At 36.5% G+C, this 144,179-nt stretch overlaps 10 protein-coding genes and 3 pseudogenes across 11 annotated transcripts in view; 10 read left to right on the top strand and 3 right to left on the bottom strand.

Moving 5' to 3' along the window:
- The first annotated feature begins 8,919 nt into the window (after positions 1 to 8,919).
- Positions 8,920 to 9,882, top strand: OR51V1 (olfactory receptor family 51 subfamily V member 1). Its single transcript, XM_090267723.1, has one exon. It carries the CDS (start codon positions 8,920 to 8,922, stop codon positions 9,880 to 9,882), a length of 963 nt encoding a protein of 320 aa, XP_090123849.1.
- Positions 9,883 to 21,084: 11,202 nt separating this feature from the next.
- On the top strand, positions 21,085 to 22,074 carry LOC150018337 (olfactory receptor 52Z1-like). Its single transcript, XM_090267291.1, has one exon. It carries the CDS (start codon positions 21,091 to 21,093, stop codon positions 22,072 to 22,074), a length of 984 nt encoding a protein of 327 aa, XP_090123417.1. The 5' UTR covers positions 21,085 to 21,090.
- A 6,434-nt stretch (positions 22,075 to 28,508) lies between these two features.
- Positions 28,509 to 29,483, top strand: LOC150018338 (olfactory receptor 51G2-like). Its single transcript, XM_090267724.1, has one exon. The coding sequence runs from the start codon at positions 28,518 to 28,520 to the stop codon at positions 29,481 to 29,483; it is 966 nt and encodes a 321-aa protein (XP_090123850.1). The 5' UTR covers positions 28,509 to 28,517.
- A 10,059-nt stretch (positions 29,484 to 39,542) lies between these two features.
- Positions 39,543 to 40,493, top strand: LOC150018339 (olfactory receptor 52A1-like). The gene has a single exon (XM_090267725.1). It carries the CDS (start codon positions 39,543 to 39,545, stop codon positions 40,491 to 40,493), a length of 951 nt encoding a protein of 316 aa, XP_090123851.1.
- A 5,959-nt stretch (positions 40,494 to 46,452) lies between these two features.
- LOC150018340 (keratin, type II cytoskeletal 8 pseudogene) lies at positions 46,453 to 48,175 on the bottom strand (annotated as a pseudogene).
- A 2,294-nt stretch (positions 48,176 to 50,469) lies between these two features.
- LOC150018341 (olfactory receptor 51V1-like) lies at positions 50,470 to 51,331 on the bottom strand (annotated as a pseudogene).
- Positions 51,332 to 63,492: 12,161 nt separating this feature from the next.
- Positions 63,493 to 64,440, top strand: LOC150018342 (olfactory receptor 51V1-like). Its single transcript, XM_090267726.1, has one exon. The coding sequence runs from the start codon at positions 63,493 to 63,495 to the stop codon at positions 64,438 to 64,440; it is 948 nt and encodes a 315-aa protein (XP_090123852.1).
- A 4,406-nt stretch (positions 64,441 to 68,846) lies between these two features.
- LOC150018343 (olfactory receptor 52Z1-like) lies at positions 68,847 to 72,950 on the bottom strand (annotated as a pseudogene).
- Positions 72,951 to 82,701: 9,751 nt separating this feature from the next.
- On the top strand, positions 82,702 to 83,655 carry LOC150018344 (olfactory receptor 51A4-like). Its single transcript, XM_090267292.1, has one exon. It carries the CDS (start codon positions 82,702 to 82,704, stop codon positions 83,653 to 83,655), a length of 954 nt encoding a protein of 317 aa, XP_090123418.1.
- An 8,302-nt stretch (positions 83,656 to 91,957) lies between these two features.
- Positions 91,958 to 98,086, top strand: LOC150018345 (olfactory receptor 51G2-like). 2 transcript variants are annotated; one of them, XM_090267727.1, is made up of 2 exons: positions 91,958 to 91,980; positions 97,132 to 98,086. In XM_090267727.1, the coding sequence occupies exons 1-2, from the start codon at positions 91,958 to 91,960 to the stop codon at positions 98,084 to 98,086; spliced, it is 978 nt and encodes a 325-aa protein (XP_090123853.1). The 2 variants fall into 2 exon arrangements, with proteins under 2 accessions (XP_090123853.1, XP_090123854.1); XM_090267728.1 differs by lacking the exon at positions 91,958 to 91,980 and having other exon boundaries at positions 97,115 to 98,086.
- A 6,598-nt stretch (positions 98,087 to 104,684) lies between these two features.
- On the top strand, positions 104,685 to 105,632 carry LOC150018346 (olfactory receptor 51G2-like). The gene has a single exon (XM_090267293.1). The coding sequence runs from the start codon at positions 104,685 to 104,687 to the stop codon at positions 105,630 to 105,632; it is 948 nt and encodes a 315-aa protein (XP_090123419.1).
- A 9,193-nt stretch (positions 105,633 to 114,825) lies between these two features.
- Positions 114,826 to 115,821, top strand: LOC150018347 (olfactory receptor 51G2-like). Its single transcript, XM_090267729.1, has one exon. The coding sequence runs from the start codon at positions 114,826 to 114,828 to the stop codon at positions 115,783 to 115,785; it is 960 nt and encodes a 319-aa protein (XP_090123855.1). The 3' UTR covers positions 115,786 to 115,821.
- Positions 115,822 to 136,346: 20,525 nt separating this feature from the next.
- LOC150018348 (olfactory receptor 52Z1-like) overlaps positions 136,347 to 144,179 on the top strand; it is a 9,742-nt gene continuing 1,909 nt past the window's right edge. The window contains exon 1 of the mRNA XM_090267294.1: positions 136,347 to 136,406. Within this exon, the coding sequence (XP_090123420.1) occupies positions 136,347 to 136,406 (60 nt within the window). The remainder of the gene's footprint in view (positions 136,407 to 144,179) is intronic.

Raw genomic sequence — 144,179 nt, forward strand, 5'->3', positions numbered from 1 at the left:
CTAAAATAACAGAGGATGTAACTAGGCAACATTTCCCTTTCTATCACTTTACACATGAGACCCCTTTGTTAAAAAGAATGACCTGATTGTCTTCAAGGAAGAGATTTTCTGCCTTTTTGAGATGATCTACTGCCTCCTCCAAAGTGTAGTCAGATACTTCTGGGAGAACAACCTTGGAAGGAGTCTGGGTCCACTTAGGTGTCCTGGTATTTCTCTCATTTCGTTCCTATTTGGGTTCACTTGCTTCGCACAATTGTTCACATACAATTCCTGATCAAGTCTGGACAAAAAAATATGCACTGGTAATTGTTGTTCTAGGATGTAGCCATGGGCAATTTAAACTTGCTGGAACTCAATTTCTTCAATGCAAAGATAAACTGTCTGGCAGTAAGTACTGGAAAAGAACATGTGTATATCCTATGAAAAATGTACAAGAATCTGCAAGGCGGGATTATTCACTACAGTCAAAACATTGAAAAGACAAAAATGTCCATCAATAGTAGCATCAATAAGTTTATTGTGGAATATACATAAAATGGAATGACATACAGCAATGAAAAGAATATACTACAGTTATAGCAACAATTTGAATGCAATTCATAAATAATATGTTGCATACATGTCAGACACAAAGATATGGTAACATTTCATTTATATTATTTTTTAAAGAAAAAAATAAATAAATCATGATAGATAAAATGAGACAAATCTGGATAGTGGTTAGCTTTGGAGAGAATGAGGCTAATAACAGGGGACTTTCTAGGATACTTTTAATATTCTCTTTCCTGATCTGCATTGTTCCAGGGATGCCTGCTTTTGCAATTATTAATAGAGCTGTACACTTATGATCTGTTTACATTCCTATATAAATTGTATACTTTAAATATTTATAAACAAAATTAAACAATGAAAGAAACCAGAGTATTTCTTTGATTTCAGGGAATGCTTAAGGATTGAGGTATTAACACATTCTTAAATGGCTTTAATTATGTAGCTTTGAAATTTCAACACCTTTGTAATTTCAACATCTTTGGCACCTAGGTAGTCTTAATCCTACAAAGAAGGGACAGAAAATAAAAAAGTAACAAAAATACTACAGAAGGGAAAGGCAGAGCCTAGAAGAACAGCATAAGGTCATATAGTCTCTTTCTAAAGACCTTTCTTTTCTTTTCTTTTTTTTTTTTTTTGACTATTTCTTTTCTTAGTAAATTTATTGCCAAGGGTTTTATATATTTTGTTTACATAAATGAAATCTTTTTCTATTTCTGTATAACTGGTTACTGAAGGTATAAAGAACCTTTGATTTTACTTGTGGCCATCAGCATACATGTTTTATTAATAATAGTCCCCAACAGAGCCTTAAGTTTTCTAGGAATATAATGTCATCTGAAAATGAAAATAACTCTACTTGATTTTTTCTAGTATTTATATTGCTTAGTTTTATTGCTTAATTATTCAAATAGAACCCACAATGCTGAGGTAAGTAACAGTGTTGACAGCAAATATCCCTCTGTATTTTTCCTGGTCTTAATAGGAATGGCTTTGATATGTCACTGTTTAATGTAATGCTTATGGTAGGCTTTGTAAATATTCTTTATTGTGTTTAATTAACTTCTTCCTATGTCCATTTTATTTAGAGTATTATTGGAAATTCCCAAAGCAACAGAGAATGAGAGAAGTGCTAGAGATAGTGATTACAGATGGCTTAACTAAAGCCAGACAAATGTCTTGAAGAACAGCTTGGGATCTATCAATCTGTGTTTTGGTAATTAATTTCTTTGAAAATTCCTATTTATTTATTTTGAAAATGAGAGAACTGAATTAGATAGTATTGGCCTATTCTGTAATTTCCAGGGGAAAATCTTAAATATGTATAACATTTTAAGTATTTATACTAAAATTTTTTAATGTATAATTTTGGTATAATTAAAGAGAGATTTAATTGCCACCCTCTTTGCAATTTTCTGCTTGGTTTTCATCTTTCATTCAGTTTTTGCCACTTTATTGTGTCTGGTTTTTGTCACATTTTCTAGGATATAAGAGACTTCAAATCGGTAAATTCCCTTGAGAGAGATTATTTATGTCATAGTTTGATCAAATCATACAAACACTACAGAAATGTATTCAATACCGAGATGACCACAGTTAAACAGATGCACCATGTATTATAACATTGATCTGATCATGCTTCGAATTTACAGATAATAATGTTTCAGTATTTCAATCATGATGACAGTACTGCTTATAGATATACAAATAAATATGTGATAAAAATATATAAATGAAATTTAAAATAATATATAACAAAGAACTCACTTTTAAAATTAACAATCATAACCCTTCATGTAAACTGAAATTTTAAGCCTACTCTAAGTTTGTGGTGAATAAATTGTCTCTGGTGTTAGCATATCAGAGCCTCCAAGCACAATTTTTTGGACCAGACTTACAGAAGTTTCTTAACTCTTTAATCCCTGTGAAAACCTTTAAGTGCTTAACCAGGTCTAAAACAAACCTGTTTTATTCTTCTTTGAAGAAAGGGAAAAATGAATAGACTGCTTCTGCCTCCTGCTGGTAGCAGATGGGACCATTAGAAGAATTATTTATCAATATAACTAATTAATTGTTCAAAGCAGGCCCTGTGTGGGTGTCATTAAATAGTTATGCTGAAGAACAGGCAAAAATCTGGGCTATTCTGAAAAAAAAAAAAGCAATGTTTTCTATTCAATATAATGATAAAGACACTGACTTTTAGACCCGCTACTCTTCCTCTATGCCTTTTGTGTAAGCAAAGACTGTTGGCCATTAGCCTATCTAATCTGAAAAAGACAACAAGTAATCACACAGGAAATCATTTCTAAAGGATAGAAAAAAAATACAGATGCCTAGACAGGTTGGTCAGTTTGAATTAGAGAGAATAAGAAAAGAAGTCCCTGAAAACATGATCTGTTTAATTTGACCATAGATGTGCTTTCTGAATTAGCATTCAAGGAGTCCAAAGTACACAGAAGAAATACCACAACCCTATCAGTACTCCAGACTCAAATTCACTGCTGCTTAATTTGTGTAATTATTTATTTTATATCAGGCATTGTTCTGGTGCTAGAAATCCAGAAAATTATTATGCACACTGACTTTGAGGTGGCATAACACAGGGTGATGCTTAAGAAATGACAGGCTTTTTTTTTTCTTTGTTAGTACAAGTGGAGCATATGGTGCAGCTGACATAATTCAAACACTTTCCTCTTGAAATCTTCATTGATCCGTCTCATTAACACTATCATTTCCTGACTCCCATCTTATCTCTCAAAATAGAACTTAAAAAAGGTTTTTCCCAACACTTATTGGTCTTCTATTGCCAAGAAACTGATAGTCTCTGTGGAGGCACCATTAACATTTGCGGCTAGCTTGAAGAAAACTGAGTGAGAATATGTGCTTTTAATGTACGCCTACACCCTTTGATCTTTTGTTGTCAATCCCGGGACTTTGCTTATCCGTCTGGGTCAGGCTGAGGTTAATAGGAATTTTATTTGAATTCTGAATGCAGTGCCTGAGGTCATCAAGGATTTCTGGGCAATGGTTTTTTAATATGTCATGTAAGCCTTATATTAAATGACACAAGATTGATAGTATGTGGGCAGCAAGGGTCAGATGTGTGCTTTAAAATATGAATGCTTATGTCCCACGGCATTTTTACAATATATTTGCATTTATCTAGTTTTTGTACCTCTGTAATTGTACAAATTTTAACTCATAGATTAATTCATTATTTCAACAATTATTTAATAAATGCTTGCTTTTTGCAAACCTCATTTTGTATACCAGTGAGCAAAAGCCAAACATAGTTCCTCTTCTTTTAGAACTTTCAATAGATCTAATGGACAATAAGCATATAAGTGGTATAAATACAAATTAGAGTATTCTAATAAGAGTAAATTATTTTAAAGGATAGGAGAAGAAAACGGTGTTACGGTTACAAAAATTCCTCTGAAGAAGCCACATTGAACTGAAACATGAATGATGAGGGGAGCTTTTATGCAAATACTTGGAGCAGATAATTCTGAACAGAGAAAAAATGAAGGACAAAGATCTTGAGGCAGGAATCCTCTTAACTGTTTTGAGGAAAAGAAAGATACTAGAGATTAGGGAGTGAAGGCAACAGCAGTCTACAATGTAGAAGAGTTAGACGGGAGAGGTCATATAAAGATTTCTAACCATGATAAATAATTTATATTTTTTAAAAGAAAATTAAGAAGCCATCAGGTTTTTTTTTCTCTTTAGCGAAGACTAATCTAATTTAGTAGGTGTTTGTAGAAAAGCAGTCAGGTCTCTCTGGGAAGAAAGCATTTTTAGGAAGCAAGTATAAAACATTGACACTAACTACTAAATAAATACAATTGTCAAGGAGCAAATAATGATGTTATAATCTGACATTAGCAATTATAGGTGAAAATTGAGCAGATTCACGGTATGTTTCAGGGTGTAAATTATATTGAGAAAGGATTTAATAAGCAGGAGAGAGAAGAAAAAAGGAGAAATCAAGAATGACTCTTAAAAGTTTTCTTAAGCAATTGTATGATTGATGGAGTCATTTTATGATATTAGGAGGAAATGAAGAGAAACTAGAATTCTGAGAAAAATCAAATTTTTATTGTCATAATATTAATTTTTAGGTTAAATACCCAGATAGATATATGAAATGAGCAACTGAATGCATGCATGAGCACACTCAGAGGAGAGGAAAGGACTTAGAGGTGACAATTTTAGGCTACAATACAGAGTAAAAGTTGACACTGTCCTCACTTTTGGGAACTTAAAATTCAGTGTGTAACAGAGAAATTAGTCAAATGACTAGGCTAATGAATGTCAAATAATAAATTGAATAAATTTTGTGAGGATAAATGTTATGAAATTAATAAATAAATGGGGAACATGTTTTAGTTAACGGGCTTCCTTGTAAGTGATGGTTGAGATGGAGAGAAAAAATTTAAGATTACTTTACAAAGAGGAAGTAGAGGATGAGAAAATTTTCCTTAACCTCGGTTTCTTCCTTGTGAAAGAACATTTTAGGCAGAGAGAACATCAGGAGAAAAATCTCATAAAAGTAGGGAAATGGTTATTTTAAGAAATAAAAGTTTTCAAAAGCTGACCAATTTTTCTTTAAAAGGCAAAATAATTCTATTTGATGAAGGACATGTATTTAAAAAGCAAACTAAGCTATCTAATTCTGACAGGGATGAAAGGTATATTCAATAGATCAGACTTCTGGCCAAGATGGAGGCGTAGACAGACATGCGGTGTCTCCCTCCACAACTAAGAAGAAATACAACTACCTCAAAACTAGAAACAACCAGAAGTTCCAGAAAATCAAAGTGCATGGAAGTCCAGCAAACAAAGATGTAAAGAAGAAATACTCATCCAGACAGGTAGGAGGGGCGGAGCTGGGGCAGAGAGGACATAGTGTGGTGGTGGCAGCAGCGGCAACAAGAGCAGGCCAACGGAAAGCACAGTCACACGTTTTAAATAGTCAGGAGGGACACCTGGGGAACGTTCCCAGCTCCTCACCAGACTGCGCAGCTCGGGGTCCCAGCACCGGGAAAAATCAGGCCTCATTGCTTTTGACTGTGCAAACCAGTGGGGGTTGGGACAAAGGCAGAAACTTCCAGTCTCTCAGCAGAGTCCACTTGTTTAAAGGGCCCCCACAGACCTAGAACATCTGCAGACCCAACCACTCTGGGAACGACAGCCAGGGCAGCAGCTAGAGGGGTGCCAGTTTGGTGCGGAAATGGGAGAAGTGCCTGGAAAAGGGGCAAGTGCTGGGCAAGCGGCATTGTTCCTTCTCAGACCTTTCCATGCCATACAGCGCCACAACGTGGTGAAACAGGTCGCCTGTTACTGACGAATCCCTAAGGCTCTGCCCCTTACAACATAGTAGGAGCAACAGCTCTCCCTGGGACACAGAAGCAAACAAACACAGGAGAGTTCTGGCCAAGATGGAGGCCTAAACTGACAGGCTCCATCTCCTGCCACAGCTAAGAGGGAATACAACTACCACAAAACTAGCAATAACCAGAAGTTTCAGAAAATAAATGGAAATTCAATGTATGAAGTTATAAAGAAGTGGTGCTTGTCCATACAGGTAGGAGGGGCCAAGCAGGGCATAGAGGTCAAACTGTCCTGTCTGTGGCAGAAGCAGCAATGGAGGCAGGATCGTGGTAAGCACAGACTCCTGTATTTAGGGGAAGGCGAGAAGCACCTGAGGAGCACACCCAGCTGCAGACCAGACCCATCAGCTTGCGATTCCAAAGCCAGGGAAAACAGACCTCCATTGCCTTGGACTGTAAGGCCCGGAGTGGGTGGGGACAGAGGAGGAGGCTTCCATTCTCTCAACAGAGAGTGAATGGCAGGAATCCATCTTGGACCCCCACCCCAGCAGAAAACACGACAGCATGGTGAGATAGGTTGCCTGGTTGTGATAGTGCACAAGGCTCTGCCCACTATAGCGTAGGAGGTGTGACAGCTTTGCCCAGGAAGCAAAGGTAAACACAAAATGGTCAGGATGGCACACATCATGAAAGAGATCCCAGTGACTCCGCTGACCAGACAGCAAATATCTAATCTAATGAAGCAGCAGATAGAAAATCTTTCTGAGGCTCAGTTCAGAGCTTTGGTTATAAAAATGCTTACAGACCTAACATCAGATCCTAAACAAGACCAGAAAGAAATGAAAGCTAGTCCTGCTGAAATGAAAAAAAAAAAAAAACACATACAAAACAAGTGGTAAGGGAAAGAAAACCAGGGATCAAATCAACAAATCGAAACATAGGAAAGGAACAAACAGTCAATCAGTGCACAAAGGGGAAACGAGAAGTGAGGAAAATGAGGAGAGGCTCAGAAACTTATCAGACAGCTATAAGCGGGCCAACATCCAAATCATAGGGCTGCCAGAAGGTGAAGAAGAACTAGAAACTGAAAAATTATGTGAATAAAGAATGAAGCAGAACTTCCCTAACTTGGGGAAGGAAATAGACTTACAGGTCCAGGAAGCACAGAGAGTTCCAAATAAACTGGACCCTGGGAGGACCACACCAAGACACATTACAATCAAAATGTCAAAAATTAAAAATAAAGAGAGAATCTTAAAAGAAGCAAGAGAAAAGAAGAGAATTATGTCCAAAAGGATCCCAATAAGACTATCAGCTGATTTCTCAAAAGAAACTCTGCAGGCAAGAAGGGACTGGCAAGAAATATTCAAAGAAATGAAAAGCAAAAACCTACAACCACTATTACTCTATTCAATGAAGCTGTCATTAAGAATAGAAGGGCAGAGAAAGTGCTTCCAGGACAAAGTAAAATTGAAGGAGTTCATCAGATCCAAACCACTGTTATATGAAATGTTAAAGGGACTTGTTTAGGAGGAGAAGGATCAAAACTATGAACATTAAAATGAAAACTGTATCACAACAATCAACAACAGAAGCTAGGGAATTGAAACAAAGGCAGACTAAGTAGGCAACGAGAGTGGGAAAAGAATTATAGGTATTTTGGAGGGAGATCAGTGGTGAGGGTGAAGGGGGAAAGGGAGGGAGATGGTACAGGAATTGGGAAGCATAGTAGGAGGGAGCAGAGTAGACAGGAAGATGTTGAGAAGAACTATATGCATAACCAATGGGCATGGACTAAAGTGGGGGGACAACTGGAGAAAGAGGGGTCAATGGGTGGAGAGGAAAAAAGGGAAAAGAAATTGGGACAACTGTAATAGCATAAACAATAAAGCATATTTTTTTTTAAAAAGAGAGAGATCAGCCTGAGGAGCTTCCTGGTGGGCTAATATAGCAAAGATTACGAATAGGTCACAGAAACTGAACCTATTTTAACACACTGAATTTATTAAATCAAATATGAAAGCCAGTATGGACTTTTAAGTACCTGTCTACATTACAAGAACCTTTAAATCTTTTGTGAAGACTCTTAGGGCCAGAACTTAATTAAGGCAGGAAAACTATATGAAGAAGAAGCCAATCAATTCTGCTGTAATGAGGCTTATAAAAATTCTAGACAGCTATTTGACAGCTTCTGATTTTTAGAATGGCAGACTCTAAGGAAGAGAAAAATTATTCAATCATTTTCATAATTGCATATTAAATGCATACTCAATTGATGAATTGAATGAATGCATAAGTGCACAGTATACCCTGGGCTGATGTCAGAAGTTGTGAGTCTTCAACCTAAGTCTCTATGCCACAAGGGTACAGATGAGTCTTAACATCTCAGAGGGACAACACTCTTGTGGGAAATTATTCACCAAAGGTCTTGCATATAAATATTCCTCTCTGCCTATTACCAATGAAGAAAAAGTAATTGTTGCCTGTGTCATCTGGAGTGGGATAAAACAGGAACACCTTTACTAAATACTATTTGGAGGAAGAATACACTTGGAGACAACACAGAGGAGAAAATGATGGGTATGAAATAACTACTTAAATACATTAGTAATATTAAAGTTCAGAGATTATTCTTAAATGCTTAATGAACTGGGGGTGGGGGTAGAAGAAGAATATTTTGAGAAACTCAGCTCTCAATTTTACAGTAATAGCATCTCATCAGCATTTTTGGGAAAATGTCCCAGACACCATATCTTTTCCGAAAATTAGCTTTCTACTTTAGTCTGTTTTTATCCAATACACAAGGGCTCTAAGGACAGCCCTACCAGAGAATGAATAACGGCTCTTAAATGACATCAGGAAAAGATCATTCTCCCACAAAGAAGACAGTATGCCTCTAAAAAACAGAGTTTCTTGTCTATATTTTATAAATTTAGTAAACTTTTAGTACAATGCTGTTTGCCTCAAAATTCCATCTAACTCATCTGAAATTGGAGCATGTCCTTTGAAATATAGTTATACTCTTGCTGGATGGAAGATGTATTTTAGTTCCAGAGTGCTTGCTTCAGTAAGCCCAAGCATGAATTCCTCCTCCTTCCTTCTTACTGGATTTTCTGGCCTGGAGCAGCAATATCTCTGGATCTCCATTCCCTTCTCCACCATCTATACCATGGTGCTCCTGGGCAATTGCATGGTGCTGCATGTGATCCGAACTGAGCCCAGCCTGCATCAGCCCATGTTCTACTTCCTGGCCATGCTGGCCCTCACTGACCTGTGCATGGGGCTGTCCACAGTGCACACGGTTCTGGGGATCCTGTGGGGGTTCATTCAAGATATCAGCCTGGATGCTTGCATTGCTCAGTCCTATTTCATCCATGGTCTGTCCTTCATGGAGTCCTCTGTCCTCCTTGCTATGGCTTTTGATCGCTACATTGCCATTTGCCACCCACTGCACTACTCCTCCATCCTCACTAATGACAAAATAATGAAAATTGGGGTGGCAATTTTATGCAGGAGTACATTACTCATACCTCCTGTCATCATTCGCTTAAAGTTCTTAAATTATTGCCATCCCCACATTCTTTCTCATTCTTTCTGCCTGCACCAGGACCTTCTCCGTTTAGCTTGCTCAGACATCCGATTCAATAGCTACTATGCCTTGATGCTGGTCATTTGCACACTATTGTTGGATGCTGTTCTTATCCTTTTTTCCTATGTCCTGATTCTTAAATCGGTCCTGGCAATTGCTTCTCAGGAGGAGAGACACAAGTCATTTCAGACCTGCATCTCCCACATCTGTGCTGTTCTCGTGTTCTACATCCCTATAATTAGCCTAACAATGGTGCACCGTTTTGGCAAACATCTCTCCCCCATGGTCCATGTCCTCATGGGCAACATCTACATTCTTTTCCCACCTTTGATGAATCCCATCATCTATAGTGTCAAGACCCAGCAGATTCATAGCAGAATGTTCAGATTTTTTTCCCTGAAAATATATTGAGGTACACAGTTCTTTAAAAACATAAAAAGAGACAACAATAATAAGTACATAAAAATCAATTAAAAAATACATTTTATTAGAATTAGGGTGTTAGTCCTGAATCCATGATCCTTGATCTTAAAACACACTTTAAATGTAGTCAGAGAATCAACTACAAACACATTCCATTGTAATCTACATCCTAAAAATGAGTTGTTGTTAGAGCTGGAAGTGGGAGACTCCATCTGAAACATTTCAGAAAACTTGAAAACCAATGATTCATGAAAACAAAACATATGCAGGTTATTGCATAAACATAATTATATTCAAGAAAGTATAAAGGTAGTTGAGTGCCCAAAATAGATTTTCAAGCATTTTCTTTGCAGTAAAACAAAGCTAAATTCAAATTCTAGGTTTTTTAGTTTCAAAAGTGGATAAATTGCAGCTTCTTTAACTTGCTGAGATTCAGCTAACTAACCTTCAAAATGAGAAAAATAGCAAACTCATGGGAATATTGTGATAACTATATGGACCAGAATTGTCCAATAGAATTTTCTAAAATGATAGAAATGTAATATAGACTAAATATATCAATATGTGAAATGTACATAATACAACTGGACAACTCCTTTTAAAATTCCAGTTAACTGTGGTTAACTAATATTTAAATATTAAAAGACCATTGTATTGGACAGTGCAAGTATAAAATATAAAAAGAATGTATAATCAAATATGACTTGGAATTCAACTTGTACTATGTCTACTTTAAATTAAAATCCTTACTCTTTTTTTGCCTTTTTTTATTGCTGTTATTTTACAGTTGTCTCAATTATTCCTCTGTTACTTACTTTTTATTGTATTTTATATGTGGACTCCACTGCCATTTAGCCGGACATGGATTTTTCTCTGAATCTTTTTCTTTTAAATTCAAACAGGGAAATGTCCTGAAAAGATGAAACTGTATGCTTATGACTGACTCTGAGTTAAAGAAATGAATCAGTTAAGTATCTGTAGGGATAATGAGAAAATAATTGTTTTAATCTTCCTATATCCCTTAGATATATAAAATGGAAAATATTAATACTCAACAGTTTAATGCATTAGAGTAATTTTACACCAAGAAATATTTCTTAATATTTTTAGATATAAATCTAATGTATGTATTTAAAACTTTCATTTAAAATAATGTCTTCTATGCCCTTTTCTCCTTTTGTACTTCATTCAGTTAAGTAGTCTCTGTTTATTGATTCCATCTGGAAAACAGAAACATTGGCTTAGTTTCCAATAGCTTAAGCCTCAAAGTGTAGGGAATAGTTCCTGGACAGAATAAAGTATTTTGGCCAAAAAGAAAAATGTAAAATTACCCACCAGAAAATAAATTAGGACCCCTGTGTTAAATAAGGAGTTAATTAGAAGGAGAAAATAGTGAATTTACTGATATCAAGGAGAAGTTAGTTTACTTTCTGCCAAAGCTACCAGAAGTGAAGAGTGTAAGATAATGTCTAAAGTGGGGATGAAAAATAAGTATTCTAATTACTTATTTAATGTGATTTATTATCCTACTACATAACCAAAATTACTGTAACAAATTAGGTTAATATAAATGTTGGATATTGTATTGAGTGCCCTAATGATGATTAATGACTGCATGGTCCATCATGGCAGACTGAAATTCAGACAGTTTGACAAGATTTGTACTGCATAGTTTTAGAACAAAACCATCAGTGAGCTGTTGAACCTGTAGAGGTCATGTAGGTGTCTCACAGATAATCTTTGAGTACATACCGCTCAATGGCCAGACAAGTTCCCTTCAGTGCCTTGACCCTGTAATCACCTGTCCTCAGAACTGACTGAATCTTGGAGAAGTTGGAGCCCCAGCAATAGCAGTATATGTTTTCCATCCACCAGGCCTGATGGAAGTACTGACTTAAAGGAATATAGTTATATATCGAACAATCCTGTTGGATGGTCTGAAAGTAATAATTAATATGGTGAGTAGGAAGGTTCATTTGAGAACTTCATGAGTATCTGTATTTCAGATTATGGCAAACTATAAAACCAACATAGTTGCACATAATGGCTGTAAAAATAGGTGTACGCATATCTGGTGTATTCTCAGAAGTCACAGTTTAACTTAGAAATATATGATTGTACTATGATAATGAGATTTATGAAGAACTTTAGAATGTTTAAAATTCATGACCAAAATGAGGGAGGTCAGCCAAAGGAAGGAAGATGAGTAAATAAAGCTGATGAAAGTAAATTTCCTTTGATTCCTGGGTTTACACAGAAGGGAAGAGGTTTCGAAAGTTTTTACTTTTGAGTGTTTGTTTTCTAAAGGCTTCTATCTTGGGGAACTAACATATAAAATAACTACACATCTTCCTATGGAGGAGAAACCATTTCAGACTCACCAGCGCAGGGCCTGAGAGTGAGAATAGATAGACTTATCACAGATGTTAAAAGCACCATCTGGAACTTTGCAGCCTTTTGGTTCCCAAATGCCAGTTTTATGAAATAAGAAACTCCCTGCCAGCGTCTGAGGCGTGGGCGCGGGGAGCACTGGGGGCGCTGGGATCCGGGTGCCTGCGCCGCGGAGGGCAGGCAGGAAGGCGAGCGTGGGATGGCCCCGTGCGAGCCCCTCGGAGCGCCTTGGCCTGGCCCCCGTCTGGGTCGCACCACCTCCTTCCAGGAACCGGCACCGCGCAGAGGCTCCCTCAGGGGATCCGGAACCAGGAACCGGCCAGCGCTCCCCAGGCTCCGCTGCTTGCTTGGGCCGCCTCAGGCGCCCTCGAGGACCACGTCTGCCCGGGGAGCCTCCCTGAGCCGGTGGCAGAGAATGTGCAGGTTACTGGAGCGAATGCTTAAAAATGGAGCAGTGGAGCGAGCCCGGGTTGGAAGAGGAAAGAAAGACTTCGCAGAAAACGACCACCTACCTGCGACCCTTCTTTCAAGGCCCAATATTTTTATTTCCGACCGAAGATTTAAATGGGTGCCTTATTTCGTACATGAACCATCTTTTCTTTTTTCTCCCCCCAAGGAGCCTCCCCAAGAATAAAGGGAAAATATTACAATTCTTCATGTCTGTCTCTGTGTGCTCAGAGAAGAATCCTAAATTTTCATTATCTACCTGTGCATTCCTTTCCTCGCAATCTAAAGCCCCTTCTATTCTGTAGAAAATCTGTTCTGTAGAAAGTTTCCAAGAGATCCATTCACAACGGGGTGGTGGAGGGGAGATTTTCTAATGACTGAGGAGAAACTGGTTAAGTTTGCCCCGGGCCCTAAAGTGGTGTTACTCTCTTTGTGGTGGTGATGGTGGTTCTTAAGATATCTCTCAAGGATGGATGCCTAGTAGAACTGTGAACTGCTCCAGCTGTAGAAGGGAAATTTGAAGCAGAAAATGAACTTAGTTGCAACTCATGCAATATTGTTTGTCCTTCAACTGCCCTTCCACAACCTAACCCCAAGCTCTTGCTACCCCCAGGGAACTTCATTGGACAACTTAGATAAGGACCTGCAGTCCCTCTAAAGATCTTCCAGGACCATAAAAAAAAAGAGAGAGAGAGAGAGAGAGAGAGAAAAAAAGAAAGAAAAGAAACCTATTAAGTCTTGGCACTGTTGTCAAATTAGGGACCTGAAGAGCCGGTGAGAAACAGTGAGCTTGTAGGAGTTGTCCAGACTTTGTTACGACACCTGTAGAGCTACTATCCAGTTTGGGTGGGAAGCTCTACTAAAGTTACAGTGAGTTTAGGAAAACACACATTCTTTTCTTTCTATTTTTGTTATAGGTAAGCTGTCATGCCATTGTATTCTACTTCTTTATATGAAGTCGCAACTAATAAGGAGAAAGCTAAAGGATATTGGTTGGGGTAAGGTGCAGAAAATCAGAAAGTCTTGGTTCAATTGGATTTACTCCCACTTCAAAAAGCTAAGGTCCAGAAAGGGAGAGATTAGTGATTCTTAGAGGTAAGGAAACAAGCTTTTAGTAAAAATAATCCGCTCACAATAAATTCACAAGCAGATGCTCACGATACACTATACTGACTGATTTTTCTAGGTTTATAAAACTTTGTTATTAAATAGACTCAGAAGAGTTTCTACCGGAGGCGTGTCTTTTTCCCCTAGATTATTTATGACCACTATTTGAAAAAGGGAGAAGCTGCCAGATTAATGAATAGAGACCAAACTACACCCATTTTCTAGAATGCCTTTATTCAGAAATTTAAAAAACCCCAACCCAGCCAAGAACTCCTTTGCAATGGTAACTGGTGTTCTAAGGTTTTCCACTAAAAGTAAGGTTTTGGTCATGTATTCTCAGCACCATGAGGTAACTTAAAGAAATGCAGAATCTTGAGCTCCAGTTCAGCCCTATTGAATCGGAATCTATATTAGTTTTGGGGGTGCTGGTGGTGTTCTCTTTCTTGTTCAGAGTGTTGGTTATAAACTTGGTTGATTTTGTGCTAATTAATTTATATCATTATTTATGCATATTTCTGTGCTTAACTTAATTTAATAATAAAATACAGATTTAAGGAATATTAAAGTGTCAGTTTATATGTAAACTTAGCAGATTAAAAATGTTTTTGTTTCTGCTATTTTCTATAACCCACTAAAATTGTAATTGTTTACACAGACATTGTGGAAGGAAATGGTAATGGTGTTTAGTAAAACAAATTTTATAAACAGAAATTTTATGTATTATTCTCAAAAGACAAAGCAGAAGAGATAAATAAGGATTCTAGGTGTCTACAGAAGGGAATACTGGTAAGAAGAAAAATGACCTGCACAGAACAATCCTGGAAAAACTCAGGGATGGAACTGAGAATGGAACAAAAGGTGAAACATTGTGTAATATTTCCCAAATAAAGTATCCAGAAACCCACTTCTTTTCAGTCTGGCAAAAAATATAATAATTACAATTTCTATAGTAACTGAAGCAAGTGTGAGTCACATAGAGGGGCATAAGGTACAAAGGGTGCTAGGACTAAGGTGTTAAATATAAAAAAAGAGGGATTGTGGAAAATAATATATGCAATACTGAAGCTAATGGAAAACATTTTTCCAATTATCTCCTAAAATACTTATCAGATTGATATTACACAATTACAGGATCATGGGATTGTTCTCTATAAAAACTGTCTTAAAATAAGAAACAAATACTGGCATTTGAGTATTCACTCACTGAATTAGGGAGGCTCCTTCTTAACCTACAAAGTAACTAACCAAATGACAAATCCCATCATGTTCATTTAAATCTTCACTAAATTCTTAGTCCTTCACCATGAAATATGGATGGACAGCCAATAATTTCCAGGGATGTGATTAAACCAACCAATATAAAAACAACATATCCAAAATAAAAAAAAATTTTAAATATGTTCTATTGATTTTGCTGTTGCAGTTGTCCCAATTTCCCTTCTCTCTGCTCCACTCCACCCAGTGGTCCCCCTCCCTCCAGTTGTCACCCCTCCTTAGTCCATGCCCTTTGGTTGTGCATATAGTTCTTCTCAACATCTTTCTACTCCACTCCCTCCTACTATGCTTCTTAATTCCTGTACCATCTCCCTCCCTTTGCCCCCTTCCCCCTCCCTGCTGACCTCCCCCACTATGTTCCCCATACCTATAATTCTTTTCCCACTCTTGTTGCCTACTTAGTTTGCCTTTGTTTCTTTTCCCTAGCTTCTGTTGTTTGTTGTTGTGATGCAGTTTTCATTTTAATGTCCATAGTTTTGATCCTCCTTCTTCTAAACAAGTCCCTTTAACATCTCATATAATAGTGGTTTGGATCTAATGAACTCCTTCAGTTTTATTTTGTCCTGGAAGCACTTTCTCTGCCTTTCTATTCTGAATGACAGTTTCGCTGGACAGAATATTCATGGCTGTAGGTTTTTGCTTTTCATTCCTTTGAATATTTCTTGCCAGTCTCTTCTTGCCTGCAGAGTTTCTTTTGAGAAATTAGCTGACAGTCTTATTGGGACCCCTTTGTATGTAATTCTCTTCTTCTCTTGCTGCTTTTAAGATTCTCTCTTTATCTTTAATTTTTGACAAATTGATTATAGTGTGTCTTGGAGAGTTCCAGAAAAACTGGGCCCAGGGAGAACCACTCCAAGACCCAAAATAAAATTTTTAAAAATTAACTGAATGGAGCAGAGTTTTTTTAGAACAGAAAAAAAACTTAAAAAGAAAATAAGTCCTTAAAAATACTCTTAATAAAGTACCCAGTCATATTGGTTCCTTAATACAGTAAGAGAATACTATTAATAAGAAGCAAATACACAACACAAAGATTATTTAAAACTTAAAAAACAATATGAGAGCTGTAGAAAAACCAATAGATATGTAAAGAAAATTATAGATTTAAGAAAGTATATAACAAAATAACCAAAGGTTAAATATGGGGACTAGGAGAAAAAATATATAGGGTCAATCCAAGAACATCAATATATCACTAATAGAAGTGCTAGCAAACAAGGAAGATAAAACTATGAGAAGTGTGTTAGAATTAGGAATTTATTGGAAAATTAAACAAGTCTTCCCAGAATAACGGACACAGTAACAATTGAGAGTATTCACTAAGTAACCGAAAAAGACTATGTGCGTGTGTGTGTGTGTGTGTGTGTGTGTACACCAAATTTTATAGTAAGTTAAGAGAATAAAAAGGCAAGCTATAGACTGGCAGAAATATTTGAAAAATACTGGTCTTATAAAAGACTTGAATCTAAAACATACATAGAGCTTTTAAAATTCAACAATAAAAAATTAAAAAACTCAGTTTAGAAATGGACAAAGGATATGAACAGACACATCACTAAAGAAGATATACAAATAGCAACAATCATATGAAAATATGCTCAATATCATTTGTCGTTAAGAAATTGCAAACTAAAACAATAATGAGATATCACTACACGCATGTTCGAATGGCTAAAATTCAAAGCACCAACAACACCAAATGCTGGTGAGGATGTGAAACAAAAGAGATGCTTATTAGTTGGTGGTGAGGATGCAAAATAGTATAGACACTCTGGAAAAGAGTTTTGCAGTTTACTATGAAGCCAAACCTAGCCGTACCATGTAATCCAGCAACTGCATTCAGAGATATTTTACCCAAATGAGCTGAAAACTTATGTCCACACGAAGGTATGCACATGAATGTTTGTAGCAGCTTTATTTATAATTGCAAAATTTTGAAGCAACTAAAATGAGTGGATAAACAAATTGTGGTACGTTCATACAATGTAATATTCTTTGATGAGTGACAGAGATATCAAGTTGTGAAAAGACATGGAAGAAACTTAAATTTATATTGCTAAGTGAAAGGAGCCATACTGAGATGGTGACAGCTTATATTTGAAGATGCCTCAATGGACACAGGGTATTACTGCAGTTGCACGAATCTCTGACATGTAAAGGAAATTTGGACATTTAGTTGTATGTGTCAACTCGGGTGTCCAAGAGTGCTAGCCAGGGGAGCAACTGAATACATTGTAGATGGAGAGAAAGCAATGGAGCTTCTCCCTGAGGGCTATGCACCAGAAACAGCTCTAGGCCATCTTTTTCTATGAGACAAATAAAATTCAGTCCTCTGGGGCTAAAGATATTGGGCCTGAGAGATGCCTAAAAGGACCAATAAATAGGGAGTTCCAGGTTCCTATTTGTGCTTTGGACATCTGCTTGCTTTCATTTTTTTCTCCACCCAAACAATTAAATATTTTCAGGATCCTAGAAAATAAAGGTAAGTAAACTGAGTTATGCTAAGTGAAGACACATAGAAAAGAAACCAAGAAAAATAAGTCTGGAAACTGTAAAATAGAAGCTGCTCATTCTTCCTGGAACTGAATTATCTTGCATTTTCCTTAACCTTGACCTATGATATATTAGATGTGACTTAGACTCTGAACTTGACCTGCAATTGTAGTATCTCTTTGTGCTCTCTTATTAAGTGGGTCCTCTACAAAGAGCACAAATATATGCATTTTTCCATTTAGAAAATGTTATTACAGTGGTCATTTTTCTTTGACATGCAGATCTGAATGTTGTGCTTAGATGCACTGACCTTATATTCCAGTAGTGAAAAGAAGACAAAAGACTCAGTTATTAAACAAATTTATTAGGATTACACACACACACACACAAATACATGCATGAATTTTTTCCCATAGAATTTACTGAATATTTATTATATATCTATCAGGTGCTGGGCTAGGTGCATATGAAGAAGCTGAAACTCAGAGATTTTTAACTCCCTTCTCTATATAACAAAGGTGTTACATTAGTGATGGGGCAAGAATACTGTTTCTAAGCCCAAGTGTTCATCACTATATCAAAGTGTCTGTAACTTATAAAAGTAAAATGACAGTTTTAAGGTAAAAATTACCAATTGGTACCATATGCTCAGTATAAGAAAGTAAATTCTGGCCTTTATGGATAGCTTAAACCAGTTCAATCGCTGTATAACAGTTCATAAACCTAAAATCCAGAAAATAAAGCTTATCAATCTTAATCATAGTAATTTTGGTAGTACCCTAATTTTATATGTTGTTGGCGTTAGAAATATGTCTGGTTTATGAAGCAAACATCTGAAAATACTAATTTTAGCATTGATGTGCATTTGTAATTGGGGCTTGTTTTTATGTACTTTACAAATAAATAAACTGAACTTCAAATTAAGTAACTTTTTAATAGCCATGCCACCAGAATATGAACTAGACAATATTGAAATTCAATTTTATGTAACCCTAGAATCACACTGTTTGTATTACCACACACTGCTCCATGCATATATCAATGATTCAGTCAAAATATTCCATCAGTAATATTATAAAATAATGCTACAAGGAGTCCCAGATCTATGAATTAGATAGCCACAGTGATTATGCTACAGTCAAGAAAAAAAACTTACTAAAACAAAACAGATTATTGATATCTCAAAAGATCACCAGCAGAGTTTGAAGAAAACTTCCAAAATTTCTTTTCCTCCTTCCCATCTCCATTTCTGTATTATTTTCATCACTTAGACCTCCATTCCCCCTTCCTTAATGTCTTTCTGAAACCTCACTCACTATAAGCCCCACCTTCATAACTGCACTACACTCACATACATGGCTATGTCATAGATCTATGTAGGTGAACTTCAAAATTCTTTTCTCTCACTCCCCAAAGCATAAAAAAATTCAAAAATTTAAACAATTAATTTTAGCTATATGTTAAGTGGTTAAACAATTGATTTAGGTAATGAAAGTAGATGACTAGACTTATACATATTAACATATTATTAAATTATTTTAAAATAATTACACCCCAGCATAAATAAAAACATAATGAATTGACCAATTGAATAACTCATAACTCAAAAAATGGACTCCTAACATTTCAATTATATAAAATGAGGGGTTAAGATATTGAAAACAATAAAAATAAAAGTAAAGATAGTAAAACCCTACTGCAGAACGATTATCACACTGAACTGCAGTAGAATCAAGAGAGGAAGAGGCAGTCATCCCTGAAGCCTGTGTATCGTTTTAGGAAATAAGAAATTTAGCTAGCTTTCATGTGAGAATAGGGACTAGGGGAGGATGGGAGTCACTTGTCATCCATTTATTTTGTATCTATGTCTGTACCTTTCTTTATATGCACACACACACACACACACACACACATAGTCTACCCTAATGTTGTATCTCCTTAGCCTGACCTTTCACCCAGCATCTTCCTTACTTCTATTCATATTCTTTGGGAACTACAGAAAAATAGTAATCCATAAATTACCCTCCCTCCCTTTTATTGGTGGATTGTGGGCCCTTGTTTTATAATGTAAAAATATTGTTATTTGTTGTGGTGGTGGCCTTTGGAGATACAAAGTATATTGTCTCATTTTTGATCAGTGACTCAAGGGGATTAGAATGATTTTCCTTCACCACATGCTAAGTATATCCATTTAAGAATCCAACTCAAGTTTGGCATTAAAAATAGTTTTTAATCTTACTCCCAAAATTTTAAGGAATTGAAGACAGGGATCAATTTAATTCACTTGTGTATCTTCAATGCCTAGCACAGGGCTCAGCATCAAATCAGTGTCAATCAATGTTGAAGAGGGCATATGTACAATATTGCTTGAAATCTACTTTGTCAACACTAATTCTCCCCTTCTTCCATATGCAGTATAAATCAATTCTGCATCTGTCTGCTTTCCTCAGGAATGTGGTCAGTAAAAAATTTGATGACATTTTTATATCTAATTTTATTTTTATAGTCAGTATTGGATGGTCATTAAGAGCAGCACTATTTACAATATCCAAGTGCTGGAAACAGCTTAAGTGCCCATCAGTAGATGAGTGGGTCAAAAAACTATGGTACATTTACACAATGGAGTACTATGTAACAGAAAGAAAGAAGAAACTTCTACCATTTGCTACAGTATGAATGGAACTTGAGTGTATTATGCTAAGTGAAATAAGCCAGGTGGCAAAAGATAAATCTCACTTCATATGGGAAACTAATAAACAGAACAAACAAATGAGGAAAATAGAACCAGAAACATGTAAACAAGGAACAGACTGACAGTGACCAGAGGAGAGGGATGATCGAGGGGGAAGGGTCTAATTAAGGAACTAATGTAAATGACACATGGACATAGACAACTAAGTGGGGATTGACTGTGGGAAAAGGGGGGAGGTGGGTGAAGCAGGGGAGAGCAAAGTGGGGGAAATGGGAGAACTGTAATAGAAAAAAATTTTTAATCAAAATAAATAGATTAATTAAATTAAAATATTGAATTAAAAGAATCATTATTTTCAAATTTACCCTGCCTGAATTTGAATCCAGTGGGGCCAGCAAATGGCTAAATGAAGATTTCTGGGACTTTTTTTGGGTTTTTTTTTTCATCTATAAGAGTAATAACAGTATCCATGTCACAGATTATTGTAAGTCTTTTCAACAGGCCATTGTGAAATTTTAATGTTAATATATATATAAAGCATTATGATTCATATTAATAATTTATAAAATGTTAACTTTTTTTTTCAGGATACAATTGTTAACTCTTCCATTGAAAGAGTCAGAGTGGAATTGTAAACTAGTTAATCTATCTCATTATCCTTTTATAGGGAAGGATATATTGGGGAAAAAAATATGATCAGATATCTTTCAGCCTAAGGTGATGTTCCTGAATCCTCAGTCGGCCCTGTGGTCTTTCATTAAAGATACTAGACCTGGAGTGTGCAGACACAGATGGTACCTTCCTTTTACAATCACACTAATCCCCAGGACATGTGGTATGTTCTAATTGGAGTCCCAGGACTGGAAGATTCACACACCTGGATCTCCATCCCTATCTGTTTTATGTACATTGTGGCTGTCATAGGCAATATCTTCCTAATATTCTTGATCATGACCCACTGCAGTTTCCACGAGCCCATGTATCTCTTCCTTTCCATGCTGGCCTTAGCAGATGTCCTGCTCTCCACAGCAACAGCTCCCAAAATGCTAGCAATCTTCTGGTTCCATTCAGTGGATATATCCTTCGGTAGCTGTGTATCCCAGATGTTCTTCATACATTTCATCTTTGTGGCAGAATCTGCTATTCTCCTGGCCATGGCATTTGACCGCTATGTAGCCATCTGTTACCCACTGAGATATACTACAATCCTGACCTCCTCAGTCATTGGAAAAATTGGCATAGCAGCTGTGGTCAGGAGTTTTATCATATGTTTTCCATTCATTTTCTTGGTATACCGGCTTACATTTTGTGGGAGAAACATCATCCCCCATTCCTACTGTGAGCACATGGGTATTGCTAGATTGGCATGTGACAATATTAATGTCAACATCATTTATGGCCTGTCTGTGGCTCTGATCTCTACAGGACTGGATGTAGTGCTCATCATTATGTCCTACGTAATGATCCTTCTCACAGTGTTTCGGAGACCTTCTTGGGCTGCCAGAAGCAAGGCTCTTAGCACATGTGGTTCCCACATATGTGTCATACTTATGTTCTATGCTCCAGCCTTCTTTTCATTTTTTGCCCATCGTTTTGGGGGTAAAACCATCTCCCACCACGTCCACATTTTAGTAGCAAACCTCTATGTGGTGGTGCCCCCTATGCTCAACCCCATCATTTATGGGGTGAAGACCAAACAGATTCAAGACCAAATGATTTTGCTTTTCTCCCCCATCAGCACATGCTTTTCAAATAATGAACACATCAAAAATTAAGAGTTCCATATGACTCAGTAAACCTTCTTCTGCATATCTACCCCCCAAATTGAAAACATTTATTACATTTATTCACAAAGATAGATGCACCCCTATGTTCATTGCAGCATTATTCAAAGTGGTGAAGACATGGAAACAACTGAAGTGTCCTTCGATACATGATTGGATAAAAAAGAGATGGTACATATGTACAATAAAATACCACTCAGCCATAAGAAAAGATTAAATACTGTCATTTGTGACAACATGGATGGACCTTGAGAATACCACGCTAAATGAAATAAGACACAGAGTTAAGAACCACATAATTTCATTCATGTGTGGGATATAAAACTGAAAGCAACAAATGAACAAACAAGGGAAAAAAATGAAAACTCATAGACACAGAGGGAAGGGGCATGGGGAATAGTAAAGGGTAAAGGGGGTCCAATACATGGTGACAGAAGATGATTTGACTTTGGGTGGTGGACATACAATGCAATGTACAGATGATGTATCATAGAATTGTACGCTTGAAACCTACATAACTTTATTAACCAATGTCACCAAAAAAAATTAAAAATACAATAAAAATAAATATAAAATATTCTTAATTCTCTCATCTATTTTAATTTATTCCTAAAATTACATAAAAGTAACCAATAGAAGAGAAATATATTTCAAGTTTTAGCCCAGGTTAACTTTTCACATATAAAGCTGGGAAGTGGGAGTGAAGAGTCACTCAGCTTTTTTATAGACAGTTGAAATTCTGCTGAAATAGAAATGCTCGTATTTCTATCAGCTGATATTTGGACCAATAGAATGAGGCCACTATGTTTTAGTTCATAGGACAATGGAGTCTCAGTCCCCTTCAAAGTAGGTACCTTGGGACCTCACACAGTTCTCCCAGTGGCCATCAGTTGCTTCGTGGTATTTTCCTGAATCTCTTTGGTAGTCTGACATTTCTTCCTTTCAAAGGTGATTTTAGTTTTGGGAAAAGCCAGAAGTCTCAGAGTACCAAATCTGGGCTGTAGGGGAACAGAGTCACCTGGGTGATTAGATGTTTTGCCAAAAATTCCTGCACGGAATGTGATGCATGAGTGGACGTGTTGTTGTGATGAAGCTGCCAATCATATATTATTTGAAAGATGTTTATTTCGCTGTAAAGATATTTTTGTCTTTTTTAGTCTTTTTTATTGTTTATACTATTAAATTTGTCCCAATTTTCCCCCATTACCTCCTTCCCCCACGCCTGACGCCCATTCCCAGAGTGAATCCCCACACCATTGTCCATGTCCATGGGTCATTCATACATGTACTTTGACTAATCCATCCCCTCATCTTCTTTCAACCAGTCCTCATCTCCCTCCTCCCCTCTTATAGTTGTCAGTCCGTTCCATGTTTCTGTGCCTCTGATATGACACCTATATTTTAAATGAGGGTGCTAAGAGATAACTATGTAAACTGAGAAGATCCCTTTATAAGAGGGAGAGAGGCTGGATAATTTGTCAACAAACTCTGAAACTCAGAGATTCAAAAGGTATATGATCTTGGTAGATGAACTGTAGCTTTTCCCCAGAGGTAAATTTAGAGACTACATAGTCAGAATAATAAGTTTCCCACTTTGTGGCTTTTGCTCTGCCCTCAGTGGTCTCATATATGATGAAACTCTATGACATAAAGCAGAAAGTGTTAAGAAAAAGTATCCAAAAATGTAAAGAGAGTAAACCAAACCAGAATACCCAGTGTCAAAACGTCTTCAGAATTCTCTTATAATTGAGGTTTTTAGGTAATGTAAATCAAAGAAGTGTAGAAAAAATTTTTTAAAAGGCAAATCTGAATTTTGTTTATTGATTTTTATTTATTTATTTACTTACTTACTTTGAAGATAATGTGATTTTTTAATCTATAAAGTATAAGAAAGTAACAGAGTTCTGCAAGAACAACATAAAAATCTATAATATGCATTATGTACTTGAAATTTGCTGAGAGGGCAAGTCTTGAGTATTATTGTTACAACAAAGGAAAAAAAAAGGAAAATTGGATTTGTTGATTGACTTAGTTTGGGTGAATATTTTATAATGTATACTTAAATTGAGTCAGCATGTTTTGCATGTTAGATATATACAATTTTTTATTTCAAGTTTATACATGAATAAAGCTTGGGAGAATGTCAATAATGTTTTATAGCAGCAATAATTAATGAAAAAATGAAACAGAAAATGACTTCATTCAAAATGGTAAAAAAGTAAATATGTAATGGAAAAACTGTAGAAAATGTTCACTGAATAATGTTCATTGTAGTAATAATAATACCATTCAAAACAATCTATTAATTTAATGTCATGCCCCTCAAAACACTAATATTACATTGTGTTTTACTGGTGATATTTTTCAAAATTTTTTTCAAATTTTATTTAGGTAAAAGGTATGCACCATTAAATTTTCTATAATAGCCTTTTAAAAGAATTTTACATTAAAAATCACATTTTTCTTATTTTTAATTAAGGTATAATTGACATGCAATATTATAATATTAGTTTCACATGAGCAATGTAGTGATTTGATATTTACACATTAAATATTTCTAAATGCACAATACAGTAACATTTAATAACATTAATAATATTCACAATGTTGTACAATCATGACCACTATCTAATTGCAAAATTTTTTCATCACCAAAAAAAGAAACTGTATACCTATTAAGCAGAAATTCTCGTTTTTTTGGTAATCTCCAATCTACTTTATATTCTAAAAATTTGTTTACTCTAGGCATTTTATATAAGTCGTCGTCGTCGGCAGCCGTCCGTCTCGAGAGACGATGGTGTAGCTTCTTAAGAGTCTATCTGCACCGCCGAGAATGGCTGTGCAGTCCGACTCGGGAGTGACACGGTATCTGTCTCCTCCCGTGTTGAATCGACATCTTGCGATGACGCTGGAGTGTCCTCTCCAGTGAAGCTGAAGCTACAGAGCCTGGGCAGGGTGATATGGAGGGTGTGCTGTTGCCCATGCAGCAGACCCCCCCTCTCTTCGCAGCTGAAGGGTCCAAGGGAAAGACGGAGTCAATACAGCTTGGCTTCAGGTGCGCCGCAGGAGTTGCCGGTGTTGACTACAACGTCAAACCGCCTTAGGGACTCCGGCTCCGGATTTTCTGTCGGGGTTTACTCCCTTAGCCTTTCCCCTGAAGAGGTATGCCGCAAGGCAGCGGCGGTTTTTTGGAGTCAGAGTTTTCCTTCTCTGATGTGCCCTGACTGGAAGATCGAACCAGCGACACTTAGCTCGCAGGCCGACGCTCAATCCACTGAGCCAAACCAGCCAGGGGTATTTTATATAAGTGGAATCAGACAATATTTACCATTTTGTGTTTGATTTATTTCATTCAACATAATGTTATCAAAGTTCACCCATGTTTTAGGATATATTGTATTTTATTCCTCTTCATGGATGCATAATATTCTATTTGTATGTATATACATTTTTGTTGTTTTTACCATTTGGCTATTATGAATAATGCTCTAATAAACATTTATACACAAGTACCAGTTTGAGTCCCCTTTTTCAATTTTTGGGTACCTACCCAGCAGTGAAATTATTAGGTTATATAGTAATTATACATTTAACTTTTGTAAGAACTGCCAAAATGTTTTCAACAGAATTTACACTTTTTACATTACAACCAGGAATATATGATGGCTCTAATTTTTCCATATCCTTGTTAGTGTTTCCCTTTTTTAAAGTTACAGACATTTTAGTAGGTATAGAGTGATATTGCAGAGTAGTTTTGATTTGTTTTTTCATGTGTTATTGCTCATTTGGATATTTTTTAGACATATTTTTTGCTCATTTTAAAAATTGGGTTGTCTTTTGGGGTTTGAATTAACTGAGTTTTGTATATATTCTGGATATTAACTCCTTATCAAATATATAATTTGCAAATATTTCTCTCTTTTTATACGTTGTCTTTTCACTTTCTTGATAATATCATTTGATGTATAAAAATTTCTAATTTTATGATGTCCAAAGTTCATGTTTTTCTCATTCTTGATCATCTATTGTTAAATCCAACATCATGAAGATTTATCTCTATATTTTTTAAAAGAATTTTATGGTTTTTACCATTTATGTTGAACTCTTTGTTCTATTTTTATGCATGGTTATTTATAATGCTTATCTTAAATAATAAATATTCAAAAATTAGCAAGAATTATTTCATTTTTAAAATTTTATTTTTATTTAATTATGGTCAGTATACAATCTTATGTTGGTTGCATTAGTTTCAGGTGTACAATATAGTGATTCAACATTTTTCTCACAATGTGATCACACCACTAATTCTGTTAATTATCAAGAATTTAAAAATATGGCCAATTAAATGTGAACTTATACATTATGAAAATGAAATAATCACAGCAGTGAGATATGACAAAACAGATATGCAGATCAAAGAGCAGACTACAGAGTCAGGGGATAGATTTTATTTATATAAAAATTAAAATAGAATATGTAGTTCCTCAAAATGGCTGAGAAAAGAACAGACCACCAATTAGTACATGATATTGAAAAAATTATTTACACATTTGAGAGTATTTAAATGATACCCCTAATTACCCAATTCCTCAAAACAAACTCCAAATGGAGTAAAAGTTTTCTTCTCTCTCTTTTTCCCTTTGATTGCTGTGTTTTTTTCACTATTAGTGTCTCTACTTCTCTTAATCATTATCTATATCACTCTCTATCTCTAGCTACCATTCTATCCCTATCTCCATTACTGTATTTTTTACTTTGTGTGTGGAATTTCTTCTTAAGGATGCAAAAAATTTATCATAAAAATATGTTAAATTCACTACATAAAATTATGTATGTCATGTATGTGATAAAATGAACAAAATTAAAAAGCAAGAGAAAATTATATTTAAAATTTAAACAGATGTTCTACATCTAAATTATACTTAATGGTTTAAAAAATTAAGTATTTGTTATTTATCTTATTTTTGTATATGCATATACTTATGCATATTTCCTGGCATGCTTTTCCATGAGAATCATTTGATTATCTTCTCTAAAATCTAGCTGAAGATTCTGAGAATAATTATTCATAGTTAATTGCTCCTTCAGGACGGTCTCATCTTGCCTCCCCTGCCAGTCAGCTACATATAAGTAGAAGTAGAAACCATATCCACAGCCCCTTTGGAAAGAAGCAGCCAGAAAGGGGATACACGAATGCATGTGCTTGCTCTCATTTTCACCTGGATAAGTAAGTGTCTGATGTCTAGGCTTAACTAGCTGTAGTTGTGCCTAATGATACACTGATACTGGCTTGTACCATTTTGGCAAAGCCGATTATAAACACCTCAGTACTACATTCAATGGCATCACAGCAGTAGCATTAAATTGCTCACAGTAGTATTTCACCAAAGAAATTGGTAACTGGTAGAGATCAGGGCATTTTCACTCAGAGAGCTGATTGTTAAATATTTATCAGCACTCCACTGGTTATAACTAACCAAGGGCCCTATTCCAATAAGAGAGGAAGAATTCACTCTCACTCACCATTGCCATTTCTGAGACCCATTCTGAATTCCATTTCTGATTCCTAATCTTAATCCAAGGTTCTGCTACAGATGACTAGAATTTTAGTGCAATAAACTTGTTTCCAGATAAAGAACTCTACTCCTGAACCCCAGCACCATGATCACACTCAGCTGGTGAGACCCTGAGAGTTTTGGTGTTGCTCTCAGCCCTGACCCCACGTTCTTGAAGGAGACACTGACCTTCCTTCAAAACACAGTGAAGCTCTCCTCATCTTCCATGTATAGCAGGTAGTGAAAGTGTGAACTGGTAAGTTAAAAAAGTATGTTGAAAAATATTAAAAACTAGGAGAAACTATCCTAGTTTTCTAATATATTAATTTTTCTTTTTTATTTCATGCATTGAATATTTATTGTGCTCAAATGTAATGATAAACAATTTACATATGTCATCTCATATCACTATTATTGTGTTTCTATTGAATACCTGAATCTGAGATATGTGACACCCCCAAAATCATAAGTCTATTACATGTAAAAATATTCTTCACTACTATGAGTAACTTTGCCACTCATTCACTCCTATATAAATTACAGAAAGTTACCAAATCTTTTGGTCTTTACTTTCAAGTCAGGTTGTCATCTCTGTGCTTATTGTCACTGCCTTTAACTGCCATAAATGACCCAGCTTGAGATTTCTATTACTGCCTTCTGCATTTTGCATGTAGCCCATGTGGGAAAACTTCCACACATCCAATCAGATTTTTCTCCAATATTCTGCGGTTTTCATGGCCTCTTGTTTCAGACATATGTTTTCTGTTTATTCCATAAGAAAATGTCTTATCTATGACTACAGAAGCTCAGAATTTAATGTGCAATAACTAACAAGTGATATGTATATTTTAATCTTCAAGTGCTTCCCAATATCTTCAAATGAAGTCTCGCTATGATATTTCCAATGGATCCATTGAATTCACACCAGCAACATTTACTCTTGTGGGTATCCCAGGACTAGAAGCAGAGCATATCTGGATATCTATCCCTTTCTGCCTAATGTACATCATCATCTTCATAGGAAATGGCATCATTCTTCATGTCATCCATACTGACACTGTTTTGCACCAGCCCATGTACTTCTTTCTGGCCATGCTGGCCTTTGTTGAACTTGGGGTCTCTGCTTCCACCATGCCTACTGTGTTAGGCATTTTCCTCTTTGGCATTCATGATATCAGTTTTGGTGGTTGTCTGCTCCAAATGTTTTCCATGCATTCTTTTACCCTCATGGAGTCAGGTGTCCTTCTGGCTATGTCTATAGATCGCTTTGTGGCCATTTATAGTCCATTGCGGTACACAGCCATCCTGACGATTTCCCGCATCACTGCGATGGGTGCCACCATTGCCTTGCGAAGTGTGATGCTCATGTTACCACTGCTCTTTCTCCTGAAGCGTCTGCCTTTCTGTGGGCACAACGCCCTCACACACTCTTACTGCCTCCACTCAGATCTGATCAAATTACCCTGTGCAGACACCCACCACAATAGCATTCTGGGTCTGTTTGTCATTACTTCCACATTTGGGCTGGACTCATTGCTCATTGTGGTTTCTTATGTGCTGATTTTTCACACAGTAGTGGGAATAGCTTCTGGGGCGGGGCAATGGAGGGCACTCAACACATGTGTGTCACATATCTGTGCTGTGCTTGTGTACTATGTTCCCATGATCAGCCTCTCTTTGTTGCATCGTTTTGGACAGCATTTACCTCCACTCCTCCAGATTTCCATGGCTAATGCATACCTCTTCTTCCCACCTGTGGTTAACCCCATTGTCTATAGCATCAAAACCAAGGAAATTCGCAACAGCATTGTTCGTACACTGTCTAGAAAAAGGGATGAGATCTGATCAAACAGATGATACCCTGAATACCATGAGAACACAAGAACTTGGGTCAGACCTATTGTCTGAATATTAGCCTTGTAAATCGGAAGGATCCCATAGTTTATTATTGCTTATGAATGAGCTATACATTTTAGTAGATGGAGAAAAGAAAAATACTCTGCCCCCACTTCTCTCTGAGAAACTTACTGAAAGAGACATAGGACCTGGACTTGTTTTTTCTGGAGAGGATGTCATTTGTTTATTGAACACTTCATTATTCAATGCATTTATTTCTACTCCCCTTGGGAATAGGTAGAATGGGTACTGGGATGTTTTTCTTTCCAGGTATGTACAATTTCTTGAAACATATTTGTGAGTGAAAAGAATGAGGACATGAAAAATGTGTATTGTATTATTACCTTTATATAAAGTGGAAAAATGAATATAACCTATTCAGTATCAAAAATAACAGAATAGTGGTTACTTACGATGTATGCAGAGGTGAGAGAATAACTGGGAAAACACATGAGGAACTTTTTGGGATGGTAGAAATGTTTTATGTTGTGTTAGGGATATAAGTTACAGAACTGTATCTATTTGTCAAAATTGTATTGTTAAAATTTGTGCATTTCAATACGTCTCAATTTTTCCTTTGAAACACATTATAATATTTAAAAGACTAGCAATAACAATAACAATACTCATTGGATTACATGGTGAATGAAGTATAAACAATACAAGAAAGGTATAATGATGGTAAGTGTTAAAGCTGGATGTTGAGTAGGTGGAGGTCATTATAATAGTCAGCTTTGTACATGTTTAAAATGTTTTTAATAAAAAAAATTTTTAAATATACTAATGGTGATAATATTAAATTATCATTGAATATGGACCATGATTCAGAGCTAACTTTCAACTGGTGAGAAAGATTTGATCAGAAAAGGATTTGACTTTAGAAAACTATTTTATTTTTTATGCACTAAAGTTAAAAAACACAGATTCTAAGAATAATGGTTTTAGGGTTAAACAACTAAAAAATAAGCCCTTATTTTTCTAATAGTCTTGGTTGACACAAATCATTCAGTAGTAGACATCTGATCACAGGAAAGTAGGAAGAGAAGAAACAAAGTGGAGTTATCCCTCTAGACAGGACCTGCAGGGATCAAGTTTTTTCATTTTTTGTTTTCAAATGATTTTGACTTTCCAAAAATTGCAGTGAATATGATCATACACCACAGAGTCTTGAATGATTTTTCAGTCAACTAAATAATTAAGAGAGGTTCCTGTCTTAGAATAAATGAGAAGTGAATAAAGTCATCAGTGGTATCATTTATATCTTTTTTCCTGTTTTTATCTAATTCACTCAAATTATTGAGTTTTCTTCTATTTTTGTATAACCAGCTTTGAAAGTACTCAGTCAATGGAGTTATGGAAATGAGCTAAGATATTTTTAATAGTTTAGTCTTTAATTTTTTCAAGATAGTTCAGAAGTCATTTGATAGCAATTATTATTGTTAATCTCCATGACAAACCTGTAAATTAGATAGTATTATTAATGTTATTACACAAATGAAGAAAATAAAAAGTTACATAAATGTATCCAACTTTCACTAAAAAAATATGATTTAACAATTAGATAGAATAATGCATGTAAAATAATTAACACAGTTCCTGGTAGGATTTACTCAATGAGCACTTAGATTTTATTCTAGTTGTACTTTTCCACCAAATCTGATGAATGTGTGAATCCTACAGCCAAATTTCACCATGACTGATAGTAACAGCTCTATATCTTAATTTTAAGTTCAAAAGCATCATAATTAAAGTTATAAATTTATTTGCTGAAAACTGTATGCAATGTATTATACTAAGTGATTTATATATGAGATATTGAGATCATTTAATTCAAAGAAATGAGTTGTGAAACAATTATCAGTATCTTCTGCATGTTGCAATAATGGGAACGGGAGCAGAGAAATCAAGTGTCATGCCCCAAATCACAGAATTAGGAAGTGGAAGAATACAGAGTCAAAAGTAGATAATCCAATTCAACGGCTCATTCTTTAACCAACCATATTCTGAGCTCTACAACTAAAAATTAAAATCCATTTTTAAATTGGAATCTGAAAAATATCAAGCAATTGTTTAAATCATGTGCTCCTTTAGGTTCATAAGGACACAATTTACTCACCCATTTCCTCTGATTATAGTCAAGTAATAATGATACATAAATGTTTCTTTAGAGGATCTTTATCAAATGGATCTTAACATTAATCTAGTTGCTAGAAATTTTTCTTCTGCTTCCTCAACTCCACACCATCAGAAATATTATCTAAAATCCTTTGGATCAAGCTTCTTATGGTTATGATAAAGAAATATTAAAAACAGCATTTAAAATATTTTATTACATATTACTTTTTCTAAGGTCAGTAGTTATCCTATTATTTTAGCATTATTTCTTTTTAAAAAAAGCAAACTACTTTTTCTCCTTTGAATTACCTTAACATTGTTTCTGAGAATCAATTGACCTTATGGATCTAGTCTTATGAAAGAAAAATTTATAGAAAAAAACTTTGCCTCTACAGAAATTGTAGTTTCAGTGAACACAAGATGCATAAGGCTCTAAGTAAAGAAAATGTTACTTTTCATAGAAACTTCTGTGTTACCAAAATGGTTGAGAATAAAAAAAATTCAAGCTTAGGGATGTCATAATGGTTATTGGTGAGGAGAGAGAAGAGCAGAAGGTGTAGAATGGCACTTGAAATTAAATATAAAGGATGTGCAAACAATAGGGCACATTGAGAAAAAGTTCTAAAATGAACTGCTAAAGAAAAAGCTATAGATTAAAAATGATTTATTTTCCCAGAAAATAAGTAGAAAAAGGCACAAGATAATATGATTGGGTTCTGGGAAAACACAGCAAGTTTGAAAAATTAGGTTGAAAGTATTTTGGTAGAATTTATTGGAGAGGGACCAGACATACACTTTAAAAGTAGCTTGTCAATATCTCCAAAGTACATGTTAGAATTTTGATTGAGATTGTATTACATTTATAGAGCAATTAAGGGAGAAGTGTCAACTTAACAATACAGTGTATTTTAACCATGGAAATAGTGTGTCTTCCTAGGTCTTCTTCAATTTGATCTTTAAAGTTTTTTTAACTTTTTATTTTAGAAATCTTGGGTGTATTTTTTAATTAGTCCTAATTATTTTATGTTCTGTTGTTACTATAAATACAGTTTAAAATTTTATGTTTTATTGTTTTTCATCTATAATAATTCAATTTGTTTTTATAATTGTTTTTCTGTTACAGTTGTCCCCTTTTCCCCCCACCCCTTACCCTGTTCACCTCTTACTCTACCCACCCCTTCTCCCACATTCAATCCCCACCCTGTTGTCCATTTGTTTTTGTATTTAATTTTTATTGTAAATTGTTAGATTCATTTATTAGTTTTAGTGATGTGTAGTTTCTCTTGAGTTTTCCTATAGAAACAATCATATCATGTGCAAATAAGACAGTTTTAGTTCTCTTTTTTCCTAATTTTAAAGAAAATATTTTTCTTCTGTGTCTTTTATTTATTTCATTTTTTAATATTGCTATGATTTGGACTTCTGTCCCATGCTGAATAAAAGTATTGACAGCAGACATCTTTGCATTACTCCCAAGCTGACAGAGAAGTTTTAGTTTTGCACTCTTAAGTATGATATTAACTTAGGTTGTTCATAGATACACTTCACCAACTTAAGTTCTCCATTAGTCCTAGTTTTCTGACAGTTTTCATTTCAAATGGATATTGAATATTTTCATATGTTTTCTCTGCAATTATTGACAAGACTCTGTCCTTTATTTTGTTCGTATAGTTAGTTACATTGATTTACTTCTGTTTTGTTGTTTACCAAACACTTAACTGACATATATAATTATAGCATGTATATATTTAGATTTAGAGGCAAACAGCTCAAAATTCAGCTGGTAAGGAAAGAAGAGAGGGGGCTGTCAGCTCCATAGGTCAGTCCAGAACTCAGTTAAGAATATCTAATTGCCTTATGGAACTAAAGCTCAGAAGAGTTAAGTTAGTATTCAGAAACACGGAGTCCAAGTCTGAGTCCTGGCTAGGAAGAGGCAGAGCTGTTACATTCCAAATGTTGGCCCTGTACCACCACATGCTGCTTTGAGCCTTACTTATGTACCCTATATATAATCTCTGGTCTTTGTTTTCTCTTTGTGTGAGGTGTCTGCAACACATAGCACATGACTCATACTCCAGGAGAAATCAAGTTATATTGGCATTTATTTGATCTTCCCAGGACTTGAGAGTCTCGTGTTCTTTCTTATATCCAAATCTATCCCTAGAGATATTTTTTAGAGCACACCATCACCCTTCCAGTTCTCTCTGTTCAAGAAACCTTGTCTGGTTTATTGTAAGAACCTTCAAACTGAGTATAAGAACCTGGTCCAGCTACTTTCAGGTGGCTTCCAGTCAGCACACAGATCTATTTGGCATTTTGGTTTCCTTTGGGTCTCCTCTCCATCAAATTTGTTCCCTGCTCTGATCTAAGAACATAAAAACTTTTTAAGGTGTAAGAAAGGTCTGTCCCCAAAGCAACATGGCATCCATAATCCCTAGGGTTCTGCTCCACTCACAGGTTTGAGACCCCCATCAACTAATGGCTCTGGTTAGTCAGAGACAAAGTCCAGGGTAATGGACAGTCACCTGCAGCAGTTACAGTTTGAGATATGTGTCAGATTCACATACACCCTACCAATGAAGGAATGGATATTTGAAATAAGAAACTTAACTTCAAGAGGCTTGAAATGAGAGCCTGTAGGGGTTACTTTAAGTTAAAAATGGACAAACAGACATCATAGCCAGGAATCAGACAGAGCAGAGCTTTTCTACTGCTCTTCTCTCAACTGCCTACATATTTGTGGGCATGTTGTTTCCTCTTCTCTAAAATGGGGCTTATGATACCCACCTCAGAGACCTGTTGTGAGAAATGTTATAATGCTCACCAAGGACATAGCATATGTCTGGCCCCAAATGCAACTAAAATATTCAGGGCCAGGTGTGAACACCCTGGAATTGAGATCCAGAGAGACATAAATGAATGGAGCAGAGGTTTGGATCTGCTGCACATTGGCTCCTCTAGGTGAAGTCAGATCAATGTGTTGGAAAGCATGCTAGGTGGTACAACTGGTGGTCTTTCATTTATGTAGTCATTTACTTTTATTGAATCATAATTCAGATGTCATCAAATTTTTTATTTGAAAAATCTTTAGTTCAGTGGTTCTTAGTGTATTATAAAGATTGAGCAACCATCAGAGCTACTACCCAATTCTAGAATATCTTCATCACCTTAAAAGAAACCCGTATTCATCGATAGTCACTTTCCTTTTCCTCCATCACCTCCATCTCCATCTCCTTATCCTGAGTCTTGCCAAACACTAATCTACCTTCTGTCTCTATGGATTTGTCTTTCTGGGTGTTTTATCTAAACAAAGCATAAAATATGAGGATTTCATCCATGCATCATATCAGTACTGTTATATTCCTTTTTAAGGCTTAGCAGTAGTCGAGTGTATGGATATAGCACATTTTGTTTAGCTATTTATATGTTGATAGATTGTTTCTACTTTTGGTTATTGTTAGTTATCATTAAAAAAGTGTCACTAGGAGACTTTGCTTGGGGTGGTGAACACACAATACAATATACAAATGATGTACTATAGAATTGTACACCTGAAACCTACATAATTTTATTAACCAATAGCACCCCAATACACTCAATAAAAAACAAAATTTTTAAAAGCATCACTAAAAGTTTAACTTGAGCTTATTTGAAATCAATTTAAAATAAGCAGAGTAGCATTCTTAAGCATTTTTCTCAGCCATTTCATTTGCATAGGAGAAGGAATATAAAAAGTAGGTATTCTGATTTAGTCAGGTGTCAGATGAGCTATGATGAAGCCAGAATGGGGTAAAGGAGTTGAGAATATGGCAGGTAATAACAGTAAGATGGGGTATAAACTATGAAAGGGATGAAGCACAGTAGAAATAAGGTAAGATCAATAGTTTAGGTGTACCTCATTGTATGCAAGCATTGTTGAAACAAGAATAAGAGAGAGTGAGCTGCTAAAATGTAAGAAAAATTTATAGGAGATATAATAATCAGCGATATAAATGATCTATTACCTTTGGAAAGGGGCTGGGAAATGCTGTCAAAGTGGAATAAAAGTTTGATTTAATTATGTTGATACTTTCCTCAGTAAACAACTGATGTGTAATATGAGTTTTCACTTATGACACTTAACTTCATTTCTCTGTATCTTTTTAATCATCACCTGAGGATATGTTTATTGATTTAGAGAGAGAGAAAAGGAGAGAGAAAAAAACATCCATGTGAGAGGAATATCAATCAGTTGCCTCCTGTACATACCCCGACAGGGAATCAAACCTGCAACCTAGGTATGTGTCCTGACCTGGAAATGAACCCACAGCCTGGTGGTGTATGGATGATGCTCCAACCAACTTAGTCACCCAGCCAGGGCATGTATCTTTTATTATATAATGCTTTTGGAAAAAATAAATGTAAATGTAGTTATGATGTAGTATTTAGCAAACAAGTTAGTTTACGTAGTATATACAGTGCTTTTATATTCTGAGTAAAACTGTCTTGTAATGTTATTATTTATTTAAAAATATTTATTAAGGTTATTCTATATTTGAAGTACTCTGATAAGAATTTGATATAAGGCATTGATCATAAATATACATTCTTATTCTTACATTTAAAAGTATATCCTAGGCATAAATATAATCTTTGTAGAATTTTTAAAATTTAAATTAAGATAACAGTAGGTCCAATATCTACATGTGTTCTATTAATTAAAGATTTCTTCATGATAAAATATGTCAATGAAAAATATTTTTCTTAAAATAATTATTAAAAATTAAAAATGATATATGTAATGTAATTGTAAAAATAACTAATAAAATTTTCTAAAGATTAGCATACCAAAAGACTAATAATATTTCACTTTCTTTGGTAAGAATATGGGTATATATTTTTTATTGCATTAATCAATTGCATACACTAAGAAAGAAGAAGTCAAAAAAAGATATGTATTTTAAATTAAGTTATATATTAAAGATATTGAAAAGTATAGTCATTTCTTTGATCAAGTGTTTTTTGAAAAATCCGATGATCTCCTTCTCTAGAATAACTGCTTTCATCCCGTCATTATAGATAAGGTATATATGATCTATGTATTGCTGATTTCTTGCCCCTTTGAAGACTTGCTACATACAAATTTCACAATAAACCCTGCATTCCCTATGACTTCCAACACACTCCTCCCCAGGATACTTGAAGAGAATCTGGAAATCTTTGACTCTCCTTGGAATGGCCAGGAGTAAATATGAAGAGACAATTATTTGTTTTGCTCCCAATTCTCTTTCCTTAAATAGCATGAAATAAGCTGACAATGTTATCAGTCAAGGAATGAATTCCCATGCTATGCACTTCCCTACTTTGTGTTCCATTTTTGTCACAAAGGAGAGAGCAAGGTGAATCCCAACCTCTTGGGCCTGTGAGACCCAATTATATAATACAAGATGCTTCAACACTGCCTTCTCCTGGTCAGATGTGATATACCAGGCCCCCCAGGAACTGAGAGAGATTGTCCTAAACAAGGATGTCTGCTCTTTTGGCCCTAAACTTCCTTCTTTGCTCTAGGGAGTAAAAAAATTCTCTTAGGATTTTTAAGAGGCTGATGAACTTTGGCCATCAGGGAAAATTATGATAGAAAACACAAATCTTCCATACTCGGGACCAGCAAAGAACAACCATCTGCTACGCCAGCTACTTCCCACTGCTATTTCTGGTTAATGAGTAAGTGGATAATAAGAAATATGTACTATGTCAAATGGAGATAAAAATATATCTTTAAGTAAAAACATAAGTAAAGCCATAAATGTAAACTCCAGAAAAAACATTCCAAATCATAAAAGTAAAGAGTAGGAATTTATTTTTGATAGAATCTGAATTTGAACTTGTAGAAAATACAATTTGAGAACAATGAAAGAATATGCTTCGCCCATTGTCCTTTACAAGATTACAAAGGGTCCTAATATTTGAGAGGGGGGGATAGTTAATTTTTACGAACCAGGGGTATGGACTTGGGGAGGATTGCTGGGGGAGGGGGGTGCTGGGTGGAGGGGAGCAAGGGGGAGAAAATTGGAACTGTTGTAACAATATAATCAATAAAAAACATTTTAAAAAAATTGAGAGGTTAAAGACGATTAGTAGCATATTATCGGACAAGTTCAATAGAGCTGAACATGTTATACTTGAAAAAGAGAAGATCGTAAGTGACTTGAATCTTTGTACTTTATATCTGAAGCTATATAATTCAAAAAGGGAGATGCTGGTTAGAGGCTACTTGTTAGCTCAATATAAAGAGGTCTTCCTAAGAAAGAGAGCTGTACAATAATTAGAATACATGGAAAGGTATTATGTAGAGTCAGCAGCCAAGAAGATATGCTAAAGAATTCTGTTCAGAGAGAGTGATTTGGTAGAATAATCTCCAAAACTTTCCAAATTTAAAATTTATGAATAGTATTGTTGGGGGCCAATGACTAACTCGGGATAACATTTGGAAATGATGAGTTTATTCATGGAGAAATGTATCAAAGTGCTTAGTAACAACACAAATAAATGGTTACATCAATTTGACTTAGATTTACACAACTAATTACTTAAGCAGCATCTCCGCTCTCACTTTAAAAAATATTTTTATATGCATACTCCCGTCAGGGCTAAAACTGAACTATAGTTTGCTGTTTGTATTCAGTTACTGGAAAGTGTAAAGTGTTCACAACAACAAATTTTGTATTGCAATGAGAATTTTGGAATCTTCTCTTTCTGTCTCTGTTGCCTCCCAAGTCACTTACACCTGTGTTTGTCAATTATTCTCCATGCAATATCTTGGACAACTCTCAAAGAGGCTCCCTCCCTCCTATTTTTCTTTCTTCAGGTTTTGCAGGAGATGAGAAACTAGAACTTTCTGCTTCCCTTCAGCTGTAAGTAGCCCTGATTTTTATATAATGATTTATCTCTGTTGACACTTCTTCCTAAGCCTCCAGCCTCATTTACTTAACCTTACCCCCAAACACTTCAATATCTTCCTCATTGCTTTCCTGGTGAAACATCCAAGGTCTCTTTTTACCTACACCAGGTACTCTTTAGCCCTCTCAATTTTATTAACTAATATTTTCAAACTGTTCTCACTTCACTATGTGGAAAAGAGACTGTGTGAGGAGCTATGGGTGCTTATCTAAGTGAGAAATGTATATATATGACTTGTTTCTTGAATCAGAATTGCCATGGTAATATACAAAATTAAGCAGCTGTCAATGTCTATCTTGATGGAGGCTGGGTCCTGCATCAGTGTTATATTTGAAAATTTCTTAGTGGGAAGGAAGTTCAAGGTAAGGAAAGGTAGTTTTATTGGTGGAGTCACAATACTATAAAGCCTTCAATCAATAGTTTATCAAAGAAGTGGTGGTGTGTTCTGTAGAAATACCCAGCCCTGCTAGTCTAAAGTGATCGAAGGGTAAAAATAAGAGAAGTGAGAAGGAGAAAAAAGTGGACCTCAAGGTATTTTGGATTTTGGTGTTTCTCTATCTAAAGTTTCATTCCAATTTTTTTTCTTATTTCCATGAACAGGTTAGAAGAAGAAAGAGAAGATAGAATGAGGGAGGAAGAACACCACTAAGCAGCCCGATCACATTGGCCTCATTGTCAGCATGGTGTTCAAGTACTCCGTTTTCAAACTACGGATATTACTGAGTGTGGGCGGGTGGTCTTGCTAACGTGTATGTATAATGGTGAAAGTCTCTGTGAGGCCAATGTCCATTATCTCATTCATTTACAAAAAATGCTATATAAGCTGATGAAGTTGATTCTCTTATTTATATTATTCAATATTTGTGTGACTGGTTGAGAATAGGACATACATGAGTACAGAGAATAACAGTTTGCCAAATTTTGCTCCCTTGTTAGGAACAACATTTATCTACCATGCCCATTACAAATGGCACCGTGTTTATGCCCTCTGTGTTGATCTTTATTGGGATCCCTGGCCTGGAAACTATACAGAGTTGGATTGGGATCCCATTCTGTGTTATGTACCTCATCGCTTTGATGGGAAATTCTCTACTTTTGTTCATTATAAAATCGGAACCCAGTCTCCATGAACCTATGTATATCTTCCTGGCCATGTTGGGAGCCACAGACATTGCACTTAGCACCAGCATTGTCCCCAAGATGCTTGGAATTTTTTGGTTCCATTTGCCAGAGATCTATTTTGATGCTTGTCTTTTCCAGATGTGGCTCATTCATACATTTCAAGGTATTGAATCAGGAGTCCTGCTGGCTATGGCTCTGGACCGTTATGTAGCAATCTGTTATCCTCTCAGGCACGCCACCATATTCACGCAACAACTAGTCACTCACATTGGAGTTGGGGTGGCATTACGGTCTGCCATTCTGGTAATCCCATGTCTATTGCTCATAAAGTGGCGTCTACAACTTTATCAATCAAAGTTAATATTTCACACTTACTGTGAACACATGGCCCTTGTGAAGCTTGCCACTGAAAACATTAACATCAATAAATTCTATGGTCTCTTTGTAGCTTTTACTGTTGGTGGCGTTGACTTCACTTTGATCACCTTCTCCTACATACAAGTATTTATTACTATCTTTCACTTGCCCCAGAAAGAGGCACGTCTTAAGGCATTTAATACATGTGTTCCCCACATATGTGTCTTCTTCCAATTCTATTTTCTTGCTTTTTTCTCCTTTTTTACTCACAGATTTGGATCTTATATTCCATCATATATACATATCATCTTGTCCAACCTTTATCTACTCGTGCCACCTTTCCTCAACCCCTTTATCTATGGGGTGAAGATCAAGCACATCCGAGATAAGGTTGTTAAAAAGTTCTGTTCCAAAGACCAAGCTTGACATTTAGTAGAAATATTTCCATCTACAGATTTAATGGCTCATCTAACGGGCCAATGTGATCTAGAAATTCAGTCAATGGTTTGTAGTATTGTCATGCTTGATGAATAAATTAAGAACCATATAAATGATGGTGTTAAAATTCCACAAGTTATTGTCCTCAAATCAAGGCAGTTAGAAGAAATTGAGGTAAATACACGAGCAGATAAGGTGCTGAGAGACTGACTGCTTAGCTATACGAAGAGTTAGAACACCAAACTTTCCTTATCACTTGAGGCCAGGTCTGAGGGTAAGAGACAATGTGGAGATCCTTCTACAGATGATAGTGGAACATAATACTTATATTACTTTGTACTTAGGGCACCAAGATCAACCTCCTTTATGTAAAATACAAGTCTCTACATTTTCTCCAACTATTTAAAATATTTTTTAGTGTTTACTTTGGCCCATCAAAATTTATCTCCTCAATATATCTTTCTTGTCAAATATAATCTGAGTTTTATCTGAAGTAAACATCCCCTTTTTGAAGCCTATCTCTATTAAGTAATTCATGCTATCATCATATTGGTGATTCTTATGACATAAAATATGTTTGTTCCAACAAATATAAAACTAAAACATACAATATGGTGCTTATTTTATATTGTTCTCAAGTGTTTATTTAACTCTTCATCTGTATGAAAAGCAATTTGAGAGAAACACTTATATTTTTACTTTTTAATGAATGTGAAAGCAAGTTTTAGACTTACTATAGTCAATATTATTCTAAACCTTTGCTTAATTATTTTCTTGATTCAACAAATAATAACTCTTTGACCTAAGAAGGAAGGGTGTCTAAGAAACCTAGAGAGAAATTCCAGTGGCTGGGATCTTCACTCTATTGGTTTTCCAAAGATCATTTCTCTTTTCTTAATATAAAACAAAGTGTATTTTGTTGTGCATTAAGATACTCATATACTAATAATAATACTTCATAGAGAAACTTTATTTTGCAAGTTCATCATAAATGAGAGAAAGTAGTCAAATGTTTGCCAAGAATATTTGATAGAGAAAGCAGATTCCAATTTGGTAGAAAGAATTAATTAAGGAAGTTGGTTATATGCATGAATTCTGTAGTTAAAGTGAGCTTGGTTCAAAATTTCATTTTTCCAGTTCTTATCTATATGCATTGGAAAATAATATACTGTCATAAATTCAGCTGCCTAATCTATAAATATGGAAGAATAAATAAATATGGGAAGTAAAGATGGTGACTGTCATAGTCTAATATAATGAATGTCATTCCCTTTATAAGGAACTTGATTACTGGTAAGGACACAATAGAAATTATCATGATTATTATTATCATCATTATGTTCATCAAGCAAATCCTTATCACTCCTGTTTTTCTGTAGTAAAAATATTTTGTCATTATTTTTCCAATTGTTTGTTAATATCACAATAAAATGCATTTAAAAATACAAATTGTATCCTTTTTCTGACCCAGTCGGTGGCCACTGTTTATTGAACTGGACTGGTTGAGTGCAGTGTTATCTATATTTATACCTATATCTGTATCTATGTATTTGTGAGTGTATAGTCAAGTTTGCTAACTTTATGTGATATTATTTTTTCTAACCTTACATTTGTTTTCACTTTTTGATAGAAGTGTGTTAAAGTGCCCACTATGAATATGAGTTAATCTGTTTCTCCTGTTAGAGTTGCTGATTTTTTAATTTGTGTATTGTTAAGCTATGAGTAGTTAGATAATTTCATTTTCTGAGTGCATAAAGATTTAAAGTTAATTTATCTTCCTGACTGATTGACTTCAATCACTGTAAAATATTTCTCTTATTCTAGAATTGCATCTTGCCCTAAAGTATCAGTTTTGTTATTTTCTACTAATCTTTCTTTTAGTTCACTAATCCTGTCTTCTGCTCTATAATTCTGCTTTTCTGATTTATTAGATTTAACTTTTGTAATTTACAGTTTTATAATGCTTATCTCATTGATTCTATTTCTCTATTTCTACTTTCTCTTTAATTTTAATTCTTAGTACATTCTATTTCTTTAGGGAAATTACCCCTCTCTTTATCTTCATTGATCTATCATTTAACATCTATCTATTTATTGCTCATTTGTTCCTTTACTTTCTTGAACTCATTAAACATCATTACTTGAAAATTCTTTACTGCTAATTACAATACATACAGGCATACTTTGGATATATTGCAAGTTCAGTTCTACACCACCACAATAAAGTGAGTCACAATCATTTTGCTGGTGGAGGGTCTTGTCTTCAATTTATAAAAAAAAATGCAATGCCTGTGAAGCACAATAAAGCAAAAGGCAATAAAATGAGGTATTTCTGTACAATGAGTGTGGGTACATTTCTATTTATTGTTTTTCTCATTTCTGAACTCGTCTTCTGTCTTTTGCCAAATCTAGTAATTTCTGATTGGGTGTTAGACATTAATATTTTTAAAAATTATGAAAATAAGGTAAAGTTATATTTTCCTCCAGTGATAATTCCTTTATGCTGTGTGATAAGCTTCCTACAATATTTATCAATTTAATCTATTCAAAAATTTGGCTGAGCTGGAGCTTCTTCTTCCATTTTATTAGACAGTGGCAGTCTTTAATTGTGGGCCAGGTGTATAATCCATGCTCTAGACTATAATCCTTGTGTGTTGAGCAAGGCAAGACTGCCATAAATTCCCTATTTATTTTCCAGATGTTCTCTGCTTACTTCTTTGGCCTCCCATCCTGTGAAGTTTTGGAGTTTAGCAATTGTCTCATATGAAAACTAGAATATTATCAGTGTTAGGTCTTCAGTCCTCCTTTCTCACCAGGATTGAAATCCTTCTGTTGCTTCCTTTATTCCTTTGATGCTTTGCTAGAATTTCAAAATATATGTTTTTCTGACCTTCAGAATTGACCTTCTGCTAGGAAAATTATATTCCTTGAATTCTTGCTTTACCCCCAGAAATCGCAGATGGCTTTTGGCAAATGTGGCTTTAGAAAATCAGCTTTCTCTGTCCTCTGAAATCCTCCTCTCTAAACTTTTATTGCTTCAGAATTTCCCTCTAATGTAGTTTAAACTTTGTAAATGTACATTATTTACTTATTCATTGGATAAACTTTTGCCTCTATTCTCTCCTTTCTACTTCTATTGAATTATAATTTGGATTTTATAAACACAACATTATTATTTACCTTATTTTTTATACTAAAGATTGTTATGTTTAGAAAACCTTGCCAGTGACAAAATTTATATATCATATTTAGTATATATGAAATTGCGATGCTTTTGTATATGAAAAATTAATTATCAAGCTAAAATCATGCCATATCTCATGAAAAATACATAGAACACTTTCCTTTGAATAACTGTATATGTACTTAAATTGAAACAATATATTTTATTATATAAAACTCCAACAATATGAATACCTTCTTCTTCTGTACTCTATCTTCAGTCCATCATTAGAGTTGAATGTGATATTCAGGCTTTATTATACCTGAATATATGTAGAATTATTTTAAATAAAAATTAAATTATGTCATCAATATTGTTCTCCAGCATTTCGTTCATTTACAGATATTTTGTAGACAATTCTAAATTACAACTTTTGGACTTCTTTCACTTTTGAAATGTCAAACATTAAATATTATAGAAACATCATAAGGTAATGGATATTTTCTCTAAATAAACTTAGTTTTGCGTATATATGTATACACATACATATTTCTATTGTAATGTAAACATTTTAAATTTAATCTTTATTACATTTTTCCCATTATCATTTAGTCCTCTTACACCTCCCTCCCCCTAGCAATTATCACACTGTTGTCCATGTCCATGAGTCCTTTTTCCTTTTTGCTCAAGCCTTCTATCCCCTAATCTCCCATCCCTTCCACTAGCTGTCATCTCCTCTCCATCTACAAGTCTGTCTCTGTTTTGCTCATTAGATCAGTATGTTCATTAGATTCCACATGTGAATGAAATCATATGGTACTTTATTTGTCTTTCTCTGACTGGCTTATTTTACTTAGCATAATGGTCTCCATGTCCATCCATACTATTACAAAGGGTAAAATTTTCTTCTTTTTTACTCTATATGTTAATACAAATTGAGTATATGTACATATTGTGTACATATATATGTGTGTGTGTGTGTGTGTGTGTGTGTGTACAGCCTAATCTCATTAACTGCTACAATTATGTTCTGTGAAGTCACTGCAAACACTGTTATTAGTAAAGTTAAACCATTTTTTCTCTGCAGTAAACAGCATTAAGTTCACTTGAGCCACTAGTCACATTTTCATCAATCAGTTAATATATAATCTATTTGTGTGTTTTTCTATTTAAAGACACATTTTAATATATTAAACATATTTAGTATTTCTTAAAAATAGTTATGTGCAATATTTCATTATAATAAAACACTAGCTGAGAAAGGTTTAGTGTTTTCCTGATCCTGGGTTATCTGGATTTGCCTTTCACAACACTGCTATACACTGTACTTTATTTAATTGCCCATTATATCATGAACCCACACATTTAGCCACTTTTCCATTTTTCCATAGCTTCATCACAAAGTAGGCATATTACTTCAGTACTTTATTTAGTACTTATCAGAGTAGCCTCATATATAGATGAGTAAAAAGCCTCTTCCTTTCACTGGTTACACAATATTTTGATTCATTAACATTGAGCTTACAAACAACAGCCCTGCAACTCATACCTAAAGGAAGTTTTTCTAACACATGTGTTTTTTGCCATAGGTCATATTGTAGGGGCACCAAATATTCCCTATAAAAAGTTTCAAAGGTCTGCTAAATATGTAAATATGTAGGGGCTTCAGATGTTCTTTGTAAAAAAGTAGCAAGGACTTGCTAAAAAGCCTTGAAAAAAGGAATGTAGGAAGGAGTGTAGCAATTGGTGATTTACAAGCTAAAAGGACCTCACCTCAGCCTCTATCACCTTCCATTTACTTGTGTCTGGTTTATAACATTTGTGAAGGTTGTGCTTTGCAGAATGTCTAGCCCTTTGAAGATAGATTGCTTCGCAGGGAGTTCGTCCCTGGCTGAAGAGGTATGCTGCTGCCGGAGATAATCTTATAGCCTTGCGAATTTCTGTTCCTGTTACTGCCAAGACATTCCTGCAGTCCTGCCCATCCCCCTCTTCCTAAGGCTGTTTCCCGTCAAAGAAGAAACAAAAGGGGCCTCACCAGTATATAACCCAGCATTTAGACTCCATTGTAGGTTGGAGCATGTTAGAGACCAGCTCAGAGTCTGCCCAACTCCTGGCCATTATTAAAATCCTTTGCTTACTTTATGCACTGTTTCAGAGTGTTCAATCTCGCCTATGTAGCCATAACAATATTACAGCCTTGTGCTTAGAAACACTAGTCAACCTTTCGGCACTATGCTTGGGGGCATTTGTTTGAAATAACCAAGGAAGAGCATGAAATGAGAAAAACATAACTTGAATAGCTCACAAAAAAAGATATTTACTTACAATATAAGAGCTAATACAAAAAGGCAGAGCATCACCTTGCTCAACCTCAACTGGGAACATGTACACCGGGCAAGTCTAATTTTTGCTTCTCTGTTCATGATTAGTAATGATGGTAAAAATGTTGTGGGTATTGATTTTGTCATTTTGAATATGAATTCACAAACATAGAATCTGCAAATAATAAGAATCAATTATATATAATATATAAATAAAAATTTGCATAAAAACGTGCATATCCATACAATGCATTGATTGCTAATTTCTAATTTTAAGTTATCAGTTTAGTTATAACTTAATTAAAATAAATTGTGAATGTGTAAGCATAGCATTTTGACACTAACACATATTAATCACTTCTACATAAACTTCTTTTTCACTATTATTTACTTGGGCTCATTTCAGTCTACTGTGTGTTCCATTCAGTTTTTATTTTTTTTATTTTTTTATTTTTTTGGCAGAGCCAGGTGAGACTTTATTTTGGGGAAAAAGGAAAACACTTGATTTGGCCTCTAGTCAGGGACATGGGGAAAAGGCAGTAAACTCCCCCACCCCAAGGGCGAGCTGAGGACTGGGTAGGGCTGAGCTTCAGGTGGGCCTCCTGTGCCCTCCACCCCCCTGCGCAGCAGCAGCTCGGAGCCCATCAGCAGCAGTCATTCACTTGGGCAGGACATCAGATGACTCAGACACCAGCTTCCCATCGCGGGTCTCAATCTTCTTCACAACCACCGTCTTGGAGGAGCTGGAGCTGGTGCGGCTGAAGGAGCCAGAGCTCCCGCCAGAGCCCAAGCTGGTCTGGAAGCCCATGACGTAGTTGAGGTTGCTATAAACTGGGCTCAGCGCACCTGAGTAGCCACTGGTGGTCTTGGTATGGATACTCATGTTCTGCATCCCAGACTCCAGCCAGCTCTCCTCGCCCTCCAGCAGCTTGCGGTAGGTGGCGATCTCCACGTCCAGGGCCAGCTTGACTGACGTTCATGAGCTCCTGGTATTCACGCAGCTGCCGGGCCATGTCCTGCTTCGCGGTTCTCAGAGCAGCTTCCAGCTCAGCCACCTTGGCCTGAGCATCCTTGACGGCCAGCTCACCACGCTGCTCGGCTTCAGCGATGGAGGCCTCCAGGGCAGCCCTCTGGCCTTTGAGGCCATCAATCTCAGCCTGGATGCGGCTGATGCTCCGATTCATCTCAGAAATCTCCGTCTTGGTGCGACGCAGGTCATCCCCATGCTTCCCAGCCAATGTCTGCAGCTCTTCATACTTGATCTGGTACATGGTCTCAGCCTCAGCCCGGCTGCGGTTGGCAATCTCCTCGTACTGGGCCTTGACCTCGGCAATGATGCTGTCCAGGTCCAGGGAGCGGCTGTTGTCCATGGACAGTACCACGGACGTGTCGGAGATCTGGGACTGCAGCTCACAAATCTCCTCTTCATACAGCTGCCTGTAGAAGTTGATCTCATCAGTCAGTCCTTCCAGGTAGGACTCCAGCTCTACCTTGTTCATGTAAGCTACATCCACATCCTTCTTGATGAGGACAAATTCATTCTCCATCTCTGTGCGCTTGTTGATCTCATCCTCATACTTATTCTTCAAGTCCTCCACCATGCCCTGCATGTTGCCAAACTCCGCCTCCAATCTCAGTTTCTCCTGGGACAGTGTTTCCAGCTGCCGCCTAAGGTTTTTGATGTAGTTCTCGAACATATTGTCCATGTTACTGCGAGTCGTCTTCTGCTGCTGCAGAAGAGTCCACTTGGTCTCCAGAATCTTATTCTGCTGCTCCAGGCTCCGCACCTTATCGATAAAGGAAGCAAACTTGTTGTTGAGGGTCTTGATCTGCTCCTTCTCCTGGTTGCGCACGGCCTGGATGTTGGGGTCCACCTCCAGCTTCAGGGGGCTGAGCAGGCTCTGGTTCACTTGGACGGCTTTGATGGACCCTATACTCCCCGCTCCGCCGAAACCTCCAGCCAGATTCATGTTGGCGCCCAGGCCAACCCGGTAGGCGCTGCCCACCCGGGAAAAGGCCGAGGAGCTGATGCTGGGCCCACTTGAGTATGAGCGGCTGCTGAAGGCCCGCGGGCCAGAGGTGGACACTTTGTAGGTGGTCTTCTGGGTCATCCTTGTGGACATGGTGGAGGCTGGAGTGGAGGCAAGAAGGCCAAACCAGACAGAGGTTCAAGAAGGAGCCAAAAAGCTGCTTCCTCCATTCAGTTTTTAGTGTAAAGGAATTGAGGGGACACTTATGAGATATTATAAAAGCTTGATTATTGAAAAACTCAACTTACACAAAATTTAAAGTACCCAAACCAATTATACTCTTGTATAAAATGAAGACACTGCTATTGCCTTGGACTAACTCAGATAGTTATTCTTACTTACAAACCTGATGTAATATATATAACAACATTTTATTTACTGTATCTATGATAAGGATCATTTGTATTATCGTTAATTAATGTCATAATTTAATATGGAGGTTTCTGTGGCCTGCCCATATTTATTAAATTTCCCTAAGAAAGAGGAGGAATACATTGTGAAATTTTCCACTGTAACTAGAGCAGATTAATTACCAATGATTTGCAAGTAGGTTCTTTAGGAAATGGGCTATAAGCAAAGAGGACTGATGGAAGAAGCAGGGATTCTGAAATAAAGAAGTACCATTATAGGAAGCTCAAAAGAAAGAAACTGATCAAGGAAAAGGAATCCAGCAAAGGCAGAGCTGCTAAGGAAGCCTGAGCTTCAGGGATGTGCATGGGGGATGAATGACAAGAGTCACAAATAGAAACTTGGAGTCTTTTAATTAAAAATAAAAACTAATTATTAGTTTTCTAATAACAGAACACTAAAAGAAAAACTAAAAGGTAACAAACCAAACATTAATTTTCATAATTAAATATTTATGTATATTTAGAACACCATTAGTGGAAATGTCAGAGAAGGAAAACTCTGATTCCAAAAAACCTCTGCTGCCTTGCGGCATACCTCTTCAGGGGAAAGGCTAAGGGAATAAACCCCGACAGAAAATCCGGAGCCGGAGTCCCTAAGGCGGTTTGACGTTGTAGTCAACACCGGCAACTCCTGCGGCGCACCTGAAGCCAAGCTGTATTGACTCCGTCTTTCCCTTGGACCGTTCAGCTGCGAAGAGAGGGGGGGTCTGCTGCATGGGCAACAGCAGACCCTCCATATCACCCTGCCCAGGCTCTGTAGCTTCAGCTTCACTGGAGAGGACACTCCAGCGTCATCGCAAGATGTCGATTCAACACGGGAGGAGACAGATACCGTGTCACTCCTGAGTCGGACTGCACAACCATTCTCGGCGGTGCAGATAGACTCTTAAGAAGCTACACCATCGTCTCTCGAGACGGACGGCTGCCGACGACGACGACGAGTGGAAATGTGTGACAATTTGCTTCTTCCAATCTACATAGCTTAACTGCAGTTAAGCTCTGCTGATAACTGCATGGTTAGTACATAGTTGTGAATAAGTGACAATATTCAAAGTGAGAAAAAGAAATCTTAAGATTGATACTATTTTTTTAATGATACTTTTTTTTAATTTTGAAAGGATATCAATTTTTTTTTAAATCAAGGACTAAGGAAATTCATACTTGCATTTAATGACTGAATTGAATTCCTTGTTGTTCCAGTGAAGAGGATGAGACTTAGAAATAAAACACATGTTCAAAAGAATCTCTAAGCTACAGTTCTATCTTCAGTCTAGCTACTAACATTTTACTTTATATCTCTGTGCTTCAGTATCCTCTCTTAAAAATGAAAAACTTTCTCAAACTGTCTTTAAAATCCCTATATGCTGATACCAAGATTGAAGTCAATTGACAGGTCTCATGACCATCCTAAACTCTTCTGTATTCACTACAATGTACAGATACATGTATGTTGGGATATAAAGTAGGATATATAGAAATGTGATAGCTAATTCAGTGTCATGTTTACCAAATCTTTTTTATTAAGCTGCATAAATCTAATCTACCTATATAATGCATTCTATTATACGAGACAGAATGGACTTTGTGGACACTTTTGCTCAATTAAAAGTAGACAGGTATAAATAACTCAATAGTCAACTTGTGATATATAATAATATCTTAATAATATGTAACAATTGCTTATGATATATGGTAAATGTACATATGTATAACAGTTACATGCAACAATAAAATCACACTCTGAACTAGAATTCAAAATACATGGATAGTACTAAGAATTTAGTAATTACCTGTAAGTACCCATTGGCACAGTATGGAACATAACTCACTTTATATACATTATATTTAACTTTAACATAAAGAAATAAGATCAGTAACATATTCTCTGGCTATTTATCTGGCTTTGAAAAACTAAATTAGAAAAATGACTGTAACTATGCCTTTAACCTAATAAAAATTACATATAAATTTATTATTTCTGCTACAAATCATTATTAGTTACTCCTCTTCCAAATATTGCCAACCCTTCTCTAAAACACATTAACCTCTAGTACCATGTTTAGTGAACCATCTCTGGATTCTGTTATGAATCTGTTGGGTCTTGACACTGTAAATAATGAGGTTCATCAAGGGTAGAAAAAGGATATAGATGTTTCCGATGAGGACATGGACCACAGGTGAGATGCACTTCCTGAAACGGTGCACCCATAGTCAGACCGATGATTGGAGTATAGAAAACCAGGACAGCACAGATGTGGGAGACATTGGTCTGCAAGGACTTGAGCCGTTCTTCCTGGGATGCAATAGCCAAGAGAGAGTGCAGAATCAAGATGTAGGAGATGAGAATGAGCACTGCATTCAAAAGCAGAATGCAAAGACTAAGGCTAAGGCATAGAAGCTGTTGAAGTGAATGTCAGGGCAGGTCAGCCTGAGGAGGTCCTGGTGCAGGCAGAAAGAGTGGGAGAGCATTTGGGGGTGACAGTAGTGGAAAAACTTCAAACGAATGATGACAGGAAGGATGGACACAGCACTTCTCATCGCAATGGTCACCATGAAATAAAATATTCTACTATTAGTCAGGGTGAATGTGTATCTCAGAGGATGGCAGATGGCAGTAAAGTGATCAAAAGTCATGATGAGAAGGACTCCACACCCTGTGCTGGAGAGACCATCGACAAAATAAGTCTATGCAATGCAGGCATCCAGGCCCGACATCCTGGCTGAACTCCCACAGGATCCCCAGCACCGTGTGCACTGTGCACAGCCCCATGCACAGGTCAGTGAGGGCCAGTGTGGCCAGGAGGTAGAACATGGGCTGATGCAGGTTCGGCTCAGTCCAGGTCACATGCAGCACCAGGAAGTTTCCCAGAAAAACTGTTATCTAGATGAAGGAGAAAGGAATTGAAAATCAGGGATAGTACTGGTCTGGGTCGGGGAATGACTACTGAGGAGTTGATAGAAGAAGCAGGGGAAGCTGGGGAAGCAGTCATGAAGGTAATTTTTGAAAGTAATTTTCAAAGTACAATAAATATTTATGCACAGTTTGTTTGTCTGCTGTTGAGGATGATCAAATATAGCGCACCCACTGTAAGTATAGCACAGGTAAAACCAATTGTAGAGTTCTGTGGTTGCTCAAGTGTGTGGGAGAAGCCACAGCACAAGATAAGTTCACAGGAAACCTCCTTAGTATTACATCTCAGAGGTTATAGAAGCAAGGCAATGTCCTCAACCTTTTAGGCAAATAAGATCATTAACTTCCTTCACTTTTAGTCTCTCTGGGCCACTATACCACACACAGCAGGTGACAGTGACAGTCATCTGCTGTGTGTGGTACAGTGTTCTGCTATTCTGCTGTTCTTGAATCAACCTCAGGAATGCTCTCTTCCTTACCAGTTCTTCTGTTCCAGGGAGTCAGAAGGCTCAGATTTGTGAGGAGTAAGGAGTATTGTGAGCCAGGTGACCTCAGGCTTCTGGGGGACCACTATTCCCTCAGAGTGGATGATTCAAGTGAAAGATTCACTTGAAATCTTGGTCACTTCCAAGCTAGTTTTCCCCTGAGATTGTGAGGAATAGATAAATGGAAAGCATATTTTCTCCAGAGTCCACACATCTTTTCTAATCTTAGAGCAAGGAGAACCCACTGAACTGACTGAAAAAATCAATACTAACTTGAAGGCAAAAGATAAATAGCCAATGGGAAAATAGAGTATCAGAATTCTGAGGAATTTTTCTTAAATCTCTTTTTATTAGATCTCACATATACATGAGATCATGTGGTATTTACCTTTTTCTGACTGGCTTAGTTCAGTTAGCATAATAGACTCCAGATCCATCAATGTGTCTCAAAAAGTAAGAGTTTCTTGTTTTAACTGCTATATAGTATTCCATTGTGTAAATATACCACAGCTTTTTTATCTACTCATTTGTTTATGGACACTTAGGCTGTATGAACAAAATAAATTAACGAAATAGAAGCATAGGCATAGATACATGGAAGAGACTGGCAGCTGTGGGAGTGTAAAGGGAGGTGGGACTGGATGAAAGAAGGTGAAGGGAGTAACCAAAGAATATATATCCATGACCCATGAACACAGACAACCATGTGGGGATTGCCTGGGGGCGGGGGGTGGCAGGCTAGGTGGAGGTGGGCAAAGAGGGGAAATGTGAGGACAATGTAATAGCATAAAGAAAACATATAATTTAAATAAATAAATAAATACATTTCCCTTTAAGTCTGAAATAACATACATGTTTTAGGCTTATTTATAACTTTCTCCTAAATTTCACTTTTATATTTCACTTCATTCCTTCTCTGAACCTCAGAGAAATGTGTTTCCTTTCCAACACGTATGATATAAAGTACCATGTGAAAAAGGTTTTTTAAAAATGCTACAAAAATGATACATAACAAAGTGCTAAAGCATATCTGTGAAATACATTAAATTAAAATATATTCTCTTCATATGTATTGAATTATTGACAAGTATATTAAGTTACAGATAACTATTCTACTTAAATTTAATTTTTTCCTCCAACACTTTCAATAAATCTTTTTTAATAGAAAAGTTTCAAGCATAGCACAAAGAAAATTTTTTTCTGAATCATTGAGAATAAGTTTCATAACTGATCCCCATTACTCTCACATTCTTCAGTGTGCAATTTCTACAAAGGCAGGCTCTTACATAACAGTAATGCAACCATAAACTCTTAAAATTTAATTGACACATCTCTACCATCTAATTTTTAGAACCCATGCAACTTTCTCCAATTATACTATTAACACAATTTATGGTTGAAAAAAATCTAGTTTCAAGTCATCTGTGTGCGTTAGTAGTCCTGTCTTTCTAGTCTCCTTCTTTCCAAAAGTTCTGCAGACATTTTTTGTTTGTTTTGTATAACACAAACTTTTGAAATTTATAGGCCAAATATTTATACAAAGCCCCTCATTTGTGTTTTCTTTGGGTGTGCATCCTCATGGTTAGATTTATATATACAAGCCTTTCATGAGTGAGGCTCTGATCATCCCATGTATCAGTTCATGCTGCATGTGGTATGAGTTTGTCCCATTACTGATAAGGGTCACTGTGATCATTTAATTAAGGTTATGTCTTCAGGATTTGTCACTATAAAGTTACATATTTTCCTTTGGCATTTGTAAGTATTTTGTGGGAGAAACTTTGAAACTATGGAAATAACTTATAGTTCTTATTGTTTTCTATTCTATTCAATAGGGAATTAGGAGTTACTATTATTTTTTTAAATGTGCAGTTTGTTCCAGATTTTGCCTGTGAGAGCACCATAATCTTGCTTTTGCATTTTTGACACTTGTTTGTTATTCTTTCATCACTTTGATTTTTGGTTCAACAGTATATGTAGGCCAGCCCTGTAATCTTTTATTTTCTCAAAAAACTATGGCTCTTTTTCTTACCAATTATAATTTACAAGCAAAAATTTACATGCTAAATAGGACATGTCTATTAAGGATCAATGCTCCAGATTCTCTCAGAGAATTGAGCTAGAATATTATGTCTATATTTATTTCTCTGTTAATTCTCATTAATTATGGTAATTGTGTTCTATAAAGTTTCCACAAACATTGAATTAGTGAATACAGAACTGTTGTTGTTAGGAGAAATACAAGTTAAGAGTTTACAAGCCTTAGTTCCAACATTTTTTACATCTAACGGTATTTTGCATTTAATAACAGTTATGATAAATGTTACTATGGTTTATGTAAAAGTTCACTTACCGTCGTCGGCAGCCGTCCGTCTCGAGAGACGATGGTGTAGCTTAAGAGTCTATCTGCACCGCCGAGAATGGCTGTGCAGTCCGACTCGGGAGTGACACGGTATCTGTCTCCTCCCGTGTTGAATCGACATCTTACGATGACGCTGGAGTGTCCTCTCCAGTGAAGCTGAAGCTACAGAGCCTGGGCAGGGTGATATGGAGGGTCTGCTGTTGCCCATGCAGCAGACCCCCCCTCTCTTCGCAGCTGAAGGGTCCAAGGGAAAGACGGAGTCGATACAGCTTGGGTTCAGGTGCGCCGCAGGAGTTGCCGGTGTTGACTACAACGTCAAACCGCCTTAGGGACTCCGGCTCCGGATTTTCTGTCAGGGTTTACTCCCTTAGCCTTTCCCCTGAAGAGGTATGCCGCAAGGCAGCGGAGGTTTTTTGGAGTCAGAGTTTTCCTTCTCTGATGTACCCTGACTGGAAGATCGAACCAGCGACACTTAGCTCGCAGGCCGACGCTCAATCCACTGAGCGAAACCAGCCAGGGCCAATATTCTTGTAAAACCACCACTCTCACCAGTATAGAAAATCTGCCCATGCATAAAAGCCTTTTCTTGTATTACATTAAAAATAAATAAATAAATACACCATAAAGAAAGAAAAAAATCCCTGCCTCTTCCTGGTCTGTAGAATCTTTCCTGTCATTCACCATTTTCCTTGCCATATTGCTGCTTGAAACATGCCAGCCAGCCAGCAATAACAGAAAAGTTAACATTTTCCTAACCCTGATTATAGTAACCACGCATTTCTTTTGCTTTCAACCTCACAATGTTACAGAACAGGGGTGTCCAAAAATCCCCAGAGCTTGCAGACTGGGGGATGGGGAAAAGGAAGCAGCTTTCAGGATGCCTTCACATGCCTGAGGCTAGGGGCTAGTGTCTTTGTTACACAAATAGCTTGGATGCTTCCAAGGCCTCAGGTAGATGGGAGGGGTCTTGGACCTGTGGATGGTATGGAAAGAGCACACAGAGCCTGTGTGAGGTTCTGTGAATGGTCAGAACCGGGGACCATGCCAGCTGCATCACAGGACGCAGTCAGGGATTTAAAAATACACGGCAGACATTTTTAACTGGAGACATACACACCATGTGGTTTTGAGAAGGGGAGTTCCCCATGCGGATTACAAAGGACTGACCATATGGTTTTGGAAAGGAAAGGCTGGGAATTCCCTCAGTTCTGGATTAAAAGCTGGTGGACACCTTAACACAGATAAGACCTCCCCTAATCAGAGTCGACTGATTGGCAGCTACCGGTAAAGCTGAACTGTGTCTAGGAAGTAGGGAAACGGTATCTCTAACTTTTCTAAAACTAGCCTGGTTTGGTAGGGGGAGGCAGAAATATGTGTTTGTGGGTGCTTTAAGGAACATAAGACTTAACGGCAGAAATCCACAAATAATCTAAATCTATATAACTATTAAATAAACAATTCTTTTTCTTTTCACTGAACCCTGGTGTTGAGAGTTATAATTCTGGTGGTGGGCAATCGGGCCCCTAACTAAACAGCCCATGGGTTCTGTTTCAATTGGAGCAGCCCAGGGGTTCTGTAACAACAATGCCATCCACCATGCCATTATTGTCAGTGGCCACCTCATGAATCCACAAATGTAGCTGCTTTTGCATTTTTTCCACGACTTCATCATGTTGCAGAGCGAAAGGGGGATGTTTCACGTGGCGCCTTGGTATAAAATCCAACAACTACTGTTGAGGAAAACAGGCCTTTATTTACAATATTTATAATATTCCAACCTGGGGAGGACAGTGAGCACGTCAGCTCAGAGCCCTGTTTGCCCAGGCACCCAGCACTTCCCTTGCTCCCCAAAGGTTAGAAGCCAAAAACATGCCCAGAAGTTTCCCATCCCTTATCTGTCAGCTTTGTCCTTCAGGATCTGGGGTACAATGTTATCAGTCTCCGTATAACAGTCCAGGAAAACATGTGCTTTCTCCTTTCAAAGCCACATGGTATTCTCCCTTTCAAAGCAGCATGGAGTTCTCTTTCCTTTCCAAGATGCATGGAGTTCTTCTAGCTAAAATGTCTGCCACCAATTTTTAAATTTCTGACTGTGTCCTGTGACACAGTGAGCATGGTAACCTGTTCTGACCATTCACAGAACCTTCCACAGGCTCTGATCCTCTTTCCACACTATTTTGTAGTCAAATTCCCTCCCATCTCCTTGGAGCCTTGGAAGAATCAAAGCCATTTGCATAACTAAGACACTAGCTACTAGCCATAGTCATGCAAAGGCATCTTAAAAGCTGTTCCCTTATCCCCATCCCCCAACCCACAGGCTCTGGGGATTTTTGGAGACCCCCACTCTGTAATAATCATGCACTGAAGATGTTACTTTAGCCATCTCCAGAGAGTACTTCTGTATGGATCAGGGAATTTTCTTTCGTTTTCAAGATTTACCATATTGTTGATTCATTATATTGAACTCACATACAAGAGCACTATGAATCCTGCCTGTCGGAAGTTCATCAGACACATATATTTTTTTCTGTAAGGCACACGACAGCCTTCTTGCTCTCAGGAGCACTATACAGCACTTCATCACTATGCTTGGAAGTTGTTTCGAAAAATAAAACTACCACCAGAAGCACGAACATGTTCAAAACATGACAATAAATAGACTGTGAAGAGAACAATTATTTACAGCATGTGAGTTGAAACAACAGGAATAGTACCACCTTGCTGAACCTCAGCTGGGAATATGCAAATCAGGAAACTCAAATTTTTGTCACTGTGCATGTCCAGAGATGACCACAAAAGCTTGTTGTATAAACTTCGAGGTTATAAATAAATTTTAGCAAGTAAGTAAATTTGCAAATATAGAATCTGTGAATAATGAAAATTGGCTGCACTTTCAACACTGATTTTTTTAAAAAGACAGGTTTTATTATAACATTTTTCCTTTTAGTGATATTTGTCTTCATCAGTGAGAAAACCAGCTCTCATTAATTATATTTACTTATTTGATCACTATCCTTGTAGATGACTCCTCTATTTTTGCCTTACTGAATATGCTCTTGTGCAGATACTTATTCACTTATCTCACACTGCCCAGGCTCTGACTCCCCTCCTCAGACAACTCCACATATGTATCTGTCTTCCAAATCCTGCTCAAGCTCTGATATCCCACATCTCCTCATTGCAAATGCCCTGTTCTCTCCACTTGGACTCTGACTCCTCATGTTAGAAAGCTATCCCTCTACTCCCATAATAGAAATGCTCCTCGTTATGCTTAATATTTGATATCTCATGTTGCATTGCTCTTCCACATGGACACCTTCCTCAATTCATTAAAGCTATGTCCTGGTTCATTGTTGATTTTCCTCCTCAACTCTTCCTCTGTCTCTGTCTGTCTCTGTCTCTGTTTCTCTTTCTCTCTCTCTCTGTTTCTCTCTCTCTCTCTCTCTCTCTCTCTCTCTCACACACACACACACACACATGCATGCACGCACGCACCATGCATAGGCTGTTTTCATGCCTGCTCCCCAAATAATGGTTTTCTAGTCTTTTCTACTTTAATTCCACTGTGGTCATTTTGAGTGATCTCTGCTATTTTATCTATGTTAAGGTATACTTTATGGCTCAAAATGTGGCCTATCTTACTTAATATTACTGAGAGGCAACCACACAGTGATGTTTCTCTCCCTCTCTTTCTCCCTTCCCCTCTCTCTAAAAATAAATAAATAAATAGATAAACAAATAAATAAATAAATAAATAACTTTAAAAAAATAAAAATAAAATTGCCTAACTAAAAGCTAGTTAGGGCAAGTAGTCACCTCCTAGGCTGGTATCTTTATTGACAAAGGTCAATGTTTACCTTAATTGAGAGTGTCTATTGTCTTTTTATATCTACCACAATATACCTCTGGAATTTCAGAGTAATTCCCTTTTATTTGGACCCCTCAGGGCACAAGCTCCCCCCAGGGCACAAGATCATAGAAGCCTCATTGCTCTCTTGTCCTCCAGCATACCATCTCTGTGCTGTAATTGTTAACTGTTAACTATACTATACCCAGTGATGTAAAGTAGCATGTGTCTCTCCATTTTACTCTTTATCCAATCTCAGAGTTTTCACTGCTTTGCTTTCTCCGGCCTACCTAATCTATCACTAATAAATTTCACATAACAACCCCTTAAGCCTCCTTTTCTTTTTTATCATAACATATAAACCTCAAAACTGCCCTTCTCCAGAGAATTTTCTCTCTGTTGAGATTGTTTCCTAGCAATCATAGTCACTTTGGCTCAAATAAGAATTCTTTACATGTTTGGACTTTTCTTATGTCCAGAGTATGCCACCATTATACTAGTCTCCAAAAGCTTCTCACTCTCATACTATTCCATACCAAGTACCCAGGAATTTATAAAAATCCTGGTTAAGTATTTCTCCCCATTATATCTCCCTCAGCCTCTATTCTAGACAAGTTAGTGTGGGTTGTCATTCTCTTTATTTAATTTTCTCTCTATATTTCTGGGTGGTGGTTCACCCAGAAATATAGAGAGACAGTTTCAGGTCAGGACATGACTTTTAGTTTGTTTAGTTCTTATTTTTGTTGTAAAAATGGGAGAGATAACTGGCAAAGTCTTTGCATATCAGAACTAAAAACAGAAATCTAACTATTTGATTTTGAAATTTAAATAATATCATTATAATTGCATAAAAAGTTAACTATTCACAAAATCTGGACAAGGAAAACTCCATAATTCCAATAGAAAAATCAAAGAATAAACAAATAAATGGAGAAATATTTTATCTTCATGGATTGGAAGATATACTAATTCCCATTAATTTGACTTTTAGATTCAACAAAATCCTAACGAATACCTCAACAAGCTTTATGCACATATTGATAGGAGTATTCTAATATGTATTTGTAAAGGCAAAGGAACTAGAGTAACCAAAACAAATGTGGAAAAGAAGAACAATTTTGAAAGATTCACTCTGCTCAATTCAACTTTTAAAGACACAGAAACAAAGCAGTGTGTATTTGTGAAAGTAAAAATACATAGGTTGATAAAACAAAATAAAACTCAAATAGACCACATCAATATATGCAACTAATTTTTGGCAAAACTTTAAAGATAATTCTATTGAGAAAAGATAGTCTTTTCAAAATATTATGCTGTAGGCTAAAAACACTCTTGACATTTTACAAGGGGGGAACCTAAAAGTGGAATTTATTTATAAATAATTGTGTATTTATTCTCATATGTTTAAACTTTAGTCACCTTCAAAGTACTCTCCATTAGCTGCAATACACCTATTGAGACTTTTTTTCACTGCTCAAAACAGTTTTTGAACTCGTGAATTTTGATACCTTCAGTGCTTTTGCTGTTTTTTGTTTCACCTCTTCCACATCAGCAAAACGTTTCCCTTTGAAGACTTTTTTCATTCAGAGAAACAAAAAAAAGTTGCTCAGAGTGAGATCTTGTGAACAGAGAGGGTGGGGCATGGGGGATCATGCTATTTTTGGTCAAAAACTGCTGAACACTCAGTGTGGTGTGGGCAGCTGCACTCATAAATCACCCATCATGAAATGGGCAAAGACATTGAAAATGTCTTCAAAAAATTTTACTGAAGCTGAATGCCACCTCTCACAATAATGCCAGCTGGTACGCTGATCCAGTTGGGTTCCTACAACACTAACCTAGTGAGCCCCCTAGTGGGGCTCACCCTCCAGAAGATAGCTCTGTTTCTGGGGGGGATCCCCTCTCATATATAAAAGTTAACTCAAAATGGATTATCAATCTAAATGTAAAATGTGAAACATCTAGAAAAAAACATATGAGAAAATCTTATGATCTTGGGTTTGACAATGAATTTGTATATATAACAAAAATAACACAATCCTTTTAAAAAAGATGAATTAACTTTATCAAAAAATTTTTAAATTAAACTTTTGCTTCTTTTGGTCATAGATAAGATAAAAATAGGATGATTTACAAAATGAAAATAACAACTTACAAATCATATATCTGCTAAGAGTTTTGTAATTAAGATATCTAAAGAACTCTCAAACCTCAATAAGAAGGTAACAATCTTGTCACAAAAAGGGAAATTATTATATCAGGAACTTCACCAAGAAGATATATATATGACAAATAAGCATATGAAAAATGCATTAAAAGTATTTTTCAAAACGACCTGGTACTGACATAAGAACAGACATATAGATCAATGGAACAGAATAGAGAGCCCAGAAATAAACCCCAGTCTGTATGGTCAAATAATATTCAACAAAGGGGGAAAGAACATAAAGTAGAGTGAAAAGAGCCTCTTCAACAAATGGTGCTGGGAGAACTGGACAGGGACATGCAAAAAAATGAAACTAGACCACCAATTTATACCACACACCAGAATAAACTCAAGATGAATCAAAGACTTAAATGTAAGATGTGGCACCATAAAAGTCCTAGAGGAAAACATAGGCAGGAAAATTTCAGATATCCCACATAGCAACATTTTCACTGATGTATCTCCTAAGGCAAGGGAAATAAAGAGAAGGATAAAAAATGGGACTACATCAAACTAAAGAGTTTCTGCCCAGCAAAGGAAAGCATCAGCAAGATGAAAAAGGAATCAACAGTATGGGAAAACATATTTGCCAATGATACTTCAGACAAGGGATTGATCTCCAAAATATATAAAGAACTTACACGTCTCGACACCAAGAAGACAGACAGCCCAATTAAAAAATGGGCAAAGGACCCGAACAAACACTTCTCCAAGAAGGATATACAGAGGGTCTATAGGCATATGAAAGAATGCTCAACATCACTAACCATCAGAGAGATGCAAATAAAAACCGTAGTGAGATACTACTTTACACCAGTCAGAATGGTCATCATCAACAAATCAACAAACAACAAGTGCTGGCGAGGATGTGGAGAAACGGGAACCCTACTGCACTGTTGGTGGGAATGCAGACTGGTGCAGCCACTATGGAAAACAGTATGGAATTACCTCAAAAGATTAAAAATGGAACTGCCTTTTGGATTCCACTGCTAGGATTATACCTGAAGAATCCTGAAACTCCAATTCAAAAGAACTTATGCACTCTTATGTTCATAGCAGCCCTGTTTACAATAGCCAAGTGCTGGAAATAGCCTAAGTGCCCATCTGTAGATGAGTGGATTAAAAAACTATGGTACATTTACACAATGGAATACTATGCAGCAGAAAGAAAGAAGGAACTCCTGCCATTTGCAACAACATGGATGGAACTAGAGGGAATTATGCTTAGTGAAATAACCCAGGCAAAGAAAGCAAAATACCATATGATATCACCTAATACAGGAAATTAAAGAGCAACACAAACAAATGAACTAAATGGAATAAAGAGTAGAACAGTAGTCAGTAGGGGGGAGGGGGGAGGGAGAAAAGGGGGATAAGTAAGAGAAGGGTCTAGTCAAGGAACGTGTATAAATGACTCATGGACATGGACAACGGGGAAGGATATGATTGTGGGAGAAGGGATGGGTTGGGTGGGGGGAGCAATGGGGGAAAAATGGGACAACTGTAATTGAAAAACCAAAAAATAAAAGAAATTATATTAAAAAAAAGAAGAAAAAAGTAGTATGGAATTTCCTCAAAAAACTAAACATGGAACTGCCTTTTGGATTCCACTGCTAGGATTATACCTGAAGAATCCTGAAACTCCAATTCAAAAGAACTTATGCACCCCTATGTTCATAGCAGCACTATTTACAATAGCTAAGTGCTGGAAATAGCCTAAGTGCCCATCTGTAGATGAGTGGATTAAAAAACTATGGTACATTTACACAATGGAATACTATGCAGCAGAGAGAAAGAAGGAACTCCTGCCATTTGCAACAACATGGATGGAACTAGAGAGAATTATGCTTAGTGAAATAAGCTAGGCAATGAAAGAAAAATACCATACAATATCACCTAATACAGGAGACTAATGAGCAACACAAACAAATGAACAAAATTGAACGAGGAACAGTTATTGGGGGGGCGGGGGGAGAAGGTAAGTAGGGGAAGGGTTTAGTAAAGAAACTAGTATAAATAACCCTTGGACATGAACAATGGGGTGGGTATTGACTGTTGGAGAAGGGGTGAGCTGGGTTGGGGGGGAGTAATGGGGGAAAAAGTGGGACAACTGTAATAAAAAAAGAATAAAAATTAAAATTAAAAATGTATTTATCATAAGAGAAGGACAAATTTAAAACAATGATATATCACTGCATGCCTATCAATATAGCAAAGCAAAATAAAACAAGCTTAAAAAATCTGACTATACCAAGTATTGGCCAAGATATGGAGGAATTATAATTCTCATACACTGCTGGTCAGAGTGTGTAATGGCACTGTTGCTTTGAAAGACAGGTTGAAATGGGGGAAAAATGGGACAACTGTAATTGAAAAACCAAAAATTAAAAAAAAATTAAATAAAAAATAATAAAAAGAAAGACAGGTTGACACTATACTAAAAAGTTAAATAAATATTTACCATATGATCTGGCCATTCCATTACCAGCTATTATTCAAGATCTAATATTGGTCTAATATATCCCAGTTTAAAATGCATTTCATTTATATATTATAGAAAATAATGAGGTGAAGTTATTATGAGGATCATAAAAAAGTAGAAATCCCTTATAAGATATAAAGAAATGCATGAAAATAGAGAAGAAATGTATGGATTATATAGAAGAAAAAGTATACTAAAACACTTGTACAAAGGTAAATCATTTTGAGAGGGGCAATATGAAATGTGCAAAAACAGTTCTGATTCCACTTTGTTAAGTTTTTCTTACCTAAATTTTAGGTTCACAAAGTTAGTTGCATTTACTAGTTCATTTCATCTGGGATCCTATAACCCTTTGGGGGTAGTGAAAGGTAGAGCTGTGGTACTCCAGAGAAAATTACCCACTTCATATTTTCATGCAGATGCTGCCAGCCATGAAAGCAGTAAACACCTGTGATCATACATTATCTTCCTCCAGAAATAAACAGACACTCCCAGAAGTCCAGCCCCAAATCTAAATCCCATATGCACATTGAGATTATTGGTTCTGCATAAAACTCCCTATTTTCCAGGCATTACTGTCATGAGCAGTGGAAATATATGTCTAGAGAAAGGGTTTTTACCCTTTCAGGTTTCTATTTTGCTGAGTTTATAAAACTAAAATAAATTACATTATATTTTATTTTCAAAAGCAGACAAACATTACTAGAAGCTAAAAGATCATAAAATGATCTAATTTGCCACATCTCTAGAAATATTTCAATTCTCTCTTAATGTCTGCTATCTCTATCTCACACTATAATAGTTCCGGATTTATTCTCACTGGTTTTCCTGGCCTAGAAGTAAACCATCTCTGGTTCTCCATCCCTTTCTCCACCATCTATGTTATGGTTTTTCTGGGGAACTGTCTGGTGCTACACGTGATCCGGACTGAGCCAAGCCTGCACCAGCCCATGTTCTACCTCCTGGCCATGCTGGCCCTCACTGACCTGTGCATGGGGCTGTCCACAATGCACACGGTGCTGGGGATCCTGTGGGGGTTCATTCAAGAGATCAGCCTGGATGCCTGCATTGCTCAGTCCTATTTCATCCATGGTCTGTCCTTCATGGAGTCCTCTGTCCTCCTCGCTATGGCTTTTGATCGCTACATTGCCATTTGCCACCCACTGCGCTACTCCTCCATCCTCACTAATGACAAAATCATGAAAATTGGGGTGACAATCTTATGTAGAAGTACTTTACTCATACCTCCTGTCATCATTCGCTTAAAGTTCTTAAATTATTGCTATCCCCACATTCTTTCTCATTCTTTCTGCCTGCACCAAGACTTAATTCGGATGGCCTGCTCAGATATCCGCTTCAACAGCATCTATGGTCTGGCCCTGGTGATCAGCAATCTGTTGTTGGATGCAGTGCTCATACTTATGTCCTATGTTATGATCTTGCATGCAGTCCTAGCTATTGCATCACAGGAGGAGAGAATCAAGTCCTTGCAGACCTGTGTATCGCACATCTGTGCTGTTTCAGTTTTTTATATCCCAATCATTGGTCTGACCATGGTGCATCGCTTTGGGAAACACCTCTCACCTTTGGTTCGTGTGTTCATGGGCAACATCTATATCCTTTTTCCTCCCTTGATGAACCCCATTATTTATAGCATCAAGACCCAGCAAATACGAAGGAGAGTCCAGAAAGTGTTTTCCTTGAAAGAAATGTGTTGAGCTCAAATGTGCATGTATTTAAAAAGTCAACAAGTGAAGATCAAAAGGGTAAGAATCAGTGAATAATTAAAATAAATTTAATGACTTCTAGTTGGATAATGTTTTATGTGTTGCAGATAATTTCCTCTCAATTTTTCCCACAGCCATCATAAGTCAGTGGCATTGACATGGGTTATATTGTAATCAATTATATAAATCATTATATACATATATTACATAATAGGCTGAGAATCATATTAATGTATGAGACATGTTAGCTATTAAAATATATATCTCACTATGGCCACTTGAGTGGGGATAATTTTGGATTCACCCAATATTGAAAATGTAAATTTTATAAGTTAAAGTTTTTCAGGCAATTACTCAGGATCAATAATTATCTTAATCCCTTTTACTGCTCTAGGCAGCATTCTTGTTTATTGTTTAACCATCATCCATGCTATCCAGTTTTGACAAATCATAATGTAATGGAGTAAGCATCACAGGGAGATTGGACTGTCTGGATGATTTAAAAAGTAGTGAAACAAACAAGCAACAAAAAACTATTTTGATGCCCACCAGTCAGACACTCTTTCTTCACTTGTATTATGTGAACAGTAATTGAACTGGAGATATAGACAACAGTAATTGCCAGAGTAGAAAAAAACAGATTTTTGTGATCAGTTTGTTTATCTAAATAATAATGCCAATAACAACTACCATTTGAAAATAACTTGAAAATGTTCATTATCAGTCCATATCTCATTTAAATCCTAATCTCAAATGAAATAAGCTAGTCATAGAAAGACAAGTACCAAAGGATTTCACTCATATGTGAAATATAATTAACAAACTGAACTAACAAGCAAAATAGAGACAGACTCATAGTCAGAGAGTGGACTGACAGCCCTGGAGGGTAAAGGTGGGGGTGGAAGGATCGAGCCAAAAAGAAAAAAAAACTCATGGACATGTACAACAGTGTGCTGATTGTGTTTGGGGGCAGCAGTGGGCAGAAGTAGAGCAGGGTATGGAAGGGCTAAATGATAATGGGAAACATACAACAAAAATGAACTATTAAAAAAGAGAAAAGCATAGAGTAGTACTAAGGCCATGTAATATAAATATGTCTAATTTATTCCCCCATCAAGACTCTGTGGTAGATATTATTTTCTATTATATATATGGATAGTTTAAAACACACAGAGGTTAAATAATATATCTTACTTTCAGGTACTAAAATTTAGGAGGTAGTAGGTAATGTGATGCAGATATATTTTCTATTTCAGTTTCAAATAACATGACCTTTGTAACCTTCTTTCTGTACTTTTTAATACAAACTCTATTAAATGGCCATGCAATCATTATCAAACATTTACATACTAAATAAAAGTAGAAAAACCATCAAATTAAGTCACAGATGGTAATATAGTACACACATTTGGACTCTGTTAGTATGTGTAAGTTTCCTGAAAATATTGTCAAAATGGTATTTATATAATTTACTTAATGTATTAAAGGTGAGTTTTTTTAGGTATATTCAATAATTATAAACATTAATTCAGTTTAAATATATGCTCACAGTTTGATGAGCTTACAAGAATATTTACAGTTATGTAATTACCACTACAATTAAGTATAAAATCTTTTTACCACAACCAAAGTGCCTGCTTTACCTCTTTGTGTTCAGTCTTCTCCCACAACCCCAAGTGCCTGGCAAACACTAATCTGATTTCTGTCATTCAGTTTGCCTTTAAGAGTAAATTATGTAAATTAAATCATAGATAACGTAATCTTTTATGTCTGTAGTCTTTTGTATGCAATAGTGCTTTTGACATTCATTTTGCTGTTGTCTGTATCCACAGTTTATTTTTACTGTTAAATTCAATTTTTTGTATCACATATTGCAAATATATTTATTCATCAATTGATTCGCATTTTAGTGTTTAATAGTTTTGGTTTTGAATAAAGCTGTTATAAGCATACACAGCTTATGAATATCAAAGTATTTTCTCAAAATTGGCATAGTTTATTTTTAATTTTTATATCTTTACTATTAATAATATAACTATCACAGTTATATTAATAGTCAGTAATAATAATAGTCATAAAAATAATGCTTATTTTATATTTATCAGAAGCCTATTATATGCCAGTCACCATGGAAGCACTCAGTGGTGATTCTTGCTATTAATTTCCAGAACAAATTTATAAGGTAAATCATAATTATTTAATCATGCAGATGAGAAAATTGAAGTAAAAGGATTTTAAATTACTAGAAAATAATGGTGAAACAATTTAGTTTCAAGGATTTTTACTACAGCTACTACTGTTTTATTCTACATTACCTATGTATTTCTGTTGGTCGTGATAGTCATAGTGGGAGTTAACCATTTAAAACTGCATATTGATGTAAATATAAATTTCAAATGAATTGCCCGTTCAAACAATTAATAGGCCATTCTTCTCTCAGCCAGTATTATGATATACCAAAATCTTATGTAGTAGGTTTTATACTTCCTACATGAAAAGTCATATGTGGTGAGTTTTGTTTTTGTTTTATTTTTTAGTGTTCTCTTGTTCCAAAAGACCCTATCTTTGTCAATAGTTGTCTGAATTTCCAACCTTCCACTTAAAGGTCAATTAATGTTTTTGAGTTTAAAAATCACCTTTACTATGGTGTAATGCAATTTATTTCAACAACTTTTCTGTTAAGTGGAAATTGATATTCTCTGCTAGACTGTTTCTTTTCTCCTGGAGTCTCTGCCACTCACTCCCACCCTCATTCAAGTTTCTTTTCACCTGCATTAAAGGGGAAGCTACATGTCCCTGAGGAATTGGATGAGAGAATTGGATGAAATTCTGGTATAAATCTGTAATACTTGGCTGACTATGTTGACTGAAACTTATCTTACCTCCACTGAGTTTGCACCCTCTGCTGAATGTGGACTCATTATTTTCTCTTGAATCCACTTAGTGACCCGTCCCTAATGTTGGTGTTTCTTCCTCAAGCCTCGAAACCTGACCAATTTTCTCTTAGTTACTGGACTCTAACAGTTGATTTTATGGCCCTTGACTATGGAATCAATTTTCCCTTGCCAAAGCAACTCTCTTGGCAACTTCACTACTCAGCATTAGCCATGATTTTTGTGTTCCTCACAGTGCTGTAAAGAACTCCTAAATCCATTTGCTGCCTTGTGGAAGAGAAGGAAACCAGCTTTCTGACTGAACATGCCACATGGTAATTTTTATTCTAAAACTGCTCTCCCAAGTTGCATGAGATATCCTACAAGGACATTTTCCTCAGATATTAAAGCAGGAAACAGGTTATTAATCTCCTTCTGCTTTTAGCTTCCCCCTACAACACATTGGGTTTCTGTCCTTTCATGCTCTGACTCTTTGAATGAGGACCTGAGAGTGTATAGTTGAAACTGGGACCTTTGAAGATTATATCTTTCTTATTCTTCCTTTCCATCTGAGTGTCTCCTCCTCATCTCATGCTGAAAGGGTGTCCACTGCTCCTCTTTTGTGTATAAAAGGAACATCCTCTGCAACCCACCCCCCTTCCTCCCTACAGTTGTTCTTGCTAGTTCCCTCTAACAGAAGCACTTAATGACATAATGACATTAGGAATCTACTGAAAGAAAAATGATCAATAGTATTTAAAAGGAAAAATATCTTGGCATAGTATTTAAATATACATAGAATATATATGGAATTTATACACACATTCATATATCTGTACATACATTCTGACTGATTTCAACTAACTTTTTTCCTATAGTAATATGTCCCAATTTAGCATCTTTTACTAATACAGTAATGCTAACATGTTTTTGTCATACATTAAGCTTTTTCACAATTTACCACATTTAAATAAATTTTTAAGCTAACACGACCCTGAAAATTTGTAAACTAAATTTTATTACTATATTTATAAATGATTACTAACATTTATTGAACACTTGTTATATTTCAGATATTGTATATTTCTTTAATTTAAAAAAGTTGACACATAGAATAGCTTTTCTAAGATTTTATACTTATAACTAGTGGAGTAGAGATTTTGATTTTTGGCAGTCTGATTTAGAGACTGCCATCTTAGTTACAAGCCTACAATGTATTCTAATTTCTAAAACTAGTATTTCCTGATTAATTACATGAAAATTATAGCACTTAATCAATTATACTTTAAGCCCTTTGTAACAAAACACAATGTTACATAGAATCTAAGGTGTTCTTGGTTTGATATTGTCCTGAAGAAAATCACAAAGTGAGTATGATTTTACTCTTGATCTCATGTAATAAAATTTTTACTGTTACTATTTTCTCTTAATGCTGACATGACTTAAGATGTCCAATATAATTACAGGTACTCTTCAATTAGTGGAGTTACACAGGATAAGGAAGGTTGAGCTATTCAGTTTGTATCAGCAAAATTTCTTGCTCAAAGAAAAGACCTGGATAAAGTTCTCCTGCATTTTCTTGGTCTTAACAGTATAAATTATGGGGCTGAGAATGAGTGGTACCACCACATAAAAATGACAAGAAGAATATGTATATGGAGTGGGATGTTGTGGTCTCCAAATAGGTGAGCAAAAATTGATAATAAGACTGGGGTATAGAATAGTAGGGTAACAGAGACCTGGAGGCCACAAGTACTCAGAGCCTTGAGTCAAGCTTCTCGGGAAGGAATTCCAAACACAGTATAGTGTATAAGAGCATAGGAGATGATGTTAAACACCACACTGAGGCATGTGAAAGATAGGGGCACAATCACTCCATAGTAGATGTTGACTCTGATGCTATCACAGGATAGCCTGGCAATGCCCATATGTTCACGGTATGAATGGCAAATAATGTTCCTCCCATAGTAAGTAAGCTGGTAAACCAGAAAAACCAAGGGGAAGCAGATAAAGAAATTCCTAATCACAAAGGCAATACTCATTTACAGTATTATATATCTTAGTGGTACTATCAAATATCTTAGTGGGTAACAGATGGCTACATAGCAGTCAAATGCCATAGTCCACAATATGGCAGACTCTGCCACAAAGATGAAGTAGAGAAAAAACATCTGAGACACACAGCTACCAAAAGAAATACCTGCATCTTGGAGTAAGAAGATTGATAGCATCTTTGGTGTGGTAGCTGTGGAGAGAAAGATATCCAGAAGAGCCAACTTAGAGAGGAAAATATATATAGGTTCATGAAGACTATGCTCAGTGAAGGTCGGGAATAGTAAGAGGATGTTGCCTACAAGAGCAACTATATACATGGAACAGACAGGGATTGGGATCCATGTATGTACAGGGATTCCAGTCATGGTGTACCAGATGTCTCTAAGGTTGGTATGGTTTTAGGTTGTGATTTTTTTACTCTGTTCTCTGATATTAAACCCTGGATGAAGAGCTAGAGCTAGAGGGAGATCAAGAGTGAGAGAGAGATTGAGAGAGAAGAATTGAAGTTATTTTTATCAGGTTGAGTATGAATCTTTGCATTGCAGTAAATTTAACTGCCTTAAGAAAAGAAAAGATTGGTCATCAGTAACGTCCCGTCCCGTCGGCAGCCGTCCGTCTCGAGAGATGATGGTGTAGCTTCTTAAGAGTCTATCTGCACCGCCGAGAATGGTTGTGCAGTCCGACTCGGGAGTGACACGGTATCTGTCTCCTCCCGTGTTGAATCGACATCTTGCGATGACGCTGAAGCTACAGAGCCTGGGCAGGGTAATATGGAGGGTCTGCTGTTGCCCATGCAGCAGACCCCATCAGTAACGATTCAAGGATAATAAGTCAGACAGGCTTCACTGACATGAAAATTACCAACTTTATAGGGCTAACACTACTAATGCTACTTGTAATGATAATGGTAATGATAATAGCAATAAACATTTAATGGGTTTGTCATTTGGTGTAGGCACTACAGTCACTACATTATACTTATTGACTTAACATTATACATGAAAATTCCTTGTAAGCTCTTGCACATCATAGCTTTCCTTCTTGTCTGACTGGTCCTTTCCAATGAGTAATCATAGTGTATTCCTTGGAGCCCCAGTAATAATGTGTTCAGAATATTGGTATGGCTTGGCGGGTATCTCAAGACCTCTATATCAGTGTCAATTATTATTATTTTAGTTTAATATGAACCTTTTAATCATCAAATAAAAATAACCTGGAGAGAAAGAGAAATAAATGTCTAGATAGTCCCAGCTTAAACAGTGCTGTATTCACTTAATGTGCATATTATAACCATGTTCTCTCTTTGTATGGTTCCATTATGCGTGTGTTTCAGTTAAACCACTACTGTGCAAAGTAAGCATTCATTGACATCATTCTAACTCAGAAGAAACTACAATCTCCCTCCATTCTCTCTTGCTTACACTGTTTTTCCCTCCTGTATAGTTCTTCTTACTTGTGTTCAAATGTTGTATTTCCCTTACCATTTTTATCCTTTTCCACTCAAACTTGAATATCATGGGAAAAAGAAAAAGGAAACTCACAATATAACAAAATAACAAAAACATTCTGCAGACACATGCAGAAATTAAATAAATTAAAGAACATTTCTTTAAGCTCACTCTGTGTATGTTATTATGCTAAAGAAGAAATCAAATATAAACTATGAATATTCTCTATTTCAAGAATATTCTGCCATTGTAAGGATCATGAAACATGAACACATAACTACCCCTCAAATCAAATCAGGATAAGGATGATGGGAGACATTTAATTACATGTGTATAACACAGAAGACATCACCTTTAGGGAGATAGTACAAAGATTTGTGGAGGTGTTGTCATTAGATATGTTGAATAATAATAAAAAAATACTTTTAAGAATTCAAAGAGCTAACTTTGGAAAGAAGAGTCTAGATAATTAAAAAGTTAAAATAAGAAATGTAAGTCACTATAAAAACCAAGTCATCTAACACATTGATAGCTCGAAGACATGAGAAGTATGACCAGAAAGTAAATTCTACCTTGAAGATTCAGAGTTTTAAAAGTCATGCTAAAGGCTTTGGGTTTTTTTATTTCTACAAGGTCTGTCCAGAAAAAGTCCAGCCATTGTTAATATAATGAGAACTGTTTGTGCGACATGGATGTAACCTAGCAGCCAAGGAGAGTGAACTGGATTGCACATAAGTGAACAATGATGGCTTCACTGTACTGGTCAATGGGGGTGGTAGATGCCGTTAAGTGAGCATGTGTACTGTGTGACCATTGTATTCAAAATGACTGAACAAGGAGAGCATCAAATCTGCATCACATTTTGGGTTAAGCTTGAACATTACTCTGCAAAAACTCTTCAGATGATTCAGAAGGCTGAAGCTATGGACAACTGGTGATTGGCAGCTTCATTATGACAACATGCCTGCTCATGCATCATGTCTTGTGCAGAGTTTTTGGTGAAGCATCTAATCACGCAGGTGACTCAGCCCCACTACAGCGCAGATTTGGCACCTTGCGACTTCTAGCTTTTCCCGAAACTAAAATCACCTTTGAAAAGGAAGAGATTTCAGACCATTGATGAGATTCAGGAAAATATGACAGGGAAGGTCATGGTGATTGGGAGAACTGTGTGAGGCCCCAAGGTGCCTACTTTGAAGGGGACTGAGGTACCATTGTACTATGTACAATGCTTCTTTTATCTTGTATCTTCTTCAATAACTGTCTCTTTTCATGTTACATGGCTGGATAACTTCTGGAAAGACTTCATATGTTAAGAATGATTTATTATTCAACAATTTTTACAAAGCCTCTAATATTTGCCAAAGTTTTAAAGAGAACACAATACAATAAAAATTTAATACTTATCCTTTCAGAGAAGTCTGTTAACAGGAGGTATGCTTATTTTTCATTCTCTGTTTCCCAATAACACACCTATAACATTTCTAATTACATATTTTTATTATTCTTCACCAGTAAGTCTTAAGTTCCATGATGGCTATTAATTAGTATATCTTAAGTATAACACATTTTTATTGAGTAAATATAGCTTATAAGACAGAAAGATGGATTGAAGGGAAGGAAGGCAGCCACCAGGAGTTACTCTTGGAAGCTTTTGCAATAGGCCAAAGTAGAAACAGAAACATGATCTTAACAGTGAAAGCAGGTGAGATTAGTCGTGTTTAGGGTGGAAAAAATAGTTGATACGTATTTTTCTCAAACTCTTCCAAAAAAACTGAAGAGGAGATACTTTCTAACACATTTTATGAAACAAAAATTACACTGATACCAACAATCATAACACACACATACACACACACACAACTACAGACCAGTATCTCTGAGGAATAAAAATGCAAAAGTACTAACAAACCAAATACAACAAAACATTTAAAAAATAATACATCAAGACCAAGTGGAGTTCATTCCATGAGCACAAATACACAAATCAACCAATGGAATACACTACATTAACAAAATAAGGGTAAAAATGATATGATCTTATCAATAGATGCAGAAAAATCATTTGATAAGATACAACATGATTTTTGATTAAATGCTCAATAAAATGGAAAGTACCTGTCATGTCAGGGTGACTATAACCAGGATCATCACTTCCACACACATGTATTTTCATTTGCCTAGGTCATCCTTATCTAAAGATAATTTCTTAGTGCATAAATGTTATGCCATCACATAGCTCAGACTGGCTGGGTTCCACCTTCGTTCAAAGAGTGCAGATCATATTGGCTCCCCAAGTCCTTGCCCACCACCACAAGACAAGACTAAAGGTGGATGATTTTGGCTCCCATGGCTATGTCCTTGCCCACTGCCACAGGACAAGAGTGAAGGCAGATGATCCCTTGGCTCCTATGACTCCCCTGTTCTCCCTCACTCATGACAATTGTAAAGCAGATCCCGTTACCATCCTTGCCCACAGGAGCAAGATTAAACTGGTATGAATTGCCCCTCCAATGCTCCACTGTCATTTTTCAGTCTCTGAGAATCCAAAGTAAACTTAGCTGGAGTCTAACTCCTGTGCTACTACAGTACCTGAACATAGTAAAGGCCATATATGACAAACCCTCAGCTAATAACATACTCAGTGGTGAAAATATGAAAGTGTTTCCTCTAAGGTCAGGAACAAGACAATGATGTTCACTTCTATCAATCTTATTCAACATAGTCCTGGAAGTCCTAGCCAGAGCAATCAAGCAACAGAAAAAAAAAAGACATCCAAATTGTGAATGAAGAAGTAAAAGTGTAACTTTTTGCAGATGACATGATTCCACAAAAATGTAACAGAAACAATTAACAAATACAGTAAAGCTGCAGGATACAAAATAAATGTACAAAAATCCATTGCATTCCCATATACTAACAATAAAATTTCAAAGAAAAGAAAAAAACAATTCCTTTTGAAAAGGCAACAAAAAGAATAAAATACCAGAAATAAACTTAACAAAGCATGTGAAAGACATATATACTGAAAACTACAAAGTAAGACACTCAGAGAAAGAAAATATCACATGATCTCACTTATATGTGGAATCTAATTAACAAAAGAAACTGACAAACAAAATTGCAGCAGAGGCATGTATATATGGAGCAGACTGAGAGCTGTCAGAGGAGACAAGGGAGGGGAAACTGAATGAAAGAAGAGAATTAGCAAAAGAACATATAGGCATAATGCATGAACACAGACAAGAATGGTCATGGCCAGAGAGAAGGGGGATGGGAGCTAGGTAGAAATGGGCAAAAGGGGAGGATGGGCACATCTGTAATAGTGTTAATAATAAAATTAAATTTTTTTTAAAGATTTGAAAAAATAAAGATTGAAAAAGACACTAAAATAGAAAGATATTCTGTGTTCATGGATTGGAAGACTCAATATCATTAAAATGGCCATATTTCCCAAAGCTATATACAGATTTAATGAAATCCCCGTCAAAATCTCAATCCCTTTTTTTAAAGAAATAGAACAAAAAACTGCTAGATTTATACAGAACAACAAAAGACCCCAAATAGCCAAGGCAACCCCCCAAAAAAGAACAAAGCAGGAGGTATCACATTACTGGGCTTCAAATTATACTACAAAGCTACAATAATCAAAACAGACTAATGAAACAGAACAGAGAGCACAGAAATAAAACCACCTATATATGGGCAAATGATTTTTGAAAAATAAGACAAAAACATACAAGAGAAAAAAGAAAGCCTCTTAAATGAATGGTGCTGGGAATGTTGAAGAGCCACATGCAAAAGGATGAATTATATGAGTTTGTCCCCATGTACAAAAATTAATTAATAATGGATCAACTATCTAAATATAAGATCTGAAACAATAAATTACATAGAAGAAAACATAGATACTAAACTTTTGGACTTTAGTCTTAGAGAAGATTTTATGAATTAGACCTCAAAGTTAAGAGAAGAAAAAGCAAAAATAAATGAGATTGTATCAAACTAAAAGCTTCTGCACAGCAAAAGAAGACTGCCAATGAAACAAAAGGCAACCAGCTGAACTGAAGAAGATATATGCAAGCAAGAGTTCCAACAAGGGGTTAATATTCAAAATATATAAAGAACTCATGCAACTAATACCAAACAGTCCAATTAAAAAATAGGCAGATGATCTGAACAGCCACTTCTCCCAAGAAGACATACAAATATGCAACAGATACAGGGAAAGATGCTCAACTTTGCTAACTATTAGGGAAATGGAAATCAAAACTACAACACTACAATGTGATACTACCTGACACCATTAAAATGGCTATTATAAACAAGACAACTAATAACAAGTATTAGAGAGAATGTGGAGAAAAAGGAATCCTTATTCACTCCTGGTGGGAATATAAACTGGTACAATCACTGTTAGGTCGGTTAGATAGTAAACTAAGGCAGGAAGGAGGAGGGAGACATGTCTCACCCTTTGACTCAGCAGCTCTGAGCCTGGTCCAGTAAGATTTCTGGGTGTTCCAAACATCACAAACAGGGATAGCGCAGGAGGAGGGGAGTCCTCAAACTTTGCTGGGAACAGGAGCCTCTGTAGCAATTTAATTAACTAAGACAAAGAACACTTACTAGCCGAGAAAAAAAGCCTCTGTAGCTATACATTATTTCCAAAGTTTAAAAGGGGAAGAAGGAAGTGTAATCTACATGCTGAGTAAAGTAAATAATCCCTAAATCCCAAGAGTCAGCACAATCAGATTATGTGAATGCCTACTTGTAGCTTTGGCTCAACTGTATAAAAAAAACTTACTAATAAACTTACTAACAACTTTATTTCCTCTATATGTGTGTCGTTCAGACTAACTGGGTGCCTGCTTGCAGCTTCGTGCTCATATGTGTTTCATATAAAACTTGCTATCTAATTTCCACTGTACGTGTTGTCTCTCTCTTGAATTTGTCTCTTGCAAACAAGGCAAGAACTGAGGAACAAGCTCAGGGGTGGGGGTACTCCCAGACTCAGGTCTTTCCCCTGTAACACCACTATGGAAAATAGAATGGATGTTCCTCAAAAAATTAAAATAGATTTATCATATGATCCAGCAAATCCCTCTCATGGACATCTACCTAAATTTTTTGAAAACATTTATTTGCAAATACATGCACCCCTTTGTTCATTGCAGCCATATTCACAGTGACCAAGACATGGAAACTACTATAGTGTTCTTTGAAAAATGATTGGATAGAGAAGATGTCAAAGGATAGAGGGCTGGGGGTGAAAAGATGAAAGAAGGTGAAGGGATTAGCCAAAGCACATATATGCATACCCCACAGACAGGGACAACAGTGTGGTGATGGCCTGGGGGAAGACGGGCAGAGGTTGGATGGAGGAGGGCAAAAAGGCAAAAATAAGGACCTTTGTAATAGTGTAAACAATAAAAATAAAGTTTAAAAGATGTGGTACATATGTGTATACAATGGAATTCTACTGAGCATAATAAAAAATAAAATACTGACATGGATGGATCTTGAGAATATCATGCTAAGTGAAACAAGTCAGTCAGCAAAAGCTAAGAACCATATGATTTTACTCATATGTGAGATTTAAAGTGGAAACTCATAGACACTGAGAATAGCATGGTGGTTACCAGAAGGGAGGCGTGGGTATGGGATAGAAAAGGATAAATGGGGCCAAATATGTGTTAATGAAAAATTATTTGATTTTGGGTGGTAGACACACAATGCAACATACCAATCATGTATCAGAAACATACATTTGAAGCCTATATAATCTTAATGACCAGTGTCACTCCAATAAATTTAATTTAGAAAAAATATATTTAAAAACAGTGAAAACAGGGGATAGAGAAGATAAGTGTTTTTAAAAATTAAATAAAATAGAGAATTCCAGGTGGCAGATTAAATGAGGGATAAGTGAAATGGAATAAAATATTTTGAGATATACTGTCTGGAAAAATAGTGATGCCACTAACATTAAAGAATAGAATAAAAGATACAGAATTGAAAAATGGCTGATGCAATTGTTCTTAAGCTATTAATATAACACATGTCTACAGGATCACTAAGGAAATAAATCTGGCAGACCATCTCAAATTTAGATGGTGCACTGGAAAGAAAACTGGACTAGGCACAAGGCACTATCTGAGCTGTAGCCTCAGCTATGCCACCAATAAACTTTGCTAAAGACATTTCACCACTCTGAATTTTCATCCATACAGGTTGAAATAAAACTAGCTCCTGGAAACATTCTTCTAGATTTAAAAAATATCTAAAATTTTATCACAGACCTGGAACTCAAAACAAACAAGCAAACAAAAAGCAGAAATAGGGTGTTTATTTTATTTTTACTATAAGTCTATGTATTAGATTTTAAAAAAAGAATGAAGAAGAGAAGAGGTCTGGGTATTAAATCTCTTCATTAGCTTTATCTCAAATACATAGTGCATTTTATCACAGTGACAGTCTTCAATATTCAATCACCTGGGTTTTTTAATCTAAAGAACACATTTTAGTCTATATATTATTTATATTTTAAACTATTTTTGAGCATTTACTATGGGCTATATCCTATGTTAACCAATTTATATAATTTAGTCCTCACAAAATACCATTTACTTATAATAATAGCCCAACAAAATGGCTGCTAGTATGATCTCCATTTAACACACTGGGCAACTATGGCATGAGTAGGTTGAATAACTTGTCTAAGTTCACACAACCAGAATCTATTCAAGCACAAATTTAAATTCAGGTCATTTTGGTCTAAACCCCATACCTTTAATGTACTGTTTTATTTGCCCCCTGTAAGCAATGCCTTCTTCAAACTTTCCTTTCCTTTGGTTTCTTTGATCCCATTATAATATTGTCTTCCTACTACCTTTTCATAATTCTGTGTCTTTTTCCCAGTGCTATTCTTATTATTATTTCCAGTGTTTATTATTAAGTTCCACTTCCCATTGTTGTATTGAAAACAGAATTTGAAACACAAATATTAGACTTGAACTAGTTTCTAGTGAAAGATATTGGACCTTCACTAATATGACGAGTGTTGCTTACCGAGAAGGAAGTTTCACTAAATGCTTTCCCTTGATTTTTTCCCTCCTTTCCCCCTATCATTTATATCTATCTTTCTCATATCCTTAGCTTTCAATTTATGTCACAGTTTATCTTTTCCAATTTGTTTACCACATAACCGGATAAAATTCATTCTATCCAATGAATTTTAGAGTCTTTGTCCCATTTGGTTCTCAGCATTGTTTTTCAACTCAGGTAGTTCATAGGCTCTGCCTGGGTTTCTGCTACCATGGCCTGTAAACTCTCTCAAAACAGTAAGTGGAGGAAATTGCATGATTTATTTTTGTATTTATTGTGTAGGTTTTGCTCTCTCTCAAGAGATTATAGTTCTTTGTTTCCAGATATACATTGTCTTGAAAGCTGTTGCTTCATACATTTTATCTAGTTATTTTGATTGGAAGATAAATTCAATCTCTCTTACTTCATTTTGACCAAAAGCAAAAGTCCCCCTCACCATTTATTCTTCATCAATAAAGTATATGTTGAATGCCTTCAATATATTCGGTACTATTCTAGGCTTCCTAATAAAATAAGAAATAAAGATTAAAACTTTGAGAGGAGAGAAACAAGTTAAAATCACAGCAAAGATTTAATAAAGCCTTGAAAATAGAGAAAAAATAGCTTACAATTAATAGTTTTATTGAAAGAAAGGGAGAGAAAACAAGTTGCTTAATAAGGCTATGCTAACTCAGTCTAATATAAATTATTCACTATCTCTCAAAAAATTACAGCATCACAATGATGTGAAACAATATGATAATATGTGTGCATAAAGGTAATGAGAAAAATAGTTTCCAACATTAAGCTTCTCGAAAAGAAGGTAAAGAATTACATTTTCAAATGATTTACCTCTAAAATGATCAAAACTAAATCTGGATACTTGAGTCACTTAGGAAAAATCACTTCTAAAGAAGAGCTCATCAAATACGGTGACAGTAGCAATGCAACTGGTTTCATGTCTGAATGTGTAATCAATTATAAGCACCCTGGAGTGTTGAGAAAAGCAAAATTGTTATGCTCTTCCAAATAATTTCTTTTTGTGACATCGCATGTGTAATACACTAAAACCTCTATGTCCTGGGAATACTTGATAACCTCCCTCTGGCACCTTTCATCTAAATAACTCTGGTGCTGGGCAGATATCTCATTGAGAGGTTTCTAACACTTCATAAGAAACTATCCATTCTCTGTCTATGCCAAGGAGGGTGAATCTAAAAGAGAATTGTGCTACTGAACTCAGTTGTCAACCCATACTGAGACTGCTGGTTTCATGGAGAGAGACTACACAACACATAAAAATAACTGTCGGATTTATTTCCTTTGAAATAATAGGTGGCATCATCTTTAAGAGTTGCTTAACAGCAATCTTCCATAGGTTCAGAATGAAAGTCGTGGAAGCTCAGTATTTTTAGAAAGGAAACAAAGTGGAGAGTTGAAAAAAGGTGAGAGTGCAGAATCTTAACTGAGGAGACAAGAAGAGTGTTAACAGATTTTCAGGTTAACTTATAGGAATTCACCGTACACATGTGAGAAACCAAGGCTTTGTTTTGGGCTCTGAGGCAACACTGAAGAAATTATGTCTTAAAAATATTTTTCAGGAAATTAAAAGCAATATATACTTAGTTGGAATAGTTAAATTTCTTTTGGCTCTCCAGAAATAGCCTGTAAAATATCTTTCTGGCTAGGATGGGTAATCTATCACAGATAAATGAAACCCAACACAAGGATAACTGGAAAAAAAGATTGATAAACAACAAAATTTATACTCTATCTGATTATACATCTTTCTTGCTCTCCTTTCAAATTTAGTGGCATCTACTCTTCAGTTCTAAGATCAACATTAAGAGGAGAATTACCCACCCCAGATATTTTTTATATCAAAGTTTAAAAGAAAGCCTAGATTACTGGTGAGTTTTAAATCTTTGCTAAATGCTAGCAGCTATATGCTACTGCAGGAATTTCTGAACACATAATTTATTTGTTTGAACAAAATTTATTATGTTTCTTCCATGTCCAAACAGTATTAGATTCTCTTACTATGTGATATGTGAAGGGTGAAATTCTAATTTTAAAGGCATTTAAAGTCAAATTGGATAAGAAAAGCTCATTCAGGTAAAATTTGGAAGATAATATCAAATCATGTGTGGAAAGTGACAAATGTAAGATAAAAACGGTATAATTGGTAGGGATTTAGTGGCTGGAGACATTTTCCTAATATGAAATAGTTGTGGAAAGATTTTATAGAATGTTGGATGTAAGCTGGTTTTTAATCAATGGATTTAAATACTATCAACTGAGATAAAGAGTAATCACATCTGAGATTACATCAGGAGATGTACAAATATTCTGAGGTGGAAATGATTAAGTCTTTTATGGTGGTATTAAGCACCCAACCTGACTAGAGTGGAGAGTGATTAGAAAAAAAATAAGTTGAAACAAAAGACATTCTCATTGAAAAAGGCTAGGTATATAGGAACAAGAAGTATTAAAAATAATAGGCAAGAGTGTGAATTAAGTATATACTTGAGTTTTACATGGGTGGTTGATGGTGGCATTGATACTTTTGGTGGTTGTACTGATGCCAAAAACAGAAGGGCAAGACAAGTGACAAGTATAAAGTACAGGAGAATGAATTCCCAGATATTCTGGAAGATAGTTAAAGCAAAGAGAGGAAAGCTGATTTTATGTGTATATAAAAATCTGTACTGTATATATTTGTGTATGTCTAAATGAGGTATATGGTATACTGTGGAAGGTCATAATTTTATGCCTTGTGTTGAGAGACTTAATGTGAGTAGTGTCTGTGGTATATTTGAATACCCCAGTCTTTTATGAACCATGATAGTCTTCCTTTTTTTTTTCAGCATGAGTGACTCATACTTCACATGAACAACTAAAAAAATTAAATAATGCTTAGCATTCTAAGTCCTTAAGAAGCTGGCTTCTTTATTAGGAGCCCTGCTTATGAGGGTTTAACTCAGTAACTCAGATAAAAAGACATCCTTTATAAAATGCTCTTTATTAGACATACTATGCACAAATGTGGTTGGATATAGAAGATATTAACTGCCAAAACCACGTGAATGGATGACTGAACAGGCATGGGCTATACAGTATTCCCTCACTTACCGTGGGTATTACATTCTACACCCCCCCCAATAGGTAAAAATCCACAAAGTAGGAACGTTACATTTATTTTAGTATTTGTATATATTTAAAGGCTTTATAAACTCTTCCCACACATTTATAAATTATTCCCAGTCCCTTATTAACCTTTCCCACTCCCTTATTAACCCTTCCCACACTTTTATAAACACTACTTATGTTCTTAAACATATTCTACACTCTTAAACCTATGTAACTTTAACAACATATGTATACAGTATTGTAAAATCTTGTGATATAGCAAAAAATCTGCGATAAATATTTAAATATAATATTTTTTAAAATCCTGCAATACAGTAAGGCAAAGATAAGTGAACCGTGATGTAGAGAGGGACTACTATACATCAGTAGATGGATATGTATGCATTGTGACTCTTCAAAAATATACTTACATCTGTGAAAAGATAATTTGTTTTACATTTTCATAGTTTTAAAACTGCATAATACTTCTAGCTTTGTCTAAGGGCAAAACATTTTAATCTTTTATTCTAATCTTCCTCATTTATAGCTGTTTACTTGAGAAGAAATCTTTGATTCACTTAAAATTTTTCTTCTGGTGTTCTTATTTTTGGCAATATTTTTAAATACCATGATTTTACAAAGATATTGTTTTGATTTCATGTTTATCCAGATAAGGTTAGTTATATTCTCTTCTTCCCATACTTTCTCATGTCCAAATGTAATTACATCACTATTTTTTTACTGCTTGCAATTTGAAAGAAAATATTTATATCTAACTATATTTAATTAATCATATATAGTACCTCTACCATTTTTTATAAGATAAAGGCTCAAGTGCTAATAATACCCTTTCCTTCAATTATGCTATTTTAACATATTTACTGAAAATTGGTATTTATCATTCCTTAATATATATTTATGTATTGAATAGAGATATTTTGAATTGTATTTAAGAAATTATTTGTTATTGTTTGATACTATTCTAATATCAGCTAAGTAATGACAATATCTACTCTGTTGATTTTATCACTTTTTCATATTTTGAAAAATCAATATATTATTTCAAAGGAATACACTAAACAACCTAGAAATTAATTATAAAAATAAATGGTATCATACAAATATTGTAGTGCCTTGGGGTTCATGTGGGTTATTGTAATATCCTGTGCTTTAATTCTATGCATAAAGAGCAGGAAAATTGCCCAGGTTTCCAGATGCATGGATATTTATGGGCATGATGTTGATGTGGGTTAAGTGCAGAAACTTCTTTTAGGGGTTCAGCTAAGGTAACTAAAAATAAAAGTAGATGCAAACATAAATAAAGAAATAGAAAAAGTTCAGAGAATAAAGTTTTTCTAAACATTGGCAAAAAACAAAATTATATTCTTAATTTTCATTGTCACTTGATCAATTATTAGTGTTATAAGCCAAAAGAACTCTAGTAGCTCTAAGATTTGCAAAGCAGTTACCTATTGCCTTAATTTCAGGTGGTTATTCGGATAGGTTTGAAAACATTCTTGGGATCAATCCTTGATGTAAAGATGCCTAGAAGTAGTACTGTCCAGAGGAGTCACATGCATTATGACCTCTTGTTTTAAAATCTGTTCTTCTTTCAATAGGAACATTTAGAAGCTGACCTGAGCTGGATCTCTAAAAACATCTTTATGGGGTTTATAAACAATAGTTGGTTCCAGCCACCCACTCTTCTTCTAATAGGCATTCCTGGCCTGGAGGCTGTACAAATATGGATCTCTATCCCACTGTGTGTCATGTATGTAATTGCCCTCTTAGGGAACTGCACCATCCTCTTTCTTATCAAAAACACCGTTAGTCTTCATGAGCCCCAGTATATCTTCTTATCTATGCTGGCAGCCACAGATGTGGGTCTGTCTGTATCAACTCTACCTACAGTACTCAATGTCTTCCTCCTAAACCACGGAGAGATTGAGTTCCACTCCTGCCTAACACAGATGTTCTTCATTCATACATTCTCCTCCATGGAGTCAGCCATCCTACTGGCCATGGCCTTTGATCGATTTGTAGCTATTCAAAACCCACTACACTACACTGTGATTTTAACCCCTCTTTGGATTATTATGATGGGACTTGCAGCCCTGGTTAGGGGTGTGTTGTTAATGGCACCCTTGCCAATCCTGCTCAAGCGACTGTCCTTCTGCAAAGATATTACTTTATCTCATTGTTACTGCTATCACCCTGATGTTATGAAGCTGGCCTGTGGCCCTGTCAGAGTCAACATCATCTATGGGTTGTTCCTTGCCCTCTGCTCCTTTGGAGTTGACTTTATCTTCATTGTCATTTCCTACATCCTGATTTTGAGAACAGTGCTGGGTATTGCCTCTGAAGATGGCCAGTTCAAGGCACTTAATACTTGTGTTTCCCACATTTTCACTGTCTGTATATTTTATGTGCCACTCATTGTGCTAGCTCTAATTCATAGGTTTGGTACATTCACATCTCCTCTTCTCCATGTCACCATGGCCAACCTCTTCCTCTTCCTGACCCCTGTCCTTAACCCCTTAATTTATAGCCTAAAAACTGAACAGATAAGGTCTGCAATATACAAGATATTTAAAGGCAGGAGAAACTGGCTCAAATAGTCAAGTATGGCCTTAGCAAAAATGATGCCTAAATCTCTCTTCCCCTTATATCTGTTAGCTTCCCTCAGGGAACTATACCATCATTTAATAGTATGGTTTTGTGAGAGTCAAGGTATTTTCTTCTTGTCTGTCAAGAAGATAATAGTATTTTGGTTATTGTCTTGATCCAGTTCATCACCCACATATTGCATGAGGGATTATACTGAAATGATTTTTATGTCTCTTCTCTATTTAAAAATGTAAGTTTAAATAGTTAAGTGATTTACAATTAATTATATAATAAAGGCCCAGTTATTAACATGTTTTAGAAAGCTTTTAATTTTCTTATTCCTGCTCTTCTCTCCAACCACAACTCCAGCTACAGAGTGCCACTTCTCAAACTAAGATGATTCAATATATTTTTACACAAATACACCAGCCTTCACAGTAATCTAAGGGGTTATTAATTGCTTGGTTTCAAATTTCATCACCAATCTTAAGTAAAACTTTTTTCATTATGAACTTTTCTAACAATTTAGTACAATTGGCACTTTCCATTAACCCTTAATATATCCCATAGATAATTTTATTATCATACAGCAATGTTTTACATACATCTTCATGTCATTCTTCCTCAATTAATTAAGAATTGTTGTGAGAAAGCAGTGTGTTGTTTTATTCTGAATCTCTGGTATATACTCTACTCAGTGCCAGAGTAAATTCTAATTGTCTTCTTCAATAAATGAATAAATATTCATTAACATAGTTGTATTTGACAGTTGTAACTCTTTAATTATAACATTTTTTTTTTTTTTTGGTTTTTCAATTACAGTTGTTCCATTTTTCCCCCATTGCTCCCCCCTCCCAGCCCATCCCTTCTCCCACAATCATATCCCTCCCTGTTGTCCATGTCCATGAGTCATTCATACATGTTCCTTGACTAGACCCTTCCCTTACTTATCCCCCTTCTCTCCCTCCCCCCTCCCCCCTACTGACTACTATTCTAGTCTTTGCCTATTTAGTTCGTTTGTTTGTGTTGCTCTTTAGTTTCCTGTATTAGGTGATATCATATGGTATTTTGCTTTCTTTGCCTGGCTTATTTCACTAAGCATAATTCTGTCTAGTTCCGTCCATGTTGTCGCAAATGGCAGGAGTTCCTTCTTTCTTTCTGCTATATAGTATTCCATTGTGTAGATGTACCACAGTTTTTTGATCCACTCATCTACAGATGGGCACTTAGGCTGTTCATAGCAGCCCTGTTTACAATAGCTAAGTGCTAGAGACAATCGTAACTCTTGTATCTGCTAATATAACTACTGTTAAATGACAATCAAGCACAATGTCTATTGTCTTTGCCATTGCATCTTTAGTACCTTGTGAATTATCTGTAAGACTATATACAATAAATACATATTGATGAATAAATGGATAAATTAATAAATATATCAACTGAGAGATAACAGTGGTTTGTACCTATGACAGTGTGATTTTGCACATTAAAATGTAACTAAAACAAGTAAGGGAAATCTTTAAAATACCTTATTCTTGAAGAAAGAAAGTAATTAAGTTATTTAATGTCTATCTAAAGCTCCAAACTTTAATTATATTGCTAAAATTAGCCTTTCTTAATTCAAGGGAGGTGTTTTATTAGCTCTATTTTAAAAGAAATGAGACTGTTAAAAGATACTGAGTAATTTGTCACTATCTCCTCAATAAAAAAATGATGAGGCTTTTGTTTAAAAACATCACATTTTGTATGTTGATTTCAGGGGGGAAGGGGTATAAGGAAACTAAATGGTAAAGGAAAAGCGCAATAAAAATAAATAAATTCAAAATAAGTAAATAAATACATACATCACATTTTATAAATTCTGATAAATCTGACTTTCCCACCTGAATATAAGATTTAGATATATATATATACAAATACATGTATCCTTGACTCCCATTTATTTAATTAATTATAATATTTAACTTAATTGTATTTTTTTGTGTTCACTTACATTAGACACTCTATGAAATTCCTGATTCTAGCATATGTTTGTTTTTTAAAGATATACTATTTTTATTATCATTCGATGTATGAATGAAGTCTACAGTGCCCAAGAAAGCTACTAGTTGTAGAACCAGGACTTAAACTCACATCTTTACTCCTTCAAACATCATGCTCCTAACTCTACTTTATATTTCATGCCTATAAAACCTGAGGTCTAAGAAGAAAATTGCCAAAATGTGTAGCTTTACCACAATGTGATTGGAAAGTAGAGCTGACCTTCAAAAAATTCTAAGGTTAAAGGCACTGACTTGCTGCTCAGTTGAAAATTCATATATAACTTTTGACTCCCCCAAAACTTAATTACTAATAGCCACTGTAGACCAGAAGCCTTACAGGGAATATACGCAGTTTATTAACACACTTTTAAATTTATATGTATTATACACTGTATTCTTATAATAAAGTAAGCTAGAGAAAAGAAAATGTTATAAATAAAAATAATCAGGAAGAGAAGATATATTTATAATATTATATGCATTTATTGCAAAAGTTTGCATATAATTGGACCCATACAGTTCAAACCCCTATTGTTCAAGGCACCACTGTATATGTGGAAGCCAATATGGAATATATGCATTTTTGTTTATTTCTTTTTTAGGGGAGGAACAACTTGGTATATTCAAATTGAAAGATTGTTGGGAAAAGGTGGTTAACAATCATCTTTTGGAAAACTGGAAAACAAGAATTAAACCAGAATTAGCCAACACAAGGAAAAAATTGTCTTGTTAATATAAATTTCTACCTATTCTATGCAAAGAATCATCTGATAATTGAGAAAGGTCTATAGGTATGTCTCAGTGTTTAGAGATATTGGAAATTGAAAGTGGTTCATTCTATGAAAATTTGTCATACAACTTAGAGTTGAACTATCATTCAATGGGCAAATGGATTAAAAAAATGTAGTACATACATATAATATATTATTCAGCAATAAAAATGAAGTACTGATAAATGCTACAGTGCAGGCAATCCTCAGCAACATTATGGTAAGTGAAAAAAAGAGAGACAGAAGGTCACATGTTTTGTGATTTCATTTATATGACATATTCAGAACAGGTAAATCCATAGAAACATAAAAGTTATTGTTAGTTGCCAAGGGCTGGTATAAATGAGAATATTGAGTAACTGTTTAATGGGTATAATTTTTATTTTGCAGTGACAAATATATCTTGAAACTAGATAGAAGTGATGGTTGTACAACATTGTAAATGTACTAAATGTCAATGAATTGTACACTTTTAAATGGTTATTTTTACGTATATGAATTTTATCTCAATCCAAAGAAAAGAATAAAATAACCACGTTTTCTAGACCCAATCAAATTCATATGTTAATGTTTAATGAGAGTTAGAATCAATGTCTAAAAAAAGTGTATTTGAAACATTCCTGGAGAAATCTAAAACTGCAATTAGATGAAGTTGTATTAAGTCCAGGTTTGGGGTAATGGGGTTTAGCATAAGTGAGTGCATTTCGGGTCTGTTTTTTTTTCCCTTTTGAATATGGGGAAGGGTGGTTATTTGCAGTAAACAGTTTCCTGGAATATATAAAACTAGGGATTTCTTAACCTTTGCTGTTTTCCAGAATTATAGTGCTCAGACAAAGCTCAGCATTGCTAAATATCCTATATTCTTTACAAGTATTAACACATTATTGCTGACAAACACCCATTTTATAAAAGAGAAAACAAAAGCACAGTGAGTATAAATCATTTGTTAAAAAATGACAGTGTAAGTGTTCAAGATCAACGGAGTTTGGACTCCAGGCAGTCTGGTGGCAGAATCTGTTTTAAATTACTGCACTCAGTCAAAAAATGTGGCTATATGTTTTATTGAAAACTGTATGGAATTTCCTCAAAAAAAACCTAAATATTGAGCTGCCATTTGATCCAGCGATTCCAGTGCTAGGATTATACCTGAAGAATCCTGAAACACTAATTCAAAAGAACCTATGCACCCCTATGTTCATAGCAGCACTATTTACAACAGCCAAGTGCTGGAAACAGCCTAAGTACCCATCAGTAGATGAGTGAACGAAAAAGCTGTGGTACATTTACACAATGGAATACTATGTAGCAGAAAGAAAGAAGGAACTCCTGCCATTTGCAACAACATGAATGGAACTAGAGAGAATTACGCTTAGTGAAATAAGCCAGGCAATGAAAGACCAATACCATATGATATTACCTAACACAGGAAACTAATGAGCAACACAAACAAATGAATAAAATTGAACCAGAGGTATGTAAACAAGGAAGAGAGTAACAGTTATCATGGGGGAGGGGGAGAGGGAGAGAAGGAAGGTAAGTAGGGGAAGGGTTTAGTAAAGGAACTAGTACAAATAACCCATGGACATGGACAACAGGGTGGGGATTGACTGTGGGAGAAGGGGCAGGCTGGGTAGGGGGAAGCAATGGGGGGAAAAGTGGAACAACTGTAATATAAAAACAATAAAAATAAATTTTAAAAATTGCTTAACTAGTCATTTCATACCGTTTAAATGAATACTTCTGAGAAAGTCTTTACTCAGGTTTAACTTTGTATTATGAAATAGAGGTAAGCCAACTATTTTTCAGAAAATATGAGTCTATGTAGGCACTTGATTGGGGTACACATTAAATAGAAACTTCTAAACCAGTACTCCCATCACAGTAGCCTCAACACATTATATCTCTTTACATCCTTGTTCTGATTCTGCCTTCACTTTGATAAAATATTTGTATCTGAGACTACTCTGAAGGCTACTAGATGGCATCATTCATAGTTACTTATTTTTTTCTTTCTTTGTTTTTGTTTTTTTGTAAGTATTTTTTACTTTTGTTTAGCATGTATCAATAGTTTATTCCTTTTCTTTTTTTAAAGTGTATTTGATTGATTATGTTGTTACAATAGTTCCAATTTTTCCCCCTTTGCTCCCCTCTGCCCAGTACCCTCCTCTCCCCAGCAATCCCACCCTCCTTAGTTCATGTCCATGGGTCGTGCATATGAGTTCCTTGGCTTCACCCTTTCCTATATCATTCTTTTAATTAATTAATTAATTAATTAATTCGTTATAACAATAAAAAATAACAATTCCCCCCTCTCAGACTTAAGACCCTTTATAATCTTATAAAGGACAATGGGCAAAGGTCTTGTGCTCCTCTAGCTGCTTCAAGCTGGACATAGTCATTATCCTACCTATCCTTGGGTCCAGAAATACCCAGTAAAAGTGGAGGTATAGCAGGGAGGATGGCCTTTCCACATGGGGAAGAATCTTGCAGACTCCAGGTCAGTGGCTATCCCAAGACAACGGCATGTTTGGTTTAATAGGCTGGCATCCTTGTTGTATTCTGAGGGCAACAGATTTGGCAACAGGGTAAAAAGACATCATTCAATCCATAACCACTAGATGACAAAAGGTAGGGATTTAATTTTTCAACATTAGTGGGGAAAAAAGGCTTCTTTGGAGGAAGGTGTGCAAGGCATGTTACACCGGTCCAAAACCCTTTTGCCCACTATACTTAGTTTGGGCTGAGGGGAATATTTTATGTTTCCCCTCTCTCAAAACTCTGGGCCCTTTCTGTCCAAGCCATTACGATAGAAAAAAGAAACCAGTTTTAAAGTGAAGCCCACAGACAACCCCATGCTTGACCAACCCAGCCACTTAGTTCAGCCAAACCGTTGAGTCTCAGGAGGCAGTGATGCAGACAGGATTAAGTGAGGCCTACACAGTTTGTACAATCATTCAGGTAATGAGATCATAGGCCTTTGCCCTATGAAAACAGAACACACATGTTAATCCTTTCAGCTTTATCAACCAGGTCCCCATCCCCTCCCATCTGGCAATCATCAGTTTACTTTCTGTATCTGTGTTTTTGTTGTGTGGGGTGAGGGGGTATAACAAATATAGTGAATTATACCATTTTTAAGACACAGTTCTGAGTTTTAACAAATATATATACCTTCATGTAAATAAGCATCACTAAGATCTAAATGTACACATTAATCACTCCCAAAATATCTCATGTGCTACATTGAGGAATCCTTTTCCCACCAACACTAGGCCCTGGAAACCATTTTTTCAAAATTTCTGTCTCTATAGTTTTAGCTTTTCCAGAATGTCATAAAAATAAAATTCCACAGTTTGTACATAGCTATTTTGCTTTGATTCCTTCACTTAGCTGTTGAGATTTATCCATGTTGTCACATGTGTAGGAAATGTATTGATTTTTGCTATCAAATACCATTATAGTATGTAGCTACAACCATGAAACCATGACTGTTTCCATTCACCATTTGAAGTATATTTGTGTTGTTTTCAGTTTATAGCAATTATGAATGCAGAACAAACATTCAGGTAACAGGTGTATCTGTAGGCATGATTTTATTTTAGTTAGTTAAATACCTATGAGTAGGTTTCTGTAGCTAAGCAGAAGCTTTTTAATTTGATGGAGTCTCATTTGTTTATTTTCTCCTTTATTTTCCTTGCCCTGGGAGTTATATTGGCAAAAATATTGCTATGTGAAATTTCTGAGATTTTACTGCTTATGCTTTCATCTAGGATTTTCATGGTTTTGTGACACATTTAACTCTTTCATCCATTTTGCATTTATTTTTGTGTAAGATGTAATTTGGTGATCTAGTTTCATGTTTTTCCACCTACCAGACCAGTTTTCCTAACACCATTTATTGAAGAGACTGTCTTTGCCCCATTGTATACTTTTGCCACCTTGTCAATATTAATTGATCATACAGTTTGTAGTCAGAGTTTGGCCATGTGACCTGGGCTAGTTAGAAAGCAAGAATGCTGCTGCTTTGATCATGGCAGCTCTAGCTGATTCCACAGCTACCAAGGACTCTGCCTTTCAGACCCGGACTCTATCTGGACCCTTGGAACTTAGGACATATAGAGAGCACACTCTCTCAGGACTTGTGCCTTTCTTTGACTTCACCATGATCCAGTATAACAAGACACATGCTTTCCTGGACTGTTATATGGAGGCTGATGACAACATACCCCAGATCCTGAAGGAGAGAGCTGACAGATAATGGATGGGGAACTATCAGGCTTGGTTTTGGTTTATAGCCTTTCGGGGAGCAAGAGAAGTGCTGGATGTCTTGGGAGAACAGGGCTTCTAGCTGAAGTGCTCCCAGCTCCCCCAAGGTTGGAATATTATAAATAAAGATCTGCTTTTCTCAACTCATTTTGGGGTCATACACCAAGGTGTCACATGAATGAGTCCCAGTTTGCTAGGTAACAAGCTAAACTTGTTACACTATGCAGGGTAATTTTGCATTTCATTAAATTACAAATTATAAGGAGTTGTAAAGTAAAAAGGATATAAAGAGAACTAGGTATAATAATCTGGACAGGTGTGCCATTGGCAATGCATAATTATCTAATGAAACACACAAAAATATTTTATACTCTTTCTTTTTTTAATAAAAAGCAATTTAAAATTTACTCTTCGTTATACAATAAGATTGGTTGCATTACATGGGGCCTGCTTATTTTCATTGTTGCAGCAAGAATATTAATTTATCATACACATCTTTTAAATCTATTTTGCTGGAAGTTGTCATAAATAATCTCAGATTAGGACTTTTAAAACCTCTTTTTATGTGCTGTACTGATGTTATAAAGCCAAGACAAACACTTGTAGCCAGCTTTCACTGACAGTGTACATATACTTTAAAAAATTCTTTTTCTTTTTTTCTTGCATTACTCCTGTAAGACACTGACTTTCCTTAATTCACAGGCAAGCCCAAAACAAGGCCAGTGTACCCACTATAGTGTGGTAAGCAGCAGCTATATAATTTATTCTTAGTTACTTAAAAACTTCTCTTCATTTCTGATTAAAAGACAATCAACTCAAATATAAAATTTTAGGCAAGAGATTGATTCCTTAATCAATGCTTTTAATTATTTCATGGTAAAAAAGGATAAATTCTCATTGAATCTTTGTAAATAACTCTATTGTCATGAAAATAAAAATGCTTAATAAGATTTTCTAAAATCTGGAAGAATCAGGTTTGGATAATAAGATATTGTTTGCAAATGTTTTATTTTGGCTTGCAAAAACCAAATCTCCTAAAATAGTGTGGTTTATAGATAGCTTAAGAAAAGAGAGAAAAATATTTCACTATATATCCAGAATACAAACACTTAAACAGCATCAACACTACTTGAAGATAAAGCTACACAAATCATTCCTCATTGGTTTAATTATTTTCAATTATTTAATTCTATGTAATTAATTTTTGTTCTGCTGGATGTTGGACTAAGGATCTCATGACCTTATCTGCTCTGATAGAGTTCTAAAAAATCATTATTCAGGCCACTGGTATGATCTCACAATTGTTTAAGTGATGCCATTAGAATCCTGTACCCAAGAGTAAATACCTGATACAATCCTTACTCACGGGGTTTTTGGGTAGCCTTTTTTATAAGTAGTCTTTTTTTGTTAAAGACAAAGCATCTGTCCTGTAGCTGATTGCAAGCTCTCTCAGGTAGTGTCAGACTAAGATAATAACAACAAAAATTATTTCTAATTGACAAAATACTTAAAATGGCTATGGCTATTTTGTTATTGGCATTTTTCAAAAGGGAGGTATTAGATGAGAGTTCATATAACAAGAACAATACAATTGTCAAGGAAAGTTTGCAGTTTCTATGGTACACAAAACAAATATAAAAGCATCAGTTTTTTTAAAAAGATGTGTAGGTAAAATATCTATAAGCATAATGATTATGCATCTTATCAAAGACAGTAAATATTACATCTAACTTATGAAAATAGGTGAATTCTATATTTATAGAGAAAGAAATCTTGAGCCATAACAATATAACCCTGAGACATAAGATACAATGAATTTCTTAAGCATATAGCAAGAATATACCAAAAACATGTCATAACTATCAAGTTAAAAGCCAGTACATCTTTGTATGTAGTAAGTAATTGTATTTTAATTAAACCCTCAATTGATAACCATTGATATAAAAGATACTACTTTCAAATTAAATAAACGAGGCCATGGCCAAATAAATTTTTTTGAACAACTGAAATTATTAGTAATAACATCATACTATTGTTTCCTTCAATCAGGCAAAGCACCTGCAAGATTCTGACAAATAGAAATATAATAGGAAGAATAAGAACATTAACAAATACCTGAGAATTACCATATATGAAGAATATAACTTGTAATATTTTTATATGAACAAAACTGTACCAATTTAACCTAAGGAAAGCAGAGCATGTCTTTTAATTTGACTATTTTTCCCTTAAATTCATTAATGATAACATAACAAATAAAATATTTTCAGTGCCTTTCTTTTTAAGAGATGAAAAACAAATCATTGTGATTTTTTAATGATCTTCTAGGAAATCTCAAAGATTCAGATGAAGATATCCTGTCTAAGTCTTAAAATTGGTTTTAAAATTGATGTGTAATTGAAAGTCAATATTTTATTTATTTTTAAGATTCAATTTTGGGAGACAAAAGTCAAAACCTTTAAGTTATCTTAACTTAAAGATAGGATTATAGGTACCTGAGAAGCAATACATGGTTATTTATAAATATTACCTTGCTACAGTAATATGTTCCCCTCTAACTCTGTACTATCCTGAAAAAATATCAACTTGCATTTCCTGTGCAAACTACCAGTCACGGGAGAGAGAAAAATGAACCTCAGATCTTCCCAGGCCTAATAATTTTCTTCATTTGAGTTATTTAGTGTTTTCTTGGAAAGCTCGATTTCCTGCAGTACAAAAATATTTCTCTCAGAGGGGTAGAGTGAAGGATGGTGTATGTTTAAAATCATTAGAGTCAAGTGTTTTGGTTTTGCAACTGCCTAAGGTGATAAATTTCTGTTTTTTATAAATCCTTCTGTGGTAATCTGTTACAGCAGCCTGATGGATAAAGACACACTTAGATAGATGCTTTTCCAAAGAAGACATAGAAGTGGCCAATAAGTATATGTGAAGGTGCTCACTAATCATTGGGGAAATGCAAATTAACACCACCATGAGATATCACTTCATACCTGTTAAGATGGTTATTAACAAAGATAACAAGTGTTGGAAAGCATGTGGAGAAATTTGTAGCATTGTGCACTGTTGGAGGGAATGCAAATGGTCTAATTACTAGGGGAATAATTATGGAGGTTTCTAAAAAACAAAACCAAAAAACTAAAACTACCATATGATCCAGCAATTACCACTTCTGGAGATTATGTGTGTGTGTGTGTGTGTGTGTGTGTGTATCTGTCTTCAAGATATAGTCACCCTCTCATGTTTTGAATTGAAGAGATTTAAAGAGCTGTCTGCCCTCATGTTTATTGCAGCATTATTTACACTTGCCAAGACACTGGAACAACTTAAATGTCCATTGGCAGATAGATAAAAAATATGTTGTATGTACAAACAATGAAATAGTATTCAGTTTTTAAAAAGAAGCAAATGTAGCAGAAAGAAAGAAGGAACTCCTGCCATTTGCGACAACATGGATGGAACTAGACAGAATTATGCTTAGTGAAATAAGTCAGGCAAAGAAAGCAAAATGCCATATGATATCACCTAATACAGGAAATTAAAGAACAGCACAAACAAGCGAACTAAATAGGACAAAGAGTAGAATAGTAGTCAATAGGGGGGATGGGGGAGGGAGAGAAGGGGGATAAGTAAGGGAAGGGTCTAGTCAAGGAATGAGTATAAATGACTCATGGACATGGACAACGGGGAGGGATATGATTGCGGGAGAAGGGGTGGGCTGGGTGGGGGGGTGCAACGGGGGAAAAATGGGACAACTGTAATTGAAAAACCAAAAAATAAAATATAAATAAATAAATAAATAAATAAAAAGAAGCAAATTTTGCCATTTGCAGCAATATGGATGAACCTGGAGAACATTGCATTAAATGAAATAGTCCAATCATAGAAGAATAAGCACTCAATGACTCCACTTATATGAGGTATACAAAATAGTCAGACTCAAAACAGAGAATAGAATGGTGGTAGGAAGGTCCTGAAGGAAGGGGAAATGTGCCACTGCCATATACTTCTGTGTTTATGTAAGGTAGGTAGTTATGTGTTTGGAAAATGAAAGGTGATGGCAGAAAAACAAATACAGTTTATCATTTCTGAATATTAAGGTAATTTCTACATACAGTGAGTAGTGTTTCATGTCTGAAACATACATACACTGAAATTATATTAAAATTTAATGAGGAGTATTTGATAAAATAGAACTTTAGACTACACAAATTATATTACAAGAATATGAATGATACCAACATGTATGTAAATAAATTTTAAATTGATTTTGAACAGAACTGAATTCATGCCAACAAATTGTTGAAACTGTGCTATTGGTTTTATTTTGAATTCATCTGATGCAAAAAATCCCCAGAACTTAGTCCATTTTTGGAGTATTCCTAGGAAGTAAAAATAATTAATGAGAACTCTCAGATCAAGCAGAGATGGAGTCCCAGGAGACTCCTATTTTCAGGGGAAAGCTGCATGAATAATAAAGCAACTCAAATCAAGTCACAGACATTTTTGATCTTGGACATGGATGAGAAAGCTGCTGTTTCAGAACTTGAATAACTGTGCTGCCTTGAGATGCCAGGTGAGAGTGAAAACAAGATCTAAGTAAGTTGAGTTTAAAATAGAACAAATTCCAGAGACCTGGCATAAATTAGTGAGTAGAGAAACTGTAGCCTGTAATACAAGGAATAACTAGGTCTGGAAAATGTTTCTTTCTGTGAAAGTAGCCTTAATTTTTTATTTTTATTTATCCTGAGATATTTGGACAATGGCAGTGGCCTCATAAAATAAGTGGGCTTAATGTAGTCTTGAACTGAGTAAGTGGAGAACTATCCATGCCCATGAGAACATTGAACACGAGATTTAGCTCATCCCTAAGATATTCTGAAAATGCCAAAGAACCCATGGATGAGCAAAGGTGTTGCAAAGAAATCTGGCAGCAGATTAGAATAGGCAGAATGTGCTCTTATACAATGAGATAAATCTTCTGTACATTCTTCCATCTTACCTGTCCCAGCATAATTCTAAATTTAAAAGTATTGTTATAAAGTTGCTGGGACTAATTTTAATTTTATTTCTTTGTATTAGATATCATGTAGGATATTAATCATTTTGATCACTTCTGAAAGTCTCACCCAAATGATCCAGGTTGAGATTTTGGCAAATTAAATTGTATTCCAAATGAAAGCCAAAAGCAGTGGGCAGGGTCCTATGTTTCTCATCTTTAACAGAAGGACAAGAAAGGTGAGACTTTTTAGAAAGATCATTTATATTTTTATTGTTTTTTTTTTTTTTTTTTTTTTAGTACTCTGCCTTTATCAAGAATTGGACTCAAATAAAACTTTAATTAAAGCACCTGGAAAATACTTAGGCTATTGCAGTTAGAGTCTGTATGTTCCATGAAGGCAATGAAGATTTTGAAGGGCATATTTCATAAGGCCCACTAAAAAACAAACAAAGAATGATGTTAGTAAATGAAGATGGTGAGAAATCATGGTGATTAGTTGATGCAAAAGGTTATTGTTAGTGGGGATGACTTCATATAGATGTGAAGAGTGTGTATGTAATACATCTTTAGTTTCATTATAAAACATAAGTAGAAATGAAATGGTAGAAAATAATAAAAAAGCATCCAAAACACAAAGTCTGAATTTTATTTTAAAGAAAAGAAACAGAATTATGTCAAATGTATATAAAGTTTTCTAAATTATTATTTCCAATTTCTATATTTATTTTTTGCATAAAAAGCAGATCAAAGCACACTAGTTATCATTAGTCTGATGTGTATTGGGGTTGACCAAGGCAGAGAAATTTTATAGAAGAGTGTGTTATTGCAATGATAAGGCAAGGTGTGAATCTACATTATATTACTGAAGATTTTTGTATTTAATTTAAAATACTGTTGCATCAATTGTATGACAGGCAAATCACAAGCTAAATGCCCATTGATAGATGAATGGATGAAGAAAATATGTCATAGGCATATTATGGAATTTTATTCATTTAAAAAGAATTAAATCCTGCCACTTTTAACAATGTGGACAAAAAACTGGAGATTATTAAGCTAGGTAAAAAAAAGCAGATGCAGAAGGACAAATACTACATAATATAACTTATATTAGGAATAGAAAGTAGTTAAACACATAGAGGTAGGCAGAAGACTTTTTCCTTTCAATTAGCTAACATTTATGGAGAATTTGATCAAAGTATTTTCTATTTTAGACTTTTGTTTTATATATGAGTATTACACAAATAGGATCAGTATCAAATTAAAGTTTTCAAAAGGTTAACAGTTATTTATTCCAAGGTATATGCACTCAAAGTATAAAAATATTGTCATGTTTTAATACTTGTTTTTGAGCAATAAATTTATTTTAGGAAAGGCATGCTACCCTGGCATCATGCATTATGTCAATAGTACGAACTCCACAATCTCCACCTTCCTGGTGACAGGCATACCTGGTCTGGAGGCTGTACACATCTGGATCTCCATACCCTTCTCTGTCATGTTCTTCATCATTTTGGTGGGCAACATAACCATCATTGCAGTTATCTGGCGAGAACAGACTCTCCACGTGCCCATGTACCTCTTCTTGGCCATGCTAGCTGCCTCTGACCTAGGTCTATCCTTCTTCACCTTCCCCACGATGCTGAGGATCTTCTGGCTGGATGCTCGGGAGATCACCTTCTCAGCTTGTTTCATGCAAATGTTTTTTATCCACACGTTCCAGGATTTTGAGTCAGCTGTCATACTGGCAATGGCTTTTGACCGTTTTGTGGCCATATCACGTCCATTGCACTATTCCTCCATCCTTACCAATAGTGTAATTGCCAATATAGGTCTGGCCATTGTAGGGCGAACCTTAACTATACAGGTACCCCTGCCTATCCTCTTGAAGAGGCTGTGCTTCTGTCATTCCAATGTACTTTCTCATTCCTACTGCCTGCATCCTGATATCTTAAAGCTCTCCTGCTCCAACACCAGGATCAATAGCATTTTTGGATTATTTGTGCTGCTATCCACTATGGGGCTTGATTTTCTCCTTATCTTTTTTTCATATATTCTGATACTGAAAACTGTACTAAGCATTGCATCCCATGGTAGCAGACTCAAGGCTCTCAACACCTGTATTTCCCACATCTGTGCTGTGATCCTCTTCTTCACACCTATGATCTGCCTGTCTACACTGCACCGCTTTGGCCCAAAACTTCCCTCGCATATTTATGTGACCATGGCCAACATGCATTTTCTCATTCCTCCTGTCATGAATCCCATTGTGTATGTGATAAAAACCACACAGATACGAGATAAAATTCTGAAACTCTTCATCAAAAGAGGATCAGGAACATCCCAAGTACCATTTATAACATGAATGAGCACTATCCTAACAGAGAAAAAAAATGCTTCATGAAATGAAGAGCTTGCTAATTAATATTCCAAATGCCCTCAGAGACTCTGTTTGACCACTGACTCTTCTGAATAAAGTTGGACATAAGGTTGGATAACTATTTCTATTCTATGATCTGAATGAAAACATTGAATAATAAAAATTATTCAGTAAATTAAAAATTTGAAATAATGAAGTCTCCTCGTTATTTCTTAGTACAATGGTTCATGTTATTTAGTCAGAGAAGTTTGTAGTCTTATAGTTCATCTTGCAAAGAATGAGTAAAGTACCATTTTTTATCATCTGTATATGTATTATCCTTGATAGAGTGATAGTTATTGAGTAAATACCTACTTTATTTTTTACTTTTTGAGGAGCTGGACATAACTGAATTAAACTAAGTTTTTGCCTTCACAGTGGTTTGTTTTCTTGATGATATTGCTGTCCAAGTAAGAGACAATAGAAAAAAACAAACAAATAATAACTAATATTAAAAAGAAATATAAAGCCATGAAAATTACAGTGTCAACAATCTCTACCTAAATTTGCACCAACATTTTTATTGCCAGACTCTAAATCTCTAGCATAATAGTCTGTCTTTCAAGCACGTTCACACCCTGACTTCACTGCCTCTGAACTTAAGCCTTGAGATCTCTAATCCTGGTCTTTAAAACTTTCACCTTATCTAGGTCTATGATAACATTGCTATATCATGGTCTTTTATATTCACTATGGACCATAATACTCCAAAAAAAAGCTCCATCAATATTTTCTTGTTTTTTGTACTTTTTAACTCTAAATTAACTTTGAAGTCAATTTAAATAACTTCATATTTTCTACTTTTGGTGGCATTTTCCCACAGTTCAAAGCTGCAGTTTCACATATTTATGGCTTTCTCCCAGTCCTTTACACTTCACATCACACACTCTCTTCACTTTCACATGCATGAAAAATCTATTTTTAGATATGCCATTAAATGCTCCATTCCAATCAAAAAAGGATTGTAACTTCCTTTATTCAAAGAAGACAAAACTATTTTTCTCTTTGAATAAATTTATTTTAAGATCATCTCAGATGTTCAACTTTGCTCTCCACCCATTCTCTTCTGTTGGTATATTATTATTAGAAAATGTTTCAAGCATTTAAAAGGTGAAGAAAATAATAAACAAACATGCATCTATGTTTTCACTTAGTTCTATTTAATTATAATATTTTGTCATGATTTAGTGAAAGTGTAAGCACAAATTATATATAATAAAGGTAAAGATTTATTTGTATCTCACTGAATCATAGACTTTAACCTCAGTCCCCAAAAGTAACCACATGAATCTGAGCTTGTTTATTTTCTTTGTTTTATTATATTTAATGTATGTGTGTATGTGTATATAAGAAGCATAGCATCAGCATATATAATAATAAACATATATATGTTATATAGAAATGTTTATAGTGCTTTCTTTCAAAAATTAAGGATATTTTGCCCTCACCACTGTGGCTCAGTTGGTTGGGCATTGTTCCACAGAGCAAAGGGTCACTGGATCAATTTTCAGTCAGGGCACTTCCCTAGGTTGTGGGGTTTGGTCCCTGGCTGGGGCACATTGGAGAGGCAACTAATCAATGTTTCTCTCCCTCCCTTTCTTCCTTCCCCTCTTTATAAAAACAAATAAATAAAATCTTAAAAGAAAACACTTAATGTTACAGGGTAGTTTTTGAATATTTACCCATATTCTTATATGTAGCCTGACTATATTCATTTTCACTGTTGTAAACATGCCTCTGATGTCCAGGTGATAAAAAGGTGACTCAGAGATTCAGTTCTTCAGATTGTCCTGCCTTTTGTTCTACACTATACATTACATTACCATTAATAGGATTGACAATACACCTAGAACTCTGCATATTCTTTGCACCTACATAGTCCTAGTCTCTGCCTGAGAGCTGTTGGAATAATTTTATTACACCCACTATCCTTATATATGTGAGACTTCCATTTCATTTCTTGATTTTAATCCCCATATAGCTACATAAAATTCCTTCTGACCTATATTCTGCTCTTTCAACCAATTTATTTTTCTCACTCTTCTTATATCTTTATTGCTTCCTGTGAAAGGCTAAATATTGGCCCAACAAATATCTCCACATCTTAATTTGTGAATATATTACCTCACACGGCAATAGGAATTTTGTCAATGTGATTAAGTTAAGGAGATTTTAACATGGGAAGATTACCCTGAATTTCCTGAGTGGGCCTCATGCAGTCACAAGGTCCTTGTCAGAAGGCAGAAAGAAAGGAGTGAAGACACTATGTTGATATTTTGAAGATACAGAAATATGTGACCAGCTCCAGTTAAGAACTCTGGACCTTGAAACTCAAGCAAGCTTCCCTGCACAGATATCTCTCCTATGTCTCTGAGGTTTGGAGCTAGAGAGAGCCTTTCAGAGAAGAAATTTTCAGATGCCTGTCTGTGACTTTTCTTGCCTTTACTGATGTATATTTTTTCCTACTGTTCTTTCACAGTGTATAACTTTACTTTGAACTGTGTGAGTGTTTCAATTGAAACACTGAACTAAAGGTTGGTTGTGTGCGCCTGAGATGGCTCCTCTACCTCTTTCCCAATGTGGCTCCCATCTCAATTTCCCAGGCCATTCTTGCCCAACTCCTATTGCAACCAAAAGTTGTACCCTAAATCACTCTTCCTCAGCTGAAAAACAAATCCAGGCCCATGTTATGTGTTCCTGGTGAATCCTTTTAAATCACCTCTACCACTTAAAATCATTCTATCAGTGAATATGAAGAACTCACTTTGAGGAGAGAGGGAGGAGGAAAAGAGACAATAGCTGTTAAAAGTAAGCTGTATGTTATTGTACTAAAGACCAATTAGTGCAAAATGAATTTATTCTGGAGGAAATCTATTAATATATCACTCATGGAAGTAGTGCTCTAGATATTTTTCTCTTACCCACCCCCGAAGATATTTATAATTTAAGAAAAAAAGCTGCATTTAGAGGAAGGGTGTTGGAGGATAGAAAAGATTGTATGTCCTAAAAATACAAATAAGATTTAAGATGATCTTGGGACCACAATAGCCATGGTCTGTGATATATGACTTCTATATCTAAGGAGCTAAAATGGTCATAAGCCTGGAAGAGAAGAAAGGAAGCCTGAAGCAGAACTGGCTGCACGTTCTAAGCTTATATCTTATATCAACTGTAGAGCTGTCAAAGACCCACAAGAATTAGCAATAGAGAGCTCTATATGGCACATGCCTCTTTGATGTTTCTCTGAAAGCCTATACCGCAAGGACTGAATGTGAGCCTCCAGGGAGAAGCAGAACCAGTGTTTTATAAACCTGCTCACTCAGCACTATGCTCACGTAAAGGAGCCTCAAAAGGCCCCAGCTGCTTCACAATATACAGAACTTGTGTCTCTGTCTCGGGGTCTGGTGAGTGAGAAAAAAAACCTCAGGCTAGATTAGCTCAAATCATATTGCATGTGTTCTGGGGATGGAATTGAGAGAAGTCATAGATATGGTTTCAAATTCAGTACAAAGATCTCTGAGTCAAAAAGGGCATTTGTTAGATATACACAGCACTTCTGATCTCTTCATATGATATGATCTATAGTTCTGGGAAATGATCCCTGGACCCTCTTTTCTCACCCAACAATCACTCAATTCTTGCTCTGTCAAACTACATTTATGTATGACACATATTACATAATGTTTCTCAGAAAGTTTTAAAAGACTTCTAAGACATGGAGTTTCACATTTTTTTTAGAGATGTTGCAGAGTCAATTTAGCAAAATTTGGACAAAATGACTTCGAAAAATGTAAAAATTTTGTCTATGATTTTTTCTGGCAAAACTAATAAGAAGATAGGATTTGTGTTGCTCACTTTGCATCAGGAAATAGCATGTCAAAGTTTCATGAGGGAAGGGTAATTCCCACATCAGCTCTCACTCATCAGTGGACAGCATGAGGAGAAATAGGCAGGGAAATACATGCTTCTAAGTCTGCTTGGTTATATCTACTCAGTTCTTAAACACATAGGACCATAACTGGGCCTCCTAGAAATACCTCTTTATCTTCTCATTATTTATCACTACAGCTACCTCTGGTAAAATGCTATACTTTGGATAAACATATTATCAGAATTTGGCTTTCTATATGCCATTACCTCTCTGAAAAGTCCAACAGTTTGGCTGACCCATAATAGTCATTGAATTATGCTATAAGTATTAGTTATACTATTCACAAAATGCAGTGCTCACTACTGCTTTACCTTCCTTGCTTTCCCATCTCAGGTAATTCCCCACGTTGCTAGTGTCTCTGATTATTCCCAACCACCCTCATAATTTGTGAGGATCTATTCTCCTTGGGAAGACAGCAGCTTTTATTTGTGATGTGTCTGGGTCCCTATGCAGCTCAAGACGTATCCTTGGTCAGACTTGGGCACATTGACTGAATCTATACCTATGTCTCAGCTTAAGGGTCTGAGAGTAGTAGATTCTCTTTTCTGACATTCTTAGGAAGTGGGATCAAAATGGACATTTCCAAGTAGCCCTCCTGATAATTCCAATTTGTAAATGGATCACCAGCTTGCCACATATCACCTTAGGCATATCTTTTGAATATAAAACTATCTTCTTTTCTACTCTTGTCATGCTTCAGGGGGGAATATGCTATTTCATTCATATTAGCTTTTTAAATATTTACCCAGAAATATGATTTCTAAATCTCAGATATTTTATTTTATTAATAATGATAAGCTTTCTACACATAAGAATTTCCACATATTACATTTTGTGGGATAATGCTTTTCTTCCTTTTGAAAACACACTGTGATTAACAGCCTATAAGTAAAACTTTTCAGAGGCAGGTTGAAGGATATAAAGTTTATTTATTGCCTATTTTTCCCTCTGTTATCAAAATTGAGAGATATTTTTTATTGTATAATTAACACATTTTATTTATTTAAGGCAATAATATTACCTAAAAAGAAATACAGTACTTAAGAATACTGTATTTGATATTTAAATGCATTAAAATTTGAAATCTGTACTGTTGTAGAAAATATGTTTTGCTACATCATTGTATTTTCAGTTATATTTTTTATTAGAACAACACAGATGACTCCTAGTACTCACCCATCCCCACAGGTATACCGACACAAAAGCCCAGTTCTCCTCTTTCTATTCCAGAACTTTTCTCAAATCCAATAGGCTGCCTCTACTTTTTGCTTTTATTATAAGTGAGATTTTTGCCATTATTATTATTATTATTATTCCCCCATGATTTTCCCTATAATTACTGCCAATCTTGGTTTGCTGTTCAATTATCATGTTTTTTTAATAGTGACACCATTGCTCACCCTTCATAGAATTTCTTCTGTGCGTTTTTCTTTGATGAAGGGTTACCATGTGGAGTGGGGATTATAGGTATTCACAACTTTATAGAGCATCATTATAATTAGCTTGCAAAAAAGAATTAGAATATAATGAAGACTGTTATACTGGTCACAACTGCCACATAAATGACTCCCCATGAATTTTGAGGTCTTTATTGTTAAGAAAATGTTTCTAAGATGTTGAGAGAGAAAATTATCATTCAGTTGGACTTAAGATATGTGACCAAAGTGTCCTTTGAACTCTGTGTACTCAGAGTTCACATTTTATCCATTTCTTTAATAATTGTTCTTGAAGGTACCCAAGATCATTTTTTAAAAAGGTAAGTCATAGAAATTAGGGTGTGGATCCACAGTGAAACCTCTTATCTGTCCTATGGTCAACGCCTTCATGAACTAGTTTATAGATACGTCTATATTGATCAGTGGATTACTAGAGCTTCAAAGGCAGAAGCTCTATATTGTTTCATTATCTTACACTGAGTGCCTAGTATGAGCTAGTAAGTGGGTGATGCCATAAAAAATATATTGTGTTTCCAACTACAAATATTACCTAGTCTTCATCTTTTTGAACTCACATGTATGTAACCAGATATTCAAACATTTTTAGAGAGCACCCTGTAACAAAGATTGAGAAGATATTCAAATCCAGTAAACTTTCACATCAAGCAAAAACCCCTCCTGGAGACTTCTAGTTGTGATATCATTTTAATCTCTGAATCTCTTTCCAAATGAACAAACACTATATATATTAATATCAGGAGTTCAGAGTCAGTATTAACATTCTTATAATTTATTTCCTAACTCCTAAGCTTCTTTAGAGTTTTATATTCTGGTACTAAAGCTGATCTTGCCTATGTACACAAACTCTGTGCTCTCAACACAGTTTCAGTTTGCATTTTTCAAACCTTAAAACATCTTCAAATAAGGAAGGAATTTCTCTCTCTGAATGACCCAAATATGCTTCTGAAAACTAGGGCAAACCACAAGAAGATAGGCAGCACTTCTCCCTACTGCCAATACCTAACGGATTGATATTCAGTACTATGAGACAAGAAGAGCAATATCACTCTGGAAGCAAGGGCTATTGGGCCCCAATGGGATGAGATGATAGTAAAGTGCTGTGAAAGATAACTTTTGCTTTTTCAATATTTTTTCCAGGCAAGTCCTTCTCAGAGTTATGGCAATTCCTAGCAACAATAATGCCAGCAGCTTCTGCTTCATACTGATGGATCTCCCAGGACTAGAGACTGCTCACTGCTGGACAGCTATTCTTATTTGCCTTATCTATGGCCTCTCTTTGCTGGGCAATATTATCATAATGTACATTGTCAAGTCTGTGCCCAGACTTCATACACCCATGTACCTCTTTCTTTCCATGCTTTCAATGGCTGACTTGGGCCTCTCAGTTTCTACACTGCCTTCAATGGCAGCAGTCTTCCTCCTGGGCCAGAGGAAGGTGGGAGCTGCAAGCTGTTTTATGCAACTCTTCTTTATTCACACTTTTTCAGTCATTGAGTCAGCTGTGTTATTGGCCATGGCTTTTGACCGCTGTGTGGCTATCCGAGAGCCCCTACGCTATGCCACCATTCTCACAACCAAGCGCATTGGGGCCATTGGGCTGGCCGTTGTGATCCGTAGTGTTGCCCTTCATCTGCCCCTGCCTGTACTCCTTGGGAGACTACAATTTCAGCCTATGAATGCTCTGTCTCATTCTTATTGTGTTCACCCTGATGTTCTAAGGCTGGCCAGTTCCAACACTCTTGTGAACAGTGGCTTTGGGCTGTTTGTCATGCTTTCCACTTTGGGGACAGATGCTGTACTCATTCTCCTTTCTTATGTGCTGATCTTAAAGACAGTATTGAGCATTGCTTCCAATGCTGAGCGGCTCAAAGCTTTCAACACATGCATTTCCCACATCTGTGCTGTTTTACTCTTTTATACCCCACTAGTCAGCCTGTCTGTAATCCATCGCTTTGGGAAAAAGAAACTACCAGCTCAGGTATATATGCTTCTCTCCTATCTGCACTTTCTTGTACCTCCAATGCTCAACCCAATTGTCTACAGTGTAAAAACCAAAGAGATTCGAGTACACATTCTGAAGATGCTCCATCCCAAAAAGTTCTGAGCCCCAGTGACAAAATATTGGTTGTGATAGTCAGCCATATGACTGAAGACATTCTAGAGAAGAGGTAAATTGTATATTTCATCTGATCAATTCATTATTCAAAAACATTTTGGTGCTTCCCCTGCTATCAAACAGTCCCTTTCCAAAGGGAAAAACCATGTTTCTTATTCTGCAAATGTCAGTGTTGATCTGTAAAACCTCGGGTTCTTATGAGAGAAACAGTCTTTGAAGAGAGAATCATTTACATGTAAAACAGATTGGAAGAATAGGATTTAATGACCTTTAAGTTCTCTTTTAACTGAAAACCTAGACTACCACAAAATTAAGCTCAGAAAGACCTCCTTTCATTGTACTTTCTGAATGTTTGGCAAATATGTGGAATCAAAATATATTTTTCTTCTGATTTGCATATTAACTATATCTAGCTCTTTGAATGAAGTTAAAGCCCTGCTCCTCACTTCCTAACAGATAAATGAGATATTCTGAGCCCTCAAAAACTACACTGAGATACTGTAGTTCTTGAATGGTAGATGCCACATACAACTCAATCTTCTCCAAAGAAAATATATTACCAGTATTTGGTATATTCCCTACAGAGTCATTTGTTTAAGTTACACGTATTTATCTCTGCTGGGCCACCTCCTATTTAAAGTATACAGAAAACAAAATAGAATGTTGGTTCTTTAGTGTGAATAGTTTAAATAATTAGGGGAAATAGGCTTTGAACATATAATTCTCCAGTAAGTCATAGGTGCTTAAATGGCTGACAATGCAGTTTAGAAGAAGGACACCAAGGAGGGTGAGTTAATTTAATCAATGGAATTTTGAGAGATACTTCTTTGAAGCAACAAAGTTTAAGTGGAGACTGGGAAGATGAAACATTTAAGCATGGTCAATAAAGCCTTTCTTGATGTTGGTTCACAAGTTCCCCCCTTATATGGAGGGCCATGAGAAACCAGAGAAAGAGGCAGACCCTCCAGATGACAGGTTTAAAAAGCAGAGAAACTTAACATATGAGAAATGTCTTGGCTGGCTATAAGATGAGTATATCTCAGCACCTGTCCACCAGAATCTTAAAATTTTATATAGAAGCCATAACAAGGTTCAGTCACATACACCATCCAGATGGTCTCACAAACACATTGCTCTCTCAAGATTGTGTTCTTGAAATCTGGACCCCATTGTGGGAATGATGGGAAGAGTGTACGCTCCAAGGAGAGGACACGGGGTGAGGAGCCACCAATTGTCCAAGTCCAGCATGTGAGTAAAACAGTGATCACGTCCTTTTCATGGCCTCCTTCAACACACGATCTAACCTGATCTTTGTACCCACTTTGCATTCCAGAAACACAAACACAGTTGAAGTGCAACATAAACACTTTGTAGTTTCCTTCATCCTGTAATTCTGCAATGCCCAATGCTCTTCCTCCTTTGATACGCCTGTACTGTACTCTCCCCACCCCGCACATACAGATCTATTATCAAGGCACTGAGGATGCCTTTTGTTACCCTCCTTCCACACTCCCTTTCAGCTTAGGTAACCCTCCTCATGATCTTATATTATCTCATACATGTTTAATTTACTAACATTTTAACAGTTTTATTGAGATATAATTGACATATAATAAATTGAACAAATTTAGAGTACACAATTTGATAAATTTGACATATGTCTACACCTATCAGATCATCACCACTCATGATAACAGACAGATTCATTACCCCCCAAAGTATTTTGTTGCTCTTATATTCCTTCCCAGCTACGTTTCTCCACATAACTTGTCTCAAACACTGACGTAATTTTGTTACTACAGGTTAGTTTGCATCTTTTTAAAACTTTACATGAATGTATTCAAAAAGCATGTGCTCTCTTTTTTTCTTTATTTTGGCCTGGCTTCTTTCTTTCAACATGATTATACTGAGAACTAGCTGGGTGGTTCATACATTATTCCTTTTTATCACTGGATAATGTTTTACTTTATAGCTATACCACAACTTGCATTACATGGTAAAGTGCCATGTAAATCAAGTATTAATTTACAAAAAGTTATATTTCCCTTCATATTCACTGCATGTAGTACTCTATATTCCTTCGCATAAGTATGCATTTATATCTGCTATCATTTTCTTTTGGTCTGAAAAAATTTAACCTTCTCTTCTAGGGCAATTTTGATCATCTACAATGTCTCTATAGCTTTTTTAATTATGAAGAAAATTTTACTAGATTTGAATTATAAATGGAAATAATTTTTTCTTATACCACTTAAAAATATTATTTCTTACTTTACAATATATATATTTTATTACATATACATGACTGTTTATGCTAATATATATTTTTAAATATCTAAATATATTTATCATAACTGTTTGGGGGTTCTTTTCTTCTAACTTCAGAATTTCTGTTTATCTTGGATCTCTTTCTATCAGCTCTTTTCAGTATTCTACTTTTCTGCTTTTTCATTTGTCTATTTTTATCTGCCTGTGAGCATTGTAAATGCTATATTATTGAGTATTTAGGTGATATTATCTTATAAAAAGAGAGTTTGATTTGACATAACAGCCAGTTCATGTACTGCAGGATCACACTGATTTTTCTGCATTCTGGTCTTAAGCCTTATCAGGGTGGATGCGCATTAGCCCTTACTCTTGGATTACAGTATTCTCCTTGAATTACCTCCTATTCACTCTGTTGGTGAGGAAGAGATTCTTATCCTAGGGCTATTGGGGTGGACAAAATCACAGCACTTGACCCTGGAAAGATAAGTTTGACAGCAGTTATTTGTTATAGGTACTCACAGACTGGGGAAGGAGGACACTGCATGTCAAGCAAGGGACATAAAGGGGGGTTGTACTTGGAACAGAGTGAACCAGCAGGAACTGTGGGAGGCAGACTGTAATAACAAGAAGGTGAGGTTATCCCTTGTTATTTGATTGGCTTGTTTCAATAATTTCATGGGCTGACAGGGAAGTGAAATACATTAGTTGAAGTGGAGTAGGTCTGATTGTTAGGGTAACTAGCAAATGGGATACATTTTTTGCTGGATGTGGGGCATATCTGGTGAAAGTAGAGAAGTTTATGGTTAGGCTTTTTTGATGCCTTCAAGTTTCAAATGTCAAAGTAGCACATGATATTGAATCTTAAATTTAGGCTCTAGAGCACATTCTCTTACTCCCGTGATGTGACCATCCAAGGTTTCAAATGAATGTCCAAAGTATTCAAAGAAATATTTCCATTCTAAGTGGTTGGAAGTCCAATCTGTGCTATGAGTCTGTGAATTCCAGACTCTCCATTCAACTTACAGCCCACATCTTCCTTCACAGATGTTCCCTGCCATTCTTTCTGGAGTTTTGCCCTGTGAATTTTCAGCTTAGTGTCTAGTGAAACTCTCAAGTGGTCACCTAAGCATATTTCTAGGACTTATGCAACTTCTTCCTGTCCCATAGGTACCCCAAATTTTAATCCATAATAGCCCACCTAAAATCAATTCTCTGTTCCCTCCCTCCAATGATGAGAGAGCTGCTCTCAATTGCAGTCAACCTGACTGTCTGAGCCTATAAAATACACTCAGACAGAAAGCCTGAATGGATATGAAATTCACCTCTTATTTTCTTTATCACAAGGAGTCAGAGTTCTGCACTGTCTGAGTCACTTTATATATTTTGCCTAGAGTTAGAGCTGTTAATTGGCTGGAATATGTTCTATATCCCTTACTTCCTTATGACATATTACATTGAATTAGAAAGCTTTTGGGAAGTCACTATTATTGTGCATTCATTCTCGGGGGTTTTACAAAAAGTGTTCCCACAACAAAAAGGGTTTTTGTTTTCTTTTCTTTTCCACTTATATTGTGAAACAAAACAACTTGCAAAACATTATTTCTGTGGGACATAAGCTACCTGCCTTTGTTTCCAATGCTGTGGGTAAGTTTGTGATTTCTATTTAACTACAGATATATGTCCTCAAAGTCGGAAAGTCCTTCATTTTACTGAACTTTTATTATTTCTGTTGCAACAATAAAAAGTTTTATTGCTGCATTTGTGTGAATGTAATAATAGTAACAAAAATTATTAGATGTTTAATGTGATGTTTTATAACTGATATATTTGCATATTTTAAATAAAATATTATTATGAAATAATAATAATAATTATTATTATTATTATTTGAGTATTGACAAGCTGTCATAATGTTTTTAATTAAGTACCCTATTTAATTCTAACAATGATGTGAATTAGTTTCTTTCACTGTGCTCATTTCACTGATGAGGAAACTGAATCAATAAGAGGTTAAATAACATGCCAAATACTAGAGCTATTGGGTGACAGACCTGACATTCAAACCCACACAATTTAACCACAGGGCCATTTGTTGTTCACCATATTTTCTATAACCTCCCATTGATAGTGCTATTACATTTTACAGACATGAAAAATGAGGTTGAAAGAGCTTATGCAACTTATTAATTACCAGTGGAAACTATCTTCAACTCAGGTCTTTCTGATGCTAAAGCTTGCACTTTCAAATAGCCAATTACACTTAATTACAATGTAAGAATACTCAATAACTGAGACAGATTTGGACAGGGCTAAAAGATTTCCAATCACAGTGGAGTCTCTTTATAGTCCATTGCAAAACTTGTTTGGTAGTGACATGGTTAAAGGCAGTTGCCGCCCCAAAGCACGTGGTGCCTGTTGTGAACTCAAGGGATAATGTCCAAGAATTGGCTAGTTTGTTGTAAAATTGCTCTTTATTGTGAACTCCCTTTCATTGTAACCTGGAGGAGGGTAGACATGTTCTCAGCTCTTGTCTCCTTGTGGGTAAGTCAATAACATGGGGTTTTGAGAGGAAATGGGTAAAGCCATTTGCTCCTTATTAATGCTCATTTAAGAATAATGTTAATAATATGTTTTGAGTTAAGACCCTGAAAAAGTACAGTATATTAAAGATTTAGAGGAACAAAGGGGCTCTTTATCTTCAGAGCTATTGAATTAGTCTTCTGAAGAGTTCCTCAAATGTGCTGTCATAATAGATAAAACAAATTAAATGCACAGTTAGGAGATGGGCTGGTAATTTACTAGCAAAATTCTCCTTGCCTTAAATACAGCCTGAGAGAGATGCACCTGAAACTCTAAGAAGATTAATTCTATGCCCCTCAAAGGGAGACAAGCTGAGATGAGGAAAAGTTTGAGGAGCAGAATGGTATGGGGAGTTGCTCATTTCTAAAGACAATTTGAAAAGACAATCTATTTCTTCTTGCAAGATAAAAGGTAACAAAATGATTATGTAAATTGATAAACCCAGGGTAATCAAGATTAGTTGCAATTATTTCTAAATCTTCAAAAATCATCTCTGAGAAAACTCCTTGCATTTTGATCATGTTGAGTAACTTTAAAAAAAATAAAGGACAAATATTTAGAATTATTATTTACATTCTAAGTACATGATACGTGGAACTCTTCAAGCCTTTCATCCTCTACCTTATTTTATCATCAATTAAACATATAAAATTGGTATGCTATAAAAGTTAGTACAATTTACCCATTTTTATCTTTTAGTGAACGGGAAAATTGAAATAAGCATGGTTTATGTATACAGATCAAGAGACAAATCCTTTGTAAACATGAAACCCATTTTCTTATTATTTCATATTACTATTATGACAGAATATTGGCTTTTAATGTTGTCGATTGGATCCTAATGTGTTTGCCAAAGAAAGCAGACATTGGTGTAAGGTAATCCAGCAAGACACCCCACTTTGTCTGCTTTATGATGCCACAGGTTTATATCTGACAAAAATTGTGCTGACAAGCCAAAAGAAATTGTTTCTATAAGGAAGAAGCTCATAGTATATTCTTGACACTGGAAAAATAGCTCTTGCTTAAGCCCAAATTTTGTTTAAGTGTTTTCTCTTTCAGTGTTTTTGTACTGAAGCCAGGACCACAAACAGAGGCCTTGCCTTCTCAACTATATTCTTCTGCTTCTTAATGCTAAATCCATTCACTTAACAAGTATTTCTTAGAAAGTAAAAAAACAAACAAACAAAAAAAAAACACCATCACACATACAAGCTCATGAAATTTCTAGGTAGTCAGCTTAGTGCAATATGTAAAAACAATATTCTTCATATATGTATATGAACATCTCAATGTCAAATGATAAATAAGTGAAATAAAGGAAGTCTGGGTCTGCTTACACTATGGATACTCATTGTGCTTATATCTATGCATTTGAAATTGATTACTAAAATGGAGGACCTTTCAGTTTGTCAAAGAAATGTTAATTTTTTTTCTCTAATTAAACAAAAGGACAGTGACAGTGTAGCGTGAACATAGCATGGAGGCTTCACAGAGGACATTTAGACACTTAATTTGAATGCACAGTTCTCCCCAGTCAATGGTTTTGAACATTTCCTCACCTGATTTCACATTTGCTCCATCTGTCAGTAGCTGAATAGAAATTCATAAATCTATACATAGAAGAGATAATCCAGTTTGTCTAACTTCCTACAGCAGCAGAATTTAGCTAACATCCAGGTTACCTTATTAACTTTCTTTTTTTACTTTGCACACCAAGTTAAAAGGAAAAACATGGTATCCTTATTTATTATAATCACCATATGCTTGTTGGTCTTTAATGATCAATGGTAAGATCATTTGGAAAATCCCAATGAAAGAATCTTGTGTTTGTGCCTGGGCATCGTTGGGGCCTCATCTCAGAGCTTAGCACTGAAGAAGTTTTTTTTTTTTTTTTTTTTTTTGTCAAAGAGTGTTTCTTTTTTCTTAACCTATTACCTTTGCTTCTTTTCCACTTCCTTGCTTTAGTGGGCTTTAAACAGCATTGCTTATTTCTGTTTATCAAGCGATACTATACCTATCTATGTACTCAGTGATTCTCAGACCTCTGTTTGCATTAGAATTAACTGGAGGGCTTGTTAAAATACCAAATGCTGGGCTTCAATCCAAGAAATCCTAATTTAGTAGATTGGTGGGGAGGGTGATGGTTTTCATTTATTGCAAGTTCTGTGCTGCTTATGCCATTGCTGATGCCCAGAGTCCACATTCAGAGCCACTAGATAGATATTTAACACAGAAGAAAATACTCCCAATCCCCAGTCAGGTATAAAGCAGTTTTCTTAAGTGATTGTGTTGGCTCTAGAAGGTTGTCTCTGCTCTCTTAACTCTTTTAGTTCTATTATGATTCCAGCTATTACAGATACCTATCTCCAAATTATCTTGTGTGCTGATAACTTGAGGTTTTTCCTGATTCATCTCTTTACATTTCCTACCAATCACTCACTCACCCACCTACCTATGCACCCACAGACCTCCAACTGTCTTGTTCCTTCTTGCCGTTTGCTTTTCCTCCAATTACCTCTCCTCAGAGAGGTAGTGCCTGAACTCTCAAACTTTAAACGAACACCTCCTTCTCTTTCTACATTGCAATTTTAACATATTTAAAATAATACTGACTCATGTCTACTTTACTTGAGGACCTTATTGTTAATTTTTTAATAATTTCATTTCTGGAATATAGAACAGTGCCTAGGGCAGTTTAATTCTGGAAGTGCTAGAATATAAAAGGCAAATCAGAAATGACAATAACATAAGAAATTTAAAAAATAAGAACTCGTGGGGTTTATAATTTATGTTAATTTAAGGATAAGGCTTGTGTCTTAAATCTATCTGACATTTCTCTTAAGTTACAAACAATAATGTCAAGAATAAACATTACTGAGTCAGAAAGAATTGTTTCCAGTCTTGAATCCTCCTTTTATGATCCATGACAATTTAGCAAAGTTGTGTACTTGAGTTCTTAACAAATAATTTTGCTAGTCTGACAAAACAGACCTACCATCCTCTGAGGATTGAGATGCTTTAAATGGTACAAGTGAAAATGGGTTGTGAAGTGCTTTAAATGACATACAATAGTAATGAATTGTATTTGCAATTTTTACCTGCAAAAGTAGAAGTGGCGGAATTCATTATTATATGGATCTCCTTTTAAAAGACAGAATACTGAATTGTATTCCACAAGACACAGGAGAGGAAAGGTGACAAAATAATGAGAAAATCAATGTTATCTAATAAACCTCCAAATACATGACTGAATAAGATTCTACAAAAATAAATTGTTCTTGTTAGTTATTATTCTTTAATGTCTTGTATTTCTGGACAATTCCAGAAGTTTTCTTCCTTTGCTTATAGTTAGGAAAAAAAGTTTGATGCTTTCAAATTGATTTCTCTTTACTGTGTTCTAAAAAAAAAAAAAAAACGGAACTCCAATGGATTAAAAATAAGGGGGTAGTTGAGATGACAGGAGGTAAAACAATGGGCAAAGTTCAAGAGGCAGACCACAGAAAAGACAGATTTAAAGCTAGATTATTGTATTTCTCCAAAACTACTTTACAAGTGGAACTAAATCCTGATTTCTTGGCAAATGCATTCCTTTTTATCTCATTTCTATAATCTCATAAGAATATTGCAGAATAGTAATAGATAAACTTTTAGTTACCTGTTCAATATTCTCTAAGAATCATTCTATTTAATATTTCACATGAATTGTTATATTGGAGAATGAACTATATTTATATAAATGTCTAAAATTTTTGCCATAGGTTTATATTTTAAATTGTATGTGTGATAAGAATTGGTGTGTTAATACAAGTGTAAAGAGGAATTACTTCATATTGTTTTATTATGAAAGATGTCTCTGTGCAAAATTCTTATGATCATATATTGGAGAAGCACCTATTGAAACACCATGTGAAAAATAAACTTTGGGAATGAGGAACCTTGATTCTGGTTCCAAATCAGACACACGAACTATATTGAAAGCTAGAGTTCATGTCCCAAAATGTGTAATGTAGACTTGCAAGCAATTCTTAGACCCTTTTAAGAGCTGTATTTCAAACTCTGATTTGGGGGTAAATTATGTTGCATGGCTTCTGAGACAGCCTTATGTGTATGCAAGATTTCTTCAAATAATTCAGACACAGCTTTTTAAAAGAACTCCCTATATATGAACCAGGCATAATACTTGGGTAGTTTATAAGGCCATGATTATCAGAGAAGAATTTTGGGGAGTTTTTGCAGTGTCTTGGTTTATAGAACAGACTCTGACACAGCAACTCTTTCGATTGTAGGCCCTGTGAATGCACATCTGCTTGGAGTTCTGCCCCTCCAGGTCATCATGTCACACTCCAACAATACTGGCACCTCCTTCTTCCTAACAGGCCTCCCAGGCCTCGAGGCTGTGCACACCTGGCTCTCCATCCCTTTGTGTGCCATGTATGTGGCATCTCTGGCAGGGAATAGCCTGATCCTGTGGGTAGTGAGGTCAGAGCCCACCCTGCACCAACCCATGTACTACTTTCTGTCGATGCTGGCAGTGACCGACCTGGGTCTGTCTGCATCCACACTGCCCACCATGTTTGCCATCTACACGCTGGGTCTCAGGGAGGTGGCCGTGGATGTGTGCCTGGCCCAGCTCTTCTTCATCCACACCTTCTCCATAATGGAGTCCTCTGTGCTGCTGACCATGGCCTTTGACCGTGTTGTGGCCATCAGCAACCCCCTGCGCTATGGCACCATCCTCACGAGTCCCCGGATTGCCACCTTGGGCCTGGCTATCATGCTGCGCAGTGTGGGTCTCCACATCCCCGCCCCTGTCATACTGAAGAAGCTGCCTTATTGCCGCAATCGCCTACTTTCCCACTCCTACTGCCTGCACCCCGATGTCATGAAGCTGGCCTGTGCTGACACGCGCATCAACAGTGCCTATGGTCTCTTCGTAGTGCTCTCCACGCTGGGTGTGGACGCAGTGCTCATCGTCCTCTCCTACGGGCTGATCCTCCACACAGTGCTGTCCATTGCCTCCAAGGCGGGGCGCCTCAAAGCCCTCAACACTTGTGTCTCCCACATCTGTGCGGTGCTGCTATTCTACACACCTATGATTGGCTTGTCCATGATCCACAGATTTGGGAGGTGGGCTTCCCCATGCAGCCGTGCACTGCTCTCCTATCTTCACTTTCTTACTCCTCCAGTGCTCAATCCCATGGTTTACACCATTAAGACCAAGCAGATCCGCCTGAGGATGCTGCGTCTCTTCAGATCAGGCGGCACTGGCATCAGAGACACTCAAGATCATTAAGTCCTTTCTAGAAAGAGAAGGCAGAAGAAACTTTAGTCCTAGTTGCATTATGAGCCATTGAGCATAAAGTGAGTCCCGTAGTCAGTAGAAGAATGTCAGAGAGATAGTACCATCTTCCACATGAAGTTCTCATTCATGAGTAGAAGTAACTATATTATCATTTATCAATTTATCATTGAACAAACTTTTGTTCAATACCTACCATGTTAAATACACTGTTACAGAGCGTGGAGATAGAACTATAACTGACATACAGCCTCTGCATTAGAGGAAAGTCTCATATTATTTAAGGCTCAAGAAGAGAACTGTTATTCTAAATATAAAAGGAATTCAAAGAATAACTAGAAACTTTACAAAGGTTTAAAGATGCATATAATGCTTTGCTTGAGAGTGTAGAAGAAAGAATTATTGGCAAATAGGGTGGTGGGCATGTTTGCAATTCAGTGATATTAGAAGTATTTTTGAAAAATCCCCACCCAGTATAATCCTAATAAGTATAGGTATTCTTTACCTCTTGTTAACCATTGTATTCCATTTTCTTAATGTATCGCTTTCCATATATTAGGTATTTGGTTTGTATTTGCTGAATAAAAGAATAAATGAATGAATGAGTGGGTTACATTTTTGAGAAAAACCTCTGGCCAGGTTAAATGTTCATGTAATTCTAGATATGTGACAATCAAGCCTGTGAGGACTTCTTAATTTCACTTCTAAGAGTATTCCATCCTAATTTTCTGCCTTCTCTGATTTTAATTAAGAATTTTGTGTAATTTTATTTTATCTCCTTCAGGGTATCAATTATATATTTTGCTTATTACTGGCTACCCTTGAGTTTACATTATACATTTTGAACTATCCTAAATTACTTTCAAATATCTCTGTACTATTCACACTTAATGCAAGTATCTAATACAAAGTATTTTCAATTCTTCCCTCATTTCCCTAGTAATATGATTTTTTTTTTTTTTGCTTATTTATATGCTATAATCACCCAGAACATTGCTTCTTTTACTGCTATAAGTAAAAGGGTCTTTTTTTCAATTAAGATGTAAAGAAATAAGACTGTATATTACCTTTATTTATTCCTCTTTGACACAGTTCCTTTCTTAGTGGAGAACCAAATTTCTGACATATAACATTCCTTTTGGGAAAATAACCTAGCTTGCATGCTTGAATGAATTGCTTTCTTTATTATTATTTTTTTCTTTTTTGGTTTGATAAAATCTTCATTTCCATATATCCCTTAAGGTCTGAAGAATATTTTCACTGGATATAAAATTCTAGGTTAGCAATTTTTTTCCTTAAAAAAAATCCTCTTGCTTGTCTTGTGTTTGAGGAGAATTTTGCTATAGTTCTTATCCTTGTTCCTCTACTGGTAAGTGTTCCCTCCACAACAATGGGTTCTTTCAAGATTTTTTTTTGTCTTTGGTGTCTTCTCTTTAATGAAACTTGACTAGTTAAATCACATTACAAAGTGCCTAAAAAGATCTGCAGAGGCACTTTGTCTATTTGGAGCATGTTTTTATTTTCCTTTTTAGGCACTTTGTAACAATCTCAGTTTTGTTGTTTTTTGCATCAATTTTGGTATTATTTTTTCTTTGATGTTGGATGGGATTCCTGGATTTATAGTTTGGTTTCAGTAATTAATTATGGAAGTTCTCAACCATTATTGCTTCATTTTTTTTCTGCTTTGCACCCCTTTTTTCTTCTGGTATTCAAATTACATATATATTACACCCTTCGATATTGTTTCATTGTTCTCAGATGTGCTGTTCTGTGTTTTTATTTATTTTCCTTTGCATTTCTCTTGGGAAATTTCTATTGACCTTCAAGTTGATTCATTTTTATTATTTTATTTTAGTCTACTGATTATCTATCAAAGGCATTGTTCATTTTTATTATAACATTTTTTATTTCTAGCATCTTCTTTTTTTGTTGTTTTTTTGTTTGTTTTTCTTTTTGCCTTTTGTATTGCTGTTCTTAGAGCTTATGTCTCTCTGATTACAATACCACTGGTTATTCTCACATTTACTATTTCCATTAGAGCCCTTATTATATTATTCATAGATATTTAAAGTCTCCATTTGATATTACATATTGTGCAGATTCTTTTCTTTTGGGGCGGCATGGAAGAAGGAAACTTTATTCACTGGAAATAGCTCAACCATGATATAACAAGGCTGTGAAAACAGCACAGCTGTTAGTTAGGAGGCCTTTGGGTGAGGTGGCCCTAGGGCAAGGCCCCTGGTCAGCTCTGCTGGGCTCTACTCCACACTGCTTTTCTCCGCTCAGGTCTGGGGAAACATCTTTGGTGGGGAAGTGCAGCCTTCAACCTGGAAGGAACGAGAAAGTGCTTCTGCAGATTCTTTTTATGATGAATTGCTTTGTCTATTTGGAGCATGTTTTTATTTTTATTTTTAGGCACTTTGTAACTTTTGTTAAATTAAGACATGTTTTATTGGGCAATAAAAAGTAGGTAAATGTGTCTTTAATGTGAGGATTTGGTTAATATGACTAGAAGTTGTGTTGTATTTGCTATAGCTATAGATACAAGAAGCTGTTTTCCTTGTTCTCTATTCTCCTCTTAACTTTATGTTTTTCAATGTATTTTGCCTTATAAAAAAAAATCAGTATTTTGTAGCCATTTTTAGCTGTAATTTATTTTTTATTATTATACCGGAACCCTGTTGGGTTGGTGGTAAGGTATGGCATGTGGAGAAGGGAAGCATACAATAATCTTCCAGTTAGATCTTAAAAGGATCTGGGATTTTACTGGATCTGTTTTTCAGAGCTGTGACCTTCACAAGGATTTCTTCAAAGGTCTTCCTTTTTCCCTCAGGCTCTTTTTCTTTTTTTTCTCTGACTACAACATGCTCGATCTATTGAATCATGAACCCCTTTTCCACTTAGATAAAACAGGAAAATTGAGGGAGCTGGAGATGAGAGGAATTTCCTTCCATCAGTTGGGATAAAGTTCTGAAAGATTTTTCCCTTAACACATTAGACCGTTACAGGGAAGTGTCTGGGGATATTTCATAATGGTTACCCTTCTATTCCCTTTGCCTGAGCCACAGTGTATGGTTCTTTGTTTCCAGTCTATAACATATCTAAGTTTACAGAGCATAGAATTATTGCAGATGACCTAGGGATGGGTCTACGACTTCAAAATGTTGGCAGCAAGTATAAAAACATAGTTAAAATTAAGTAGCACATAAAATTATTTGAATTGTACAAAAACAGGCCATGAAAGACAAGAACAAGGATGCAGCCCATGTTCCTGAATAACAGAAGTTGGACCAGGAAAGAAATCAGGAATGGAATTAAGCCAAGTCCTCCCCCTTCACACACACACACAGAAAGATATATGCACTCCAGGACAGATAGTTTTTTTTTTTTCCCTCTGCATATTTATATGCCAGTTTTACTTCACCATATTCTCTGATCTTAGTTATTCCTGAATACTTACTAATGTGCAGCTGCGATATAACATTACATTCACAATGGAGGAAGTCTACTTTGAGCAAAAGTGTATATGCATGAGGAATGATGACTCCCAGGATTACTCTCTTATTCATTAATTCTCTCAGTAGAATGGTAATAGAACTTTTTACAAACAATAAATTAATATAATATTATCAAAACCCATTCACTTATTCTCTGACTTGTTGCAGGGCTGACCACATAAGAGTGGCTATAAAATGGAATACAGTTATGCTAAATTGAGAAAGATTTAAAAATAGGAAAAGAGAAATGGAAATCATCCCTTGATTACATGGGAGAATGGGATACACCACTGAACACCAGCTACAATTGTTTAGGGTATTTCAAGACAGACTTCCATTAAGTAATTCCATTTAAGGTGAATTTTGAATAGCCATTTCTCCAAAGAAGGGATACAAATTACCACCAAATATATGAAAAGGTGTTAAACATTACTAATCATCATGGAAGCTCAAATCAAAACTACAATGAGATATGACCTCATACCTGTTAGGATAGCTGTCAGAAAACAAAAACAAAAAGATAAGTATTGACAAGGACCTGGGAAAAGGGGAACTCTTATATACCATTGATAGGAATGTAAATCACTGCTGACACTATGGAAAACAGTGTGGGGATTCCTCCAAAATTAAAAATAGAACTACCGTATGAGCCAGCATTCCCATGTCTGGTCATATAGTCAAATAAATTTAAATTAATATTTCAAGGAGATGTTTACACTCCCACATTTATTACAGCATTATTCACACTAACCAAGATATGGAAATGATATAAAAGTCTATCAATGGACAAATGGACAAAGATACCATGATATATAAATACAATGAAATATTATTAATTCTTAAAAAGGAGGAAATCTTGTCATTTTTGACAACACAAGTAAATCTGGACATTAAGCTAAATGAAATATGCCAGTCACAGAAGGAAAAATACTATATGATACCACTTATATGAAAGTTAAAATTTCTTAGCATGGCACACAAATTACTCCTTTTTCATATTTCTATTATTCCTGCTTTAGATATTGATTTCCAGTAGCACAAAAGCACTCCTAGTCTTGTAGTACCTAATGTGCATGTTGCTGTTTCTAGCAGTTGTGGTTTGGTTTTTCCTGGCCCACCACCTGGAAAGTCCTTCCCAACTCCAAACATCTTTTCCAACACTCAGATAATAGTGTTTTGCTTTATTTTACTGCTGCCTAAGCGGTCAGATCTAGTGACCAGAATGAGAGAATTTTTTAAAAACTTATTTTTTTCCACACATTTTAGACTTGTCGCAGCAGAGGATGGTATAATCTGAAGATTCACACTTAGATGGTCAAAGTTTTCTCAGTTAGAGAGGAATCCTCCTATAGCCCTTTGCTAAACTCTTTTGGTAATGACAACCTTTAAGCCCTGGAGGGAACCTTCTGTGTTCCCCAAGGAAAGGATGTTTAGGGCATTGGGCAGGTTGCTGTAAAATTACTCTTCGTTGTGAACTCCTTGCCATTGAACTCTTACTGAAGAGAGACGTAGTCCCAGCTTTGGTGCTGTAAAGGCTGAGTCGGTATTGTGGGACTTGGAAAGGAAAAGAAAAATGGCAATATGTTTGAGGATGGTATTAGTAAGCTTTGCGGTGAAGCCCCGGCTTCAGTGCAGTGGATATCTAGAGAAACAAAAGAGGACCTGTGCCCTTGGGTACCAGCTAGGAGCTATTAGAAGGTATAGTTTCCCTAAAACTTTCTCCAAATGTACTGCCACAAAACAAAACAAACAAACAAAAATCAATAGAATATATAATTAGGAGAGGCTAGAAACCCAATGGTAAATATTATCTTCCTCTTAAATTGATTCTCTGCCCTTTGAAATCAGCTGAGTTAAGATTAAGAAAGGCAAATGAGAATGGAATAGGGACAAAGCTGTGATATAATGAGAGTCTAAAAAGACAAGGTTTCTCTCTTCTTAAAAACAAACAAACAACAATAACAACAAAACAATGACAGAGATATAGTCTCAGTCAATAAGCTCAAATTTACTAAGATTAAGGTTAATTAATTCTAAATAATTGATTTCTCAACCTTGAAAAAAACTGTGAAGCTTAAAATTTTAAGAATTTGAGAAATAATTAAAGGACAGTATAAATTTATAAAATTGTTTTACTCAATTTTGTTACTAATTACTATTTCTTTTTTTTAAGTATATTTTATTGATTATGTTGTTACAGTAGTTCCAATTTTTTCCCCTTTACTCCCCTCCACCCAGTATCTCCCTCCCCCAGCATCCCCCCCCAAGTCCATACCCATGGTTCGTAAAAAATAACTATCCCTCCCTCTCAGATATTAAGACCCTTTGTAATCTTGTAAAGGACAATGGGCGAAGGTCTCAAGCTCCTCTAGCTGCTTCAAGCTGGACATGGTCGTCGTCCTACCTACCCTTGGGTCCAGAAATCCCTAATAATAGTGGGGGTGTGGAGGGGAGGGTACTATTTCTTTTTGATGCACTTCCTTGATATGAATATATGTAGTGGTATAAGATTTATTTGAGGAATGACAAACATCATCTTTTGACTATCATGTAGTATGAATCTCAGTGAGCCTTTGGTGTAAACCTTAATGTGGTTGCAGAAAGAATGCATATCGATTCAATGTAAAAGACAGTACTGCCTCCAACTTTACTCTCCCTTCAATGCCACCTTAAAATCTACCTACTATTGAAGAGTAAGAGCTCCTCTTATTAATTAGTTTAGCGTCTATGCTTAAAAACTGTTCAAATAAACTTCTGCTCATTCCTCTCTTCAAGTATAAATAAGAAATGTTTAATTGTCCGCAACAATTTATTGTTGACAATTGCTTAATATTGAAATATTATATATTTCACAAAATGGATGCACCGAATAATTTCTAAGAATCTTCAAATTTTAAAAAGTCATGTAAAGATGGATTGGATTTCTTTTCTTTTCTTTTTTTTTTTTTTGGAAAAACTAAGTATTTTATTAAGAACCCCCACAAACATGGGAGCAAGGGAGAGGAGGGGAGGGGAGAAGGGCCACAGGAAAAAGCAGTCCACGGAGATGCTGAATCCACTCCAGTGTAAATTCCGTGTGGAAAATGCTGCGGCAGCTCAGACGTCCACCGTCCACCAGACCGGGTCCTGTCATCGGCACACATGGGTGTACTTCTGGCACCATCTCACCCGCAGCTGAGTCCACCTCTGGTGCTGTAGGCCTTCCACAGCTTTAAAAACTATGTTGTACGACTCTTGTCCTTTTGCGACGCTGCTTGCGACTGGACGGCCCACAGCACAGACATTTCAAGAAGAACCTGAAGGTTCTGCAGGCCACGCCCTGTGCTGCCTGGACGTGGTTGTCATCAGTGGGTCCTTTTGGAGCTCCTGCAGCCTTGCTGGTGCTGCCGTGGCTGGGGGTGGTGGGGGCGGCACCAGGGCACACTGGGGGCCGGGGAGGGCAGGCTCTTCTGTGCTCTTCCCAATGTTGGAGACAGGGGTGGAGCAGGGCTTTACCTTTATAGTGTGACCTCTCATCTTCGTTGTCATTGTCTTGAGGATCAGGTACGTCCCCATGACCCTGTTGAACTTCTTCTTTGACAACGACTTCTTAATATCCCGCTTCGTAAACCCCATGCCCCTCATTCTGTCTGCCACCTGGGGGTCAAGGTCCCCCGAGGGTGGCTCCCTGCAGTCCCTCAGCTCCTCCCCCTGGACCATGTTGACCCAGGGGTCTTTCAGTATGACTTTCAGGGGTGGCTTTTTCCCAGGATCGAGGGTTAATAACTTTTTTAAAAGGTTTTTCATTTCTTCGGAGAGGAAGTCTGGTACTGTGAACTTCTCTCCCTGGATCTTCTTCTTCGTTTCCCCCAACCAGCTCCCCACAGATGGCAAATGCCCCACCAGCATCTTATACAAAATTACACCCAGGTTCCACACATCGACCTTTGGGCCGTCATAGGTTTGACCCCGGAAGATCTCTGGGGCCACGTAGTGTGTGGTGCCACAGATACTGGTAGTCTGTAGTGGGTATACCTCCTACTAAAGCCAAAGTCGGCTATTTTTAGGTTCTGCTCACCATCTACCAGGATGTTCTCTGGCTTCAGGTCCCAGTGGACGATGTTCTTTTGGTGGCAGTGCTGCACTGGCGACAGGAGCTGCCGGAACATGGGTCTCGCTGCCTCCTAGGTCACGAGGCTGTGGCATCTCAGGTATTCGAACAAGCTCCCCCCTTTCACATGCTCCATACAGAGGTAAGATGTCTTCTTAGTGGAAATCACCTCAAACAATTGTGTTACGTTTGGGTGACTTAAGGATTGATGACAACGGACTTCGTCAGAATTTTTATATGACTCACAGGGACGGATGGCTTTGACAGCCACCCCACCCCCACCCCCGTTCCCATCGGCAAGTGCCGGGCCAACCACCCCTCAGCAAAGGCCCCACTGCCAATGAGGTGCTGGAGCTTGTAATCACCAATGATGAACTCGGTGACTACACAGCCTTTAGTCATGGTAAACAAAGAACAACAACAACAACAACAACAACAACAACAACAAAACGAAAACAAAAACAAAAAAATGAAAAACAAAAAACAAAAACAAAAATGAAAAAAAATTAAAAATGAAACAAACAAATGAGAAAAATAAAAAGGAAAATAATAAACAAAAACGAACAAAATAAAAAATATGGGGAAAACAAAAAAGAAGAAAAGTAAACAGTCTTGCAAAGTAACGGCCTGAACAAAGCTCACAAGTCCTAGCACCACAGGTCACCTCAATAGCTTCCTGGGCTCTAACGGACTAAATCTCAGCCCCACCAGGGCCCTGTGTATAGGATGGGCTTGCAGTTGTGTTACAGTGGCGCCCATGATGTCAGAGCAGGGCATGGACCAGGCATGGCTGGGGGTGAACTACAGTGCTTTTCTTTTTGGTCTCACTACCCTTTTGCTATAGAATAAATTTTAAAAAGGACCCCCTCCCACCCAATGAGCTTTTTGTTTATGTGGGATATTAAAGGTTGATATTTATTTATTAGAAATAAAAATCTGTAAGTTGCTAAATAAAATAAATAAAATAAAATAAAAAGTCTTATTTATCCCCTGATCCACCCATTCCTACCTCCCTCACCCAGCCCACCACGTTTGTCATCTTAACAGCACTGACCACAGCCACCTGGTTCTTGTTCATTGTCCTACCTTCCCATGTAGGCAAGAGCATGACTGTAGTCTTCTCTGTGTCTAACATGGTGAATAGCAACAAGATAAGTATTTAATAAATAGGAGAGTTTGGGGTAACAAAGACTATATGGCCAACTACTTATTTAATCAAAGTGATTCATTTAAAAAATATTTTAAAAACTCATGCTCTGTCTTCACTCAGTTTTTGGAACAGATAAGATAGGAAAGAGAAGAGCTGAAATCTGGGTTCCAGGTATGTGGGTGCTTGGTTAGCCTGAGGAAAGACCACCTGGAAGGAGCCTGGCTGTAAAGATTCAAGAAAATGATCCATTCCTCCCTCCACTGGTACTTTCTAAGGATGCCAGGAGTTTGGATCTGCAGTAAGGCTGCAACATAACTTGACACTTTGAACATCCATTTGCAGATCACACAAAGGACATCTCAGGTGACCCTGAGTAGGCCATTGAGGTAAATTTCTGTTACTTAAATGAACCATCTTGTGGAGAGATGTCATGATGAGGCTGGTTAATTTACATTTGTAAAAACACTTAGAAACCTCTGGATGGAAGGACTTCTGTAGAGGGACAAGGGAGAGGTGACATGTTGGGTTCAAATCTACCTTTTTATGGTGGCACAGAGAGAGCAGGGAGATTTGAGGACACTTAGGGGGAGCCTCTGGCACATTATATTCAGAATAATCCTGAAGAAATCTCCCTACTTTCAGTACATGGAGTGTCTTTTTATTTTTATTTTTTAATTGTTTTTCTGTTACAATTGTCCCACTTTTTCACTCATTGCTACCCCCGACAAGCCCACCCCTTCTCCCATGGTCCATCCCAACCACATTGTCCATGGGTTATTTATATTAGTTCCTTTGCTAACCCCTTCCCTTAATTAGCCCCTTCCCTTCCTCCCCCCACCCCCTGATAACTGTTACTCTGTTTCTTGTTAACTTTTGTTCATTTACTTGTGTTGTTCATTTGTCTCCTGTATTGGGTGATAGCATATGGTATTTTTCTTTCATTGCCTGGCTTATTTTGCTGAGCATAATTCTCTCTAGTTCCATCCATGTTGTCGCAAATGATAGGAGTTCCTTCTTTCTTTCTGCTGCATAGTATTCCATTGTGTAAATGTACCACAGTTTTTTAATCCACTCATCTACAGATGGGCACTTGGGTTGTTTCCAGCACTTGGCTATTGTAAACAGAGCTGCTATGAACATAGGGGTGCATAAATTCTTTTGAATTAGGGTTTCAGAATTCTTCAGGTAAAATCCTAGTAGGGAAATCGCTGGTTCAAAAGGCAGTTCCATTCTTAGTTTTTTGAGGAAATTGCACATTGTTTTCCATAGTGGCTGCACCAGTCTGCATTCACACCAACAGTGCAGTAGGGTTCCCATTTCTCCACATCCTCTCCAGCACTTGTTGTTTGTTGGTTTGTTGATGATGGCCATTCTGACTGGAGTAAAGTGGTATCTCATTGTGGTTTTTATTTGCATCTCTCTGATGGCTAATGATGTTGAGCATTTTTTCATGTGTCTATGGACCTTCTGTATGCCCTCTTCAGAGAAGTGCTTGTTCAGGTTCTTTGCCAATTTTTTAATTGGGCTGTCTGTCTTCTTGGTGTTGAGATGTGTAAGTTCTTTATATACTTTAGAGATCAAACCCTTGTCTGATGTATCATTGGCAAATATGTTTTCCCACATGGTTGGTTCCCTTTTCATCTTGCTGATGTTTCCTTTTGTTGAGCAGAAACTCTTTAGTTTGATGTAGTCCCATTTGTTGATATTTTCCTTGACTTAGGAGATGAATCAGTGAAAATATGTGGAATCGCTGAAATTTTCCTGCTTATGTTTTCCTCTAGGATTTTTATAGTGTCACATGTTACATTTAAGTCTTTGATCCATCTTGAGTTTATTCTGGTGTGTGGCATAAGTTGATGGTCTAGTTTCATTTTTTGGCACATTTCTATCCAGTTCTCCCAGCACCATTTATTGAAGAGGCTCTTCTCATTCCATTTTATGTTCCTTCTCCCTTTGTCAAATATTAGTTGACCATAGAGGCCTGGGTTTATTTCTGGGCTTCCTATTCTGTTCCATTGATCTATATGTCTGTTCTTATGCCAGTACCAGGCTGTTTTGATTACAGTGGCCTTGTAATATAGTTTGATATCAGGTATTGTGTGTCCTCCTATTGCGTTCTTCTGTCTAAAGATTGCTGTAGCTATTCAGGCTCTTTTTTTGGTTCCATATATATTTTTGAAGTACTTGTTCTAGGTCTGTGAAATACATCGCTGGTATTTTAATAAGGATTGCATTGAATCTATAAATTGTTTTGGGTAGTATGGACATTTTAATGATGTTGGTTCTTCCCATGCATGAACATAGTATATGCTTCCATTTATTTGTATCTTCCTTAATTTCTTTCTTCAGGGTTATGTAGTTTTCTGAGTACAGGTTTTTTACCTCTCTGGTTAAATTTATTCCTAGGTACTTTATTTTTCTTGTTGTTATAGTAAATGGGTTTTTTTTTCTAGTTTCTATCTCTGATATTTTATTGTTGGTGTATAGAAATGTTTTTGATGTCTGGATATTGACTTTGTACCCTGCTATTTTGCCAAATTCACTTATTAGGTCAAGTAGTTTTTTCATGGAGTCTATAGGGTTTTCTGTGTATACTATCATGTCATCAGCAAAAAGTGACAGTTTTACTTCTTCTTTTCCAATTTGGATGTCTTTTATTTCTTTTTCTTGTCTGATTGCTGTGGCTAGAACTTCCAATACTATGTTGAATAGGAATGGAGAGAATGGACATCCTTGTTTCTAATCTTAGGGAGAATGCTTTCAGTTTTTGTCCATTGAGTATGATGTTGGTTTTGGGTTTCTCTTCTATGGCCTTTCTTATGTTGAGGTATGCTCCCTCTATTTCCATTTTGCTGAGTGTTTTCATCATAAATGGGTGTTGTACTTTATCAAATGCCTTTTCAGCATCTATTGATATGATCATGTAGTTTTTGTCTTTCATTATGTTTATGTGATGTGTTACATTTGTTGATTTGTGAATATTAAACTATCATTGCATCCCTGGGATGAATCCCACTTGATCATAATGTATGATATTTTTAATGTGTTGCTGGATCCAGTTTGCCAATATTCTGTTGAGGATTTTCTCATCTATATTCATCAGTGATATTGGCCTGTAGTTTTCTTTCTTTGTTTTGTCTTGACCTGGTTTTGGAATTAGGGTAATACTGGTTTAATAGGAAGAGTTCGGTAGTCTTCCCTCTTCCTGGATTATTTGAAATAGTTTGAGAAGAGCAGGTGTTAGTTCTTCCCTTAATGTTTTGTAAAATTTGCCTGTGAAGCCATCTGGTCCAGGGCTTTTGTGCATTGGGAGTTTTTTGATTACTGTTTCAATTTCACTCATTGTTATCAGTCTGTTCAGACTTTCTGTTTCTCCTTGATTTAGTTTTGGAAGTTTATATGTTTCTAGAAATTTGTCCATTTCATCTAGGTTGTCAAGTTTCTTGCCATATAGTTGTTTGTAGTAATTTCTTACAATCCTTCGTATTTCTGTGATACTGGTCGTGATATCTCCTTTTTCATTTCCTATTTTGTTTATTTGGGTTCTCTCTCTTTTTTGCTTAATAAGCCTAGCTAAAAGCTTGTCGATTTTGTTTATCTTTTCAAAGAACCAGCTCCTACTTTTGTTGATCTTTTGAATTGTTAGTTTAGTCTCTATGTCATTTAATTCTGCTCTGATTTTGATGATTTCCTTCCTTCTACTCATTCTTGGCTTTGTTTGTTGTTGTTTTTCTAGCTCTTGTAGCTGTAGGGTTAGATTTTTTATGAGGGATTCTTCTATCCTTTTTAGGTATGCCTGTATTCTTATGAACTTTCCTCTCAGGACTGCTTTCTCTGTATCCCATAGGTTTTGAGCTGTTGTGTGTTCATTATCATTTGTTCCTAGAAACTTTCTGATTTCTTCCCTGATGTTATTGTTAACTCATTCATTATTTAATAGCATGCTATTTATTCTCCATGAGTTTGAATGTTTTTGAGTTTTTTCCTTGAAGGTTGATTTCTAGTTTCAGGGCATTGTGATCTGAGAAGATGCTTGATATAATTTCAATTTTATTGAATTTTTTGAGGCTTGTTTTGTTTCCTACCATGTGGTCTATCTTTGAAAATGTCCCATGTGCATTTGAAAAGAACGTATATTTTGCTTCTTTGGGGTGAAAAGTTATATATGTATCAGTTAAGTCCATGTGGTTTAGTGTGTTGTTCAATGCTTGTATGTCCTTGGTGTTTCTTTGCTTCAAGGATCTGTCTATTGCTGATAATGGAGTGTTAAAGTCCCCTACTATGAGTGTGTTGCTGTTAATATCCTTCTTCTGGTCTTCTAGCATTTTCTTTACGTATTTGGGTGCTCCCATGTTGGGTGCACATATGTTTATCGGTGTTATACCTTCTTGATAAATTGTTCCTTTAAGTATTATGAAAAATCCTTCTTTGTCTCTTTTTATTGCCCTTGCTTTGAAATCCGTTTTGTCTGATATGAGTACTGCAACCCCAGCTTTTTATTCATGTTTGTTTGCTGGAATACTCTTTTATATCCCTTTACTTTCAGTCTGCATAAAGCTTTTGTTTTGAAGTGTGTTTCTTGTAGACAGCAAATATGTGGGTCCTGTTTTCTTATCCATTCCATTACCCTATGTCTTTTAATTGGAGCACTTAATCCATTTACATTTAAGGTTATTATTGACATGTATTTATTCATTTCCCTTTGTACCTGTGTTCCTCTCCTCTTTTTTTCTTCTTTTTCTTAAAACATTCCCTTTAACATCTCTTGCAATGCTGGTTTGGTGGAGATCTATTCTTTTAGTCTTCCTTTGTCTGGGAAACTCCTTATTTCACCTTCCAGTTTGACTGAGAGCCTTGCTGAGTAGAGTATTCTTGGTTGTAGGCCTTTGTTTTTCATTGCTTGAAATATTTTTGACCATTCCCTTTGGCTTGTAGTGTTTATGTTGAGAAATCAGTTGATAGACTTATCGGAGCTCCCTTGTATATTATTTGCTGTTTTTCTCTTGCTGCTTTTAGAATTCACTCATTGTCTTTGAATGTTGCCATTTTAATTATGATGTGCCTTGGAGTGGGTTTTTGGGGGGTTCTTTTTTATTGGGACTCTCTGTGCTTCTTGAACTTGCATAACTTTTTCTCTCAGGTTGGGAAAATTTTCTGTCAATACTTCTCCTATCAGCTTTTCTATTCCACTCTCCTCTTCATCTCCCTCTCTTATTCCGATGATCCTGATATTATTTCTTATCATGTTATCCTGTAATTCCCTTACATCTTGTTCATATTTTTCCGTCTTTTTTCATTTTGTTGTATTGTCTGGGAATTATTTTCTACATTGTCCTCTAACTCACTGATCCTATCCTCTGCTTCATTTAGCTTGCTTTTGATTGATTCTACTATGTTTTTCAGTTCAGAGATCGTGTTCTTAATTTGTTCCTGGTTCTTGTTAATAGTTTCTGTCTTTTTTTATGCTGATGTAGTTCTCTGCAAATTCCCTGTAATTTTCTTGGAGCTGTTGGTAACTTCCTTGGAGGTTGTCGTAGTTGTTTTTGAGGTTGTCGATTATATTGAGCTTCTTCACCACCACTGTTTTGAATTCCATGTCTGACATTTGGGCTATGTCTATTCTGTCTACCTCTATTTGGGGGGATTCCTCTTTTCTTTTCATTGAGAGGTTGTCTCTGCATCTTACCATGTTGGATTCTTCTTGTTTGTTTTTGTTTTTTGGATTTGTCTGCTTTGACTTCCCACCTTTGTGGTATGAGATTTTTTATAGGAGATCTGGGGGTTTCAGTGGTGCAGTCTCTTTGCTCTCTTGAGCCTGACGTTCTTGGGATACCCTTTATGTTGTTTGTTTATGCTGTCTGGTTATATTTCAGATGCTCTTTGGTAAGATCTTCCCTCTGGCTAGTTGATTGAGAGTCACTCTGTCCACTTTGTCTTGAGTTTTGTTTTTTTTTTGTGAAGATGCTGTTAAAAGCATAAACACGCAGCCCAGGCAGAAAACCCACTCCCTCAAAAATATCCCCCACCCTCTATCGTCAGCCAATGAGCCAGTATTAATATAAGTGTAGAGAGATTAGGGCTTTTATACCTAGGAAGAATAGATGAGTTGTTTTTAAAGAGGAAAGATATGATTTTTGAGAGAGGGGATGATACATTAATATTAGTAGCAAGTAGTGTCAAGACTATGCAAGATAGTAGGTAATATTTACATTGTATGTTAATAATAATAAAAGAAAAAGAGGGAAGAATGCAGAATATAGTAAGAAAGTTGAATTGTATAGTATTAGATTTATATAGTAGTTATATTCTAATTATTTAGTGTGAAGGGAGGCTAAACTAGACAGACAAATAAACCAAAATTAAAGAGGAAGGATGAGAAGGAGAGATGGTATGAAACAAATTGAAGAGATATTTTTTAACAAAAAAAATTTAAAAAGGAAGTAGAAATTAAAATTAAAATTAAGAAATTTTAAAAAATTAAGATCAAATAAGACACAAATAAAAAAACTAAAATAGAGACAACAATTTTAAAAATATATAAAAGGAAAGTTTTTACTCAGTTCAGCCTTTGTGTGTCATCTTCTTTTTCTGGATCCACAGCTGGTCTATTGAGGCAGGCCAACGGTTCCTGCTCCTTGCAGCAGCAGTGTGTGCCCATGGTAACTGGCGTTCCTTTGACGCCTTTTGGAGCTGGCCGGGGTGCTTGTGCGCACATGCATGTGTGCGCACAAGGTGGCCTTCGAGCTAGTCTCAGGCCTGCCAAGCCATGCCCTGGGAGTTGGTCTCTCGCCCCTTGAGGCGGGGCCCCAGACACTTGTGCACAGTGTGGAAGTGAGAGTCTGTGAGTCGTCACCACCCATTGTTCCCGTGCTGCAGCCTCCCACCATTCCTGCACCCTCCTGGGCGGGCATGAGCAGAGCCTGAGCAAGTGGTCTGCGCTCCGGCCTGATGCCCACTGGAGCTGGCCAGGGGTGTCTGCGCACGGTCTTCTGCGTGCCCAGTGGGCCCTCCCTGAACCCATTGGGGCACAGCTCTTATGTCTGTTGGGTCTGTCCGAGGGGCACCTGGACGCGCAGCCCCACGCACCTGGGCCAGTGAATGAGGGCACTTCCCTGTGCACACCCGTGCTATCCAAGGGGAGGGTTGGGGAGTGGGCGAGCGCACTTCCGCGCCTGTGCTCCTCAAGAATGTCCTATTACCCCGACCTTTCCTCCCCTCTCCACAGTTCACAAGAGAAAAATATAAAGGAAAATTATGTTCTCACATGCACAGCAGTATGCTGTTGCTTGTCTTTCAGTGCCAGATGCCACCTGGCACAGTCCTGTCTCTGCCAGTGGGTAGAGATCCACTCTTCTCCTGGTTCTTCTCTGGGGAAGCCTGTGGTCGCCAATAAGCCTTTGTGTACTTCCAGCCATAGCTCAGGGAGCTGACCCAGTCAGAAACCCCATCTCGTCCCTTTTTCCTCCGCTATCCTCACCAAACAGGTCATTCCCAGATGGTTTTCTCTAATCCAGTAGTGCCAAAGCTTGACTCCTGCCAGTGTCCAGCTGTTCACTGAGATGTTCTGTCTGTAATTAGTCCAAACTACAGACGAGTCTCGGGAGCCAGAAAGCGCAGCCTTTCCTCACTCCTCCGCCATCTTCCTCTTTATCCCTATGGTTTGAATGTTGTTTCGTCTCATGTTGTTCTGCAGTTTTCTTAAAGCCTCTTCACTCTTTTTCAGTCTTTTTTCATTTTGTTGTATTGTTTGGGAATTTTTTTCCTACGTTGTCCTCTAACTTACTGATTTGGTCCTCTGCTTCATTTAGGCTGCTTTTAATTGATTCTTGGGCGTTCCTCAGTTCAGAAATTGCATTCTTCATTTCTTCCTGGTTCTTTTTTTTTTTTTTTTTTTTTTTTTTTTTTTTTTTTTTAAGTATATTTTATTGATTATGTTGTTACAGTAGTTCCAATTTTTTCCCCTTTACTCCCCTCCACCCAGTATCTCCCTCCCCCAGCATCCCCCCCCAAGTCCATACCCATGGTTCGTAAAAAATAACTATCCCTCCCTCTCAGATATTAAGACCCTTTGTAATCTTGTAAAGGACAATGGGCGAAGGTCTCAAGCTCCTCTAGCTGCTTCAAGCTGGACATGGTCGTCGTCCTACCTACCCTTGGGTCCAGAAATCCCTAATAAGAGTGGGGGTGTGGAGGGGAGGGTGGCCTTCCCACATGGGGAAGGATTGTGCAGACTCCAGGTCAGTTGGCTGTCTCCGGACAACGGCGTGCTTGGTTTAGCAGGCTGGCATCCTTGTTGTGTTCTGGGGGCATCTTCCTGGTTCTTGTTGATAGTTTCTATGTCTTTTTTTATGCTGGTGTAGTTTTCAGTAAGTTCCTTATAGCTTCCCTGGAGCTCTTTATAGCTCTCCTGGAGATCGTTATAATTTTCTTTGAGTTTGTCGAGTTCATTGAGCTTCCTCATTACTATTGTTTTGAATTCCATGTCTGATAGCTTGTTTGCTTCTATGTCGTCAATCCTTTCTTCTCGGAATCCCTCTTTTCTTTTTGGTGAAGTGTTGTTTCTGTTTGGTGGGGTGTTATTCTGCCTCCCTATTCTGGGCACTGGTCTTGTTTCTGCTTCTTAGATTGATCTGCTTTTATTTTCTGCCTTTATGGTGTGAACTTCTTGTATACAGTTGTTGAGCTGCTGTCTCCAATTGACACTACTTGGAGGGGACCAGTTTACTTAAGTGATTTCTCCCGTAGCACTTGGAATGCTTCTGTACTGGGACCTAGTGCGCTGCTCTCCCAGCTCTTTCTCAAGGGCCAGCACCCAAAACTTATTACAAAGTGCCTCTAGTTCATTTCACTGTCCTTTGTCCTCAGCCAGAGGCAAGTGCCTTCCCTCATGAAGGCCAGGGGTGGGTTGGCCCATTGCACACTGGGGCAGGTGGGTCCAAGGCAGATTGGTTGCTCTCCTGTTCCAGCAGAGGGGGAGGCTTCCACTCGCCAGTGGGTGGGTTTATTGTGGGCCTATTGGGGTGGGTCACACATTGGTTTCACACCCACTGGGGCGTGCCCAGGTGGCACCTGAGCGCAGTGGCCAGCATATTGGTTTGGTGCCTATTAAGGTGGGCCAGAGGTTCCTGGGCATGGCAGCAGCGGTGTGCGCCTGCATGTGGCATTGGGCACGCTAGCCTCACACCTACTGGGTTGTGTGCCCAGGTGACACCTGAGCATGGCGGCCCGTGCATTTGTTTGGCACCTGTTTGAGCCAGCCGGGGTGCTTGTGCGCACTAGCCTCATGCTTGCTGAGCCATGCCTGGGAAGTTGGTTTTTTGCCCCTTGGGGTGGGGCTCCAGACACCTTTGCACGGTGGAGGTGGGAGTCTGTGAGCTGTGGCTGCCCACTGTTCTTGCGCCCACTTGGGCTTGTGCGAGTAGCACCTGAGCAAGTGGCTGGCGCATTGGTTTGGCACCCATTAGGGTGGGCCAGGGGCGTCTGTGCACGGTCACCTGCGTGCCCAACGGGTTGATTTTGCGCCTGTTGGGGTGGGGCCACAGGCACCTGAGCACAGTGGCGGTGGGCATCTGTGTCTGCCAGCTGGCGCGTTGAGTTTATGCCTGTTGGAGCGGGCCTGAGGGGCACCTGGACACAGCAGACAGTGAGTTGGTTGCGCACCTGTGCCAGTTGATGGGGGCACCTTCCTGTGCGTGCTCACGCGACCCAGGGGGAGGGTTGGGGAGTGGGCGAGTGCACTTCTGCACCTGTGCTCCTCAAGAATCTCATCCCACCCCTAACCTCTCATCCCCTCTCTGCAGAATACAAGAGAGAAAGAAAAAGGAAAAACACATTCATACATACACAGCAGTATGCTGTTTCTTGCCTCTCAAAGCCAGATGCCACCTGGCCCACTCCTGGCTCTGCCAGTGGGCAAAGCCCCATTCTCCTCCCAATTCCTCTCTGGGGAAGCCTGTGGTCACTAAAAAGTCTTTGTGTACTTCCAGCCACAGCTCAGGAAGCCAACCCAGTCAGAAATCCCATCTCATCCCTTTCTCCTCTGCTATCCTCACCAAACAGGTCGCTCCCAGATGGTCTTCTCTGATCCAGCAGTGCCATGGCTCAACTCCTGCCAGTGTACAGATGTTAACTGAGATGTTCTGTCTGCAATTAGTCCAAACTACAGACAGGTCTCGGGAGCTAGAAAGCGCAGCCTCCCCTCACTCCTCCGCCACTTTCCAATCTTGGATTGGATTTCTGTATAGCAGTTTACAGAACTCTGGAGGAAATATGAGATTTGATCAAATGTATTCAGTGTGTTTGTGATAAATCTAGGATTCAAAGCCATGCCCCCTGCTTCTGCCCTGCAAAACTTTCCATCACAAAAAAAATTTTTAACAACAAATTGCTATTTATAACCCCCCAAAAAACTTGTTCCCACCCAAGTCGTCGTCGGCAGCCGTCCGTCTCGAGAGACGATGGCGTAGCTTCTTGAGAGTCTATCTGCACCGCCGAGAATGGCTGTGCAGTCCGATTCGGGAGTGACAATCCCTGCCACACTTGGTACAGGTGAAGGCAGATGGCCGTTGTTGCTGCTGTTGACGCTGCTTCCGCCTCGATCTTTTCTGGACCGCCTCCTCGTTGCGCGCAGCCTCTGCACGTGACGTACCTTGCCTGACCGCGAGCCTCCAGGCTAGGCGGTCGTCTGCTTGAACTTCCCATGTGTTGAGATTGATGGAGCATTGTGTCATGTCCTTTTTGCAGATGTCTTTGAACCGCAGTTTTGGGCGCCCTGTCATCCTCTTGCCTTCTGCTAGCTCGCCGTAGAGGAGGTCTTTGGGGATACGGCCTGCATCCATTCTTTTGACATGGCCGAGCCACCTGAGGCGTCTCTCGCTAAGAACTGCATGCAAACTGCTCATATTGGCTCGCTTCAGCACCTCGGTGTTGGGGACCTTATCCTGCCAGGCGACATGCAGGACGCGTCGCAGGCACCTCATGTGGAAGCTGTTGAGTTTCCTTTCGTGCCTTGCGTAGGTGGTCCACGTCTCGCTGCCATAGAGGAGAGTGCTGAGTACGCAGGCTTGGTAGATGCGCAGTCTGGTTTTCTCAGTGAGGCTGGAATTGTTCCACGCTCGCCGGTTCAGTCTGGCCATAACTGTGGCTGCCCTGGCGATTCTCCAGTTGACCTCCAAGTCGACTGACAGAGAGCTCGAGATGGTGGACCCGAGGTAAGTGAAGTCGTTGACAACCTCCAGGGTGTATCCATCGATGGTGATGCATGGGGGAGTCCCCGTGCCTTGAGCCATAACATTCGTTCCCCACCCAAGTACTTGGTCAAATATGAGAATTTTTGAAAGACATGCTTCATGTATTGTTGGATCCCAAATCCTTATTTAATAATGCTCATTTTCTGCCCTGGTTAAGATAATAAAAACAGTGTTGATGATTTTATACAAGGGCATTTCCTGTGCTTCGTTTTCATATAAGTCCATAAGGGGACTACCTAATTAGTTATAAAAATCTTCAAATACCTCTTATAAGTGTAAGACATTGTACAGAGTTGAAGGATATGGTATGGAAAGTTTACAATACATAGCATGAATACTGTTATTTTTAGAGCAGCCTTTTCTACAACCAAAGACTCCAATGATGTTCTCGTTTTATTATTTCCTACACTTCATCCATTTTTCAAAAAATTATAAGAAATTCGTAAAACCATGTATGGAAGGAGTAAAAGAAGTTGTCTGCTTCTCATCACAGCAGAGGCTAGTTTAAAATAGAGTTTACCTGATAATCAATTCGGTCTTCTTCAAAATGCATTACCGTTGCTGCAAACATGTCTGTGGTTATTATGCTATCTCCCTCTCTTTATATTGGAACATGTTGTGACATCCCAGTAGGTGCACTTTCTTGGTTATAACTGCCATCACCATTCCAAAACTTTGTTTGGGGAGGGACTTCTCCAATTTCGTGTAACAACTTGTGGTTACAAACCTTGTCTCTGAACTCTTAACCTTTTCCTCTTCTCCATGGCCCACTTCAATTGCCATATAGAGAACAATATTCTTTACTTTATAAAAAAGTAGTCTCTTTGAATATCATAACTGCATAGTTAGTAAGCCCAGGTGTAGAATTCAAGATTTTAAAAGTGATGAATAAATTTTCCTTTGTGATTGCTTAGGTTTTGAATTCTATTACCTTTCTTGTAGATATGCCCATACGAGCTAAAGCACATTTCTGTCTCACAGCTACCCCAGACTTTAAAATTAAAGGTCCTTCCCTTTGCCTGATGCTTTTCTATGCACCCATCACATTACACACACACTTAGACATACATACATGGGCACAAAATACACACACTCATAGTCACACACGTATATACATACTTCTCTAAATGGACACTTTCTTTCAATTACGATCTTATTCCACTGTTTTCTCCTTGGAAGTTATTCCCATAACACTTTATATAAAATACTAGCCTATGAAGCTCTTCTATCAAGAAGCAGTTTTTTCTTCATATTTATCTGTATTTGTATCCATCTTGCTGATGATGCTTCACTGTAGCAGTAATTTTATCTATTCTGTAGATCACTGTAATGCCAGCACCTATAAATAGAGGTCCTTAACAGTAATTATTTACTGAAAAAATATTTTTAAAAAAACTTTGGACTTTCACAATGAATGTATGACTGCACAAAAGGAAACACCTGAAGCTGCCATAATATTTGAAAAAAATTTTTTTAATCAGGATTTCAAGGGAGTTTTTAGCTTACGTAGATATCCAGATAGAAGTCACATCAGGCTTCTAATTCTCCAAAGCCTTTCTTTAACACAGCAGAGACTTTGTTTTCAATTCTTTCTTTCCTTTTTTCTTTCTTGTTCTTCCTTTCTTTATTTCCTTCCTTCCTTCCTTCCTTCCTTCATTCCTTCCTTCCTTCCTTCTTTCCTTCCTTTTGGTCATACAACAAAAAATATATATCTTCCTTGAGAATTGCCATATTTCTCCCTATGAGCCTCTACCTACAGTCATATGCTGAACTGGATTGGACCACTTCAGAGGAGTTCATGTTCGAAGGTACCTAAGAACAATGAACTATTGATGGCATGCTTCATTCTGGAGAGATACCATCCAGATAGCAAGAATACACATAACTTGCATGTTAGCCTGAATACTCCAAGACACTCATCAGAGAAGGAAAACTCTGATTCCAAAAAACCTGCGCTGCCTTGCGGCATACCTCTTCAGGGGAAAGGCTAAGGGAGTAAACCCCGACAGAAAATCCGGAGCCGGAGTCCCTAAGGCGGTTTGACGTTGTAGTCAACACCGGCAACTCCTGCGGCGCACCTGAAGCCAAGCTGTATTGACTCCGTCTTTCCCTTGGATCCCTCAGCTGTGAAGAGGGGGGGGGTCTGCTGCATGGGCAACAGCAGACCCTCCATATCACCCTGCCCAGGCTCTGTAGCTTCAGCTTCACTGGAGAGGACACTCCAGCATCATCGTAAGATGTTGATTCAACACGGGAGGAGACAGATACCGTGTCACTCCCGAGTCGGACTGCACAACCATTCTCAGCGGTGCAGATAGACACTTAAGAAGCCACACCATTGTCTCTCGAGACGGACGGCTGCCGACGATTTCTCACATCTCTAAAACAGGGAGTAATGTGAGGATGATTGTTGCATTTTTCCAATTAAATGATACCTAAGACATTTTTAAAACACAGGTTTATTTGACTAAGTTTATAAAAGTGACCTATTGTAGTATTTTAAATTTCTCCCAAGATAGTATCTCCCTTGTCTTCTGCTTTCATTTACATTAATATATAACCCTGCACCATTTTAATTTTGATGCTTCTAAGTACCGGAGTTAATGTCTATTATTTTCTTAATGTATGCACTAATGCCCATTCAAATACTTGTTACTTATTTATTTAACAATGGATCATTTTGCATGGTAATATTTTTAGGGAATTTTCTTCTTTGGGCATTTCCTGCTCAAAAAAAGTTTTTATCAAATCAATTGTTGCAACAATTACTATTCATTCTCTGTTTCCTCACTCCTCTCTTGAGGACAACAGTCAGCATTCTCTATCTGCAGTAACATATATCTTTTTGCCTAATGATATAATATAGACACAGAAAGAAGGAAACAAAAATTAAATTCATCAAGGATTTTTTTGGGCCTACTTAACACAATCAGTATTGTCATTATGATTATCATAATTATCATTATCAACACTGTTCACCATTATTATTAACTATATCAGTTTATGTATTTGTATTTTCAGTTCATCTACATAGTATTTAAATTTTTGAAGGATGGGGGAGACCTCCGGCCAAGATGGAGGCCTAGACTGACACGTTCCATCTCCCTCCACAACTAAGAAGGAATACAACTACCGCAAACCTAGCAATAACCAGAAGTTCCAGAAAATAAATGGAAGTCCAGCATATGAAGTTATAAAGAAGTGGTACTCATCTGGACAGGTAGAAGGGGTGAAGTCAGGGAGGAGAGGTCAAGCTGTGTTATCTGTGGCAGCAGCAGTGATGGCAGCAGGACAGCAGTAAGCACAAACACCCATATTTAAGGGGAGGCGAGAAGCACCTGGGGAGCACCCCCAGCTGCACACCAGACCCATCAGCTTACGATTCCAAAGCCAGGGAAGGCAGACACCCATTGCCTTGAACCGTGAGGCCCAGTGGTGGTGGGGATAGAGGAGGAGGCTCCCAGTCTCTCAGTGGAGACTGAACAGCAGGAATCCATCTTGGACCCCCACCCCCACAGAAAACACCTGGTTGTGATGAGTGCACAACGCTCTGCCCCCTATAGCATAGGAGGTGTGACAGCCCTGCCCAGGAAGCAAAGGTAAACAGAAAACTGCTCAGGATGGCACAGATTATGATACAGATCCCAGTGACAGAGCTGACCAGACAGCAAATTTCTAATCTAATGAAGCAGCAGATAGGAAATCTTTCTGAGCACAGTTCTGAGCTTTGCTTATAAAAGTGCTTTCAGAACTAACAGCAGATCTTAAACTAGACAGGGAAGGAATGAAGGCTAGTCCTGCTGAAATGAACAAAAACAAATATGAAACTAGTGATGAGGGCAAGAAAACCAGGGATCAAATCATCAAATAGGAACACAGGGAAGGAACAAACAGTCAACCAGTGCAGAAAGAGGAAACGAGAAGTGAGGAAAATGAGGAGAGGCTCAGAAATTTATCGGACAGCTATAAACAGGCCAACTTCCAAATCACAGGGTTGCCAGAAGATGAAGAAGAGGAACTAGAAATTGAAAAACTATGTGAAAAAAGAATGAAGCAGAACTTCCCTAACTTGGGGAAGGAAATAGACTTACAGGTCCAGGAAGCACAGAGAGTTACAACAAAACTGGACCCAAGGATAACCACACCAAGACACACTATAATCAAAATGTCAAAAATTAAGGATAAAGAGAGAATCTTAAAAGCAGCAAGAGAGAAGAAGAGAATTATATACAAAGGGGTTCCAATAAGACTGTCAGCTGATTTCACAAAAGAAACTCTGCAGGCAAGAAGGGACTGGCATGAAATATTCAAAGGAATGAAAAGCAAAAACCTACAACCATGATTACTCTATCCAGTAAGCTGTCATTCAGAATAGAAGGGCAGAAAAAGTGCTCCCAGGACAAAATAAAACTGAAGGAGTTCATCAGATCCAAACCACTGTTATATGAAATGTTAAAGGAACTTGTTTAGGAGAAAGAGGATCAAAACTATGAACATTAAAATGAAAACTGTATCACAGCAGCCAACAACAAAAGCTAGGGAACCGAAACAAAGGCAAACTAAGTAGGCAACCAGAGTGGGAAAAGAATTATAGGCATGGCGAACATTGGGGGGGGTCAGCAGGCAGGGGGAAGGAGGGAAAGGGAGGGAGATGGTACAGGAATTAAGAAGCATAGTAGGAGGAAGTGGAGTAGACAGGAAGATGTTGAGAAGAACTATATGCACAACCAATGGGCATGGACTAAGAGGGGGGACAACTGGAAGGAGGGATATCACTGTGTGGAGGGGAACAAAGGGAAAAGAACTTGAGACAACAGTAACAGCATAATCAATAAAACATATTTTTTAAAAGTGCATTTTCAATAATTCTATATAGTCAGAGAGCCCCAATATTTATGGAAATGAGTGACATGCTAAAAAAAGATATGTAATGCAAAACATAAAATATCCAATATAGGTTACACCATAACCTAACTCCATGTTGTCTGCAATTTAATTTTTGATGAATGTCATCCATGATTTTTTACTATCCATTCTTGAAATCTTATTTAATATTTCAGTTTTCATTCTTTCACTTGATAGAGTTTTATCTTGTTTAGTTTTACTTACAAATATATTATTCTATGTTACCATGTATAGGACCCAACCTCTTTGAATCTGTTGACAAGTACACATGTAAAGCTTAGAAAACTAAGCAGAAAATTACAGAACAGGCTGAAATCAAACATTAACTTGTGTATTGACATGCCAAGTGGTACTCTTTGTCTCATAGTTTTATTTCCTGATTAACATTTTGTTGATTCATAAAATTACATAACTAAACTTAAATAAAAGTAAGCTATAATATTTTAATAACTGTTGGAAAATGTGTTGCTAAGAATATTTGGTAGAAGAAAAATACATTTTATTTGGACAGGATCCACTTTAAATAGTTGTTGCCTCCAAGAAGTTGTTAAACTATGTAATAGAGAAAGTCAACACTTTAGGTAGGTTCATTTGCAACAATTTCTTTGTCAAGAATGGGAAAGAAATACTTCATGAGCCTCTCAAAGGGTAGATAGGACTTTACATATCCCTTGTTCCCATATTTTGCTGATGGATTAATGCTTTCTTATACTTACTGTGGGAGAAAAAAAAAACCACCAAAAATTTCCACAACATTATGCTCACAAAGCATAGTTTTATAAACATACATGAGAAATTCCTAAGATTTCTAAAAGGTTGTATGGTAAAGTAAGAGCTTGTAAATTTAACACATTATCTCACATGTGTCTCTAAGCAACCTATTGCCAGCCTATCTCACCTTCAGTCCAGATTCTCTGAAAAACAGGTGGATATTTTCTGAAATTGTTATGTTTAGATTTTTATTTACCTTTCTCACATTTCATATCACTCCAGAACTTTTCCTTTTTGGAACTCAATGTCCTTATTTTACTTGGGAAAAAAGATTTTTTTCACTGTAAAGTGCCTATTTTTTTTTTTAAGACAAGGAACATGTTTATTCTTTTCATTGATGTATCTTGTTATACTAACAAGAACAAAGCAATGCATATGATCTACAAAAGTATGTATTAAAAAATAAAGAAGTAAATGAATGGTCATAAATTATTTGAGACATGAACCATGAAGTAGACAAGAAAAAATCAAAGCCATGTTCTATGCCAAAAAAATTATAAAAATCATATATACTTTAAAGAAAACCAATTGAGAAGATGATTTTGTTTTGGAACAATATGGGTGTTTATAATTAGACACCATCTTTTGAGAACAACTACAAAGATGAGGCTAAAACATGTATTTTGGCATGTAGGAAAATTCTAAAAGAATACCATATTCAAGAACCCTATTTTGAATGTTCATCAATGGAATAGGAAACACAGTTTTATAACATTCAGTGTCTTCTGACTTATATTAAATAATTTCCCAACAGTGGTGATGAAGGAGGTCATGGGTGTCAACAGAATAATTTCATGATTAATACAGATTGGTAAATTAAAATAGGTGATTAACTAGATCACTTTGAAATAAGAGGGCATTAAATTTAAGAGTTCAAGAGTACAAATATGATTAATTTTGACAGAAAATTATATACGATAACAGCTGGCATTTTAAAATACCAAATACCATCATGATTATTTCTCTCCACTAAAGGAATCTCCTTACTTTAATGACATGATCTAACCTTTTCAATAAACTTGCCTTACTTCACTGGCTATTCAACATTTAATAGGTTAATTTTGTTTTCCCCTCAGGTAAATATATATCTGCAAACTTTCTTTAATTGATAATAGGGTTGTAGTTTTCCTTAATGTTATCACATATAACCTCCACCAAAAAGCAGAGCTTATAATTCTCTCCTAATCATAGTGGTGTACCCATACACATGAATTGTTATTGTAAAAGGTAAGTCTAGTTATCTAATCCAAATGTTGACTGCAGTTCTCAGATGCCAAAGCAGTTACTCAGCATGTAATATACCCAAAAGACTTCTCGACCCAGAGGTATTCCTTGAGTTGTTTTTATAAATATTGACGTACTATACAAATGAATATATATATATATTCATCTGTTCTCTGAATTCTTATAATCTAGACATGACTATCTAGCCCATAAGACCTAAGACTTAAGACCTAAGAATATCACTAAGAAGAAACTTGAGATCTGCTTTTTTATGTTCCCAAAGATTTAGAAAAACTATGCATCTAAAAGGTAAATTAGATAAGAGGTTAAAACTGTGGTTTCTGCAATTAGAATCCTTGGATTTTAAAACAGGCTTCATGTATTTACTAGTGATGTGGCCTTAGGACAGTCCTTCAAGTCCTGAGTTCCCTTCTGTGTAAAACTGGGATACTCACAATATCTATTTCACATAGTAGTGGTGACCATTAGATTGGATAATCTGTGTAAAGTGATTAGAATAGTTTTTAGGAAAAAATGTTTAGCACTGATAAATATTGATAAATATTTGTAATTATTATTTTTATCATTACTGCTATATAGTCCATTCCTGTGCTGATATATGGTATGTCTCCTATTTAAATATGTTGATATTTTCTGTGTGGTGGTGACATAGCAAAGACAGCCATGAAAATAAACCAAATAAACCAAAGCCTCAATCTTATATTTCATCTTTTTTATGTGTTTTCCTTTTGATGAAAAATTTTTTCCTTCGTTTGAATTGCCATATAGAGACAGAGAAAGACAGAGAAGACAGTGTGAGAGAAAGAATAAAATTTGTGTTGATAATGTGTTAATGGATCCTACTTTCTCACTAAGGCTTGGGATATTTGAAAAGGATTTCAATGAACTCAAGGGAAGATAATTAGAGATCTTGAAATTCAGTGTAGTTTTTCATCTACTTGATGGTGTGACAATTCTACATGAAAACTAGAGCCACACAGATTCTAGATTTTAGTGGCTCTTTTTAGATGTACAGTATTTATTATCTAATATAACTTTGGAACTTTCTAAGATTTGCAGTCAAAACATCTTCATAAACATATGTAGTGTCTTTGCCAAAAGTATGGCATTTGAATACAAACTTGACTAATTAAATTATTGTTTGTTTTTTTATGAGAAAAAAATTTTATTTATGAAAACCTGAGGCAGTACAAAACTCAGAAACTCCACTTAGGTACAACAAACATGGATATGATGCTAAGTAACTCTAGTCTTTTCATAAATTGAATAAGATTTAAGTTTGACACCACAGTAATCCTTCAAGCAGTAATCCTCAAATTTCAGTATGGCTCTGTATATTGTTAAATAAGCAAGGCTAGAATGAAATTAGTGTTTTATAGCCCTGTTGGTTAATTTTATATTTCAAGCATTTTTAAATAAAAACTTCTTTTACAATTTTTTATATATTAAAAGTAAGAACTAATGTTATTTTTAAAAAGTTG

Source organism: Furipterus horrens, unplaced genomic scaffold (genome assembly GCF_987537825.1).
Source record: "Furipterus horrens unplaced genomic scaffold, mFurHor1.1.pri manual_scaffold_2, whole genome shotgun sequence".
In the NCBI taxonomy this organism is placed as follows: domain Eukaryota; kingdom Metazoa; phylum Chordata; class Mammalia; order Chiroptera; family Furipteridae; genus Furipterus; species Furipterus horrens.

Coding starts and splice junctions, on each gene's coding strand:
- OR51V1 (XM_090267723.1), top strand. CDS start 8,920: ATGTATTTTAGTTCCAGAGTGCTTGCTTCAGTAAGCCCAAGCATGAAT.
- LOC150018337 (XM_090267291.1), top strand. CDS start 21,091: ATGGTACCTTCCTTTTACAATCACACTAATCCCCAGGACATGTGGTAT.
- LOC150018338 (XM_090267724.1), top strand. CDS start 28,518: ATGAAGTCTCGCTATGATATTTCCAATGGATCCATTGAATTCACACCA.
- LOC150018339 (XM_090267725.1), top strand. CDS start 39,543: ATGCCCATTACAAATGGCACCGTGTTTATGCCCTCTGTGTTGATCTTT.
- LOC150018342 (XM_090267726.1), top strand. CDS start 63,493: ATGTCTGCTATCTCTATCTCACACTATAATAGTTCCGGATTTATTCTC.
- LOC150018344 (XM_090267292.1), top strand. CDS start 82,702: ATGGGGTTTATAAACAATAGTTGGTTCCAGCCACCCACTCTTCTTCTA.
- LOC150018345 (XM_090267727.1), top strand. CDS start 91,958: ATGACCTTATCTGCTCTGATAGA. Junction 91,981..97,131: donor ACCTTATCTGCTCTGATAGA/GTTCTAAAAAAT, acceptor TTATGTCAATAG/TACGAACTCCACAATCTCCA.
- LOC150018346 (XM_090267293.1), top strand. CDS start 104,685: ATGGCAATTCCTAGCAACAATAATGCCAGCAGCTTCTGCTTCATACTG.
- LOC150018347 (XM_090267729.1), top strand. CDS start 114,826: ATGTCACACTCCAACAATACTGGCACCTCCTTCTTCCTAACAGGCCTC.